This window comes from Pelodiscus sinensis, chromosome 28, assembly GCF_049634645.1.
Source record: "Pelodiscus sinensis isolate JC-2024 chromosome 28, ASM4963464v1, whole genome shotgun sequence".
Taxonomy (NCBI): Eukaryota; Metazoa; Chordata; order Testudines; family Trionychidae; genus Pelodiscus; species Pelodiscus sinensis.
Window position 1 is genome coordinate 185,652 of NC_134738.1, and position 139,676 is coordinate 325,327.

Below are 139,676 nucleotides of genomic sequence, written 5' to 3' on the forward strand. Positions count from 1 at the left end.
CTTAAACACAAGTGCCTCCTCTGACAGTGTGTGACCACCCTTGAAGGACATGAAAATGAGGTGAAGTCTGTGTCCTGGGCCCCATCTGGAAGCCTCCTGGCCACTTGCAGCCGAGACAAGAGCGTCTGGGTCTGGGAAGGTGAGAGAGGTCTGTGGAGTGGGGGACCAGAAGTACTATGGGAGATATTGTGGGTAACTAGGCGTGACAATTCTCAGGGCACTCAAGACCTATGTTCCCTCTCATTTTTTCCACCCCTGAGCAGAATGAACTTTGTGTCTCATTGTGGCGGTGATGTGCGACCCAAAATGGTACGGCTAGGGATAAGGGCTGTGGGGTGCAGGAGGGTTCTCCTGGAGGGGCTCATGGTAAGGCAGAGGGTTGGGGCTTGGCCCCTTGAATTACATTACCAGCTGACCAGGCAGGAGTGATCGCATCCTGCTACTGAAATAGGCTGTCATAGAGACATAGGATTCCCTGGTGGCAAACTTTTACTGCAAGATAATGTTACAATTTTCAGTCTAGCTGCATTATTCCTTATTGTGGCCTATAGCACCCAGTGAGTGTTACAAGCTATTAGTAGCAACCTCACATACTTCCATGAAAATGGTGTATTGAGGTAGTGACGTTGACAGGTCTGAGACACAAATTACTTGTCCAGAACAGAGAGCTACTGGCAACGAGGAAGCTCTGTGTCACCAACTGTCAGGAGACTTAGGGGGGAAAGCGAAATGGGAAGATGTGGAAAGACCAAGTGGGTTTGGGACAGGAAGGCCAACCCCTCAGGTTGGCTGCCGTAGAGCCAGGGCTGCCCCTTGTGCTGCTGTTGCCCCAGGCGGGGCTGGGCAGAGGCCCTGGCTGTGTTCACCCATAGCCCTTCTCTCTCTCAGTGGATGAAGAGGACGAATACGAGTGTGTGAGTGTTCTGAATGCCCATACGCAAGACGTCAAGCATGTGGTCTGGCATCCCAACCAGGAGGTGAGGGCTCTTTCCACAGCCCTTGCCTAGCCCCTCCCACCCAAGTTTTCCTGCTGCTCTGGGGTGATTATTCTAGACAGGGGCCACGAAGGAGGGGAATTTGTGGGGCAGGTGGAGCTGGGAGAGGAATCCACTGGGTCTGAATTTGGGAGGAACACAAAGGTGACTAGCTCCCTTTCATCCAACTCCCTGAGCAAGAGGTTTACAGACTCCTCTCCCCAACTCCCACTAAGAAAGGGCAGCCCTGCCCTAGAGGGAGCTGCACCACTCTGAGAAAAATAGGGGACTTCAGGTTCCATGTCCCTCCAGGCTTCGCTCCCCAAGCCATGGACACCCTTAACGTCTCTCTCTGCCAGCCTGGGGGGATCTGAAAGCCATATTTTGGTGGGTGCCCAAGGTGCTGTGTCATGCTTCCTGTCCTGGCTCTCCTGTCACTCCCCAGCTGCTAGCATCAGCCAGCTACGATGACACAGTGAAGCTGTACCGTGAAGAGGAGGATGACTGGGTGTGCTGTGCCACCTTGGAGGGGCATGAGTCTACCGTGTGGAGCCTTGCCTTTGACCAGAGTGGGGAACGCCTAGCCTCCTGTAGTGATGACAAGACAGTGCGCATCTGGCACCAGTACAAACCAGGCAATGAGCAAGGTGAGCAGGGGCCATATCAGGAGCACTGGAGAGGTGCATCGGTATTGTCCTTAGTATATAGGAAACCCTCACCATCCATGGTGGATACGTTCCTGGCACCGCCACGAATGGCGAAATCTACCAGTACAGGGGATGGAAAGACCAAGCAGAGCAAGTGCTCTGTTCCCCACAGCTCCCAGCAGCCACAGTGAGCGTGTGTGTGCGTGTAGTGGGGGACTTACTGCTGCTGTCCCACAACAGGCCCCAGCCCCTGAGGTAGGGCCCCCTTCCTCCACCGTCCCAGGCCAGGGGATGGGATGTAATGGGGGGGGAGGGGATAGGATAGACCTGCAAAATTGTGAATAGTGATTCTATAAATACCACAGGTCTCCTGTATATAACTGTAGAAATGGAAAGGGCTTGCCCAAGGATACACAAGGAGTCGGTGGCAGAGCCGAGAATGAAAAGCAGGACTTCAGAGTCCTCGTCTCCTGCTGTAACCATTAGACTTACTGCCCTTTGTATGTAGTCTGGGTGACATTGGTTGAGAGTGAGGGACAAATAGTCCTTACTAGTCTGACAGATGGCTCAGGAAGGTGCTGCCCTAGCTCCCCCCTGGAAAGAGTAACCCAACCCCTCTGCATCCTTGAGGCAGGTCCAGCTGGCTCCTGTGCTTCTAAGTGTGGTAGACCAGTGTCCAAGGAACCCCACCTGTGCTTATCTTGCTCCTCCTTTTGGAGCAGCCAAATCTGACACCCAGGCTGTGTCCAGACTGGCCAGTTTTTCCGGAAAATCAGCCGCTTTTCCGGAAAAACTTGCCAGCTGGCTAAACTGGCCGCTTGAATTTCCGCAAAAGTACTGACTTCCTACTGTAAGAAATCAGTGTTTTTTGCGGAAGTACTATGCTGCTCCTGTTCGGGCAAAAGGGCCAGTGTAGACAGCTGAGATTTGTTTTCCGCAAAAAAGCCCCGATCGCGAAAATGGCAATCGGGGCTTTTTTGCGCAAAAGCGTCTGTGCCAATCTAGACACTGTTCTGAAAATGCTTAACGGAAAACTTTTCTGTTAAAAGCATTTCCGGAAAATCATGCCAGTCTAGACGTAGCCCCAGTGTTGTATTTGCAGTCTGCCTTATTCTGCTGTACAGTCACTGGGTGCCAGTGGGGTATTAGAAACCGCCCCTGGAGCCAGGCACCCTGATACTCCAGTGTTCATCACCCGAGAGACCAGGCATCCTTTCCCCATGTGCTGGGAAAAGGACATCATGCCCTCGCCAGCAGGCCCTGGCCTATTGCAAGTGTGACTGAACTGCTCCCTTTGTGGGTTAGTCCTGTGAGCAAGTGCTGCTCATGCCTCTGGCTGTGCTGCGCTGCCCAGAGCTGTCCTGAGTGCTGTCTGGTGTGTTGCAGGGGAGGTTTGCAGCAGTGCTGACCCCAGCTGGAAATGCATCTGCACCCTGTCCGGTTTCCACCCCCGGACCATTTACGACGTGGCATGGTGAGCCAGGCCTACGAATGCTCAGTCTAGTCACGGTCTGTGGGGCAAGGGGTTTGTCCCACAGGCCCCCCCCAATGCTTTTGTGAGTCTCCTCCCGGGCGCTGGGAAAGCACAGCACAGTGGTGTGGCTGACAGATGCAGCTGAGTTACTGCCCGGCAGAAGCTGCCTCACATCACTCCCATCACTGCAGCATAATGGGAACTTTGGGGTCTGTACCACTCCCTGGCAGTGGCCACAGCACCGCCAACCTGCTAGACCAGGAAGGGCTCCAGTGCTGAAGATTTCCCCTTTCCTGGCCCCTTGTGGAGCTGTGGCACCAAGCTGTGCCAGAGAATGAGAGCAGTTTCTTCCAGCCCCCATGTAGTGACTTGGGCAGAGGCAGGAATGGTCACACGTATGTCCCAACCCTGACCTTGTTGGTGCTGACTCAGCACAGTGCAGACCCAACTTTACTCTTGGGGAATTCCTCAAAACCACAAGGTGTCTGGGCCCAGTGCAGGGCATCAGCTGTATTCCCTGATCCCTGACCTGCTTTGCAAGGGGTTCCAGTTGGTCTGTGCACGTAAAACTAGCCCCAAAGGAGGAAGAGGGTCACACCACTGCTTTGCCTTCCTCCAGGCTTTCACCCTCACAGATCCCTGCTCTGCTCAGGCTGGCTATACCTGGCTGGACTCCTCAGGGCAGGGACTGGCTTGGCTGCTCCAGCATCATGTAGTGGGAGGAGAATCTCTGCTCACTCACTGCTCCATTTGCTGCAGGTGTCACCTGACAGGAGCACTGGCTACAGCCTGCGGGGATGATGCTATCCGCGTATTTGAGGAAGAGCTGCTCTCAAATCCCCAGCAGCCCACTTTTGCGCTGACTGCCCACATGCCCCGGGCTCATTCCCAAGATGTGAACTGTGTGGCCTGGAATCCCAAGGAGCCAGGACTGCTGGCATCATGCAGTGATGATGGAGACATGGCCTTTTGGAAGTACCAACGCCCAGAGGTTTGCTGAGGCAGCAGTGCACTGACCCAAGCTCGCACCCACCCTTCCCCATACCACGCATTAGGGCTGTTGTGTGCGGCAGCGGTTGACTGCTGAGAGAACGTGTCCCCTTGCAGGAGGGCTAATGGTCCCTTGCTGCGGGGGAAAAGAGTAGCTACTCCCTCGCTCTGCTCACTGTGGTATTAGTGAGAGCCCTGCTAGTGTCTTAGAAATAGATGAGTACTGGGAATGCTTTTGGGGGGAGGCAGAGAGTCTCAAACAGCTTCCTCAGGAAAACGTACTGGATGGTAAAGGGGCATGAGCAGCTTTTAGGGAGCCCCAGCATGAATTCCAACCTGGAGCTAATCTTAGGCTGCCTGGATCCTGCAGCATGGGGCTAGGACCAGTTCTGCAGCCAGTCCCTGCTCTGGTTGTTACACGAGAACCAAGCTGAGAGTTTCACTGTGTCCAGTTGGTTCATGCTGGCCCAAGGCCCTCGCACCGTGGGAGCGAAGAGCTTTAATAAACCTTTGCTATTCTCCCCCACCAGCACCCTGATCTGGTCCTGCTTTATTCCTGGTCAAAATGCCCTGGTGCTTTTCTATGGTAGCCCCTGGGCTTAGACCCTGATGTCTCCATGGAGCCATAGGCCAAGCAGAGTCAGGATGGAAATCTTGCTGAAAGGCCAGCTGGGTCCGTGTGGGGGGAGGGGGGAAGGAGTAGGGTGTAGCTCTCTAGTTCATGATGAGGTGGATTAGAAGGGGGGGGTCCTGACCCAACAAGCCCAAGCCTGATAAACCAAACTTAGTTTACCTTCGAACCACTACCAGTCATCTTTCTAGTCGGCTAGTGGTCTCTGTGCATTCACGTGCATCTCCCAGCCCATCTGCTGCCCCTGGGTGATTTAAAAACCCTGCAGGGATACCTGCTGCCTAGTTGCATGGTGCAACTATTAACTTGTTTTGTGAAATTGACGAGATAGCAATGATGTCAGCTCTCCTAGTTTGATCAGTTAAGCTAGATACTACCTGATGCCTCATTATCAACAACCATTACTGTGACTCAGCATCCCCCCACCTTTTTTTTTTTTATTTTTATAGGCAGACTTTAGGTCTCGTGGTTTGTGGAGAAAAGCTAGAAAGTGTGCCTTGGGAGTTTAGCCAAAGATCTCCAAGTGTGTGTCTAGACTGGCAAGATTTTATGCAAAATCTTGCCACCTGTCTACACTGGCCATGAGTATTTGCACAAGAACACTGACTTTGTACTGTACAAAATCAGTGGTTCTTGCACAAATACTTTGATGTTCCCAGTCAGGGATAAGCCCTCTTATGCAAGAATGGCCATTTTAGCCATCCAAGCTTTCTTGCGCAAGAGAGCGTCTAGTGGCACAGATGCTTTTGCGCAAAAGATGTCTTTGCACGAAGTATCCGTGCCAGTGTAGATGCTCTTGCACAAATACTTTTAATGGAAAAACTTTTCCGTTAAGTATTTGCACACAATTATGCCAGTCTAGACGCAGCCCAAGTGTATTGTGACATTTCAAGCAGCTATTCTTTTTTGGGGAGTGGGGTTGGTTCATGAGTTTTTAAACTCTTGGGGCTATATCTACACTGCAGGCTTCTTGTGCAAGAGCATATCCACACTGCCATGTGCTTTTGTGCAAGTGCATCCGTGACAGCATGGATGCTCTCTTGTGCAAGAAAGCTCCGATGGCCATTTTAGCCAGAGGGGTTTCTTGCACAAGAAATCCCTGTTGCCCATCCACACAGCCTTCTTGAGCAAGAGCTCTTGCACAAGAGGGCTTATTCCCTATGGGGAGAGGAATAACTCTTGCGCAAGAAGACTTCTGTTCTGACGCTTTACTCTGAATTTACTTGCGCAAGAACGCGCGTGCAATGTAGACATGCCTCAAGTTTTTGTGCAAGAATGGTCATTCTTGCACAAAACGCTTGCAGTGTAGATGTAGCCTTGGGGTTAGTTACACAGCACATGCAAGCTGATAGTGTCTCCCTGTGTCTAGGAGCCCAGACGCAGACAAGGATCCTACAAAAGACATGAAACAATCCTCACCTTGACACTAGGACCCCACCCTTCTCTCCCCCTTCCTCTGCTCCATTAGCATCCAGATCCTTTTGCTTGGGGCTCCCCCACCCCTGCCCAGAGTAACCAAAACTCACTGCAGAAGTGGGTCAACTTGGGCAGCTTCCTGGCCAACATGGCTTCATAGACCACTGGGTGCCCTCCATGGCTAGGGACTGCATAGGTGCATCCCTGTACACAGACCACCCGCCCCATGTCAATTTGCGGGCGAGATGGAAGAAGTGCTCAGGCCACAAATGGTCCATAGGCTGGGAGTTTGGGACCCTTGTAATAAAGCCCTTGCTCACTATCACTGAGTACTTGAATGTGGGATGGAGTTTCATGGCAAAAGTGACTCCCCACAGGCGTGAGCATCACCAAGCACCAACCTCTCCGTAAAGCACTGGCTAACACTAACTCTGAACGACCATAGCCAGTCTGGGAAGGAGAATGCCCCTAAAAACTGTCCTTTAAAGGGGAAAAAGAATTACTGAAAATGGCATCAGCCTGGTTCCTTGAGGGGACAGAAGAGACAACACGGTTTTACTTGCAGCCTCTCTGCTGGAGAAACATGGGAGCAGCTCATGGTCATCCCCACAGAGACCTGGCAAACTTGTGCTAGCAGTGGGCTGTCCTAGTGGACACAGGCTCCCAAAAGAATTGTAAAGGATGCAGGCCTGGGCTACTCAGCCTGACTTGGCAGAAAGAGAGTGGGGGGAACCTAAGCCACCCTAAGCTTAGGGCGGGATGGGGGAGTGATGTTACATAATTCCCTATCCCTGGCCAGGACAAGGGTCATGGTGGAACTGTACCATGAGGCAGCTGCTACCACAGAGCCCAGCCTAGTAGCAACCACCATGGCCTCACTGTGGTACCTTTAGCATGCTGAGGGCTGGTCCAGCTGTAGCACTCCAAAGCTTCAGGGCATAGAATCATAGAGTTGAAGGCAGGACCAATCCCAACTAAATCAACCTAGCCAGGGCTTTGTCAAGCCAAGACTTAAACATCCCTAGGGATGGAGACTCCACTACTTCCCTAGGTAACCCATTCCAGTGCTTCACCCTCCTAGGGAAATAATTTTTCCTAATATCCAACCTGGACCTCTCCCACCACAACCTGAGACCATTGTTCCTTGTTCTGCCATCCATCACTACTGTGAAGTGGTTGCCTTTCTCCAGACTCTTTGGAACCTCCCTTCAGGAAGTTGAAGGCTGCTATCAAATCCCCCCTCACTCTTCTCTTCTACAGCCTAAATAGACCCAACTCCCTCAGCCTCTCCTTGTAGGTCATATGCTCCAGCCCCCTAATCATTTTGGTTGCCCACCACTGGACCCTCTCCAATGCATTCATATCCTTCCTGTAATTGGGAGCCCAGAACTGGACACAATACTCCAGATGTGGCCTCACCAGAGCCGAGTAAAGAGGAATAATCACATCTCTAGATCCACTGGCAGTGCTCCTCTTAATGCAACCAGGTATGCCATTAGTATTCTTAGCTACAAGGGCACACTGTTGACTCATGTCCAGCTTCTCATCCACTGTAACCTCCAGGTCCTATTCTGCAGAACTACCCGCTGGGCGCGACCTTCCAGCCAGCTTTCTATCCATCTTACTGATCCACATTCCCTTAACTTGCTGGAAAATGTTATGGGAGACCATATCAAAAACCTTGCTAAAGTCAAGGTATAACACATCCCCGGACTTCCCCATATCCACAGAGCCAGTTACCTCATCATAGAAGCTAATCAGATTGGTCAGGCACGATTGCCCTTCATGAATCCATGCTGACTATTCCTGATCACCCTCCCCTCTTCCAAGTGCTTCCAACTGGCATGGTCCCAGTTCATAGGGGAAGGAGACAGCCACCTCACTTGGGTTCAGCCCAAGCACAGCTGGCTAGAGATCAGAGCTGGCTAAAGGCAGCTATGAACCCTGCCCATGGCAACAGCACTGCTTACTGCTCTGCCATCTCTACAGTCAAAGGCAAGTGGGTCATCACGGCATATGGCAGATGAAGGAGCAGAGGTCTGCTGGCAACTTGTGGGTATGCAGAGCTCTGGGGTGGGCTGTGTCCTCAGGCTCTGAAGCTACCTAATGTGCATGCACCTAGGGCAGCAGCTTTAAAATGATGGGTTGTGACCCAGTACTGGGTTTCAGAATATCAGGTACTGGTCTCATTGCTGCAGGGTGATCAGTGGGGCTGAACAGTCTACTTGTCTGTCTTGGCACCACAGACTGCACTGTGTCCCAGAAGCAGCTGGCAACAGGATCAGCTCCTGGGGGAGGGGGGAAGAAATAGTTCTGCACACTGCCCCTGCCATGAGCACTAGCTCCACAGGCCCCTTGGCTGGGAACCTGTTGCTAGTTGGTTCTGGGGCACAGCATGGCCTGCAGTGCCAGAAGCAGCAGGAAGCCTGCCTTAGCACCGCAAACCAAGAGTCACTCAAGATAAGCCCTGTCTGCCCTATCCCCCGCCTTCCCCAAAGCACTGCTCCTCAGAGCCCATGCACTAGTCAAACTATGTTGCGTAACAAGCATCAGTAATTTTCTTCAACTAGGTCACAAGGAAAAAAAAAGTGCGAAACCTACTGCCCGAGTGGAACCGTGCTGTGCTAGTGGTCACAGAAGCTCTGAACCCAGCAATCTAACATCCTCCTCGCTCTTCACTTTCAAGCCATGTTACAAACAGGTCAAATTAGACTTTAGTTTGTTTGGACAGTTTGGTGCCAGCGCTCCAGCTGGGGCAGGGTTTGGACATACTTTTAGGCTGGTGCTTGAGTCTCTTGAAAGATGCAGTTTGTCTCTTTAAAAGACCCCCCAGGTGGCCAAACACAACTAGTAGGGACTACTCTGCAAGCTGGGTGTGGGCTGGACAGAATACTCCTTGGCAACAGCACCATTCACCCCATTTTACCTATCAGGCACACTAGTGACAGGAATGGAGCCCGCCCCACAATCTGATCCTGCCCTTAGTAGGGGAAGACCTGCTGCCACATCTCTCAGCAACACAGATGGGAAAGAGGGCACCTCTGGTTCCCAGCTGAAGGAGAAGACAGGAGAGGTGGAGCAGTGGGACAGGTTGGGGTGGGACTGTTCCTCCCAACAGCCAGGGCCCAGAGCTGAAGCTCCAACCAATAGGAATAATGGAAGCGGAAACCCCCCAGCAAACTCATTCAGCAGAACCCCAGACAGAGTTGTTTCTAAAGAGCTTTATTGAGGCTGGATGCCACTGGCCCAGCCCCCTCTACGACCACTGTACAAAGCTTCTCTGTTTAGCCCCAGGCATCAGCTTCTGGGGAGCTCCAAGAGGTGAGCGAGGAGTCTCGGGCACAGGCCACATGCTGCCCCCGTTGGTGCCACCACAGCCAGCAGCAGTGGGGAAAGGAGAAGGCCCACAGCAGCTCTCAACTGCCAGGAAAGGCTAAGATTTCCTCAGGCCACCCCACCCTGGATGACAGCCAGCAAAGGCTCCCATGCAAACACGTTAAAACAAATGTGAGAGCTGCACACATTGCTCCCTGGAACAGAGCAGCTGGGCCCAGGTCTCTGCTCCTAGCCATGGAGACGTGACTTAGTCGGAGTCACTGTCACTCTCTGCTTCCTTCACATCCACGCTGAATTTATACTCCTGGTCGCAGCCCATGTAGGCATCACTCATGAAGTAGAGGGTGTAGTTGTGGGCACCCGGGGCTGGGGCCACAAAATCCAGCTTCACCTAAACAAACAGGCCTTTGTGAGCTGGTGCCTGGGCAGAGCAGGAGAGGGGCTGCTCCAAGGCACTGATCTTGTCTCCAGCATCCCAGTGATGTGCCCTGCCCTAGCACTCCTTGTGAGTTAAGACACCAGCCCAAGGGGGGGGGGGGGGGGCGAGGTTGTGACTTCCCAGGGTCACTGAGGCAGTGGCAGAGCCAAGACAGCTGGTTCCCAGCCCAAGTACACATGCCCGATGAGAACTGGCATGAGTATGAACAAAAGCACAGCTGCGGTGAGCCAGGCCACGTACTTAGCTTGTGGCGCAGGGTAAGCTTAGCTCAGCTCTGAGGATGTCAGGCCTTGCTGCCATGGCTATACCGCTCTCTACTCCTGCTTGCCTGCAGGTACAAGCCACGGTCCCCAGCCCTTGCCGGCAGTACTGCAGCAGGTACTAAGCCTGGCTTCCTCCAGGAAGGCACAGGACTGTTCCAGAACTGGCTCCGGTGTAGTCTGTGCCACCCTCTGGAGCCCAGAGTGGAAAGATACAAGCTGGCCCATTGCCAGGGTCCCTGCTGGGAGGCAGCCCTGATGTGCCAGGGCCCCCACGGCAGGGCTGTGCTAAGTCCCCCTCCCTCCACCCCACAGCTCACCTTGGCCTTCTGTTGCAGAGTCAGCCTCTTGATGGAGATGAGGCTGTTGGATTTGGAGTCGCCGATCACTACCCACCAGCCCTCCTCCCGTTTCTGCAGACAACAACAAAAGAGGCCAGTGGTTAGCAGTCCCAGTCCCTACCTCCTTGGCCATGGCCCACCTTCCCTCATGGCAGTTACAGCCAGCCAGCGGGGAGACTAAAGGCAGCCACCCTGCTTGGGGGCGCTACAGCTCTCCCAGCAGGTCAGCCAGCGAGGGCTCCCTGGGCTGGCTCAGGGACTCCAATCAGCTTGGTTTGTGGGGACTGCTCCAGACCATGGCCAGGAAGGCAGCATTCCCCCTGCAAGTGCTCCAACATACCTGTGGGAAGAGAGGTGCAATGACAGGTCCTGTGACCTCCTCCTCTCGCTCCAGCTGCACCAGCACCACCACCGGGCCTCCACTGCAGACAGAAACAAGGTTAGGGATGCCACCCAGTGCCTGCCTTCAGCCCCCAGGGACACCAGTGATGCTGCCAGGACTTCCCACGCACCTGCGAATGCCCTCCTTCTCCACCACCTCATAGGAGAGCTCGATGTTAGGGTAGCGGTTGCAGAAACGGGCCACGTCGGCGATCTGGGCATCTGAGAGCTGCAGCAGCACATTCCGGTCCTCGTCCTCCATCTCCATGATGTCAAACACGCTCTCCACCCCCTGCGAGGAAGCACACCCAAGCCAGGCACTGAGCAAAGCTGTGGGACTTTGAACGTTTCCTGGACTGTCTGCAGTAGCAGGCACACAGCCTGCACCACCTCCCTACCCCAGGCAGGGTGCGTCAACAGCACCCTCTGGTCCCAGGCTCCGACTCAAACAAGCAGCATCTAGCCCAGGCTCCACGTTGCCACCTGGACTCCCCAGTGCCCACTCTCACCTTGTCTGTGCAGCGCTTGATGTGCTCCGAAGTGAAGTGAGGCAGCTGCTTCAGGTACGAGTCCTTCGACCACATGGCCTGGGTGACCATCTGGGCCAGCTCCATGGCTGCCAGGGCCGGGCTGAGCCAGCCGTTGCTGGACAGGACGTCCACACAGGCCTGGATCAGGCGGATTGCCTGGAAGGGAGAGCGTGGTACAGGAGGAGACTTCAGCTAGCTCAGACCAGCCCTGCTGCACATTCCCTCCCCTACCACACACCCTGTGAGGAAGGCAGGCAGAGGCCTGAGCACACCAACTTGGCTCTAAACACTGAACCGGCCCCCACCCCGTACCTTGCTGAGTATCTCCTCCGTGTCAGACTGCAACTCCGCACTCAGCTGCATGCGGGACAGGTGAGCCTGCAGCAGCAGGTTGGTCTTGACGTGGGGGTCGTTGAACTTGGGGTTATTCAGTTTATGAGGGACTTTCTGAGCCAACTGGGAAGAGAGAGCAAGCAGGTTGGCCCCTTGGCCATTCCAAGCAGAGAGCCTGCATGGCCAAGCAGGCCAGAGCCTATATCCACTCCCAGAGCCAGCTTCCCCTGCCACAGGGGACCAGAGCCTCATTGCACAGACAGGGCTTCTCTCCTGAAGCCATCAGTAACAGCTCCAGGAGCCAGCTGGCCTAGGAGCAGGCTCAGCAGCTGTGCAGACAGCCACCCTTCTCCTTTCAGTGTGCAAGCGAGAAGCCCCTGCACCTGGCCATGGCCCATGCTCACCTGCCGCAGGAGGTTGTCCTCGTGGTGCCTGATGGGGATGTTCTCATACTCAGCAGCGTTGGAGATGATCTCAATCAGCCCACGCACCTTCGTCTTGGCATTCAGAGACATGCTGAAGAGCTCTGGGGAGCCAAGGCAGGGAGGTGTCAGTGGAGCCAGGCAGCAGCAGATAGCCCGTGTCCCAGGGCAGATCCAGCAGCTGGCTCAAGGGCATGGAATCAAGTGTCCAAGGGGCAGATCATTCTATGCAGCATCAACGAGAGTGTGGGGCTCTGCAGTGTGGCCATCCTGGAGGACAGACAGGCCAGCACACCATACCCCACCCCCAAGGTCCCACTACCCTCCCCCTCCAGGCAGAAGCAGCAGTGCGCACTGTGCGACTGCCCTCCCAGATGGGTCCCTTACCAATCGTGGTGTAGTTAATGTAGTAATAGGCTGCAATCATTCCCAGGTTAAGGGGGGCCACGTCCATCTCATCCTCGATGCTGATACACTTGGACTGCTCCAGGTCACTGAGGGTCTGCTCCACCAGCTCAGACAGGTGGTCAGACAGGTGTCTGTGAGACACCCCTGCAAACACAGAAGGCTTGGGTCAGGCAGATAAGGCAGTAGAATGTGGGGCTTTGCAATGCTGGAGTACAGCCACCCACTCATCACTGCCCAAGCCTGCCAGAGAGAATGGGTCAGTGCTGGAAATGCCAGCTGCCCCCTCCTCAGCAGCTCACCTTGCAGGTTGTAATAGTTTGGGTTCTGGGTCATCCTGCGGTACAGGAAGGTCCAGGTGAGGTAGTCCACAGCATCTTGCTTGTTCTCAATGGTTTTGGTCACAATCTCAGCATTGAAATGGTCATGCATGCAGTGATCCAGGTGCGACTCCACTGGCAGCGGCTCATAAAGGAATTTCTTGAAGAAATCCTGCAGCGAGGAGAATGGACCCAGACCAAGCAGGTGTGAAACTCTGGGAAAGTGACACCATCCACTGGTGAAATAGCCCCTCTGCTGAGCCTCCCTCTTCAGTGGCATGAAGCAGCATGTTCTGGAGAGCAGCAGGACCTTGCCCAGGGACTTGGAGGAGGAACTGCAGTCTGTGCCCCAGGCACAGCCCACTTCCAAACTCAGGGAACACATCCAAAGGAGGAGTGGGGAGCAATGGTCGTGCTAATCTTTTCCATCCATTTGTGGAATAATGGTATTGTGTTCAACGAGGCGTGTGTGAACGTGCACCACCAGGAGAAGCGCAAACCTCGCTGTGGGCGCTCTGCTAATCAGCTGGGCGGCACTTGGATCTCTCCTGAGCAATTCAAGTGCACAGCTTACAGGGAACAGTGGGGAAGGGAGGGGATCAGTGCTATCAGGGGAATGAGACAGTGCTCGTTCTAAACAGGGCTCTAGCACTGCTCTCCATTGCTCCTGAGGGAGCCGCAGAAGTGATTTTTATCACGTGGTTTGTAAAATTCCTAGGACTAAGGTGCTATAGCAGCACATGGGCTACGTCTACACTGGCATGATTTTCCGAAAATGCTTTTAACGGAAAACTTTTCCGTTAAAAGGATTTTCGGAAAAGCACGTCTAGATTGGCAGGATGCTTTTCCGCAAAAGCACTTTGAGGAAAAGTGTCCGTGGCCAATCTAGACGTGGTTTTCCGCAAAAAAGCCCCGATGGCCATTTTCGCAATCGGGGCTTTTTTGCAGAAAACAGTACTGTGCTGTCTACACTGGCCCTTTTGCGCAAAAGTCTTTCAGAAAGACTTTTGCCCGAATGGGAGCAGCATAGTATTTCCGGAAAAGCACTGACAATCTTACATGAGATCGTCAGTGCTTTTGCGGAAATTCAAGCGGCCAGTGTAGACAGCTGGCAAGTTTTTCTGCAAAAGCAGATTATTTTGCAGAAAAACTTGCCAGTCTAGACACAGCCATGGTGTTTTACCCACTGCAGCATTTCAGCCAAGTTAGTCTGTTCCCCAGATAAAGGCCTGGGCCAGCCTGATCAGTGCTAGGACAGGAAATTCCTGCCCTAGCTGGGAGGTCCAAACACATGCACACACCACCCCCCCCGCTTCATTCCTCACCTTCTTGGATCCCTGGCACATAATAACGCAGCGCCCTTCGTCATCCTGCAAAGGGCGATTGGCATGGCCCACCATCTGCAGCACATCATAGATGGGGTAATCCACATACCTGAGACCAGAGGAGAAAGTGTCCAGTCTGCAGTGAACCAGCTGCCAGCCAAATAGCCAGGAATGGGGCACCATGGGGACCAGCCACTCCCTGCTCTGCCTTGCATCTCCTGTCCCCCGCACAGGGATACTCACGCATGAATCTTGCCATTGTAGTACTGAGTGTCCATGATGATCACTAGGTGAGCAGCTACATTCATGCCCCAGCACAGGCTCCGCGAAGCCACCACTACCTGGACAGCACCTAAGAGCGAGCATGGAGCAGTCAGCCATGAAGCTGCAGCCAGGTCAGTGCTTGCAGGAAGAGACAGGGCCCTTCTGCCCCGGCAGCCAGCTGCTTGGGAACCTGGGCACCGAGCAGCAGCATGAGCCCTTATGGACAAGTACTGCATATGGAGCTCCGGCAAAGCTCACCGGGCAACGAGTTACAAAGAGGAAGCGAGCACAGAGCAGGGAGGCCAAACACCAAGGGCCTCTTCTTAGATCTGCCACTTTGGCAGGTATTAAATTGCAGTTATCTGGCTAATCGTGTAGTCAATACAATTTGTATCAGCTATGTGATTAGTCAATAAGGGACCACTCTGCAGAGCTGCGGTGGAGGTAGCTCCCGGAGCCAGCTGGAGCTGCTGAGCTCTTATTACATTTAACATGCAGAGGCACAGCATCTCAGACCAGCACAAGCTGGGACTGCTCAGTCCTGGCTCGTACGGAGTCCAGCAGCCTGTTTGAGGCAGCCTAGGCTGGCCATGGCCAGAAGCTACTGCTGGAGCAGCCCCTGCCTCCATCTTCGAGAAGGCCCAGCTCCCTGCTGGGATCCCCACAGACAGGGGCTGCTGCCTCCAATAGAGGCAGCCAGGGGCAGGGGGTGGGAGGCAGCACAGCAGAGACAGCAAAGGTGGGGAGAAAAGCGAGTAGTTGAGTACTCCACTCGACTACCCGATAAGCTTATGTTTATCAGTTAATCAAGTAGTCGACAACCCCATGCAGGATGGGAGTGAGAGCAACATGTGACCAAACATGCCCTTGCTCCATCCCTTTACCAGAGCTGAAGAGCTGCTCCACAACGCGCCGCTCCATGGCTGTCAGCCCCTCATGCAGATAGGCCACCCCACTGACCAGGGTCTCCTTGAGGGTGCCATCACGGAGCTTGTCCAGGTACGGCCCCAAGTCTTTCTCTGTGCAGTGCAGAAACCTGCAGGGAGAAGCAGAGCACAGAGGTGGCCATCAGGGCACAGCAGAGAGCCTCAGAACCGTTCCTGTGCACCCCCGAGGCAGAGCAGCTCCTACATCCTCAAACACCTTCTGGGGCTTAACCGGCTGGACCTGACAGCAGAGCCTGGCTTGCTAGGGCCATTCCCAGCTCCCAGAGGAGTTGGGGAGACCAAGAGCTAGTCACCTGGATTCCAGTCCTGGCTCAGCTACAGACCCAGACAGAATCAATTCCCTCTAGGTTTCCATCTCTGTTGGTACAGTGGGCAGAACTCCACACCCTTGTTTTGCAGAGGCCTCATCATAAGCTCTCAGTGCCTGGGGGGCTACAGGAGATACACACATGGATCATTTAACCCAGCCTGAAGGACAGCCACCTCTGGGATGGAACCTAGTGGCTTTGTAACAGCACACAACAACACTGGAGTCTGGCAGGAGGGAAGGCGAATCTCCCCCAGGACTGAGCCTGCAATTGGAGGCTAAGGAGACAGGCTAGAAGGGGAATCCATTAAAGCCAGGGGAATGATGCCCACCCTTAGAACATAACGGCCATACTGGGTCACAGCACAGTATCCCGTCTGCTGACAGCAGCCAATACCAGATGCCCAGAGGTCATGTGATCCCGCCCCTGTCACTCCTCCAGGGAAGCAGAGGCTAGGGACACCATTCCTACCCATCCCGGCAAATAGCCACTGATGGACCTAACCTCCAGGAATCTAGCTAGCTCTTCTTTGAACTCTGTTCAAGTCCTGGCCTTCACCACATCCTCTGGCAGGGAGTTCGACTGCACTGAGTAAAGAAAACTTCCTTTTGTTTTAAACCTGCTGCACATTAATTTCATTTGGTGACCCCTAGTTCTTGTATCGTGGGAATAAGTAAATAACTTTTCCTTATTCACTTATAGGCTGGATCAGTGCAAGTTCAGTGACCACAAAAAACTCACACCTTTGTTTGGGCTCCTCTCACTCGCATGGAGTCTGCCAGCCCCTTGCTGGGAAGGCTCAGAGAAGGGACAAGAAAGAAAAATCCAATGCTCGCCCAGTCCCCCGAGAACCCCACCCCAGTACCTCTGCCGCTGGACATCGGAGGCACAGGTGGTGAGGATGTCTATGGCTGTGAGGCGTGTCTGCTTGCGTGACGGGACAAAGACAATGACGGGCTTTTTGGGCGAGTGCTTCATGATGGCATGATAGACCGGCTTGGCCATGGACAGCAGGCGGGTCTGCGTGTGGCTGATGTTGAAGCCCTGAGAAGAGAGGAGCCAGAACAGTGATTGGTGAAGGCCCCAACTGAAGCTCTGGGGTGTGGGGCTCCTAGGTCCCTACCTGAATGTGCAGCTCTAGGGGCACAGGGCGCACATTGGGGTGGAAGTTGAAGGTCGATGTGGCACTGCAGCCCAGCCAGTGGGCAACGTCCTTGGCGTTGGACAGCGAAGAGCTCAGGGCCACGATGCGGATGGGCCGCTCGATCTGGGAGGAGATGTAGCGCATCCGGGAGCAGATCACCTCCAGCACAGGCTGCCAATGGAGAAGTGGGCAGGTCACAGCAGGTGGGGAGCTCTCCCCAGGGAGCTTCTCAGTGAGGAGCATCACACCAGGGCCTCCATGTGGACCCTGAGCTAGTTGCAGGGCTTCCTGCAGAGAGGGCCAGGCCCTTCCCTCCCACCTCCACTGGTTTATCAGTCCCTAGCTCGCCTGATGCAGAACCCAGTAGCTACAGGCAAGGGGCATGCCCCGGGGAGCCCTTGAAGAGCTGCTGGCCCCAGTGAGATTAGACAGCAGGGACAAGATCAGCCTCCCCTCTGGTATAGGTCCCCTGAAGCCCTTTCTTTGGGCCCCACGTTGAGCTGAGGTGTGGGGCAGCGCCGAGAGGACTCAGGGGCACGGTGTGCCAAGGCAGCCCCCAGCCCATACCCCGTTCTCGCCCCCAATGAGATGCACTTCGTCCACGAGGAAGAGGCTGACGTTCTGGACATTCTTGCGCTGCTTCCAGCGCCGAGAGAGGATGTCCCACTTCTCGGGGGTACTGATGATGATGTTGCCCTTGCCCAACAACTTGAGATCGGTGCTGGTCTCCCCGGTCAGTAAGACCACTTTCTTCCCGAGGCGCTCCTGAAACTTCTCGTACCAGTCGAGGAAGACCTGCCAGGGGACAGCAGGCACTACCGTTAGCCAAGGGCCAGAGCCTGGCTGGGATCACCCTGCAGTTTCTGTGGACTGCCTCAGACTGAGGGGAGGAAGGGACCAGGGCAGGAAGACAGGGAGGAGGAATCCAACCCACACGCAGGAGTCAGGGTCTCACCTGCTCAGCAAGGGCCTCCATTGGGGTGATATAAACACAGCGCCCCTCCGAGTTCTGCAGCAGCATCCTCAGGATGGCAAATTCCGCACAGATGGTCTTTCCACTTCCCGTGGGGGCGCCCACGAACACATTGTCATCACTGTTGTAGACAGTGTTAAACACTGCCAAGAGACCCGACACATGGTTATCCCTGCTCGCTGAACTCCTGACAAAAGCACTGAGCCAAAGCCACCCCCACTCCCAGAGGGCAGCTGGATTTCAGTACAGAGCCACCAGAAGTTGAGACCTTGAGGTCATCGATTCCAGTCCCCTGCCCTCATGGCAGGACCCAGTACTGTCAAGACCGTCCCTGATAGACATCTATCCAACCTACTCCTAAATATCTCCAGCGATGGGGATTCCACAACCTCTCTGGGCAATTTATTCCAGTGTTTGACCACCCTGACAGTCAGGAACTTTTTCCTAATGTCCAACCTAAACCTCCCTTGCTGCAGTTTAAGCCCCTTGCTTCTTGTACGATCTATTCTGATGTCCTTATTCCCACCCTCAGTAGTAAGAAGCTGGCAAAGCCCTGAAACAAACCCTTCCACTACTGCCAGGAGCACTAACTGCTGTAGCTCCAGACATCCCTGTTATCAGATGCCACATCTGGGAAATGGAAATGGGGCTATGGCAAAGTATGCTCTGCTTATATCATCGCAGGGGCCCGTTCTGTTTCCCAGAAGGCTCAGCAATTGGACAAAACCCAGCAGCCTGCTCCTTCCCAAAGCCGGGGCAGCAAGAGAAGGCAGGGTCAGGCAGAAGAACCCAGGTGAGAGCAGCAGCCTGGGTGGAAGCTGGGTCAGTACCCACCTTGGGTCTGGATGGGATTGAAGAAGGGGAACTTGTCCTGGTAGAGGCTCTCAAAGGCACTGTTGCGCAGAGCGGACACAGGCAGTGGCTGCAGATCCAGCAGCTCAGTGGGCGGGGGGTATTTCTCGGGCAGAATCAGGTGCCTGAAGGACACGGGCAGCTGCGTCTCACAGGCTGGAAATCAGAGAATCAGAACAGTTTGCACAGAGTGTCAGATACATACTGGGGAGGATGAGCAGCCAGGATGTGGGGCCAGGGAGCATCTGGGCTCACTGCAGCCATGGGTACCCTTGGAAGACATGAGGGTGCTGTTCTGCCATGCCAGCAATGAGAAATACTCCCTCTCAGCACTGGATTTCTCCCACAAAGCAAATACAACCACTTCAAAACGAGAGGGGTGATCACAGCCATTTCTTCCCCACCGCCAGAGAAAGCCACTAACTATCTCCGCTGCAGCTCCCCACCAGCATTTCCTCACCACTGCCACGCCCCTCCCCTCCCAGCAGTAGGTCTCCCCAGCTGGCAACTGCCTGCTCTGTCCCAAGGGCAGGAATCTGCATTGGTCTTGCTGCTCAGCTCCATGTGTGGTTCAACCCACCCCTAACTGGGGGCTACGAAAGCCCTTATAAAAAGTTCCTTCCTGAGGCAACTTGCCGCCAATCCCCACTGCTTGGCCAGCAAAGCATTCCCCTCACTAGAGCTTGGGCTCCAGAGCCCCTGCAATTCAGCCCACAACGCAGGTGGAGACTCACAGAGCCAGCGGTCAGATACCACCCGGATGAAGTACTGTGGGGGCAGGGGCTCGAACACTGGCACGAAGAAGGTGAGGAGGTGCTCGTCCTGGGCATATTTGGCTTTCAGCAGGAAGTACTCATGGTGCAGAATCACTTCACTGTCCACATCCTCCACCAGGATCCAGAAGGCTTCAGATGAGCCGTGCACCTGGCGAGACAGTAGCGAGCTTTGCAGCATAGCACCTGGCTCCCTCACTGTCTGACCCACCCAACAAAGGCAAGCCCTGCCCACAAACCCTCAGCACGGACAGATCTGCAGATGCCCAGGCCATGAGGGAGCCAGGCTGAGCTCCTGGCTAGCAGAGGCCGGACTCTAGCCCCACAGCAGAGCTGTGACAGTCTCCCCTTCACCTTCTCTGTAGCTACATGGGGGAGAGTCCAGAAGCAGCTCATGAGATGTCAGGGTTTTCAAGCTGCTCCCTATCCCCGGGAGCTAGGCTGCCAGGAGCACGTCTCCAAGGTCAGTTCTCACCTTCTCATCCCACTGAAAGTCCGGGGTGATGGTCAGCTCCACTTTCAGGGTGGACCTGGTGATGGGCTGGAGATGGACAGACAGCTCCAGCTTTGGGAACAGATGAACATACTTGTGGATTGTCTTGCCCATCTTGGGCATCCGAATGAGCTCTCCTGTAATGCAGAGACCTGGGTGTTATGACCAGCGCTGAGGGAACAGAATGAGCAAGCAGATGAACCCCCCCCCACTCAGTGCTTCTCAAATTCAGTGACAGCTGTTTCATATCTGGAGCACAGTGATCCCACTCAGCTGCCCTCAGGCCAAACCACACCCTGGAGGTTATCTGTGTTGTAGTAGCACCAACAGGCCCCCATCCAGGACCCGCTGCGCTAGGTGCTATACCAACAAAAGGCTGGTGAGTGCCCCAAGGAGTTTTGGCATCAAGGTATAAAATCCAGCAACAGGCGCATCTAGTGGTCCCAGGAAGAGACAGGATGCAGAAACCTGGCAGACCTAGGCATTGTTCCCCTGACATCTTTTACTCTGTCAGGATGTGGAGCTGGCAAATGAGAGTGCAATGCCCTCTAGCCCCCACAAGCCACCAGGCTGCACTAGTGCAGGGCTTCCATGGCAGAAAAGCAAAGAAGGGAAAGTGGTGAAGCTGTGAGCAGCTCCAGCACAGGTACCACAAGTAGCCCCCTGGGTCCAGATGACCCCTCCCATACCTATTTCATTGTGGTTCAGGTCATAGAGACGTTCAAAGGGGAAGTTCTTCTTCTCGATTTTCTTCACCACCTCCTCAGGCAGTTTCCTGAACTGGCGCAGGGGACACATAGACTGCCACCTATAGGGACGAGTGGGTACAGGAGTCAGAAAGGGAACATCAGGGCCAAGAGGCCCACAGGGCCACACATCCTACCATTGAGACAGATGTCAGCTTTTCTAATGGTGCCACTGCAGCATCCATATCCCTGTCACAGCTCAGGTAAGAGTCACTCCAGTGCCATGAACCCAGAGACTGCTAAGAACATAAGAACAGCCACACTGGGTCAGACCAAAGGTCCATCTAGCCCAGTATCCTGTCTGCCAACCGTGGCCAGTACCACATGTCCCAGAGGGAGGGATCACAACAGGTAATCCTCACTTGATCCCTTCCCGTCTCCCACTTCCAGAGAAAAGAGGCTAGGGACATCATTCCTACCAATCCTGGCTAACAGCCATTGATGGATCTAACTTCCATGAATCTATCTAGCTTTTTTTGAATCCTGTTAAAAGTTCTAGAACCGTACCCTCTGGCAAGGAGTTCCACAGGTTGTCTGTGCTGAGTGAAGAAAAGCTTCCTTTTGTTTGTTTTAAACCTGATGCCTATTAATTTCATTTGGTGACCCCTAGTTCTTACATTGTGGGAATAAAACTTTTCCTTATTCACTTTTTCCATACCAGTCATGATTTTATAGACTATCATATTGCCCCCTTAGTCTCTCCTTTTCTAATCTGAAAAGTCCAAGTCTTATTAATCTGTCTTCATATGGGACCTGTTCCAAACCCCTCATCATTTTTGTTGCCCTTTTCTGAACCTTTTCCAATGCCAATATATCTTTTGAGATGAGGCAACTGCATCTGTATGCAGTATTCAAGATGTGGGCGAACCATGGTTTTATATAGCGGCAATAAGATATTTTCTGTCTAATTCTCTATCCCTTTTTTAATGATTCCTAACATTGTATTTGCTTTTTTTACCCACTGCTGCTGCACACTGAGTTGATGTTTTCAGAGAACTATCCACAATGACTCCAAGATCTCTCTTGAGTAGTTGTTGCCAAATTGCATGTATAGTTGGGATTATGTTTTCCAATGTGCACTACTTTACATTTATCAACATTAAATTTCATTTGCCATTTTGTTGCCCAATCACTTAGTTTGCGGAGATCTTTTTGAAGCTCTTCAGTCTGCTTTGCTCTTAACTTGAGCAGTTTGGGATCATCTGCAAGTTTTGCCACCTCACTGTTTACCCCTTTCTCTAGATCATTTATAAATAAGTTGAATAGGAAGGATCCCAGGACAGACCCTTGGGGGACCCCACTAGTTACCTCTTTCCACTCAGAAAACTGACCATTTATTCCTACCCTTTGTTTCCTGCCTTTTAACCAGTCATCAACAAGGCACAAAAGGACCTTCCCTCTTATCTCATGACAACTCAATGCTCACCACCATTCCCTGAGATCAGAGCTCTGACAGCACTTCCACATTCCCAGCCATGGAACTCGGCCACCAAGAGCCCCAGCACAGCACACACTAGGCAGCACCGTCTCTGGCTACAACAGGCTCTGCAGGTCCAGCTATGCCAACAGCACAGCCAGCACCAAGCTGTCCCAGCAGCCCCCGTCACTTGCTGGCCTGGAGAGAACTCATCACGGTGCCCATCAGTGTTCTGCACCCACTATCCACCCCCCTTACCACCAGCCTCTCTGGCCAAAGCACCTGGAGAACAGGGCGCATCCATTCCCCCCCAGCAGCTTCACCCTGGGCAGCCAGGATACCTAGCTGTGTTACAGGCAGGAAGAAATCAGAGCACTGTAGAGCCATCACTTACATCCGCTTGTCAATCATCTTGCAGAGGTTCAGAGTCTTGTCGGTGAGCTGTGCCCAGCCCCGGTTCAGGACAATCTCAAAGATCGCACGCATCAGCCGGCCGGCAGACTGGCAGGGGCACATGAGAATGGTCAGCCCGTGAGGGATAAGAGTGTGTCAACAGTCACTGGAGGATCAGGCTAGGGGGATTTCCAGTTCACAACTGCCCTGCTTCTGCTCCAATCAAGGAAACGACTCCTCCCGCCCACCTACTCCACCATCCAGCCACAGGACTACGTGGGTCAATTACAGGCAGTGACAGGGTGTGTTAATGGGACTTAACGTGTCAAGATTTCAGAGTTGAGAGTGGCTACAGAGCCAAGAACATGATGTAATCTCTCCTCAAAGTCAATTAGCTTTCCTCTGCAGCAATTTTCATGTGTCCATTCGTTAATGAGCAAAGCATGACGGGTTCGAAGAAGGGCCACCATGCAGCTGACAGGAATTAGTCCATTACAAATTCACAGCCTAGGAGTCATCCAAGCAATTACCAAACATGAACCCTCCAGGCCCCCAAAGAGCAGACTTGACTCCACGCCTGGGAATTCCTACTCACCTGGGTGACATACACCATGTCTGCCATCAGAGCAAACCCTTCCAGCTTCAGCTGGGAGATAAAGGCCTGCAGGAGCACATTGATCTGCAGAGAGCAGAACAGGAGTTAGCCAAAGTCTTCAGGAGGAGAGAAGAGCTCCTGGCTGGTCAGCTGGGGAGGTCCTGCAGGAAAGCAGCAGCAGTCTATGCAGGACGCTGCACAAAGGAAAGGGAGCAGGGAGTGTTCCCAGGGCAGCAGGCCCATGCCTCCCTGAACTACAGAAGAGAAGTAGAGCCTGCCCCTGCCACTCAGGATCATAGTGCTGTCTAGCTCCCCACCTTGGCACTGGGCTCCTCGATGCTCTCCTTCACAGGAATGGGGACCCGCTCCAGCAGCTTCTGGAGCTCCAGCTTCTCTTCCTGCAGGGACACAAGGGGTGGGCGGTGAAGCCAGCCTGGGATGGGATGAACTGGTGGGATAATGGGATGAGCCTGGCAGCCCTCCAGGTACAGAAGAGAGCAGCTCTCCTGCCTTCGCAAGCCCCTTCCCAGCCCTAGAGTCCTACCTCCCGCACAGTGATGTTCTTGAATTCTGAAGAGAGCGAGAAGACACGGAAAAGCTCAATTTCACTCAGGGTGGGCTTCAGAAGCTGGTTGTAGGTTTGCACAGTCTCGTTGGTGATGTAGTAGTGGCTGGCAATGCGGCCCAGCTCTGTCACCTGGGGGAGGCAGGAAAATACAACTCCAGTCTGCAGTGAGCAAGCGGGGGGCTGAGCCAGCAGAAAGGAGCCCCCTGGAAGATGCTGAATGAAGCTGGGCAGCACAGGGGGGAGCGCCCGTAACTTAGGAACACAGGAACCCCCAAGGGAGAAGGTTCATTGTGTCGGAGCCCAAGTTCCCTCCCTCCAGCCCCAGGCAAGAAGGCAGCTGTGTGCGTGGCAACACTTATATTTGGAACTACTCCAACCAGCTCCTCTGTCTCTTCAGACCAGTGACTCCCTTGAGCTCTTGGCTGGCAAGCCCACAACCCCAATGCTCCCTAGGCATCACTGGCTCTGCCTGTGGCCACCTCTAGAAGGCAGCTTTGTACCTGTCTCCCCAGCCAACATAACCCTCCCTTTGGCTCCAGTGAGTCATGCCCTCTTCCCCGCCTCACCTGGAAGTTCCCCGTCTTCTTGTCATACTTCACAAGATTGTTCTTGTCTAGCATCAGTGCTGCAGTGTGAACCAAATCCAGCCGGCGCTGGTCCAGCAACGGGTCTCCCTTTAGGTCGTCATGAGACAGCCCATAGAGTGACGGGGAGCGCAGCATTCGGATGTACAGGTAGGCATAGCCCAGCCAGTTCACCGCATCCTACGCAGAGACCAAAAATCATCATACTTCAGCTGAGCTAGCAAACCACTGCCCAGCACAGGAAGTTATGGGGACACTGGTTCCAGGCTCCAAGCTCGCTGTACTGTGAACCCAGGTCAAGTAAACTGGGGAAGTTTTAAAGTCTCATGAAATCTCAGAACTAGAACTATGTGTGTACATCATTCAAAGCTGAGAAGAGGCAGCTCCTAGCCTTGGCAAACTGTCCTAATAACTGACCTTAACTTGCACCATCCTTCTGTCCTAGGGTGAGACCATGATCTTCAGAACCACTGATGTGCAAAATAAGTGTTTTCTATCCTCAGAGCTTGGTTGTCCCACATGCAAGTGGGAAAGAGCACCCATTTCAGACATCCTGACCAGCAAAGCCATGCTGGAAAGTAAAGTATTTCCGGCCAAGAAAGTTAGATGTAAGCATGAGATCCAGAAACTGACAGACCACAGATTAACATCAATGCCTTCAGGGCTAACGTTTCTTAGAGCACCTACCCTGTACCAGGAAGCAAAAATCATCAGTCTCTGCCTGAAGACCCTATTCTATTCCCAACTCATGCAACAACAGGAAACCAAAGGTCACAGGACAGCCAAAATGCTTCACTTACAGGAAACCAAAGGTCACAGGACAGCCAAAATGCTTCACTTACAGACAATTTCAATTGTCCATAGGACTGAATATGTGCTCCATCAGTTATTCCATCTGCCTGTCACCACCCAATGCCATGCCCTTCCCAGTGACAGGCTGGCTTCTCTATCATCCCCACACACAGCATTAGAAGGCACATGGATATGCAAGACATCGCCCAGGGCGGACCAGTGTATTCTGTGCCTTTACAAGCAGTCTGTCCATCAAGCCACCAAGAATGGCCACTGATCCTTGAAGACAAGGGACTCACATCTCCACCAGCAGTCAGGAACAGAAGATCAGGTGTAATGCAAACATTTCTATAGTGGGCCTACCAAACAGCACAACTGGGGGACAGGGGTGGCACCCCCTTACTCTCACCTTTGCATTCTGGACATTCCCCAGAACAATCTCCGCATTCAGCATGTCTGGCAGTTTCGACACCATCTGACTCTCAATAGGAAGCTGCTGGTTGAGTAGGGAGAGGTAATACTGCAGCTCTCCATGGGATGTGATGAGGATCCCCTCCCCCTTTGTGTCGTACTGGGGTCTCCCAGCACGTCCGAGCATCTGAGACAAATAAAAGGCTGTGTCAAATGCAGCAAAGAGCTTCCAGCTTAGCCAACTACGAAACACGACCAGTCAGTGCTCGGCTATTGGCTACAAAGCAGGAGATACACACAATGCTGTGGGCCATTCCTCTGTCCTTATTCCAACCAGCATACTTGTTATGTGGAGTAGTGTGAGCAGCTGAGACATTCCAGCTGGGGTGGAAGAAGGAAAAAGGGGCAGACTGGAGATGGGATGCCTCCTATGGGACATACAGGCAGTTGTGATGTCAAATGCACGAAGCTGATCACATGGAGGGTTCAGGAGGCAGATTCCAGTAACAGGGTCCTGCTGTGGATGGTCAGAGCAGCTGTGTTACCAAACCTTTACCTGCAGGATGTCCAAAGCACCCAGCTCAGTCCAGCGGCCCTTCTCTGGACTGTACACCTGCGTCCCTTTGATAATGACTGTGTGAGCCGGAAGGTTAACACCCCAGGCCAGCGTTGCTGTGGAGACCAGAACCTGGAGCAGAAACACAGTGAGGTTAGTTAGCTCTTTCCTCTGGCAAACTCCAGCAGACAGACACTTGCCTTTGCTCTAATGAAGGGGGGTCTCCAACCTTTTCATACCCAAGATCACTTTTTAAATGTCAGGACAAGCCAAGATCTACCCCATCCTTTCCCCAAGACCCCGCCCCTTCCTTGAGGCCCCGCCCTCTGTTCCCCTTCTCACCATCACTTGCTATCCCCAGCCCTTATACACTGCTGCTTTTTTTCAATCCTTCTGTTGGAAGAAATTTTTCTGACATTCGGCCCATCTAGACTGGGCCAAATGTTAGAAAAAGCCCCTCTTTTGGAAGCCCCCTCATTCCTCATGGAACGAGGAATACAGGGGCTGCCAAAAGAGCATGTTTGCTGGAAAAACTCCTGCAGTCTAGCCTCACTGGGTTGAGACAGGAGGTGCAGGCTCAAGAGTGGGAACGAGGGATTTAGGTGTGGGAAAGGGCGAGAGGTGCAAGGTCTGGGAGGAAATTTGGATGCAGGAGTAAGTGGAGAAAGGGATGCTGGCTCAGGGAGGGGGCTCCAGGCTAGTGAGTCTTGGGGTCAGGTGGAAGGTTGGGGTGCTGAGCAAACCACAGGCTTGTGGCTGGGAGGGTGCAGGAGTTTGGGTTGGGGTTTGTGAGGGGCTCAGGGCAGGGAGGTTGGGAGTATGATGGCCTCAGGACACATTTGCAGTGTGTGGATGGCGCAGGAGTGTTGTGGCGGAAGACTGAGGATGTGGGGGTGCAGGAGTTTGGGGATGTGAGAGGCTCAGGACAGGGGGTTCCAGTATATGATAGCCTCAGATTTGGGGTCAGACGGGGAGGGAGCCCCACAGGGGACAGGGTGCTGGTGGGTGCCGGGCAGGGTGCCTGTGGGGGTCTGAGCATGGGGAGGGGACAGGGACTGGTACCTGGGGATCCTGCAGCTGCATGCCAAGGCCAAGGAAGTGTGCGGACTGCTCCCCCCTCCCCCAAACAGCGGAGTGGTACCTGAAACGCCAGTCCATCACACGCCTGATGCCTTCCGGGGGGGGAGGGGGTTGGGGAAGAGTGAGAGTGAGGAGTCTCGGACCGCGCCAGCCCCAACCACTTGCTTTGCTCCTCCGCTACCCACAGCAGCATGCACCGCCCAAGCGGTTGGAGCTGGTGCAGTCCCGGAACCCCACCCCCTCCCCCACGTGCAGGAAGGCAGCAGGGGAACAAAGTCCCCAGTGCACGATGGTACCGTGCCAGCTATTTGCGCGGGGGGGGGGGGGGGGAAGGCGGCAGGAGGAGGAGGAGGAGCAGCAGCAGCAGCAGCCGCAGCCGCCCATGCACTGCCAGGACCTGGCACGCAGCTGCACAACTCCCTCCATCCCCACCTTGCAGGAAGCTCTAATGGGACACGGCTGCCTGGAAGCCCTCCCTCACACATAGGTTGGGTCTACACTGAAGCACTGCCATGGCTCAGCTGACAAGCCCTCAATGAAGCCCATGCAATATGACATCAGTCTGTCAGTGCCTCCTGTTTCTATTGCAGTAGCACCTGGGAGCCCTATTTATGGGCCATACCCCTACTGTGTTTGGTGCTGCATAAACCCAGAGCACACAACTCCAGCCTTCAAGAGCTCCCAACTCCCTTCCCAGCCCTTAGTTCCGCCAGCTGAGAGATGGAAGCTCAGTCTCACTCGGAGGGCAGAGGCTCAGCAGAGCCCTGCTATTCTCAAAACAACCACTCCTTTCTACAAGCTACTGCAACCTTGCAGGCAGTAGGCTGGACTAACTCCCACAGCTGCATCTCTCACGCATCACAAGCGTCAGGCCACGGCAGCACTGAGCTCATGATCCCAGATCCCATGGGTATTTCCAGCCAATCACTGATGGACTGCAGGCAATAAACAGAAATTCACAGAATTCCACAACCCATCCATGACTGTCACTAAAAATAAAGGGGTGGGGGAAGGGACCTGCCCGCTGCTGCAGCCTGCCCACTCCATCCCCGCCACCGCGGCTAAAGCAGAAGTAATCACAGAGGTTTGTTAAAGTCAGAAACTACACCACTTAGACAACTTTACATGACAACAACGAAGGCAAAAGCCACAGCTATTGGTAAGCCAATCAGCTAAAGGGATATCCTAGAGCATCCACACCCATCTCTGCTGAAAGCTATGCCCTGTTCAGTGACCTATGGTCACTAGCTTCCAGAAGACATGGCAATCAACAGATGTGCATTTTTAGTCTCTGGACTGAGCCTCCCAACACATGCTGAAGCAGCAAGCACTTTAAAGTGCTGCTCAAGTATCTCACCATCCCAGCCCCACCTAAAGGCTGGAGCAGGGACTCACCTGAATGTGCTTGTCAGCAAACAGATCTTCCACCAGCGTTCGATCTACCCTAGTCATCCCAGCATGGTGAATAGCAAAGCCATATGGCAACAGGTCCTTCAGCTCAAGATTCTGTAGCAAAGGGACAATTAATTACAGTCTGACACTTCAGGGCATGAACCACAGGTAATATTACAGGCCAGGGACAGCATCACCTCAGCTCCAGCACTTGAGTGCTGGTTTCTCATGCTGCCACAAAGCCAACACTGCCAAGAACCTCAGACACATAGGTCCCATAGTGGCCATTTACATTGTGGCTTAACGCTGTGAGTGTAGCAACAAATGGGAGCGAAAGCTCCGATGTTAGGGCAACATGGCAAATTTCTGACACGAGTCACAACATTTTTATACAGCCAAGTCCATTAAGACTGGCACAACACACTAGCTCTGCCTGTCAGTTACCTTGCACTGCTCAGCTTCTGTCCTCAGGACCTCTGTAGAGGCTGAGCCCTCCCGAAGGAAGAGACCCAGTGTGTCTTTCTCCAGACACATGTCCCTGATGGCTCGGGCAGTCTTCCCCGTTTCCTTCCTGGAGTGAACGAACACCAGCACCTGTCGACGTACCATACAGCACGGTTATGAGGGAGAAGCTATGGCAGCTGGCATAGAGTTCTGTCCCGGTCTGCTCCCTGGGCTCTGAAAAGCAAGGGGCTACGCTGCAACAGGGCACCCTAGAAGGCACTGGGAATGGTGTTGATGCAGCAAGTATGGCTGGTGAGGGGCGTACCACAAGAGGGGACTGTTTAATCCTGGAATAGGAGAGATGCTTGGCTCTGGAAGGACTCTAGGCGCAGTGAGCTGGCTCAGGAGGGAGGGCCAGCCAGCACTGAGCAGAGGGGCTTGGGTGGGAACTAGCTGTAGATAGATGTCAGCAATTCTGAAGATGGGAGCAGAGCCCACAGGACTAATATAACTGGGAAAAGCCATCAGCAATGCACCACTGACAGGACAGGCCCGTCCCTCCTCCTGGGACCGGAAGCGCCAGAGGCTCCCGGCCCGGGATCTGACCGGCTTGGCCCCCGCCCCCGGTGCTGTTGCGCACGTGCCCTGAGACGCATGCTGTGTTCCAAAGCGGCGCCGGCTCAGCTGAGCCGAGAGAGGGCGGCCGGACTTGCCAGGGAGGCGAATGAAGACGCCAGGGGCAGGAAGACAATGGCGAGAGAGATAGATGGCCCCAGCAGCGGGCTGCCAGACGCCCAGGCCATCGGGGCCAGGAAGCTGACACCCAAACGGGGGCTTCCTCCACCGGGACTGGAGTGGCAGCCTCTTGCCTCCAGAAGGGAGATTCGGTGGTGGAGCTTCTAAGCTTAGGAAGCAGTTCCAGGATGGGGATGTCGTACAGGACAGCGACTAACCCCCGAGAGGGGTGGGGAGTGATTGACGTGGGGCTCACCATTCAGGTAAGGTATACCCGACCTTACCTTAGGGTCCTGGGGCTGGAGCTTGGGAGGGCCCGAGTTCCCCTACCCAACCGAAAAGTAACTACTGAGTGAGATGAAAAGTCAGGACACGGATTTAGACCCTTTTGTTTTCCTTGCATCCCACTGCTGAACTCTGGCCTATGTGAGGACAAGGGCCACCCAAAGCGGACACGGACTCCAGCCCACTAGCAAATAGTCGTGGGGGAAGGACCGGTGGCTCAAGAGGGGGAGGCTCCCATGCTCAGGGGTCCGACCCCGATACGTGGGTAAGCCCCCTTTGGCCACTCATGAGCCTAGAATAAACTCAGGATCGGAGCCCTCCTGCGGCTAACGAGGGCACCCCGATCCCACATTCCTGGGGAGAGGAGGGGGGAGAGAGCGGACACATGATAACCACAAGCAAGAGGCTGCAATGTGCCAGCAACCAAAATAACAGCAGGACATCTGGCCTACCTGGTTCTTCCCAGCATGCTCCATAATCTTCTCGTAGACAATCTCATTCATGATCTGGAAGCGCTTGATGGCTTTCTTCTCCGTGATTCCCACATAGGTCTGCTCCAGAGGCACTGGGCGAAAGCTGCAGTGAGAAGCAGACAGCATGAACTGGCTGCAATGGCACCATCGTGTCATGGATTTCTGCCGTAGGTCAGAATTTCTATGCACAAAAACTGTGCAGATCCCACCACAAGTGTTGATCCAGCCCCTCCACAGGGCCCGGTGCTAAATGCCCAAAGATTCCCTGATTCACGTACTGGCCAAGCCCTGATTTGTGTATTGGTCAACCACTTCTTGTTTCAGCTCTACAGCAGCATTGTTCCCTGAATGCACTCAGATATGAATGATACTGTGCAAGCTACCTCAGACCTATTGAAATGTCCTCCAAGAAACTTCTGCAGCAGATGGGATGGAGAATCCCTTCCCTCTCTCAGTTTATGCTCTGAACCGGAATGAGAGAATAACTAAGGCTAAGATTGTGGAAATCTGATTCTATGACAGAGACCTCCATGACATTTTCTGCTTCAGCCCTGGGGTGGTGGAGTTGGAACGGTCAGCTGGCATGGGGACACCGCAGCTCCCATCCACAGGCCCAGGAGGGATGCTGGAACAGCAGCCAGTATTAGACCCCCTACCCCATTCTGTCCCAGTCATTTTTAGGAAAAGTCAGGGAAAGATCATGGGCCATCTGACTTTTTAGAACAACAATGACAAAGATCTTACCGTTAAATAGAACTACCATGTTTTAGCGAATATAACCTGCGGGTTATACAAAGTTTACAAACCCTGCAACCCGCCCGCCCGCCCCCCCATGGGGTATACAAGTTTATTTTTACTTGACTGGGTGCAAGTGCGGTTCGTCTCTCACAGGCTGGCCAGCTCACCTGTGCTGTGCTCTCCGTTCCCCTCTCCCAGAGGCTGTGGCTGGTATGTGCATTTACCAGGTACCTTAAAGTAGCATATATAATCTGCGGGCTATACACGCATGCGGGTTATCCAAGACTTTTTTTTTTTAAAAAAAAAAGACACATTTAGGAAAAACTGCAGGTTATGCATGGGTGCAGGTTATACATGCTAATTTACGGTAGTCATTACACAGCCTCAGACAGATACCCCAGGGGCACAATCCTGGACCTACCTATTCTAAAGAAGCTCCCTGAAAGCCACAAGCACATACAGGGACCAGATAAATCAGGCTGCACGCCCAGTGAAACCCTAGCACCATCAGCTTATTTACAGTTACATTCTAACCCACCTCCTTAGAGGCTTCACTGCTTCCCTAGCTGCATTGCAAAAGGCCCTTCCTAAACGGCCTCACACCTGTTATCAAAGTAGAATAAGCCTTTGACAGGGTCCACTCTCAGGAACGTAGCCACATCCTCGTAGTTTGGGAGAGTGGCACTGAGGCCAACAAGTCTCACGTCCTCCTGGGTCATCTCAATGTTGCGGATGGCTCTGGCCACCAGAGACTCTAGAACAGGACCCCGGTCGTCATGTAGAAGGTGGATCTCATCCTGGAGGAGAAAAGGGGTGGAAAAAGGCTTGACTGACTTGTTAGCTAGTCTATTTCATTCCTGCTCCCTGATGGAACTGCATAGCACCCTCCTGTCTACTACTCCCAGGTGAAGTCTCTCATCAATTATGGCCACCTCAGAAACTGCAAAGATCCAACATAACCCCTCTTCCTGCTGAGATACCATGAGGCACTTCTCAGACTGAAGTCCCAGCCAGAATCTCCCAATGGCTTTGGGGGCACATTATTGCTACTCACCAGGATAATGAGGCGCACCAGCTGAGTATAGGTACGCTCCCCTCCCTTGCGGGTGATAATGTCCCACTTCTCAGGGGTGCAGACGATGATCTGGGTAGCATTGATTTCTTCCTTACACAACTGGTGGTCTCCAGTCAGCTCAGCCACATTGATGCCGTAAGTTGCCAGGCGCTAGGGAAGACCAAGGATGATTAGGCTGGATGACAGCACAGGGTATGTGAGGAGATCTGGAATTACAAGGTCCTGAGCAGCACCTTTGGGAAAATTGTATGCCCAAATGCACCCTTCTCCTGAGACTGAAAAGGTTTTCTGCACAATGGCATTAAGCAAGATAGAGTCTTCCTCCTTGGTGCTGAAACACAGCACCTGTAATGGAGGCATCGACCCAACCCACCCTGCCAGGCCCAAGGGGACAGGGAGTAACGGGCACAACACCCTCCTCTCTCAAGGTGTGAGACCAGGAAATGCTACTGCTAGAGCTGAGCTGTCCCAGTACAGAGCTCACAGGAGAAAACACCAAGCCTTGCTCACACCTCCCTCTCCCTGCTGTTCTAGCAGGGGCAGAGCTAAGTCTTGCCATTACCTTCCCAAAGCTGCCCACCATCTCCTGCACCAGGGACCTCATCGGAGCAATGTAGATGATTTTGAAGTCATCCACGTTGATGGTTCCATCAATGTTGATGTGCTTCCCAATCTCACGTAGCATGCACATCAGAGCGACATTGGTCTTCCCTGCACCCTGTGATACACAACACCGTGTTCAACCCTACACATTGTTGTCCTAATCTTCCTATAAAATTCCCCTTGTAAGGCATCTTTTAAAAACTCAATGTGTTGATCAGTACTGGCCTTGTAAAATGTGCGGTGACACCCCTGCATGGTGTTAGCTTCCAAATCCCACAGCCAGGCCAAAAAAAGAAGTTGACGTCTCTCCTAAACAATGGCATGCATGCTCTGTTTTAAGTATGAGCGAGTCATCAAGCAGGAAAGTAAGAAAGTTCAAAAGGTGAAAGCAGCAGGGAACATCCTTCACCATTAACTTTTTGGCTCCAGGTTCATAGCTGGAAGTGGTTTCCCGGAGAGGGATGAAAGGATATAAAGGAAGGCCAAGACACCCTTCTCTCCCGATCAGTCAGTGTGCCTCAGGAGACAAGGGACTCCCTGTTGAACTAGGAGAAGGGGTTCTGACCTGAAGGGTTTGGTCAGTAATCTGCTGGAGCACGCGAGAAGAAATTGTATTTGAATGTTAATATAGCTTGTTAGGTTAGGCAACAGTGAGTGGCCACAAGACACAAAGAGAAGATATTCTGGCTCCTGTGCTTCATTACTTGGAGTCACTTAACATTTATCACTTCAGTTCACTTACTACAAAGAGGTAAATGATCTGGAGAAAGGAGTAAACAATGAGGTGGCAAAATTTGCAGATGATACTAAATTGCTCAAGATAGTTAAAACCAAAATAGACTGAAGAGCTTCAAAAAGAGCTCACAAAACTAAGTGAGTGGGCAACAAAATGGCAAATGAAATTTAATGTAATAAATGTGAAGTAATGTGCAGGACTCGACAAATCAGGCTAAAATCTACTAGCCACAGGCGAGTAGATTGCCTGGTGCGGCCGCGCAGCACAGTCAGTGCATGAGCAGCATGTGTTTCTGCGTGGCCAGCAAGCAGGGCTCGCTGCCACTTGGTTAGCCCTGGTAATGCACATTGGAAAAAATAATTGTAACTATACATAAATAGAAGCTTCAGGGAGTAGCAGAGTTATTTTTTAAATTTATCCTGTACAGACTAACAAATGGTCTGGTAGCACTTTATAGACTAACAAAACATGTAGATGGTATCACGAGCTTTTGTGGACATAGACCACTTCTTCAGATGACTGGATGAAGAAGTGGGCTGTGGCCACGAAAGCTCATGATACCATCTACCTACGTGTTTTGTTAGTCTATGAAGTGCTACCAGACCATTTGTTGTTTAAGTTCATACCATAAATATGATGGGGACTAATTTAGCTATAACTACTCAAGAGAGATCGTGGAGTCATTGTGGGTAGTTCTCTGGAAATATCCACTCAATATGCAGCAGCAGTCAAAAAAAGCAAACAATGTTAGGAATCATTAAAAAGGGACAGAGGATAAGACAGAAAATATCTTATTGCCTCTATATAAAACCATGGTACACCCACATCTTTAATACAGCATACATATGTGGTCGCCTCATCTCAAAAAAAGATATATTGGCATTGCAAAAAAGGTTCAGAAAAGGGCAACAAAAATAATTAGGAGTTTGGAACGGGTCCCATATGAAAAGAGATTTAAAAGATTGGGACTTTTCAGCATAGAAAAGAGGAGACTAAGGAGGGGTATGATACAGGTCTATGAAATCATGACTAGTATTGAAAAAGTGAATAAGGAACAATTATTTACTTGTTCCCATGATGTAAGAACTAGGGGTCACCAAGTGTAATTAACAGGTAGCAGGTTTAACACAAACAAAAGGAAGTTTTTCTTCACAAACACACAGTCAGCCTGGGGAACTCCTTGCCAGAGAAGGTTGCGAAGACCAGGACTTTAACAGGGTTCAAGAAAGAACTAGATAAATCCATGGAGGTTAGCTCCATCAATGGCTATTAGCCAGGATGGACAGAAATTGTGTCAGAGGCAGAGAGTGGGTGATGGGAGAGGGACTGCTTGATGATTCCCTGTTCTGTTCACTCCCTCTGGGGCACCTGGCATTGGCCACTGGGCTAGATGGACCTTTGATCTGACGCAGCATGACTGTTCTTATGTTAACTTAACAGACTGGCAAGTTAAGCAGAACTGAAGAACTTCAGCAAAATAAATTGTTGTGTTGTTTCTTTGTAAGTATTATGGACTGAATAGATTTGTACTGACCAGAAGAGGGCTGGGCAGCAAAGGACACATTTTTCTTCACACAAGAGTTAGGGTGCATATACACCGCAGGGCTTAAGAGGAAAAACAACTGAAGAGAGTTAATAGTTTTTTTTAAAAAAGGGACATAATTACAGGCCCAAAAGCAAACTATTCCACTGAGTAGGAAAGATAGAAAGTATGGCAGGAGATCGTATACAAACTAAAAATCAAAGGAGTTGTAGAAAAAAGTGGAAACTAGGTCTAATTACAAAGGACGAATATAAGCAAACAACACAGGTATGCAGGGGCAAGATTAGAAAGGCAAGGCACAAAATAAGCTAAATCTAGCTAGAGGCATACCGGGTAACAAGACAACATGCTACAAATATATTAGAAGCAACAGAAAGACCAAGGACAGAATAGGCCCATTGCTCGGTGAAGAGGGAGAAGCAATAACAGGAAACTTGGAAATGGCAAAGGTGCTTAATGACGTCTTTGTTTCAGTTTTCACCAAGACGACTGATGGTGATGGGATGCCAACATAGTGAATGCTAGTGGAAATGGGGTAGGTTTAGAAGTTAAAACTTATGTAGAAAAGTCAGATGTCTTCAAGTCACCAGGGCCTGATGAAATACATCCCAGAATACTCCTCTGTCAGCTCCTTGAGTATCTGAGCCTTTAGCTATCATCTTTGAAAAATCATGGAAGCTGGGAGAGATTCCAAAAGACTGGAAGAAGGTAAATATACTGCCCATCTATAAAAAGGGAAATAAGAACAACCCGAAAAACTACAGACCAGTCAGTTTAACTTCTGTGCCAGGGAAGATAATTAAGTAATTAAGGAATTCATCTGGAAGATAACAAGATGATAGTAACAACCAGCATGGATTTGTCAAGAACAAATCATGTCAAACCAATCTGGTAGCTTTCTTCTATAGGATATCAAGCCTTGTGGACAAGGGAGAAGTCGTGGATGTGGTATACCTAGATTTTAGTAAGGCATTTCACACTGTCTTGCATGACCTCCTTATCAATAAGCTAGGGAAATACAACCTAGATGGGGCACTAGAAGGTGGGTGCATATCTGGCTGGATAGCCATTCTCAGAGTAGTTATTAATGGTTCACAATCATACTGGAAGGGCATAACAAGTGGGGTTCCACAGGAGTCTGTTTTGGGACCGGTTCTGTTCATTTATCTTCATCAATGATTTAGATGATGGCACAGAGAGCACGCTTATTAAGTTTGCAGAGGATACCAAGCTGCAAGGGGTTGCAAGTACTTTGGATGATATGGTCAAAATTAAAAATGATCTGGACAAAAGAGATAAATGGTCTGAGGTAAATAGGATGAAGTTTAAGACAGACAAATACAAAATACTCCACTTAGGAAGGAACAATCAGTTTCACACATACAAAATGGGAAGTGATTGTCTAGGAATGAGTACTGCTGAAAGGGATTTAGGGGTCATAGTGGGCCACAAGTTAAACATGGGGCAACAGTGTGATACTGTTGCAAAAAGAGCAGCAAACATGATTCTGGGGTGCATTAACAGGAGTGTTGTGAACAAGCCACAAGAAGTTATTCTTCAGCTCTTCTCTGTGCTCAATTGGAGTATTGTGTCCAGTTCTGGGCACCACATTTCAGAAAGATGTTGAGAAATTGAAGAGGGTCCAGAGAAGAGCAACAAAAATGATTAAAGGTCTAGAAATCATGACCTATGCGGGAAAGACTGAAAGAATTGGGTTTGTTTAGTTTAGAAAAAAGATAAGACTGAGAGGGAACATGATAGCAGTTTTCAAGTATTTAAAAGGGTATTACAAGAAGGGAGAAAAAATTTTCTCCTTGGTCTCTAATGATAGGACAAGGGCTTAAATTGCAGCAAGGGAGATTTAGACTGGACATTAGGAAAAACTTTGTAACTGTCAGGGCGGTTAAACACTGGAATAAACTGCCTAGGGAGGTTGTGGAGTCTCTGTCACTGGAGATATTTAAGAGCTGGTTGGATAGACATCCATCAGGGATGATCTAGATGGTGCTTGGTCCTGCTGTGAGGGCAGGGGACTGGACTTGATATCTCAAGGTCCCTTCCAGCTCTAGTATTCTATGATTCTGGGGTCATCTTGCAGTATAACCCAGGCTGGTGGGAGCTTGCCTGTGGCCGCCAGGCAGCTGTTACACACAGGCCCAGAGGGCCGGGCCATCAGACAGCAAGACAACAGTGAGCAACAGCAGCAAGGCATTGAGGCACCCAAGGTTGCAGGGCAGGGGTGACACAGCCCTGCACTGGTCTGGATTGTACTTGGGAACTAGCCCCACCGATTCTCCTGCAGCCTCACAATGGTCAAAGGCGGATTTCCCTCTACATGTGACCCAGCCCCTTTCTAAGAGAACTGGGCTATAAGCCCACTGTCTGTGCTACACAGGCAGGGCTAGAGGCACTGAAGGCCAAAGAGATGACCAGGGAGCAGACAGCTTGCTTGGATCCTTACCGTGGGAGCACAGAGTAGCAGGTTCTCATCGGTCTCAAGCGCAGCACGGTAGAGTTTGCTCTGAATCCGGTTCAGTGTTTTGAACCCCTCAAACCCAGCCTGGGCGTATTTGGGCAGTTTGTCCACAGACACCAGTTGCTGAAAAGGGGACACAGCATTAACATCAAAGACTGGGCACTGTGTATCGCAAACAGGGTACTCGTGTCTAAGTCGAAATTGCTTAAGTCAAAATAGCATATTTCAGCTTTTGGTGTTGTCTACATAGCAGGACGTCCAAATTAGAGCATACTTCCTCCGATTTCCCTTATTCCTCATGAAATAAAGGTTACAGGAGTCAGAATAAGAAATCCTCCAGCTCGCCATTTTTTTTAAATAAAAGCTTGTAGTGTAGACTATGACATTTTGGAACAACATCAGTTATTCCGAAGTAACAAGGATGTGTAGACATAGCTTAAGAGACATCCCTTCAGGAACAGCAGGGAACTTCAGTGTGTCTCAGTGGGCCTAGGAAATTCACACATCAGGTAGCAGTTTGCCTAGGGACTCCAGCTATTGATCTGCAAGTCTCATGGGTCACTCTGGACAATATCCAGTGATGCAACCAACTAGCACAGAAGATTCTAACTCTCTTCCAGGGTTTCCCAACCTATGGGTGGGACCCAAATGTGTGTCACCATTACATTTCAAAAGGATCGCCAGGTGTCTCTCCAGGTGGCTCTTAAGGAGCCAGTCACACACTTTTGAATTGCCCTGGGTCACCAAGTCTTCCTGAATTGTCAAAATGGGTCCCCATCTGGACAAGGTTGGGAACCACTACTTAGACCAACATGACCAATTCCCCAGATTGTGGTCTCTCACGTACTAGGCAGTTCCCAGCGTGGGTGAGAACTCACAGGGGACCTTAGATTGCCAGTCTGGGGCAGCCAAGCAGCTATTACAGCTTATACCAGTGGTCCCCAACCTTTGAAGCTGCCGCACGCCTGGGGCAGGGGCCGCCCATGCGCCTCGCACCCAGGGCCCGCACCGGCATGTGCCGCGCGTCCGGGGCAGAGGCCACCCATGTACCAGGGGCTGGCACCAGCATGTGCCGCGCACCCAGGGCCAGGGCCGCCCATGCGCCATGCGCCTGGGCCGGCACCGCGCATGTGCCAGGGCCTGGGGGTGGGGCCAGCCCAGATTGTTCCACAGGTGCACTAAATGCCCTGGTGGGCGCCATGGCGCCCGGGGGCACCGCATTGGGGACCACTGGCTTATAGAATAACAATCCATAGCACTGTACAAGCAGCAGCATGACCTGAGTTTATCTCCATTTTACAGCTTGGGAAACTGACAGAGTCCAAGTGACTTGTCCTGAATTAGCACAGACAGAACTGGAACCTAGCCTTGACTGTGGTGCCCACTCACATGCTCAGCCCTGCAGACCAGCCTGCACAAGTGACTGTCTGGCAGAGGGGTAGCACAGGGCCCATGGATCAGCAGAGCAGGTAGAAGGAGGAGCCAGAAGCACCAATGGTAGGTGTACATCCCTGGTACAGGAAGCAATGAATCAGGAGCCATTTTTGGTCACAGGAAATCTCAGTTAAGCAGAACTTGACATGTAGGTTCCTAAAGGTTCATGCATTAGAAGGGGGCTGGCTCCAGAGCAGGCTATGAAGATACTCCCTCAAAGACTGAGCTGCATGCTGCAAGCAAGAAGTGCCATGAAGCAGCAGCTTTCTGTGGAAGATGGGGCAGAAGAGGCACTAGGTAATCCAAACCTGCCCAAGGCTGACCGAGAGGAAACAGCAAGGAGTGCGGCGGCACCTTAAAGACGAACTGTTTTATTAAAGTATAAGCTTTCATGAGTTACAACTCGATTAATCAGCTGCACGAATTGAAAGAAACAGGGTAGGAATACAGAGAGGGAAGTTACATCAGAGCCAACTCAGTCAGGGTAGGTGTGGCCCATTCCCAACAGTGATAAAAGGTGACAATGACCGGAAGGGGAAAATTACTCATTGCAATGAGAGCCAGACTCCTTGTGGCTTTTGCTGAAGCACTACCATGGCCACCTCTCTGAAATGAGAGAGAGCCCCTTACCTCCTCAGAGCCAAAGGGCTTTGGCTTCAAAGCAGGCACATGCACCTCCTCATAGCCTTTGCGCTGCCTGCGGAATGAGCCATCGGGCAACTGGCACCGCTTGTTAGCCATGAAGTGGCTCCCTTGAGCAAACACCAGATCCTCCAGGTCCAACACCTGGCGCGGGGCCAGAGCCTGGAAACACCAGAAGAGCAATCAGAGAAAGTGTGAGGGACCTCTCTCTCCTACTTTGACCCCCAGATTTAAAGGGGGAAGCATAAATGCTCCCTCCAGCCTGCAAGTCTGCCTTCCTACACCTTCTCATGCCAATCAGGGGCAGATAGATCAGAGTGTCTACTGCACCCACCTTTCCCGCTTTAAGAACCGCCCCCTTGTACTAACTAAGCCCCTCAGCTAGCACTCCCTCAAACAGCCTAAGAACGGGTGCCTTTGAAGAGACACACCTCTCCACCCTGATCCAGATCCATGGTTTCCAGGTCAGTGTCCATCCGGGACTGGCGCACACGTTCCCTGCGGGAGCGTTCCTCCTGGAAGTCAAAGGGAGATGGCAGGTTAACATGGTACAGACACCTCTTGGCAGGGCACAGGAGTTGCTGTGTCCCATTCCACACACAAATACCCAAGGGATCGAACATGCATCCAAGGGGTTTCCTCTCAGAGGACTCAACAACTACTCTGCTGCTCTTTAGTAACAGAGCAAGTAAGCCCAATGTTATGCGTCCAAAGCTGCCTCTAGTGTGCATGAAAACAGGACTCATGGTCAGTCTACAACAAACATCAGCAGCTCAAACCTCCATACAGTGCTCTCCCAGCCTTTCAATTCGGCTATTCAGAGATTGCTGGGAAACATCCGACATGTGCTCTTGCAATGAAGCAGCTCAAACACAAGAGGGACCTCCTGAGCGCTTTCCGTTCTTCTTACCCGAATCAGATCCTCCTTCTCAGTCTCATGCAGCTGATACAGGAATTTCGACAGCTCAGGATCAGACTCCATCTTCCCCATTATCCTCTCCTTCTCAGCTTCACTCTGTGCACTAGCCAACAGTGTGCAGTACAGGACTGGAGAGAGAAGACAGCACCACAGTGCATAGGGTCAGAGGGAAAGGCACAAGATGGAGGAGTCACAGAGGGTCAGGAAGAACCTGACTTCTCAAGCATGGAGCAAAGGAAGGACTGCGCGGAAGGCAGGTGTGTAGAGAGGCGTGGAAGTTGCAGCTGTGAAGGCGAACTGAGGCCTGATCCACACTTAACACTGAGGACATGTAAGAAATCCACACCCCAAGCGTAGATGGAACTAGGTGGACAGAAGAATATTGCAGGTGGTGTCCCTGCACTGACAACAAACCCCTTCCATGGCCACAGGCTCCAGCCTGCGCTGGTGTAAGCCCTGCTGCAGATATCTCCTACAGAGCAGCATGAAGGCAAACAACCCGGGTAACCAGGGGCCCACTACTCACTCATCATTCGGTGCTGCCTCAGCACTTTAATGAAGTCAAAGGTGTTGAAGCCCAGAAGCAGGACAAGCTGGTTTTCACACTCCCTGTCATCACTGGCAGTCTGGGAAAAGGAACAAAGAAGACGGCTGCATTTGCTGCCCTAGTCACTATGTGAGGGGACGGGTACAAACTCCCACTGCAGGGAAGGTAGAACCCAATTGCGTAGCAAGTATGTGCTACCTGCCAGACTTACAATTCAGATGCCCCATGTCACAACCAAGTCTCTAAGCAACACTGGCAAGAGTCTAATCAAACTCAGTCTACCCCTGTCTCCTCTGATCTCCTGAGGCGCCTTTCGGAGAAGGGCACCTGGATCGTGCAGTTCACAGGCTTTCGAGCCCCATAAATACCACAGATGAAGGGCTTAAACCAGAGAAGTGCTGGGTGCCCAATTCCAATGGAAGTCAAAGGGAGTCAGGATCAGGGCCATGGTTAGCACAGGAAACACCACACCCGAGTTGGCTTCTCAGAAGATGTCTCTAAAAAGTAGCAACTGTCCCCAGGGAGAAGGTCTACACATGCGTAGAGGTGGTGGTCCTGGTCCTCACAACAGAGGAGGAACAGGGTGGGCGTCTCCTCAGGGGATAACCAGCACAGCAGCAAGTTGTTTGGTGGGATTAGAATTTGAATATGGACAAATGGGTCCAAACTGTAAGTACCAGCCCACACAGCTTCCTGTTCTAACTGGGCAGGCCCTGAACCTAAAACTTTCTGCACTTATCAAGGCAGAGTAGCTGGTCACATACCTTTAAGATCTCTAGCACCTCATCTGCTTTCTTCTGGGACACGATGGCATCATCATAGAAGCGACTCAGCTGTCGCTGAAGCCAAAAGGCATCAATGTCTCGGGGATGCAAGTCTCTCTTCTTTGAGCTCATCAGTTCACCTGATGCCACAAGCTGAAAGACAGTCAGCATCTCCTTATAGCCTTCCTTCACCCATGCAGAATGGAGTCCCAGGACAGGCTACACAGTCCTTTACAAGCAAGAGCACCCCCCTATCCCCCCCCAAATTTCAGCCTGGACTGCTATCTATGTGAACACTGAGCTCTGGTAGTAGCAATCACTTGTTTTTGCTCTGTCAAAAAACCACCCAGTGAACTCAGAGGATCTGGGAAACCTATGTATGACTTACCAATTCAGACTGATACAAAATTATTAGGTTGCTGCTATGCAATGCATTACATCAAAGAATGCCCCTCTATCTCTGTGGGTTGGGACTCTGTTGAAATGGGGTGGATAGGGCTGGCGTTAGGCTGTCCATAACAAGTCTAACGTGAAGCCCGAGGGCTTCAACAGTGGGCGGCAGGACACAAGCTCTGGTTTCAGTCCTGGGTATTAGGGCTCAGGTTACAGGTCTCCCACCCCCCACTGAAGCCAGTGTGGCAGGGTTCAGGCATCAGCCCCTCCTCCTGGGATCATGTAGTAATTTTTGATGTCAGAAGCAGGTCACAGTGCTAGGACGTTTGAGAACCTCATGTGTACTCCACCAACAGCTGACAAGACTTAGCACATACCAGTAAGGCTAGGGACAACAAAGCATTTAATTATAATCCTGGTGTCTTGATCAGAAATTGCGATTCCAAAGAAGCTAGATGAAAGTGGGAAAAGTTTCTTCCTCCCACTTATCTGCAGGGTGGGGAGAAGCAGTGAAAAAGGAACTCCCAGCAGCAGTAGAAAGAAAGAGGTGACAGAATGGTTTAGAGACTCACAGGAAGAGACTGGGAGAGCAACACAGGAAGTTTTGGGCAAGAGAGGAGTATGATGCTGGGGAACCCAACGTCAGCTCACGTCAAGACCCCAGGCTTCATTAAACACAAATGCATAGCTAGAAAAAAGTCAGACCCACCCATCTGTTAGTGCTGGTATCACAGGAAAAAGAGCTGTAAGAATGTATTTGGTGCTTAGACCTTAGCTTGCAGGATGCTGAATGCACTGGCACTTATACTAGAGATTGAACACGTAACCTGTTAACAGATTACCCGGTGAGCACCACCCTTAACGGATTTGGGAGTAGGCAGCCTTGCATGGGAGAGGAAGGGGCACGAGCCCACAGAAGCTAGGGGTTGGCAAGCTCTCCCTCCACTCCCATGCCTATGGCACTGGTACAGAGTGCCTGCCTCCATTTAATCAGTTAAACTTAACATATAACTGGTTAAACTTTAATTAGTTAACTGGATAAATGGGATTTTACATCCCTAACTTATACACACCACCACCAATGTCAGCATCCCTGCTCAGGGATGTGAGTACCCCCTCCCCCAAGTGATGTAAGTTCTTAAGCGCGGATAAGAGCAGAGCTTTTCCTGCTCATCTAGCTATCGCCTCTCACAGAGATGGCTTATTACGCCAACAAGAGGACCTTTACCAGAAGTGCCACAGCAAGGCTGCTGCACCTGCACCACCATAGCGTTTCTAGCTCCTACTCTTACTTTTCTGTGCCCCATGTTATAAACCAACAGCAATTGTCCGCACTGTAATTATGCCATTCAAACATAGGAAAAAAGCCTTCTCTAATGCAAATACGGGATTCTGACAGAAGCTGTTAGGTCCTGCCCAACGAGAAGGCTCTGAAATCCAATGAGCCATTGCAAGACATTAACAAAAATCTCTGTTCTTTTAATCACACTCTGCTCCAGGAAGAGAAGACAGGCACAAGAACTTATCCTATGTGCAGAGCCATGACAAGGAAAAAAAAGGCTCTTTTTGTTGCTTGGACTCTAAAGGGGCAAGTCACTAAGCATAAACAAGAGAGCCCTAACTGGTTTGCCAGAATTAGCCCTAAGGAACACACTCAGTTTGCTTATTGGGAAAGTTGCTATTTATTACCTTCTGGAATCTAAAGCTGTCACTCATTTATGTACATATATCACACCGGCTTTAACTTGGTAAACACTTGTTTCCTTTGCTCACCTAATAACTAACTCTTCAGTTAGTTTGACCCAGCATTGGTTTCAAGAGACAGCTCTGGGTGTAATTGAGCTGGGATAAGTGACAAGTCCCTTGGCACTGGGAGTCACTGGAATATTGCTAAGATTTTTGGCATACGGTGGTATGTATCACAGAGGCAGGTTTGCCCACATGGTAAGAGACCAGAGTGCCCAAAGGCACTGTCCGACTCCATGGTAAGGCTGTAACAGGGCTTGAATTTGCACTTGTTACCACTGTTCCCTCTAAGCTGCAAGGCCACACAGCTTCACGGGTGATTAATCAGTTTTGCCCAGTCAGTCAGCTCTGTGCAAGGAGCCCTGAGCCTCTGACTGGATGGAGCCAGTTAATCACCTGTGAAGTTGTGCTGCCATGCAGCTCAGAGGGAACAACGCTTGTTACTTGTCTGATGAAATCTATTTAGAGAACATAGAGAATAGCCTGAAGTTTGTGACCTTACTGCCTCCCCTGACGTTGGCAGGCACACTTGTGTGCCATTCCAGACAGCGAGACAAGGGATGCTTTCATCACACAGAGGTCCTGATTAGTACAGGTCAGCCAAGTTCACAGAAGGCAAGCTTGAGAGAAGACTCCCAACTCAGAAAGCAAACCACACACTTCCACAGAAGGGCCCTGGAACAGTGAGGAAACTGAGGTAGGGAAATACATGCCAGGTTTTTGTACAGATCTGTGGAATTCTCACAGAAAAGACCAATCATGTTTTAGATTCCTGTGCAAAATGTCTGTTTTTCATGAGTTATACTTCCCATGCTCCCCTTGAAGGATGCATGAGGGTCAGCTGTGGCTCTAGGGGCTGGCACAGCTCTAAGGAAGGAGTACTACATAGAAGTTCTGCACCCCAAGAGTGTGCCCAGAAGTTCTAAGACAGCAGTGATGCCTGAACTGCTCAGGCTCTGCTCAGACTCTAGGGGCTAAAGACACTCTAGTATTCAGCAGCAGCCTTCCTGTACAGCAGTACAGGAGGGAGGATTCAGCTAGATCTGTGACACTATTTTCGGCTATCACAGTTCGGACTCAAGTCCCAACAGCTTTCACAGCTATCAACTTTAAGACAAGCCTCCAGCGATAGGAAAGCAGCCTATTGCTTCCACCTTGGTAACTCACATTGGCTGAAAGGGTGCAGCGGACAACAGCCTCATCTCCCTCCATGTCATCATCAGATGCTTCATCCCGTACTTCACCATACACATCCTCATCACCTTCCTGTTGGAAAACACAGCTCCTGTTAATGGTTCTCTCCTGAGAAAAACTCGTGGAAAAGCTCTCTAGCTCCTCCCACACATACTTTGGACAGTAATACTGGAAATGTTACTCCTACCAGAAGCCAGCCCAGCTCGTCCTTCCTTCAGCAGCAGAAGGATCATAGTGTGATTAAGGCAGGAGATCATAGGACTTTGGGCAAGTCCCATCATCCCATGCTTCAGTCTCCCCATTTAGAAGATGGTACATAGGACCATGGTGTCCAACCAGTTCTGAAGCAGTAGCCACTCTAGTTGCTACTGCTATAGCAAACTAGCGACACTCAACACATTGAAGCCAAACAGCCATATGGAAAATTGGAAGCCATGGATATAAGATTTATCCTGCGTGGCTCAGGTCCCTAAATCAATTTTTGTTTTTTGGAAAATAAAATGAAAATGTCCATGCTTCATATAAATCATTGCTCTGGGGAGGAGTTGAGGAGAAGAAGTTCAGTATGCAGGCTGCCTTGAGGAGAGAGGACTACCCCAAGCCTCACTTATTGCAGGAGCTTGAGACAAGGTGAGAAGCACCTCTCCATGGCCACTGCAGCTCCAATAGGCACCACCAGGGGAGGGGTGCATGTCCCCCAGCTGAGGCAGGCCCAGATTGTCCCCTGGGCTCCCCAGCCAGAGTCAGGAATGCAGCAAACTGTGCACTTTCCCTCACTCCCTGACAAAAGGGAACAGCTAGAAATGATCCTGTATGGATCAAGGGAGGTGGGCTTCAGGACCCTCCTCTGCCCTCCCTAAAGGGTGCCTCAGAGGTGGGAAACTTGGGGCTGGGGTAGCCACAGGGAATGGGGCTGTGTGGAGGAAGGGTCAAGCCAGCCCCTTTTCTCTGCCTGGTTATTCTGTCTCTTTTCTGTATGGTTTTATGAAAAGCAATCCCACTCCAGGCTCATCCCATTCTTCTGACACAACCAAATCCTTACCTTGCTTTAAGTGATGATAAAAGGAAGCTGCATGCTGAATATGGTGGCCCTAGCGCTTACCGTTTAGCAGGAGTTCTTGAGTAGACAGACAAACTCTCTCAAATACATAGTAGCTGATAGTATCAGGGATGTTGTAAGACTTAATTCATTAGTGCTCCTTGTATAAGAAGCTAAGTAGAAGGGAGCATTATTATTGTAGTCTGGCATCCTGCTTTCAGATGTGACCAATACCAAAAACATCCAAAGTCATAGAAAAAAAATTATGCATCAAGCTAATTGAACACCCCTAAATTATGGGTGTGAGGGAAGATCTTTCTGACTCTGGCAACAATTAGCTTTGACTTAAAGCAGGAAGAGGGACAGTTCCTTAATTTGTCCCTTAATGAGCATAGCTACAGATGCCATCTTAGTCACGTGTCGGGGCCCTTGTCCAGAAACTGAACAAGGGACCTGACACATGACTAAGATGGCATCTTATTCCTCAGCACTGTCCTGTGTAAGTAACTAATCAACTATCCGATAAGCATATGTTTGTTGGATAGTCGACTAGCGATTCAAGTTGTTGCTTCCCTGCCCTCTTGCTGCCTCTATCAGAGACAGGTAGCGGGGGGGGGGGGGGAGGAGGAGGAGGAGGAGGAGGAGAACTGGCCCCCCCAGCACCAACTTCATGGGGGAGAAGCAGAGGCATAGTGGGGAACTGGCAGCACTTCCACCTTTGAAATGTAGCAAGAGTGCGACTCGTGCTCCAGTTTAAAAGCAGAAGCACCGTGGGAAGCACGGCCCCATGCTCCCTGCTTTTGAAATGCACAGGACCCCCTCCCCAGAGCTCTCTTGTACATTTCAAAAGCAGGGAGCATGGGGCCAGCAAAACGTAGCAAAGAGCTGACAGAGCTCTTGCTGCATTTCAAAGGCAGAGATGCCCTTATTGACTAATCAAATAGTCGATGCAAATTCCATCAACTATTTGATTAATCAAAATTTAACATCCCTACCCTGAAGTAGCTTGTCCCTTGGGTTAGCTGTGTTTTACACAATGCAGAAAGCCCAGTGGAAGCATGTGCTGACAGAACTCAACTGACTTGTTTCCTCAGAACCCACTAGTGCATACAAGTAGTTCCAGTCCTTTCCCACCTCAGAACCTTGAAAATAAGTGGTGCCTGTGAGTAATATTCCATGTGCTATATGAAAATATGCTTATGATAGGAATGTCATAACTGAAATATGCTTTATCAAGATGGCTCATCACTGGAGAGGCTACAATTCAGTGAATATGATTATCCCATTTCTATATATGTATAATTTTTGTAGATGTTAGAAATATTGACCTAGGTATCTGTAATTTAATATTTGCTGCTTTGGGTCACACCTACTGCTGAAATGTCAGGTACAACAATGAAAGAGGCTACAATACTGATATCAGCAAGAGATAATGAACTGTGAAAACCTGAACCTTTCTGCAAAGAATGGATATGGTGCTCTACAGAGAGATGTGACCATGTTACCTTGATTCAGGAACCCATCAGGAAATCTGTAATTTTCCATGAGAAGATGGGGCAGAGGGGTAATCAAGATATAAAACAAAAGGACTCCTGGCTTATGCAAATCCTATTTAAGGATAGGAACTAAGATAATCAAGGTCATCCGTTATCCCCAGCTACCCCACCCAAATGACTGCTGGAAACTGAACCGGGGGAAGGAACTGAGACCAGGCCGGAAGGATGTCTGTCCTGTGAAGAAGATTATTAGAACCATATTTAGGTTGAGATTACATGTAACCAGTTTCTTTAGTGTACTAAGCTTGGTTTGTATGTCTGTTTAGGTAACTTATCAAGATACTTTGTTCTGAGTGCCACCTCTTATGACTATGGCCCTACCAAATTCACAATCCATTTTGATCAATTTCATGATAGGATTAACTTTAAACCCCCCCCCCCCCCAAATGTCAATATTTCTATCTGAACTTTCAGTGTTGTAATTGTAGTGGTCCTGACTCAAAAAGGAGTTTGGGAGGGGATGAAAAGTTGATGTGATGGAGGGAGAAGGACTGTGGTATAGTTATCCTTATTTCTGCACTGTTGCTGGAAGTGTCTCTGAAGGCAGAAACACAGTCAGCAGCAGCGCAGAAGGATGGCATGGTATTGCTACCCTTTCTTCTACAGTGCTGCCTTTAGATCTGGGCTCCTGCCAGGAGCTACCACTTTCTGGCTATCCAGCTCTGAAAGCCAAGGGTTGAAATCCCATGACACCTTAACACAACCTTACAAACCCCCTGAAATTCCTTTCACATCTCTATTCCTGACTTGAAAGTGTAACCATGTAAAAAGTTAACCAATGAGCTTGGGCTCATCAGTTAATGTTCATGGTTACATGAAGGCTCCCAGTACACAGTAAAAGCTGGCTCCAGGGAAATTTTTAGCAGTTACATGGTTACTTACACGCATTTTAATGTCCCCAGTCAAGGCCATCACTTGAAAACTTAAGAATGGCCATACTGGGTCAGACCAAAGGTCCATCCAGCCCAGCATCCTGTCTGCCAACAGTGGCCAATGCCAGGTGTCCCACAGGGAGTGAACCGAACAGGTAATGATTAAGCCATCTCTCTCCTGCCATCCATTCCACCAGTGGTTCCCAACCTTTTCCAGATGGGGACCCATTTTGACAATTCAGGAAGACTTGGTGACCGAGGGCAATTCTAAAAGTGTGTGAATGGCTCCTGAAGAGCCATCCGGGGAGACACCTGACAACCCTTTTGAAATGTAATGGCAATCCATATTTGGGTCCTGACCCATAGGTTGGGAAACGCTGCTCTCCAAACCCTCACAAACAGAGGCTGGGGACACCATTCCTTACCCAGCCTGGCTAATAGCCATGAATAGATTTAACCTCCATGAATTTATCTAGTTCTCTTTTAAACCCTGTTATAGTCCTAGCCTTCACAATCTCCTCAGGCAAGGAATTCCACAGGTTGACTGTGCGCAGTGTGAAGAAGAACTTCCTTTTATTTGTTTTAAACCTGCTGCACATTAATTTCATTTGGTGGCCCCTAGTTCTTATATTATGGGAACAAGTAAATAACTTTTCCTTATTCACTTTCTCCACACCACTCATGACTTTATATACTTCTATCATACCCCCCTTTAGTCTCCTTTTTTCCAAGCTGAAAAGTCCTAATCTCTTTAATCTCAGCTTATATGGGACCCGTTCCAAACCCCTAATCATTTTAGTTGCTCTTCTCTGAACCTTTTCTAATGCCAGTATATCTTTGAGATGAGGAGACCACATCTGTATGCAGTATTCAAGATGTGGGCGTACCATGGATTTATATAAGGGAAATAAGATATTCTCCGTCTTATTCTCTATCCCTTTAATGATTCCTAACATCCTGTTTGCTATTTTGACTGCCGCTGCAAACTGCATGGACATTTTCAGAGAACTTTCCACAATGACGCCAAGATCGCTTTCCTGATTAGTTGTAGCTAAATTAACCCCCATAGTATTATATGTATAGTTGGGGTTATTTTTTCCAATGTGCATTACTTTACATTTATCCACAATTAAATTTCATTTGCCATTTTGTTGCCCAATCACTTAGTTTTGAGAGATCTTTTTGAAGTTCTTCACAGTCTGCTTTGGTCTTAACTACCTTGAGCAGTTTAGGATCATCTGCAAACGTTGCCACCTCACTGTTTACCCCTTTCTCCAGATAATTTATAAATAAGTTGAATAGGAAGGGTCCCAGGACAGACCTTTGGGGGACCCCACTAGTTACCTTTTTCCACTCAGAAAACTGACCATTTATTCCTACCTTTTGTTTCCTGTCTTTTAACCAGTTCCCAATCCATGAAAGCATCTTCCCTCTTATCCCATGATAACTTAATTTACGTAAAAGCCGTTGGTGAGGGACCTTGTCAAAGGCTTTCTGGAAATCCAAGTATACTATATCTAGTGGATCCCCCTTGTCCACATGTCTGTTGACCCCTTCAAAAGAACTCTAATAGATTAGTAAGACATGACTTCCCTTTACAGAAACCATGTTGACTTTTGCCCAACAAATTATGTTCTTCTGTGTTGGACAATTTTATTCTTTACTATTGTTTCAACCAATTTGCCCGGTACTGACGTTAGACTTACTGGTCTGTAATTGCTGGAATTGCCTCGAGAGCCCTTTTTAAATATTGGCGTTACATTAGCTATCTTCCAGTCATTGGGTACAGAAGCTGATTTAAAGGATAGGTTATAAACCATAGTTAGTAGTTCCGCAATTTCACGTAAGAGTTCTTTCAGAACTCTTGGGTGAATGCCATCTGGTCCTGGTGACTTGTTACTGTTAAGTTTATCAACTAATTCCAAAACCTCCTCTAATGACACTTCAATCTGTGACAATTCCTCAGATTTGTCACCTACAAAGGACGGGTCAGGTTTGGGAAACTCTCTAACATCCTCACCCCATGAAAGGGTAAAAGCACACAACAGACCAGATTCCATGGCCCGTGACATGTTTTTCATGGCAGCAAATTTGGTAGGGGCCTATTTATAACTACTTAAATCCTATGTCTTTATACTTAATAAAGTCACTTTTATTTAGTAATAAATCCAGTGTAAGTAATTACTACCTGTCAGAGCAGGAACCTCTGCATCTCTCCCTTTACACTGAGAAGGGGCAAATTTAATGAGCTTACACTGTACAGATGTTTATACAGCTCAAGACAGATTGATCTAGAGTTGAGCTGCCAGAGGGGCTGTGTACCTGAGCACTGGGAAAAAGGTCTCGCAATGTACTGCTTTCAGCATGCATCTGCAGTCTTAGGGATGTGGTTCTATCCTGGTTTTGAAGCAGGCTGGAGAGCAGAGCTCAATAAAACAGGATTACAGGGTTCCCAAGAAAAACAGGAATAATGGGGTTTCAGCACAACAGGTGACAGTCCCAAAAGGGTCTCCACTCACCACAGCCAAGGCAATTTTTTTCAGACCCTCACTTGGATCAATATTACAGAAGAGCAATTATATAAAATATTCCCAAAGGCTCACATTTGGAAAAGGTATTACAGGAAACAGGAAGTTAGAGAAATACCAAGTTTCAAACTGCAAGGGATTGCTGAGGAGGTCAGGAAGTCTGACAGCTGATCAAAGCCAAGTCATAGAATTCAGGCACATTTTTGTGAAAAAGAGGTACAGCTCATTACAATAATTTACAAATCTTTCCAGTTCTAGGAAGCAGTGTCTAATTTTCTAGCCTGGCCTGGCCTCACTGGCCAACATGCCTAAGATTGAGCCAAATTCTAGCTCCAAGTACCTAAGCCCTGTCTACAACAAAGAGCACAAAGAAGAGTGACAGTTCAGCCACTACCTTAAAAGCATCCAGTCACTTACCTCTTCATCAGACTCAAACTGAACATTCACGCCATATGTCTCATCAATGTTATCATCTGCAAAGCGGGACAAAGTTAGAATGGTACAACCCAAGTTCAGCCTAGTTATCCTGTTTTGTACTGCTACAATGCAGGAGCACCAGCACCATCTAAAGTAGGGGTGAGGAACCTTTTTTGGGTGGAGGGCCATTGACCTACAGAAGAATCATTTGAGGACTGCACACAAGTGAGAAGCAGACAAAAAAACCAAACCCCCCACTGACATGGCCCCTGACAGAAGGAGAAAGACAATCCCCACATTTCCCTCACACCTGAGCCTGTGGGGGGGGGGGGGGGGGGGGCGCACAGTGGTCTAGGCTATTAGATTTTGTTTGCTCCAGCCCCGCAAGAGATAATGGGGGGGGGGGGGGCTGGAGAACCAGAACAGGCTCCTCAATGTTGGGGTGTGAGCCCCAAGGGCCAGATCCAGGAAAGCTGAGGGGCGCATCTGCCTCCCAAACCTTAGATTACCCACCCGGATCTAAAACATGAAGAACACCCACAGGGACAGGCCAGAATATGTATACATTCCCATGAAAGGCTGAGTGGCAAAGACACCACTTGTTTCACATGTGACAATCAGGAATTGAATCAAAGGCCTAAGAATTTATCCAGAGTCTGTTGCCACAGATGTCTCTCAAAGTTGTATGCATGACTTAGCAATTAAAACATACACACTAGTCTAAGCGCAATAACTATTTATCATCAAGTCCCAAAGAAGCATTTTGCAAGCCTGATCTCAGCCTACCACACTTTCTAGCCTCCCCATATACAGGCATTGTGCCCTGTTTGCACACCATCTATTGCTTACAACCTGTGTACTATGCTCTGTAAAATAATGCAAGGGAGCAGTCCAGACACAAGCTCAAGGGTGACTCCTACCCATGTTCTGGATCTCCTTGTCACCACCATAGTCTGTGATCTTCTTGCCCAAGTTCACCAGCACGTGATAGCGGGTATCATCAGTCTGTCCTAAGAGTAAATCAATTTCCTTCCGCCTCTCTTTGTCTCGCAGCTTCTCATTCTTCAATACAGCCAAGACCTCGTCAGCTGCTCCACAGAGAATGTCACGAGGCTGCAGAACATAAGAACGGCCACATTGGGTCAGACCAACGGCCCATCTATCTCAGTAGTCTGTCTGCTGACAGTGTCCAATACCAGATGCCCCAGAGGGAGGGAACACAACAGCTAATCCTCACATGAGCCCTCCCTTGTCACCCATTTCCAGACAATCAGAGGCTAGGGACACCAGTCCCACCCATCCTGGCTAATAGCCACTGAAGGACTTAACTGAGAAATGAGAACAGCTGTAGCTCATCTAATTGGGGGGAGGGAAGGGTGGGGAAATGTACTTGACTGTGCATTTCCCTACTGAGGTAAGCCCTGCCACTCCTCACCTGGGGAACCATAATACAGGCAGTCCCCGGGTTACGTACAAGATAGGGACTGTAGGTTTGTTAAGTTGAATCTGTAAGTAAGTCGGAACTGGCATCAGCCACTGCTGAAACTGATCAGTTTCAACCGCGGCTGAATCTGGACGCCAGTTCTGACTTACATACAGATTCAACTTAAGAAACCCAGGCGTCCCCAAGTCAGCTGCTGCTGAAACTGATCAGCGGCTGATTCCAGGAAGCCTGGGGCAGAGCAACTCTGCCTCAGGCTTCCTGTAGTCAGCCGCTGGTCAGTTTCAGCAGCGGCAGACTTGGGGACACCTGGGGCAGAGCAGCTGGGGTGCTGCTGGGTTGCTCCAGTAGCGTGGCTCCTCGGCGCTACTGGTGCAACCCAGCAGCACCACAGCTGCTCTGCCCCAGGCATCCTGATTCAGCCGTTGCTGAAACTGACCAGCAGTGGCTGAATCAGGATGCCTGGGGCAGAGCAGCTGGGGTGCTGCCGGGTTGGTCCGGAGCGGCGCTGCGGGACTAACCCAGCAGTCCCCAGCTGCTCTACCCCAGGGGTAGGCAAGAAAAGCCTGGTCAGCTGGGGAGGGGCACTAGCTGCACTCCCCCGCCCCCAGCAGACCAGGGGGACAGGAGCAAAGCCACAGAGCACGCCCACAGCGGGACAGCCCAAGCGCGCCCGGGCTGTCCCACTGCGGACGTGCTCCGCGGCTTTGCTCCTGTCCCCCTGGTCTGCTGGGGGGGGGGGGGGGGGTCCAGCAAAGCCACTGGACCCCCCCAGCAGACCAGGGGGACAGGAGCAAAGCCGCCCAGGCGGCAGCTTTGCTCGGGTGTCCCTGGTCTGCTGGGGGGGGTCCAGCGGCTTTGCTGGACCCCCCCAGCAGACCAGGGGGACAGGAGCAAAGCCGCCCAGGCGGCGGGAGTCCCGCTGCCTGGGCGGCTTTGCTCCGGGGCAAATGAGCGGGACTCCTGCCACCTGGGCAGCTTTGCTCGGGTGTCCCTAGTCTGCTGGGGGGGACAGCGGCTTTGCTGGACCCCCCCAGCAGACCAGGGAGACCGGGAGAAGCTTTTCTCGCCCTGGAGGACACTGGTGGCGACCCGCCGCCTGTGAGCTCCGGGGCGAGAAAAGCCCCGTTTGTAAGTGCGGATCCAACATAAGTGAGATCCGCATAAGGCAGGGACTGCCTGTACTGGCTCACATTTATGGACTAACTGCATCCAGCTTGCTATCTGCAATAAATTATCTCCATGGAAAAATCAGCCCAGCTGGAAGCATTCCCCTTTAAGACACTGCAGCACTGTGTGACAACCAGAGAAACAGCAACAGCTACTACCCTGCTCAGAGCTTAGACCCCCATTTCAGGAGACATGACTAGATGAAGAGGGTTAGCACACACAACTTGTTATAAATGTCACCAGCTTGCAAGAGAAGGATTAGCCATGAGGATCCAAAGGCTCTCTTACTCAATCATCTGAGCTGCAGCTCTGCCAGCTATTTGCCTCGCACACACTCTGGGAGTTCTGACAACTCCAATCAGCTGATGTGCCTTCATCTCACAAGCAGATAGAGCAAAGATGCCCTCACAGGTCTGTGCCCATCCTTACCTGGTCCCCAAGGGCTGCCTGAATGAAACTTAGCAGCACCTCATAGGTCTCCCGGGTCTCCTTGGTTTTGGGTTTGTAGATGATTCCCACCATCTCATCAATGCCCTCAGAGAGCAATGTATAACCCTTCATTTTATTGATATCATGTCTGTCCTCATCACGCTTTCTCCTCCTAGAAAGAAGGGAAAGGCAAACATGACAAGTTAATCAGCAGATGAAGTTCATTCTCCGAATTGTGCTAGTCCTTTGGCAGGCAGAAGACAATGGACAATCCTGTCCCCACATTTGACTTTAAACTGGTCAACATGCAGTAAGAGTCACTCACCCCCTGCCTCACCTACCAAACAAAAGGGCTATCATTCTAATCAGGGGTCATTTATCCTTCACAGAAGATATCAGATAGCTTAGATGCAATGGTTAAAGTTGTGCTGGAAATTTTAAAACTAAAAATAGGCATGTTCACTAGATTTGCTTGCATTTAAATAAACATAGTTAAATCCAAATAAAAGTATCAGCTGCAATATTTGTAATTTCATACTTTGAGTTTCCCTACATAACTGCATATTAATTAAGGTTGAGATTGTGTCAGTTATTTTCAGTAAAAAACACAGCGGTCACAGACAATAAAAATGTAATAGACACTCACAACCTGTCCATGACTTTTACTGGAAATAATGGGGGGGTGGGAGTACAGGGAAGGGTGAGTGGCTAAGAAATCATGGAATCTGAAACCTCCATGACTAAACTGTATCTTTAATGATCCAGGCAGCATGGAAATACTTATAAATTCATAAGGCTAGATCCCTACACAAGCTGTGCAGCATTAGACTTCTGAATACCATGCTGCAGTAAGGATGCTCTAATTTAATGCTCTGTCCATTTAGCTTCTTAAAACTCCAAGCTCTGAAAAACAATTTCCTGTGTAACCCACTCACTTTGCTCGTCTCTCTTCCTGCATCTGGGGTTTTGTTCTTTGAGCCTTGTCCCCCATTCGAGTGCCCTCCAGCTTCCCAACCAAGGAGAGCACTTCCCCTGTAGGCTCATCTCGCCTGGTCCTGTCGATCAAGGAGCGATCAGCTTGCAGTACAAGATTAGAATTCTGAAAGGGATAACATCACAAGAGCAGATAAGAGGTGTGAAGAAATCAAACAAATTCCTATACATTATCCTCATTACTGTGGTGCCTAGTGTCATAAGCCAAGACCCTGTGGTGCCAAGTGCTATACAAACAAAAGACAATCTCTGCTCCCAAAAGCTTACAATCCAAGTATAAAACTAGGAACTCCTCATGGATACAACTAGCACAGCTTAAAGAATCAATGAGTTAATATTGACAATCAATAGTGGTCTCAGCACACTAGCAATCAAGCTTTTTGTAGGCCTCACGGCAAAAAACAGTTTTGAGAAGGGATCTGAAAAGAAATGAGGTAGCTTTGCAGATATTTATAAGTAGTGTCACAAGGAAAAGGGTCAGTACAGGGAAAGCAGGGCAATGCTTGCCTGGAAATTTAAGAAGTCGATGGTAGCAGTAGCCAACCAGAAGTAGGAATCAACTATTCAAGAGCAAATTAGAGGGAGAGAGGGAAATGACTTCAAACGCCTAGAAAGCATATACAAGTAGCTTATACACTTCAGAAGGTAGTCATGTTAGTCTGTAACTGAAAAAAAAAAATGTAAAAAACAATAATCCTGCAGCACTTTAGAGACCATCTATATTTTTTGTTAGTTGCTAAAGTGCTGCAGGACTCTGCTTTTTAATTTTTTTTACCAGTAGCTTATGTTGGATATAATAAAGAAAATTAACCCAGTGAGGGATGCAAAGAAAGGAATGGTATGACAAACTGGGGGCTTTTATTCACTTTATGATGTCGCATGTGAATGCTACTGTCCTATGGTAATCCCATGTGTGTGCCTCAGTTTCTCACAGCACTACATCAATACCTAGATAGTGAAAATACAACCCAAAATTCCCATAGCTGAAGGCAGCTACCCCAGCTGCCTACATGTACACAATGGCTGAAGCCCTTTGTAACCTAAGCGGGGTGGGGGAGAAAGAGCACCTGCTGCCCAGGAAGCAGGACAAAAACTGGAGAAAAGGCCAAGCTGGGGACTGGGACAAGACTGCTGGGGATGTAGATTAATCTCAGCTATTTTAGGGAAGCAGGGGGATAGTGTTCCCTGTAGACTGAGTGCTTGGGCAGCTGCCCAGCAGAGATTCAGATGCTGCCCAGCTGATTAGCAGAGTGCCCACAGCATGTGTTTCTATTGGTGGTGCACATCTGCACATTTCTCAGTGCACATACATTTATTTCACTCAACAATGGAAAAACTTAGCGGGAACCTTGCAGGGGGAGGCCCTGGCTCTGCCCTCCCCCCCACATGACAGATTGCAATAACTGCTTCTGGTTGCTCTGCTGACAAGCCTGTTCTACGCTATGTCCCTGTTGCCTAATAAATCATGGGGCACTGGGACAAGGGTGCTATGGTAATACTGGCCCAGTCTGAGGTGGTGGCACCAGACTTGATGATGCCCAATGCCCACCTGACTTTGACATGCATAGACAGGACCCCATTCAAGGTACCCATAGCAAGAGTACCTGAAATGGGGGGGCTAAAAGGGCCCAAAAGAGGTGGAGGTGCACCATCACTTGCCCACTGGGGTGCTGATGGGGAGTGATCTGGAAGAAGGACCCCACAGTGTTCTGGTCACTACCCTTAGCCAAAGCCAGCAAGAGGCACTCTGCCCTGGTGAGGGTAACCTGAAGGGGGCACAGGGCCCTACACTGGCAGAAAATTCCCAACAGCCAGGCTTGGCATTGCTGTGATGTCAGACCCAGGCTGTGAAGGGGAACAGGTCTCCATCCCTTCCCTGGCTGCTAAACTCAAGGCTGAGTTGCAGAAAGATCCCTCCTTACAGAAGCTGAGGGACCTGGCTGGCCTCAGTGCAGCACAACTGCTGGGGGAAGAATGCAAGGAGAGGTTCCTGTGGTTGAAGGGATTCCTGAACCGGGAATGGATTCCATCCCCAAGGGAAGTGGAGTCATAGCAGGGGGTGGGGGTCCAGCAGCAGTAGGTGATTCCCAAAAAGTACCTTGGAAGGCTACTGTACCTGACCTGTGACATCCCACTCTCGGGAAACCAGGGTCTCCAGCACACCAGGCAGTGGCTGCTACAGAACTTTTACTGGCCTGGAATCTTTGATGCTATCCAACAGTCCTGCAACCCTTACCACAGGATAGGGAGGGCCCAGGACAAGGGGAAAGCCAACTTGAGGCCTCTGCCAATCATAAGAGGAGCCTTTCCAGAAGATGGCTAAGGATATAGTGGGACATTTCAGGAAAGCCACCCAAACTGGGAAGATTTCACTACTCACTACTCTGAGGCAGTGGCTCGGTCTTCTATTGAGGCAGACACACTGCTAACCATTTTCAGCAGAGTGGGGTTTCCCAAGGAGGTCCTTGCAGACCAAAGGTTCAACTTTATGTCAGCCCTGCTCTGGTGCTGGTGGGAGAAGTTTGGGGTGTGAAATACGCAGCCTCAGCAGGCTGGGGCGAGGCTCAATGGGACACTAAAGCAGATGCTAGAGACCTTTATGCACCAGCACCCACAGGGCTGGGACAAGTCTTTACCCCACCTGCTGTCCACGGGAGTCTCCCCGATTGAGCGCGAGGCCCCTGGACCTGCTGAGGGAGCAGGCGGGCAGGCCTCCCCCGAGGGGGAACCGGAGTGAGGAATGTACCGGCCGCCCGAGAAAAGCTCGGCAGAGCCTAGTCGTCTCCCCCAAAACCGGGCGCCCGCGCCCCTCTCCGGGGACTGCTCTCCCCGCCCCCACTCACCGCCTTGTATTCGTACTGCAGGCTCCGCGCGGTCACATCAGCCATGGCGCCGCCTCAGCTACCCGGCCCCGGCCGCGACCAAGCGGAAACGCAGCACCGCACGCACGTCCGAACCAAGGCAGCAAGTACTTCCGGAACACCCCGGAAGTGCTGAAGAACGAGCCGTTGCTTCTCAAGAGGCCCTCTCGCCCATACGTCATCACCCCCGGCCAGGGGGCCATGCGATATTACGTCATGGGTCCGCCCCCGAAGAGCTGGCCCTGGCCCGAACACGCCCCGCGTTGCCTAGCGACGGGCCGGGCTTTGTGTCCATCAGGCGTGCGCGTGCTCAGATGGCAGGAAGCGCCCACGTGGCCCCCGAGGCGGATCAGCTCCCGCTTGCAGGGTGGGCAGAGTTTCAATGCGCATGGCCCCAGGGCTCCTGGCCCCCCGGAGCATTGGTCTGGTCTGGGCGGGGCAGGGCTCCTCCTCTTCGCGGTTTTGTTTGGATGCGAAGAAGCTGGCGGGGGATGCAGGGAAGCGCGCTGCGCAGCGGTGTCCTGCTGGGCGCAGTGCGGGTGGCGGGGCGCAGGCGAGGCGGTGCTGGCTCCTGGGAGGGGTAACTTTCAGCTGGCACAGAGCCCATGCCCCTTAGCCCTTTTATTGACCTCTCGTAGCCCCAGGCAACAGCTGGGCCATGGACATTCCGGGTTCGCAGGTACAGCCCAGAACCCAGGCCCCAGCGCAGGTACAGCTGAGAAGCCAGATCCTGGGGTGGGTACAAATGAGCATCCAGCGCAGGTGTAGTCGAGAACTCAGGGTGGGTACGGCCCAGAACCCAGACCCTGGGATAGGTACAACTGAGAATCCAGGGCAGGTATAACCTAAGACCCCAGGCCCTGCGGTGGGTACAACCCAACCCAGAGCCCGGGGTAAGTACAGTCGGGAACCTAGGGTGGGTACAGCCAAGAACCCATGTAGATACATCTCATTAATCTCTGTATTAATTATTTTCTCATTGACATTTTTATCAATTGACTCTGTATCAAGTTCTTTTAGCATTGTATTACGTCTTTAGCTTTGTTACATTAAGTCCTTTTATATAGAAACTTTGTATACTTTCATATAGAACATAGAAACTTTGTATTAAGTCTTTTTACATAGAAACCTTGTATCTTGTAGACTTTGTACCCCGTTTTGCGTAATTGATTGTCCTATTGAGTGAATGAGGTGTGAATGGATAAGGCATGAAAGACAACCACCTCTGGACACTTGCAAAGGTTGGAGAGGGGTGGAAGCCAGATCCAAGAACAATGAGAAGAACAATGGGATCTGTGAAGTGGGCTCATTGAAAGATGAGTGGACATATGGACACTTTGGGAGTCAGCAGCAAGTGCCAGCTTTTGGAAGCACCCTCTTTGAAGGAGAATGTGGCAGCATTGAGACACCACCCAAAAGAAGGTGCCACAGATGTCTTAACTGCATATGAAGCAAAATGCAGGACAATGTAGCACTTTAAAGACTAACAAGATGGTTTATTAGATGATGAGCTTTCGGAAGTGGGTCTGGCCCACAAAAGCTCATCATCTAATAAACCATCTTGTTAGTCTTTAAAGTGCTACATTGTCCTGCATTTTGCTTCAACTACCCCAGACTAACACGGCTACATTTCTATCACTTAACTGCATATGCATATGATGACTCTTACAGATGATGCATATGCATGTGATGACCAACTGGTGGAGATCTGCAGGAGAGGGAAGACACTATAAATCTAAGGCATCTTGCAGAGGGACCCTGGGTTTTTGTCTTGTCAACATGGGAGCACCTACCCAGATCTGCAGAAGCCCTCTACCCCTCCCCCACCTAACTCACCTGGCCAGTGCAGTTAGAGGGAACAATTATTGGTAACAACAAGAAGATGGGGTGTGCTTGTGTTATCATATGCATATGATAAGTGTTGATTGATATATGTGCTACCAATAAATATGGTGTTTTGCCTTTTTGCCCTGAAAAGATCTCAGGGTACGTCTACACTACAGCGCTAGTTCGAACTAACTTAGTTCGAATTAGTTAATTCGAACTAAGCTAGTTCGAACTAACGCATCTAGAACTAAAAACTAGTTCGAACTAGCGTTTTGCTAGTTCGAACTAGTAAGTCCACATTGAGTGGACTCTGAACAGGGCTTAAGGCTGGCCGGAAGCAGTGCCGGCAGGGCATAAAAGGAGGACTTAGAGCATGGAGATGCTGTCTCAGGCTAGCCGAGGGCTGCGCTTAAAGGGTCCCGACCCCCACCCCGGACACACAGTTCTCAGGGGTGCCCCGCTTGCAAAGAAGTTCTGGCTTGGAGTGCCCTGAGTGCCCACACTGAGCACATCACACCACTCGGCCATCACCCCGGCTGCACTTGCCGCAGGCTGCCATCTGGGGAGAGGGGGTAATTGGGGGGCAGCAGGAGAGCTTCCACCCCCAGAAGCCCGCAGAGCCAGCCCAGTCCTCGCCATCGGGGGCTCGTACCCCATACCTCCCTCACCTCCTTCCACTTACCCTTCCCTAGCCCCCCTTCTTATTGATGTACAAAATAAAGATAACGTTTCTTCCAACATTGACTCTGTCTTTATTGAAAAAAACTGGGGGAGACTGGGAAAAGGAGGTGGGAGAGGGGAAGAGAAAGGCTGGGAGAGGGGAGGGCAACTAACATGATCAGGGGTTGGGAACAGGTCCCAGATGAAGAAAGGCTACAGAGACTGGGACTGTTCAGCTTAGAAAAGAGGAGACGGAGGGGGGACAGGATAGAGGTCTCTAAAAGCAGGGGTTGGGTGGAGAGGGTGCATTCAGAAAAGTTCTTCCTGAGTTCCCATAAAGAAGGACTAGAGGACACCAAAGGAAAGGAATGGGTAGCAGGCTTGAAACTAGTAAGAGAAAGTTGTTGTTGTTGACAAAGCAAATAGTTAACCTGTGGAACTCCTTGCTGCAGGAGGCTGTGAAGGCTACAACTAGAACAGAGTTTAAAGGGAAGTGAGATCAAGTCATGGAGGTTGGGTCCATGGAGTCCTATTAGCCAGAGGGTAGGAGTGGTGTCCCTGCCCAAAGTTTGTGGAAGGCTGGAGAGGGATGGCACGAGACAAATGGCTTGGTCATTGTCTTCGGTCCATCCCCTCCAGGGTCCCTAGGGTTGGCCGCTGTTGGCAGACAGGCTACTGGGCTAGATGGACCTTTGGTCTGACCCAGTACGGCCATTGTAAGCTCAGGGCTCAGTGTCGGGGGTCTCAGTGGACCCCCTTGATTTTCATGCACACCTGGTCCTGGGTGGCCAGGCTGGCAGCTCTCCTGCCCTAGACGGCCACTTTCCTGTGCCTAGTGCGGAGATCGTGGACGAGGTCCACGATGTCCGCACTAGCCCAGGAAGGTGCCCGCCTCTTGCGGTCCAGGGCAAGCTCCCGGGAGCCGCCAGCCTGGTCCCGGCAAGAGGGGGTGGGCTGGGGGGCATCGGGTGGGTGGCTCTGTGCCGTGCCAGGTGCAGGGTCTGCTAGCTGGGTGCTGGCAGGCTTGCACCTGGCACGGGCACCGTAGCCAGCCCGTGCCCCTTTAAGGGGTCCGGGGCCGGGAGGGGGGCATAGAGTTTCCCTGGTGTTGGCCAGAGTGGCCACCAGGGAAACCTGGGGAGGGCTAGCCTCCCACTAGTTCGAACTAAAGGGCTACACAGCCCTTAGTTCGAACTAGCTAGTTCGAACTAGGCGTTAGTCCTCGTAAAATGAGGTTTACCTAGTTCGAACTAAGCGCTCCGCTAGTTCGATTCAAATTCGAACTAGCGGAGCGCTAGTGTAGCGCATAGGAAAGTTAGTTCGAACTAACGTCCGTTAGTTCGAACTAACTTTCTAGTGTAGACATACCCTCATGCAGTACTCTTAAGGACAACACCCATGCCCTGGGATGGGTACAGCTGAGAAACCAGGGCCTGGAAAAGGTACAGGTGAGAAACCAGGGCAAGTGTGGCCAAGAACCCAGGACTTGGGATGGATACAGTTGAGAACCCAGGTACAGGGGCAGGAATAGCTGAGAACCCAGGGCAGGTATGGCCGAGAACCCAGGCTCCAGTGGTGGGTACATCTGAGAACCCAGGGCAGGTATGACTGAGGGCCTGTGGCCTGGGGTGGATATAGTTGATGGTGCGGGGAGGTGAGTATGGCCAAGGGCAGGTATGGCTGAGGACACAGGACATGGGGTGGGTACACCCAAGGACCTGAGGCAGGTATGGGGGGAGCAGGACCCAGGGTGGGTAGACCCAAAGCCCAACACGGTATGGCTGAAGATTTAGGCCATTTTCGCGATCGGGGCTTTTTTCTGGAAAAGACTACTGGGCTGTCTACACTGGCCCTTTTCCGGAACAGTGTTCCAGAATAAGGACTTATGCCCGAGCGGGAGCAGAATAGTTTTTCTGGAATAGCGGCTGATTTTGTACAGTAGAGCATCGTTGCTTTTCCAGAAATTCAAGGGCCAGTGTAGACAGCTCGCAGCTTATTCCGGAAAAGCGGCTGATTTTCCGGAATAAGTGGTCCAGTGTAGACAGAGCCTGAGTGGATAAGAACATAAGAATGGCCGTACTGGGTCAGACCTGTTGCCTGGGCATAATATAAAACGGAGTCTGAGGGGTTCTTTTTCCCTCAAAGCAGTTTTCCCGCCAAAACGGGTAAAAGAATGCTGTGCACCCAGCACTAAACCTATGCACTCAGCACCAAAGGCTGTGCACACCGCCCAATTGCCTGTGTGTGCACCCATTCTCTGCACACGGCACCCAAGTTTTATGCACCCAGCTCTAGTTCTCTGCACCCCGCTCTCTTCATGGTTTTCCCGCCATGAGGTGTTTATATACCCTTGTCAAAGAGCATTCGTGTTCTTTGGCCCCCTTCATGTCCTGTGTGTGCGTCTGTAATCATCATTGCCCTGTGTCATCGTCTACCCGGAGGAGGCCAAGGTTCCAGCCTGCAGTCTGACAAGACTACCCACTGCCAGTGACGTTAACTGGAATAAGGGAAGCCTTTCCCGCTCCCACTAAGACTTTGGGACTTATAACACTGTCTCGCTTACGGATACTTGGACAGGATCCGGTGCCCACCAAGCGTCAGCTCGCAGGAGGCGAGAAGTATCCATCGAGGGATCGCTCCGTTTGTCCTCCCTTAAGGCTTTTCACTAGCCGCAAGGTTGAAGGTCACGGACATCGAACATCAATCGCCGCGTTGAATGTAATGTATACCCTTGTGTGTGTGGGACTCTTCTATCTTCTTCTTTTCCAGGGTTAGGGTGGGACTGTTGCTGAGTTGTATGCTGTTTGCTAATGTTTGGTCTTACATTTAAAATACATGGTTTGGCCCTAAATTCTTGTTGTTTGGTGATTTCTAAGCTGTTTCCCTGGTGATTAGATACAGGATACCAGGCCGAATCTGGCTTCTGTGGGAGGGCACCTTAGGCTTTAATTAAATTGCATAGCCCATAGCACAGCAATTGTTTACCCCAGCTCTCCGGGTAACAGACCAAAGGTCCATCTAGCCCAGTAGCCTGTCTGCCGATGGTGGCCAGCACCAAGTGCCTCAGAGGGGGTGGACCGAAGACAATGATAAAGCGATTTCTCTCATGCCATCCATCTCCAGCCTCTGACAAACAGAGGCCAGGGACACGATTTCTACCCCCTGGCTAATAGCCTTTTATGGACCTAATCTCCAGGGGCTACGTCTACACTGGCAGCTTGTTGCGCAAGAACCCTTTTGTGGAAGAGTTCTTGTGCAAAAATTCTTCCACAAGAGAGTGTCTACACTGGCATGTGCTTTTGCGCAAGAGCATCCTTGCCAGTGTAGACGCTGTCTTGCGCAAGAAAGCTCTGATGGTCATTTTAACCATCGGGCTTTCTTGCACAAGAAATTCATGTTGCCTGTCTACACTGGCCTCTTCTGGAAGAGCTCTTGCAGATGTAAGCAGGGTCAGGGTAAACTCTATCCTGACATTTGGTGGTGAATTGTGGCAAGTGGTGCAAAGAGACCTCAGGGGCTGAGCTCAATTTGCATAGACACACCCACCCTGTCTAGTATGTACTCACAGCAGCCCAAATGGTCACTTTGGCCACTGTGGGAGCCCCGTCTCTCTGTTATTGAGGCAGGGGAGATAAAAGTGTTGTTACCCTGATTATGCGAATCAAGGACAATGGAATGGTGGAACTGTTTATGACAGAGGGCTTCGCCATAACCTAAGTAGCACTCGCTAGACAAGGGGCATGGGTTCCAAACCCAGTCAAATTGAGAGAGATTGGGGACGGGTCTTTGTACCTGATGGTGGGGCTTTGTCTGAGGGCCTGAACAACACTGATTGTTCCCCTCCACTTTGGAATATCAGAGTTAATTTGGATTCTATTAGGAATCTAGTTGTGAGGTGTGGAGTCAGTTTCATTATAGGCTAGTAGAGTACTAGTGCTAAGGCTCATCTGCTATGAGCTGAAATCACTGTGTGCTGTGGGGAGCCTGGTGCTGGGCTACTAGCAGAGCAGCTTGCAAGGAACAACCAGCAAGTGCAGGTGGACAGCAGAGTGCTTTGCTGGGGTGACCTGCAAGTGCGGGCTGACGGGATGACTTGCAGGCTGGTGGGATGACCTGCAGGCTGGTAGGAGCGGCAGCTGTGACCTGGCTGCCAGGAGCATGGACTGAGACCAGCTGGCAGCCAGGAGCATGGACTGAGACGGTTGGCAGAGCCGGACAGTGAAGGCGGCTCACTGGATGACAGGCGGAGCCACCACCGGACCAGGTAAGGTGCATCGATGCCCATCCCATGCCCACCCCTCCAGGTTGGGATGGTGAAACTCTGCCAGGTGAACTTGTGAACCCTGGGCCAGCACTGAGCCGGGGCAGAGACTTTTGGGGTGTTGGACTTTTGGGACTTTGGGGGGATTTGTGGCTGGGGGGAGGGCCTTTGCTCGTGTTTAGTCTGGGTCTGTAAATCTGGGTCTGTAAATCCGAGTTGTGGTGTTGGTTACCTCATGTTATTAAAGGTTTGCTACTACAGGCAGTCCCCGATCCGACTTACGTCGGACCCGCACTTACGAACGGGGCTTTCTCGCCCCGGAGATCGCAGGCAGCGGTCAGCCACCTCGACCTCCGGGGCGAGAAAAGCTGCTCCCGGTGCCCCTGTTCTGCTGGGGACCGTCTCCAGCAGACCAGGGGCACCGCGAGCAAAGCCGCAGCGGCGGTGGGTCCCGCGCCAGAGCAAAGCCTCAGAGGCGAGGCACCCCGCCACTGCGGCTTTGCTCCCCATGTCCCTGGTCTGCTGGGGGGGGGGGCGCAGCTAGTGTGCCCCCCCCCCCAGAAGACCAGGCTTTTGTTGTGGACCCTGGGGCAGAGCAGCTGGGGCGCTGCCGGTTGGTCCCGCAGCGCCGCTCTGGGCACTACTGGACCAACCCAGCAGCACCCCAGCTGCTCTGCCCCAGGTGTCCTGATTCAGCCACTGCTGGTCAGTTTCAGCAGTGGCTGAATCAGGACGCCTGGGGCAGAGCAGCTGGGGTGCTGCTGGGTTGGTCCAGTAGCGCCGAGGAGCGGCGCTACTGGAGCAACCCAGCAGCACCCCAGCTGCTCTGCCCCAGGCGTCCCCAAGTCAGCCGTTGCTGAAACTGACCAGCGCTGACTACAGGAAGCCCGAGGCACAGTTGCTCTGCCCCGGGCTTCCTGGAATCAGCGGCTGATCAGTTTCAGCAGCAGCTGTCTTGGGGTTCTTAAGTTGAATCTGTATGTAAGTCAGAACTGGCGGTCAGTTTCAGCAGCGGCTGAATCTGGACGCCAGTTCCGACTTACATACAGATTCAACTTAAGAACAAACCTACAGTCCCTATCTTGTAAGTAACCCGGGGACTGCCTGTATACTGAGGCTCTGTGCTTGCGAGAGGGGAAGAATTACCTCTTTTGAGGCACCCAGAGGTGTATGTAAGATTTCCCAGGTCACTGGGTGGGGGCTCGAGCCAGTGTTGTATTACCTTGTTGGGAGGAGACCCCTAGATACTGAACCCGGCCCTTGCTGCTATTTACTCAGCCTGGCAGAAGGGTTACACACAAGAGGGCTTATTCTTGAGCGGAAGCATCATAGTTCTTGTGCAAGAAGCCCTGATTTTATACAGTAGAATGTCCGTTTACACACAGCCAGTGTAGACAGGCAGCAAGTTTTTGCGCAAGAGCGGACGCTTTGGCGCAAGATCACGCCAGTGTAGACCCAAACCATGAATTTATCTAGCTTCTCTTTAAACTCTGTTATAGTTCTAGCCTTCACAGCCTCCTCTGGCAAGGAGTTCCACAGGTTGACTATGTGCTGCGTCCAGAAGAACTTTCGCTTGTTAGTTTTAAACCTGCTACCCATTAATTTAATTTGGTGTCCTCTAGTCCTTATATTATGGGAAATAATGAATAACTTTTCTTTATTCACCCTCTCCACACCACTCATGATTTTATATACCTCTATCATATCCCGCCTCAGTCTCCTCTTTTCCAAATTGAAAAGTTCCAGTCACTTTAGCCTCTCTTCATATGTTCCAAACCCCTAATCATTTTAGTTGCTCTTTTCTGAACCCTTTCCAAGGCCAAAATATCTTTTTTGAGGTGAGAAGACTACATCTGTACACAGTACTCAAGATGTGGGCGTGCCATAGTTTTATACAGGGGGACTATGTCTACACTGGCATGATTTTCCGAAAATGCTTTTCACAGAAAAGTTTTCCGTGAAAAGCATTTTCAGAAAAGCATGTCTAGATTGGCAGGATGCTTTTCCGCAAAAGCACTTTTTGCAGAAAAGCGTCAGTGGCCAATCTAGGCGCAGTTTTCCGCAAAAAAGCCCCGATCATTTTCGCGATTGGGGCTGTTTTGCGGAAAACACTACTGTGCTGTCTACACTGGCCATTTTGCGCAAATGTCTTTCGGAAAAAGACTTTTGCCCGAACGGGAGCAGCACAGTATTTCCGCAAAAGCACTGACGATCTTATATGAGAAAACTTTTCCGTTAAAAGCATTTGCGGAAAATCATGCCAGTCTAGACGTAGCCCAAATGTTTGCTTTTGGGCAATATCAGCAGGAGGCTCGGAAAAACCAATGTGAAAAGCACCACCTAGTGGTGCCAACCCACATCAGATGAGCTTTGCTGTAAACATTCAGACCAGCATCTAAGTAATGGCTGCTGCCTGAAGAGGACTGAGTGATACATGGGCAGGTGACTTGATCATGTGACAAACTCTATGTTGTAGCTGTATTTTTCCACAGAGAATAATGGGAGTCCCTCCACGTAGGCAAGGGTGTAAGGAGGGCACAGGGAGTTCCTCCAAGGATATAGAAGGGCTCCGAGGGCTCTTCCATTTTGTCATCACCTCTAGAGGATCTTTGCTGTGAACTGAAGCTTAAAAAGATTAATGATCCATCCTAACATGGTATATTCCAGAGATTTGATTAAAACCAACAGATTATTCTACCTCTGCAACAAACCTGCACCAAGAACTTTGCAATAGGCATATGCATTTGATTCCTTCAAGTCTTACCCTTTCTTTCTTTTTATAAATATACCTTTAGGCTGTATCTACATTGGCGCGATCTTGCACAAAAGCAGACGCTTTTGCGCCAAAACTTGCTGCCTGTCTACACTGGCTGCAAGTTCTTGCGCAAGAACACTGATGTTCTAATGTATGAAATCAGTGCTTCTTGCACAAGAACTATGATGCTCCCACTCAGAAATAAGCCCTCTTGCGCAAGAGCTCTTCCAGAAGAGGCCAATGTAGACAGGCAACCTGAATTTCTTGCGCAAGAAAGCCCTATGGTTAAAATGGCCATCAGAGTTTTCTTTCTCAAGAGAGCATCTACACTGGCAAGGATGCTCTTGTGCAAAAGCACATCTCTTGCGCAAAGGCACATGCCAGTGTAGACGCTCTCTTCTGCAAGAGTTTTTGTGCAAAATCATGCCAGTGTAGCTGTAGCCTTAGATTTTAGATTCTAAAGGACTAGCACAGTGTGTTTTGGGGTATAATGTGAGGTATAAATTGACCTGGGAATATGGCTGGTCCTTTAGGATTCAAGCTGTTTGGATTTGGTGAGATTGGTTTTCATGACTTCTCAGCTGTGTAGCAAGCAGTGCTGGTTGTGGCACAAGAGAAAATGGACTGTCTGGGGGGATTGCTTGTGTGGTTTCTTGCTGGCCACTGTGGCAAACAGAAATGCTCTTTGTGATTGGTTTGGTGCCTTATAATGAGGAACCCCCACGCTTGGGCTGTAAGTAGCCCTTTCTCTGAGCAATTCACCCTTAATTGACCCTCTCAGCAGTGCCCCCACAACCCTGTATTACAGCAGGTATAGCCAAAGACAAGGACCTGGGGTGGGTATAATCGAGGGTGCTAGGTGCTGCAGAGGGAAGCAGGAGGCTTGGGTTATGAGGGCAGCTCAGGCACGGTGGAGGCTGGAGCGGAGGGCATTGCCACATACAAGGAATACCTTCCCTCCACACTGTCCTTGCTGAGAGAACCTCCAGCCCCTTCATATAATCTGGAAGGGGTGGCTGGTACTGGTTCTCTGGGGTCCCCTTCACACAGGCCTGTTCAGTGTGTACTGATTGGAGGTGGGACCTGTGGCTTGGCTCAGCAGAGCCTCAAGGCCAAAGGGCTGGGGCTGCTCTGCCCTGAGTCTCAGCCCAGACAGGCTTGGGTTGCAGGGGTCCCGCTACAAGTAAGGCAAAGCTGCAGGTCCATAGGTGGGGGCAGAAGACCTGGCAAGGCTGGTCGGACTGTTGAAGTTTTCCAGGGCCAGGACTCCAGGCACAGAGGCTGCTGCTGCCCCTGGGCACATGGCCTGTGGGGAGGAGTTGAAGAGCTGGAGGGGGCTTGTCTGGAAGGCCTTGGGAACCCAGCTATTGTAGTCTTCATCCAGGCCGCCAGGCAGGCCATTCAGCCGAGGGCCAAAGCCCTCCTCGCACCGGTCAGGCTGCAGGTGACACTCCTTCTTCCGCCACTTGGCTCTGCGGTTCTTAAACCAGACCTTGAGAGAGACAGAGAGCAGGGAGGGGAGAAAAGCCTGCTTAGAGCTCAGTGTCACTGCAGATAATCAGTCAGTTGACAGGGCCTCCCAGCTGTCATGGCTTGGGCTGTCCCTGCCTCAGTGAGCAGAGTAACAGGCAGCTCCAGCTGGGGTCTGCTTGTTGGCCTGTGTGCAGTACCTTTAGGGGGTTCAGCCCAGCTGCTACCAGGCAAGCACATGCCCTCCAGAGCACCGCCCGCTGGATGGCAGAGGGGCCAGGAACTGAATGACCCTGACAGCTGAATCCTGTCCCACCCGTCTCCAGTACATACATGGAACTTGAGTGGGCATTGTAGGCACAGTCCAGGCACTGTGAACAAGACTCCTGGGATGCTAAGCTGGCATCTTTTTCCAGAACCGGATGGCCCCATCCACCCTGGTACCAGCTTCCTGAGCTCTGTGGTATTGCCCCAGCTCTGAATCTGTTCAAAATAGCAGTCTAGTTGCCCCATCCAACCCTCCACCACTAAATCCAGTGCCCTACTACCATGAATCTGTCCTGCATCTGCGGACTCAGCCCCCGTAATGAGCTTTTGCTGGTCTCTGTCAGTGCAAATCTCCACACTGCCTACAGGGCAAGGAAAGCCCAAGCTTGCACGCCCAGAGGCAGAGGGCTTAGCCTGCAGGAGATGTGGGTAGGAATTGCTTATTGACTTAAGTTGCTGAGAGGCACCCTCTGCCCACAGTTACCAGGCCTATGTAGAGAAAACGTCCCTGGGCCTGCCATCAGCACTTGTAACATACCGGCACAATGCACTGCATGATTCTGAGGACAAGAGTTTACTGGTCCCATGGAGTGATCCCTTCAGCTGATGAGTGGGGTTCTGTACTGTAGCACTACTCTGGAGGCTTTTGCAAACCCCATGCACTCGGAGTCCTGCTCTGGAATCTACAGTTGGAAGGGATGGCAGACCACAGGTCGAGGCCCTACAGCCCACCAGGCCTGGCCCCCCTCCCATGCAGACTGCCACCTCCTGGAGTGTCTGAGGAGACTCCCCTTACCCTGATTCTGGATTCTGCCAGGTTGATCCAGCTTGCAATCTCCTCCCTGGTGCTCATGTCTGGGTAGTGGTTGTGCTGGAAGGTGGCCTCCAGCTCCTGCAGCTGTTGGCTGGTGAAGTGAGTCCTTTGCCTTCACAGCCTCTTCTTGCCCAGGTTAATCTCCTCTTCACCACTGGAGCCAGAGGACTTGCCCCGCAAGTTCTCACCATTCTTTGCTGTAGGAAGTCAGAGAGTAGTGAGGTGTCAGTGGGAGAACCACCATAAGAGTGGGTCCAATCCATAAGACTAGCCACATTGGGTCAGACCAGAGGTCCATCTATCCCAATGTTCTGTCTTCCGACTGTGGCCAATGCCAGGTGCCCCAAAGGGAATGAACAGAAAAGGAAATCATCAAGTGATCCTGCCCTGTCACATATGTTGTACTTAAAAGAAGTACTCGGGATCTTTTTCAGGGGGATAAGGCAACACGCCACATTTATTGATCACACATAGAATAATTAACAGTTATCATATGCATATGATATATATATATATGTCACTCATGCACTCACACACACACACACACACAAGCACACTCCGTCTTGCTGTGGTTACCAACAAGTTGCTCCCCTTAACTGCACTGGCCAGGTGAGTTAGATGGGGGAGGGGTGGAGCCGGGCTTCTGCCGATCCGGATCGATGCTCCGATGGTGACAAGACGAAACCCGGGGTCCTCTGCAAGACAACTCACTTTTATAGCATCCCTCTCATATGCAAATCTTTCCCAGATTCAAACTCTGGGTCTGTGTCCGTTGGTCCCTTTGTGCTGCGGAGAGGGTGTTTTCCAAAGAAGGTGCCTGCTTCTAATCCCCAAGGCCGTCAATATGTCTGGTCTTCTTTCTTCAGCCCACTTGACACCTTGGGTCTGGCTTCCACCCCCCTTCAACTGTTGTAGCTGTCTGGAGGTGCTTGGCTCCCAAGTCTTACTCATTCACACCTCATTCATTCAACAGGGCAATTAATTACAGAGTGGGGGAAAGAGAGTGGGGGAAAATCTTATTCTGCTACAAGTTTTCTATATAGGGCTCTAATACAAAGTTTCAAGGTTATATGGATTAATACAAAGTTACAAGGTTATATAGATTAATACAAAGTTTCAAGGTTATATGGATTAATACAAAGTTACAAGGTTATATAGAGAGGCACAATGTCAAGTCATATGCAGCAATATATAATAAATTTATATGAAGCAATATATAATACATAGATTTATCTACACATATTCCCAGCTTCTGACTAACAAAGGGACACCATTCCTACTCATCCTGGCTAATAGCCATTGATGGACTTATCTTCCATTAATTTATCATGAATTTTTTAACCCTGTAACAGTCTTGGACTTCACAACATCCTCTGGCAAGGAGTTCCACAGATTGACTGACCATTGTGTGAAGAAATACTTCCTTTTGTTTGCTTTAAACCTGCTACTTATTAATTTCATTAGGAGATCCCTAGTTCTTGTGTTATGGGTGCTTTCTCCACACCAGTTGTGAGTTTATAGACTCCCAGGGTATGTCTAGACTACATGACTCCATCGACGGAGCCATGTAAACTAGTTTACCCGACTTAGGCAAAGAAGCGGGGATTTAAATAATCCCCACTTCATTAAAATAAACATGGCCACTGTGCTGTGCCGACGATCAGCTGGGGATTCCCCAGGATCGGTCGACTGGGGAAGCCTTTGCCAACTGATCCTGTAAGCCTCGTTTCACGAGTCATAAGGGATCATTCGGCAAAGGCTTCCCCAGCCAACCAATCCGCGTCTAGACTACCGTGCTGTGCCGGATCAGTTGATCATCAGCACAGCATGGTGTAGACGGAGCCATTTAGTCTAGACATACCCCCATAGTCCCAAAGCTAAACACAGGGGCTACGTCTACACTGCGGGCTTTTTGTGCAAGAATGGCTGTTCTTGCACAAAAACTTGCCAGGTGTCTACATTGCATGTACGTTCTTGCGCAAGTAAATTTACAGTACAGCATCAGAAAACAGGGCTTCTTCCGGAAGAGTTATTCCTTTCCCCACGAGGAATAAGCCCTCTTGTGCAAGAGTTCTTCCACAAGAAGGCAGTGTGGATAGGCAACAGGATTTTCTTGTGCAAGAAACCCCTATAGTTATAATGGCCATCAGAGCTTTCTTGCACAAGAGAGCATCCACACTGCCATGGACGCTCTTGCGCAAAAGCACATCTCTTGTGCAAAAACACATGGCAGTGTGGATGCACTCTTGTGGAAGACCTTTTGCACAAGAACTCTTGTGCAAAACAGTTCTTGTACAAGAAGCCTGCAGTGTAGACGTAGCCAGGAGGTTCTGCAGCAAGCCAAGGAGCCAGGCCCCAGGGGTGTGCACATGTGGGACGCATCTCACATTCCTGGGCTCCATGAGCACATACAGTCAGTGAGTGTCCTTCCCAACCATTCCAGCTGAGTTAGCAGGAGCTTTGGAGATGAGGAAAGGGCTTGTGGTTATGGACTGAGCCCAAGGGCATATGTCAACCGAACTGACAGTACTCGGTTCGTGAATAACAACATAGCTTAGGCCACCTTCCCCTGGTGTCAACGCACTCCTCATGCCCCTCTCAGGGCTTGTCTGAACCATGGTGGCGCAAGGTAGGTTAGTACCATAACACAAGTGGATGTGTGTACTAGGAGATGCTCTCCCACCAATTCCCCATGCTATTCTCAACCGGAGAGGTTGTCATGACTCACTAGACCCATTAAATAGATTCCTGCAGCTTTGATTGCCGCAGCATGGCTCTGCCCAGTAGTGGAGATAAGCCCTGCAAGCTGGGTTGTTGTGTTCCCAACTCTGACAAAGATACCCCTATCCCCATATGACCCCCCTTCTCTCTGGACTCTCCTAGCACTGCCTGGCCTGAGAGCGAAATAAGAACGGCCATACTGCGTCAGACCAATGGTCCATTTAACCCAGTATCCTGTCTGCCAACAGTGGCCAATACGAAATACCCCAGAGGGAGGGAACCCAACAGGTAATCCTCACGTGGTCCCTCCCCTGTCACCCATTTCCAAACAGAAATTAGGGACACCACTCCTACCCATATTGGCTAATGCCATTGATGGACCTAACCTCCATGAATCTATCTAGCTCTTTTTTGAACCCTTTTAACATCCTAGGCCTTCACGACGTCCTTTGGCAAGGAGTTCCAGAGGTTGACTTAGTGAAGAAAAATTTATTTGTGTTTGTTTTAAATCTGCTGCCTATGAATTTCATTTGGTAGCCCCTAGTTCTTATATTGTGGGAATAAGTACAGGCAGTCCCTGGGTTACGTACAAGATAGGGACTGTAGGTTTGTTCTTAAGTTGAATCTGTATGTAAGTCGGAACTGGCGTCCAGATTCAGACACTACTGAAACTGACCGCCAGTTCTGACTTACATACAGAATCAACTTAAGAACCCCAGGCGTCCCCAAGTCAGCTGCTGCTGAAACTGATCAGCAGCTGATTCCAGGAAGCCCGGGGCAGAGCAACTCTGCCTGGGGCTTCCTGTAGTCAGCGCTGGTCAGTTTCAGCAGCAGCTGACTTGGGGACAGCTGGGGTGCTGCTGGGTTGCTCCAGTAGCGCCGCTCCTCGGTGCTACTGGACCAACCCAGGAGCACCCCATCTGCTCTGCCCCAGGCGTCCTGATTCAGCCGCTGCTGAAACTGACCAGCAGCGGCTGAATCAGGACCTGGGGCAGAGCAGCTGGGGTGCTGCCGGGTTGGTCCAGTAGTGCCCAGAGCGGGCGCTGCAGGACCAATCGGCAGCGCCCCAGCTGCTCTGCCCCAGAGTCCAAAACAAAAGCCTGGTCTGCTGGGGAGGGGGGAGCACACTAGCTGTGCGCCCCCCCCCCCCCAGCAGACCAGGGACATGGGGAGCAGAGCCGCAGCGGGGTGCCGCGCCTCTGAGGCTTTGCTCTGGCAAAGCCTCAGAGGCGCGGGACCCCCCCGCGGCTGCGGCTTCAGTCCTGGAGCCTGTGGTCTGCTGGGGACCGTCCCCAGCAGACCACAGGCACCCAGACTGAAGCGGCAGCAGCGGCGGTTCCCCGCGCCTCTGAGGCTTTGCTCTGGCAAAGCCTCAGAAGCGCGGGAACCCACCCGGTGCCCCTGGTCTGCTGGAGACGGTCTCCAGCAGACCAAGGGCACCGGAGCAGCTTACGAACGGGGCTTTCTCGCCCCGACCTCCGGGGCGAGAAAGCCCCGTTCGTAAGTCGGATCCGCGTAAGTTGGGGACTGCCTGTAAATAACTTTTCCTTATTCACTTTTTCCACACTAGTCATGATTTTATAGCTCTCTTATCATATCCCCCCTTAGTCTCCTCGGGTATGTCTACACTACAAAGTTAATTCGAACTAACGGATGTTAGTTCGAATTAACTTTGATAGGTGCTACACTAGCGCTCCGCTAGTTCGAACTTAATTCGAACTAGCGGAGCGCTTAGTTCGAACTAGGTAAACCTCATTCTACGAGGACTAAGCCTAGTTCGAACTTACTAGTTCGAATTAAGGGGTGTGTAGCCCCTTAATTTGAACTAGTGGGAGGCTAGCCCTTCCCAGCTTGCCCTGGTGGCCACTCTGGCCAACACCAGGGAAACTCTATTGCCCCCCTCCCGGCCCTGGACCCCTTAAAGCAGCACAGGCTAGCTACGATGCCCGTGCCAGGTGCAAGCCTGCCAGCACCCAGCCAGCAGACCCTGCACCTGGCATGGCTCAAGCCAGCCACCCGCTTCCACCCAGCCCTCCGCCTCTTCCCGGAATCAGGCTGGCGGCTCCCGGGAGCTTGCCCTGGACCGCAAGAGGCGGGCACCTGCCTGGTCTAGTGCAGACATCATGGACCTCGTCCACGACCTCCGCACTAGGCACAGGAAAGTGGCCGTCTAGGGCAGGAGAGCTGCCAGCCTGGCCACCCAGGAGCAGGTGTGCATGAAAATCAAGGTGGTCCACTGAGACCCCCGACCCTGAGCCCTGAGCTTACAATGGCCGTCCTGGATCAGACCAAAGGTCCATCTAGCCCAGTAGCCTGTCTGCCGACAGTGGCCAACCCTAGGGACCCTGGAGGGGATGGACCAAAGACAGTGACCAAGCCATTTGTCTTGTGCCATCCCTCTCCAGCCTTCCACAAACTTTGGGCAGGGACACCACTCCTAACCCCTAGCTAATACCACTCCATGGACCCAACCTCCATGACTTTATCTCACTTCTCTTTAAGCTCTGTTCTAGTTCTAGCCTTCACCGCCTCCTGCAGCAAGGAGTTCCACAGGTTGACTCTTTGCTTTGTGAAGAACAACTTTCTGTTACTAGTTTGAAGCCTGCTACCCATTCATTTCATTTGGTGTCCTCTAGTCCTTCTATTATGGGAACTAATGAAGAACTTATCTGTATGCATCCTCTACACCCCACTCATGCTTTTATAGACCTCTATCTTATCCCACCTCAGTCTCCTCTTTTCTAAACTGAAAAGTCCCAGTCTCTTTAGCCTCTCTTCATATGGGACCTCTTCCCAACCCCTGATCATTTTAGTTGCCCTCCCCTCTCCCACCCTCTCTCTTCCCCTCTCCCACCTCCTTTTCCCAGTCTCCCTGAGTTTTGTTCAATAAAGAGAGATTCTATTTTTGAGCACACGTTTTCTTTATTTTGTACATCAGGAAGGGGGCTAGGGAAGGTAAGTGGAAGGAGGTGAGGGAGGAATCGGGTACGAGCCCCCGATGGGGAGGACTGGGCTGGCTCTGCGGGCTTCTGGGGGTGGAAGCTCTCCTGCAGCCCCCCAATTGCCCTCTCTCCCCAGATGGCAGCCTGCGGCAAGTGCAGCCTGTCTGATGGCCGAGTGCTGTGATGTGCCGAGTGTGGGCACTCAGGGCACTCCAAGCCAGGACTGCTTTGCAAGCGGGGCACCCCTTAGAACTGTCTGTCCGGGGTGGGGATCAGGTCCCTTTAAGCACAGCCCTCGGCAAGCCTGAGACAGCATCTCCACGCTCTAAGTCCTCATCTGATGCCCTGCCGGCACTGCTTCCGACCATCCTTAACCCCAGTTCAGGGTCCACTTAATGTGGACATGCTAGTTTGAATTAGCAAAATGCTAATTTTAACTTGTTTTTAGTTTTAGATGCGTTAGTTCGAATTAGTGCTGTAGTGTAGACATACCCCTCTTTTCTAAACTGAAAAGTCCATACCTTTTTAATCTCTTGTCAATTGGGACCCATTCCAAGCCTCTAATGATTTTTGTTGCCCTTTTCCGAACCTTTTCCAATGCCAATATATCTTTATTGAGATGAGGTGACCACACCTGCACACAGTATTCAAGATGTGGGCGTACCATGGTTTTATACAGAGGCAATAAGATATTCTCTGTCTTATTCTGTATCCCTTTTTTAATGATTCCTCTCATTCTATGTGCTTTTTTGACTGCCGCTGCACACTGAAGCTATGTCTAGACTGTAGGCTTCTTTCGGAAGAACCTTTCTTTGGAAGAGATCTTCCAAAAAACTTGTTCCAAAAGAGAGCGTCCACACACAAAAGCAATCTGCTTTTTTGCACGATAGCGTCCGCACTGAATGGACGCTATTTCGCATTTAAACTGTGATTACAATGGCTGGAGTGGCCACCAGGGCACCTGTTCTTTTTCCTCTTTCCTCTTTTTTTGAAAGAACTCCCTTTTCTCTGTCTACAAATGCTCTTTCAGAAAATGGCTTCTTCCTCGTACAAAGAGGATTACCAGCCCTGGAAAAAACCCTCTGTTCTTCCAATTTATTTTCAGAAGAACACGATTGTAGTGTGAACGTAACTCAGGTTTTATCGCACAAACGGACTTTTTTTTTCCAACAAAACTCTGCAGTGTAGACATACCCTGAGTGGATGCTTTTCAGAGAACTATCCACAATGAGTCCATTTATTGTATGTATATTTGGGATTATTTTTTCCAATGTGCATTACTATCCAGTTAGCATTCTCCTGGGTCAGTCTCTGCCCCTCAAGGTCAGGGGTTAGGCAGACCCTCCCTATCTGGAAAGATGCTAAAACTAGGGCTGTCAATTAATTGCAGTTACCTAAGTGATTAACAAAAAATAAATTAATGCAATTAACAAAACAGTCACGAATAATCACAATTTTTAGTGCACCAATTGAAAATGAATATAAGTAGTTTGGATGTTTTTCTACACTTTCAAATACATTGATTCCACTGACACCACAGAATGCAAATGTGTAGTGCTCACTTTCCATTATTTTTATCACAAATATGTTAAAACAATACAAGAAATAGTATTTTACCCTTTAGCGCATAGAAGTACTGTAGTATGATCTCTTTATTGTAAATGTATAACTTAATATGTACTTTTTTGTTGTTGTTTTTTGTTACGTAACTGCACTTTAGATGAAAACAATGTAACATTTTAGCATGGTATCTCCAACCTATCGACTGTGATTGACTGATAGAACCTGGAGCAGTGCTGGGCAACCTACTGCCACATGTGGCCATGGGAAGCAGATGAAGGCCCAGCTGGGGAAGACAAGCCAAAGCCCTGCGCCTTCCACCCAAAACCATGCTCCTTCAACAATCTCCCTCTCCTAACCAAGCCCTGCCCAGCTCCAGCTGAATGCTGGGGCTGCCACGTGGCGTGGCACCAGCATTCCCCAATGGCCAGGGAGCCACATGATGTGGCTCCAGCCCCTCCCAGGCAGCTGGGCACTATAGGCATTTATGGAAAGGCATTGCCTTCCCAAAACTTACTTTGCCCACCGCCCATGCATTTGGTGCATTAGGGTTCTCTGTGTGGCCCACCAAGCCTTTTGGTTCCTGTTGCCCACTCACAGGGTTGCCAGATTCTGCTGGTTTCTGTCCTACCAGTATTACCAAGTGACACGCACGTAAAGCAAGTGCATGTGAAGTGAGGTCCATGCTGGCTGCACCAGCACTGACTGAGGGCTGTTTGCTCCCTCTGTATCCAGTCACGCACCTAGAACTTGTGGGCTGCACTAAGTGCAGTGAGCAAAACTACCCTATCCTAGGAGACTGTCTTGCTGGTGACAATCTTGTGAACCATTGAGAAGAAGGAGGCCAGTCGTGGCCCACTCACTAGCCTCGGGTGTCCACTGCTGTCCTGGAGCCTCTGCTAGTCAATTGGTAGGCTTTCTCTGCCTGGCCCCAGGCTGCTCCGGGTACAGTAGAAGGGGAATGGAGCAGAGGCAGAGTGGGGGGCAGAGGTGGTCCCAGCCCTGTACCCTCCTAAGGATGGCTCTGCTGAGCACAGGCTGGGGGTGGGGCATGCTGGAGCCCACAATGCTGCTAACTGCAGCATGAAGTTGCCTAGGGAACCTCAAAATTTGGTGCAGTTTGGTGTCCCAAAGGGTACCAAGCATAGCTGTGAGTTCTGTGTATTGATAGGGATGGCCTAGGTTATGTCCCCCAGCCCGGGTTGTGAGCGGCAGGAGCAGGGAGCTGTGGAAAGCCAGGGCAGCTGGGCTTGTGCAACCCACTCACCTACTGGATGAGCTGCACTGTCCCATGTATCGGCACTTAGACCACCACTTACAGAGAAAAAGAATGCGTGTGCTCCATGGCCTTAGCTGAGCGCCAGCTGGCTTTTAGCTCAAGCCGTAGATACTCCTGCACTAAGCTCCAGTGGTTCCAGGTTTGGCTCCACCTGTCAGCATTCCACTAGCAGGGAGGAAGCCAGGATTACTTGGCACCTATGCCTTAATCTTCTACAATGTTTGCCTATCTGGGACTTAAGAAACTGTGGCTAGCTAGAAACCCTTCATTCAACATTACCGTACAGCGCTTCTGATTACGAGAGAGTTTTTCTCGGCATATCTTGAATTGCCTCAGAAAGCTGTGCAAAACGTGCCAGACACTGCACGAACTACAACAACTCTGTTCAACCACATGATTTCTTTGGGACCTTCATAGAAAGAAAAAAAGTAAAGTTTTCATTCTCGCAGAAAAGAAAGTTGTCAAAAGAATTACATGAGTCCTGATTTGAAGACGTTTTCCAGGAAAGCTATGGCATTTGCTTGAATGTGCATTAAAACACTTTAACTAGCAGCATTGCCCTATGTCAGTTTTGGTTAGGATTCCATTTTTCCTCCCAATTACTTGAAGTACCTCAGAAATGTGTGAAAAACTTTCCCCACATTCTAGAGAGAACAACAACCCATCTCAACTACAAGAGTTGGGTGGAACTTGCTTACATGGAGCAAAATGCAGTCATTCATTGGCACTGACAGGATGACTTTCACAAGCTCGTACCCCATTTTCCTGCATTATCCTCTTTTGAAACTCTTTTTCAGCAAGACCAGTCGTGTTTATAACTATGGCCTTTAGGAAACTGACGAGCTGCGTCTAACATTCCCCAGATCAGTTTTGCTTGTTTATTACGACCGGCTCCATGCGTTTCTGGGCCAGCCAGCCCCGGAAGCCCCAGCTGTCCCTGTGGACACCTGCCAGCGCCCCCCCATCAACCGTCCCACTGAGCCAGGGGAGGGAGAAGACAGCGCCAGCGAGTCTGGCGGTGAGGAGGCCAGCGTTGCCACCGCCCAGCAACGAGGCCGAGGCCGGGGAGGAACCCACTGGTGAGTTTGTGCAGTTTGCACTCCCAACAGGCGGGGGGCAGGGGGGTCCAGGCGCCCGGAGAGAGGAGGGGGAGAGCATGTCACTCAGGCCACGTGAGCTGCACGCTGCGTAGCATGAGGCAGCAAGCAGCACATGCAACCACGTGCAGCCTGGTAACCGAGCGGCACGTGGCCGCGGCAGGCAGCTGCAGGGCACACCTGGGACCGTGCTGCTCACACACATTCGGCGGGACCAGGGGGAAGGGTGGATGCCAGCTGAAACCGGCCAGGGCCCCAGGGACTCAGCCCAGAGCCCGCAGCTCCGCCAAGGGTGCAGCATGGAGAATGACACACTGTCCCATGCCTCGCTGTGAGGCACAGCCAGCTGCTCTTGGGTACACCGCAGCGTCACGGTCCTGTGACCGTGGACCCCCACCGAGCCCCTCGCCTGCTCCCGGTGCCTTGGCTGGCTCCCCGAGGGAAGTCCCCACTGTGGCCATGCATGTCCCTGGGCTACCGGGCTTGCGGGAGGGATAGTGGGAGGGGAAAGGGCCCCTGAGTGTTTCTGCAAGGATGGAACATCCCCCCACCCAGTCACTCTTCTGGTTCCGTCCAGGAGATTTCCCACGCGAGGGGATCTGAGAGCCCAGACCGCCTCTGCCAGATGTGCTCCCAGGCACTGCGTGGGGATGCATCTCGCTCCTTGTCTAACACCAGTGATTAGCCCAAAGCTTTTCAGTCTCCACCGGCAGGGAGTTCCACAAGTGAACGCAGCACAAGCACCCTCCCGCCCTCCATGGGGCCAGGATACAGACCGGTGCTTACAGTACTGGAGGGGGGACCCTACTCCAGGGGCGGTCCTCCTTGCAAACATACAACACGGGGGCAGGAGGGGAACCAAGTGGGCCCAAGCCACACAACTGTGGGGTCACCTGGGCTCAGGGGTGAAGGGCATGCGGTGTGGGGACAGTGGACGGCCTGCCTGACTGACCCATCCTTTCTTCTGTTCCCTGCAGTGGGACCCAGCACCAGACCCTCCATTGCGGCAGCAGCGGCACCCCCAGCAGGCCAACCCCAGAGGCACAGGCTCCGCCAGAGGGACCAGCTGCTTCGCCGGCACGTCAACGCTGTGGAGGCAATCCAGGCCTCCATCGCGGAGCGGGTGCAGGGGGACCTGCAGTGGCAGCAGGACGGCTGGGCTGCCTTCCTGGACGAATGCAGAGGGATGCGCACCACAATGGACACGCTGACGGCACATATTGTGCATGCGATTCACTATGGCATGGGCAGAGCCCAGGCCCCCGCCATCCCTCCCGTAGCACAGCTCATGCCCCCTCCCATCCCAGCTCCTGCCCCTGCTCCTATCACAGCTCCTGCCCCTGCTCCTGCCCCTGGCCACCTCCGCGTGCAGCCTGCCCCGACGCGGTCTGCCCAGTGTGAGCAGGCTGGCCCCCGGAGGAGCGCTCGCAGGGGCCGCCCATCCCAGTAACTGCCCCCCCTTCCTGTCCCAGTTGAAGGTCTCCCCACGGGTATGTCTACACTACCCCCCTAGTTCGAACTAGCGGGGTAATGTATGCATACCGCACTTGCTAATGAAGCCCGGGATTTGAATTTCCCGGGCTTCATTAGCATAAAGCCGGCGCCGCCATTTTTAAAAGCCGGCTAGTGCGAACCCCGTGCCGCGCGGCTACACGCGGCCCGGGCTAGATAGTTTGGATTAGGCTTCTAATCCGAACTAATCCGAACTATCTAGCCCGTGCCGCGTGTAGCCGCGCGGCACGGGGTTCGCACTAGCCGGCTTTTAAAAATGGCGGCGCCGGCTTTATGCTAATGAAGCCCGGGAAATTCAAATCCCGGGCTTCATTAGCAAGTTCGGTATGCATACATTACCCCGCTAGTTCGAACTAGGGGGGTAGTGTAGACATACCCCCCCTTCCTGTCCCAGTTGAAGGTCTCCCCCCCCCTTGTAAATAAACAGTTCTCTATTTTGCTATTCATTCCTGTGTTGGGTATTGTGTAACTCTAGGTAGTGTACGAAATGATGTGAGATGCCAAGTAGCCACTTAAATGTAACATGGTGGCAAACTGTGGAGAACGAAATCTGTACTCTATAACTGGGGGGGCCCTTCGTAAGTGGTCACTGGTTTGTGGCGCAGAAATAAATGCTGAGACTTTTCACTAAAATGTAAACCACAAATTATATTTGCATAGATAACAAACTAGCAAGAACGGTTACAAGATGCACACAACAGATAATTAAACATAGTCTAGGCGCAGGGAGGACAATTGGGTAGTGTTGCTGGCCACCTCGATCCGTTGGTCCTTCAGGAGAGGAACAGCCAGGAGATCCCTCAACGGAAGATGACTGGAATCAGGTACGCTGACGTCAGCCTTCCGCACGAACCCCGCATCCTCGTGGCTGTTCTTCGGGACAGGCGATGGTGGCCTAAACCCTAGCCTAAGCTACAAAGCAAAACCCTAACTAAGCCCGATGCACCCGACGAACAGGCACGATGACGGCCGACGTGCTTTGACCCGACGCTTTACAATTGGGGGGGAAGTAAGGGGAGGGGATGGGGAAGGGTAGGGGACGGGTGGGAGTAGTCTGGGGAGACCCAGGCGACCCTACTACAGGGCTTGGGCAAACATCTCCACCAGGGCCTCTCTGATGCGCACCGCATCCTGGCGCGCCTGGCGGATGGCAGCTGTGGCGGGCTGGTCCAAGGTCTGTGCCTCAGCTGCCATCCATGCAGGGAGAAAGGCCTCCCCACTGCGCTCCACAACGTTGTGGAGCATGCAGCACGCGGCCAGCACTTCCGTTGCATTCTGCTCGCCCATCTCGAGACGGGTGAGCAAGCAACAGAAGCGGCCTTTAAACGTCCAAAAGCCAGCTCCACTGGGTTTTGGGCCCGGTTGAGGCGGTTGTTGAACCGGGCCCAGTTCTGGTCCGGCTGCCCCGTGTAGGGCCGCATTAGCCAGGGCAGCAGGGGGTAGGCCGCGTCCCCGACGACGCAGATGGGCATAGGCACATCCCCGACAGTCAAGTCCCGCCGGGGGAAGTAGGTGCCCGCCTCCAACCTGCGAAAGAGTCCAGAGTTGCGGAGGATGCGGGCGTCATGTGCCCGGCCGGACCAGCCCCCGTAGATGTCCAGGAAGCGGCCCTGGTGATCCACGAGGGCCTGCAGAACAATGGAGCAGTACCCCTTGCGGTTCATAAAGTGGGCTGCTCGATGCTCCGGGGCCCGGATGGCGATGTGGGTGGCGTCCAGGGCTCCCCCGCAGTTGGGGAACCCGAGGGCAGCGAAGCCAGCCATGGTCTCATCGACGTCGCGCAGGCGGATGACTCACGGGAGCAGGACGTCGTTGATGGCATGGACGACCTGCAGAAGGGTGCAGAGAAACACAAGGGAACATATCACATACAGCCAGGGGTGAGTGTGCGCTCCCTTGGGTCCCCCCCCCTTGATTCCCTCTGTCCTCTCTCTCTCTCTCTCTCTCTCTCTCTCTCTCTCACACACACACACACATCCCCAGGGCCCCCCTCGCCGCACGCCCCCCCCACCGGGCCTGTGCAAGGGAGGGGCGGCCCAAACCCCTGGGCGACCCAGCCAGGAGTCTTGGCTGTCCCTGGGCCTGGAGTGCAGCACCCTCCCCCCATCCCACTCCCCCTGGGACTTACCTCCACAACGATCACACCGACGGTGGATCTTCCCACCCCGAACTGCTGGGCCACCGAGCGGTAGCTGTCCAGTGTGGCCAGCTTCCAGAGTGTGATGGCGACCCTCTTGTTAATGGGGATGGGTGCCCGCAGCCGGGTGGTGGCTCTCTGCAGCGCGGGGGTGAGCCAGGCGCACAGCTGCAGGAAGGTCCGCTTTCTCATGCGGAAATTCCGGATCCACTGGTGGTCATCTGAGGACCACCCGGTCCCACCAGTCGGTGCTGATGTCCAAACTCCAGACGGGCCGGTCTACGGTCGGGTGCTGATGCCACACGGTTGCCACGGCCTCCCTGGTGAGGGAGTCCAAGGCGATCTCTGCCTCCTGGTCCATGAACACCATGGCACCGGCCTGCAGCATGAGCCACAGCCACCTGAACAGCCCCAACAGGGGCCCGACCAGGCACATGGCCACCCGTGGCTCCATAGCAGACAGAGCAGGGCAGAAAAAAAAACCGCAGGGAAAAGCAGTTGGGGGCCAAAGGGGGGTGTCCCCAAAAGTCAGAGGGCAACCACAGACCCTGCGAAGGGTGCCAGTCCCTGGCAGAGGCCCCAAGGCATGGGAGCAGGAGACCAACGGCTGCCCGGCGAGACCCCTTTAACCACGTGTCTGAACAGCGCTCTGGCCCCGCCCCTGGAAAGGTCTGGTGGCCTTTGACCTCTTCAAAATGACTCCGGGCTTCTGCTTTTCCGGAAAAGCGCACCGCCAATGTAGACGCGCTTTTCCGTAAAAGCGCTTCGTTATGACCATAACTCTGGGGCCAATGTAGACGCTCCTTTTCCGGAATAACTGAAAACGGAAAACTGTTCCAGAAACAGGTGCCAGTGTAGACGTAGCCTGCACGTGTGGATGAATGGAAGTGGATTTACACATGGGTAAAAAGGGATCCAAACCAATCAAAAATCAGCTTCACATGTGATTAATCAGCCCCATCAAGTCAGAGGTTCAGGGCTGCATGCATGGAGGGGAGGGGAGGGGCTGATTAATCAGCTGTGATGCCAGGCAGCTTAGAGGGAACACTGGCCCCAAGTCTAAGATGGTGAGTTTCCTCCTCCTCAGTGGGGTTAACAGAGGGCGGCACCCCCCTCATGGATCTGGAGGAGATGAGTGAGAGGTCCAGGGCCTTCTACTCAAACTTATTCTCCCCAGATCTGACTAACAATGACACCGGCAGGGTGCTGGGAACTGAACCCCCCTACGGTCAGCCTGGGAGACCGGGATAGGCTAGAGCTGCCTCTCATTCTGGCTGAGTTCTCAGAAGCCCTCTGTCTCATGTCCACCAACAAAACCCATGACATGGATGGGCTGACTATGGAGTTCTACCACATGGTCTGGGATGTCCTCAGCCCAGACCTCGTCATCATCTGGGCCGAGTCCTTGGAGAGCTGGGTCCTCCCTCTGTTGTGCAGGTGAGCCATGCTCACTTTGCTACTGAAGAGGGGGGCTGTCCTCGACCTTCGGAACTAGCATCCTGTCTCACTCCTGAGCATGGACTACAAAGTCATAGCAAAATCCATTTCGCTGCGGCTGTCATCCATGCTGGTGGAGGTAGTCCATCCCGACCAGATCTACACCAACTCTGAGCTGCACCATCTCTGATCATTTGTATCTGGTTTGGGATCTCTTGGAGTTTGGGTGTAGAGATGGTCTGTCATTTGCCCTCCTGTCCCTGGACCGGGAGAAGGCTTTTGACAGGGTGAACCACGGGTATCTCCTGTGCACTCTGCAGGCCTTCAGCTTCAGGCCCCATTTTGAGGGCTTTCTTCAAATGCTCTAGGCCTCCACAGAGTGTTTGGTCAGACTCAGCTGGACCCTAACTGAGCTGGTCAGCTTTGGGCGGGGAGTACGTCAGGGGTGTCTGCTGTCAGGCCAGCTGTATGCTCTGGCGATTGAGCCCTTCCACTGTCTCCTGGCCTGGAGGTTGACGGGGTTGTTGCTCCAAGAGCCAGAGTTGCGGCTGGTCCTGTTGGCATATGCTGATTACATGGTCCAGGACCCGGGCAACCTGGTGAGGGTGGAGGCTTTCCAAGCTGTCTACTCAGTGACCTCCTCCATCCGGATCAACTATGTCAGAGCTCTGGACTGGTGGTCGGGGACAGATGGCAGGTAGGCTCCCTCCCACCCACACTTCAGGCCATCAGGTGGAGCACTAGTCTGTTGCGCTATCTTGGCATTTTTCTTTCCACTGGAGAACTGGCAGGGTTTGGAGGCCAGGGTGGGTGAGCCGCTGCAGAGATGGACAGAACAGCCCCAGTGTGTCTCCCTGTGAAGGAAAGCACTGGTGCTGAACCAACTGGTCCTGTATATGCTCTGTCACCAGCTCAATATCCTGAGCCCAGCCCCGGAGGTCCTATCCTGAATCCAGAGGCTAGCCCTGGAGTTCTTCTGGGCAGGACTGCATTGGCTCTCTGTAGGGGTCCTGTGTCTCCCCCTGGAGGTGGGGGGACAGGGCCTGGCCTGCATGTGCAGCCAGGTCCAGACTTTCCACTCCAGACCCCACAGAGACTGCTTTATAGTGCAGGTAGTCCGGGGTGGAACACATTGGTGCACGCCTTCCTCCACCACCTCTGAGGGCTCCGATACAACTTGAAGCTCTTTTTTCTTCACCCGAGAGGTCTTCCGCAAGACCCCTCAGAGGTGCCGGAGTTCTACCAGGAACCCCTGCAGACCTGGAAGCTGTTTGTAGTGACCAGGGCCATTGTGGACACTGAGGGGACAGCTGTGTTATTTTCCCAACATATATCTGGATAGTTGAAGTTCCCCATCACCATCAAATCTTGGGCTTTGGATGTTATTGTTAGTTGTTTAAAAAAAACCTCATCCACTTCTCCCACCTGGGTAGGTGGCCTGTAGCAGACTCCTAGCATGACATCCCCCTTGTTTTTAACCCCTTTTAGCCTAACCCAGGGTATGTCTACACTACAGCACTAATTCGAACTAACTTAATTAGAATTAGTTAATTCGAACTAAGCTAATTCGAACTAGTGCGTCTAGACCTAAAAACTAGTTCGAATTAGCATTTTGCTCATTCGAACTAGCATGTCCACACTGAGTGGACCCTGAACCAGGGTTAAGGCTGGCCGGAAGCAGTGCCGGCAGGGCATCAGATTAGGACTTAGAGCGTGGAGCTCCTGTCTCAGGCTAGCCGAGGGCTGTGCTTAAAGGGACCCAATCCCCACCCCGGACAGATAGTTATCGGGGGCTCACTTGTCTAACTCAATGAGGGACAGCAAAGCAGTCCTGGCTTGGAGAGCCCTGACTGCCCACACTCGGCACGTCACAGCACTCGGCCATCAGCCCGGCTGCACTTGCCGCAGGCTGCCATCCGGGGGGGGTCAATTGGGGGGCTGCAGGAGAGCTTCCACCCGAGGAGCCCGCAGAACCAGCCCAGTCCTCCCCATCGGGGGCTCGTACCCCATTCCTCCCTCACCTCCTTCCAATTACCCGTCCCTATCCCCCCTTTCTGATGTACAAAATAAAGGACACGTGTGTTCAAAAATAGAAACTCTCTTTATTGAACAACACTCAGGGAGACTGAGAAAAGGAGGTGGGAGAGGGGAAGAGAGAGGGTGGGAGAGGGGAGGGCACCTAAAATGATCAGGGGTTTGGAACAGGTCCCATATGAAGAGAGGCTAAAGCAGTGGTCCCCAACCTTTTCAGGTTGGTGGGCGGCAGGGGGCGTGGCCGTTCGCCCGCCGGGCGCCAGAGGGCGGGGACACTTGCCCGCCCGGGGGCGGCCCCCCCCAGCCGCATGCCCGGGGCCAGGGCCCCCCCCCATAGCCACGCGCCCGGGGCCGGCGCGCTGTAAGTGCTGCGGGGCCAAGGCCGGGGCCGGGGTCAGGGCCAGGGCACGCACAGTGCCCCTGGGGGCGGGGCCAAGGCCGGCACCGGAGCTGGCAAGGGCACGCGCGGTGCCCCTGGGGGCGGGGCCAAGGCCGGAGCCGGAACCGGCAAGGGCACGCGCGGCGCCCCCGGGGCCGGGACTAGCCATGCGCCCAGGGCTGGCACCTGCCAGCCCAGATTGCTCCGCGGGCGCATGTAAAGAGCCCGGCGGGCGCCATGGCGCCCGCGGGCACCGGGTTGGGGACCACGGGGCTAAAGAGACTGGGACTTTTCAGATTAGAAAAGAGGAGACTGAGGGGGGATATGATAGAGGTCTATAAAAGCATGAGTGGTGTGGAGAGGGTGCATAAAGAACAGTTCTTCATTAGTTCCCATAATAGAAGGACTAGAGGACACCAAATGAAATGAATGGGTAGCAGGCTTCAAACTAATAACAGAAAGTTCTTCTTCACAAAGCAAATAGTCAACCTGTGGAACTCCTTGCTGCAGGAGGCTGTGAAGGCTAGAACTAGAACAGAGTTGAAAGAGAAGTTAGATAAATTCATAGAGGTTGGGTCTATGGAGTGGTATTAGCCAGGGGGTAGAAATGGTGTCCCTGGCCTCTGTTTGTGGAAGGCTGGAGATGGATGGCACGAGACAAATAGCTTGGTCATTTTCTTCGGTCCATCCCCTCCAGGGTCCCTAGTGTTGGCCGCTGTCGGCAGACAGGCTACTGGGCTAGATGGACCTTTGGTCTGATCCAGTACGGCCATTCTTATGTTCTTATGTTCTAAGCTCAAGGCTCAGGGTCGGGGTCTCACTGGACCACCTTGATTTTCATGCAAACCTGCTCCTGGGTGGCCAGGCTGGCAGCTCTCCTGCCCTAGACGGCCACTTTCCTGTGCCTAGTGTGGAGTTCGTGGACTTCGGAGGCTTCCCCCCAAACCCGGATGAGATCCACGATGTCCGCACTAGACCAGGCAGGCGCCGGCCTCTTGCGGCCCCGGGCAGGCTCCTGGGAGCCGCCAGCCTGGTCCCGGGAAGAGGCGGAGGGCTGGGGGACATCGGGTGGCTGGCTTGTGCCGTGCCAGGTGCAGGGTCTGCTGGCTGGGCGCTGGCAGGCTTGCACCTGGCACGTGCACCGTAGCCAGACCGTGCTCCTTTAAGGGCTCCGGGGCTGGGAGGGGGGCAGATGAGTTTCCCTGGTGGTGCCCAGAGTGGCCACCAGGGCAAGCTGGGGAGGGCTAGCCTCCCACTAGTTCGAATTAAGGGGCTACACAGCCCTTAATTCGAACTAGCTAATTCGAACTAGGCGTTAGTCCTCGTAGAATGAGGTTTACCTAGTTCGAATTAAGTGCTCCGCTAGTTCAAATTAAGTTCGAACTAGCGGTTTGTATGTGTAGCATACATCTGTTAGTTCAAATTAACTTTGTAGTGTAGACATACCCCCAGAGACTCTCAACACTTCCGTCTCCTATGTCCATCTCCACCTCACTCCAAGTGGGTTCATTTTTAATATATAAGGGAACACCTCCTCCCTTTTTTCCCTGTCTATCCTTCCTGAGCAAGCTGGACCCTTCCATACAAACATTCCAATCATGTGTATTATCCCACCAAGTTTCTGTGATGCCAACAATGTCATACTTGTACTTATTTATTAGCACTTCCAGTTCTTCCTGCTTATTACCCATACTTCTCGCATTTGTATATAGGTATCTAAGATCCTGATTTGATCTTGCCTCCCAGTTTTGCCCTAACCCTGCTTTCTCTCTGCCATTATAGCCCACGCTCCCTCCCATTTCCGACCCATCTCCCAGGTCTCCATGTTCTCCACTTACCTGTGGGCTTTGCTCACCTGTCCCCATTTAACCTAGTTTAAAGCCTCCTCACTAGGTTAGTCAGTCTGTGTCCAAATAGGGTCTTCCCCTCCTCGAAAGGTGAACGCCATCTCTGCCCAGCAGTCCTTCCTGGAATAGCATCCTGTGATCGAGGAAGCCAAAGCCGTACTGGCGACACCATCCTCGCAGCCAGGCATTCACCTCCAGGATGCAGCTGTCTCTGCCCGGGCCCCTACCTTTGACAGGAAGGATCGAAGAGAATACCACCTGTGCTCCAAACTCCTTCACCGGAACTCCCAGAGCCCTGTAGTCACACTTGATCCGCTCAGTGTCACACCTGGCAGTATCATTTGTGCCCACATGGATGAGTAGCATGGGGTAGTAGTCAGAGGGCCGGATAATCCTTGACAATGCCTCCGTAACATCTCGGATACGGGCCTCTGGCAGACAGCACCTCCCGAGATGAAATGTCAGGGCGACAGATGGGCGCCTCCGTCCCCCTCAGAAGAGAGTCTCCAACCACCTCTACCCTACATTTCCTATTCACAGGAGTCTCTGGGTCCTTAGATTCCCAGTCTCTCTCCTTCATGATTCCAGCCAGAAAACTGACGCTTCCCCCAACACTCCCTTCTTTTGTTCCATCCTTCCCGTAACCAGTAGAACCAGTTCGGTTACTGTCATGGGGGCCCTCAAGACGCCCCCCGCTGGACAGTGCTTACAGACAGAGGCCAGTAGGGGTCACCCACAGCCCACAGCCCATGCACAGCAACCAGCAAGGTCCTGGCACTACATCACACCTGGGGAAAGCTGCTATCTATAGCACCAGGAGGAGGGTGCTGGACCGGGGGGGGGGGGCCTAATTCCACTTCTCCCTAGTCTCACTCATTGGGGCAGAGTTCCACTGGCGGCATCCACTGGCTCCGTGAACAGCTTCAGGGAGCGGTGGGCGCTGTCCATTGTTCTCTGCTCGGTGCCCCCATCCGGTTCCCTCATTTTAACTTATGACCCTGACCCTCTTTTTCATCATTTATCCCCTGTAGCCTGTTGAGTCCTGGATCCAGTGGTCCCTCCCACAAGGCTAGGGAGTGGATTCAAATAGTGCTGTGAGGGGTGACAGGGCAGACGTGTGGATCCCTCCCCCCAGTCCAACTGCTCACCCTTCTACTGCCGCCATCCCCTCCACCAACCCTCTTTTACCACCAGGACCTACTCTCCCCCCTTGATGGGGCAAGCTGCTGCACCCCCACCTTTTTCCACTTGGGACTGCAGCGGGCGAGACACTTGTGGACACCCCCCCCCTCCTGTATTTGCCCATCTTGACCAGGAAGCATGGTGTCCGCTTTCCTCAAGGCTGCTGCCCAGGAGACATGGAGAGGGGCCTGGCGGCAGGGGGCATGCACATACTCTGAAGCCGCTAGAGGACTTGGGCATAGGGGTGGTCCTAGCCTCTGTCCCTCCCCAGTGTTGCCCTCCTGCCTGTCTTCCCCTCCCTGCTGAAACCCATATCTACCATAAGCCCTCTCCATCGTCTGTAAGGACCCTGCCCTCCATGTCATCCTGTCCCGTTGCCAGCAGCTGTAGCTGCAAATGCTACTGGCAGTGTATGGTGAGGTGGCTTAAGGATTCCTTCCAGGTGCCCTACTAGGAGGCCTTTACTGGGTCCAGTGCGCCCTCTGCCAGGAAACATCAAGGCCTTGGGTCTGACCTTGTTTGACCTTTGCCAAAAAGCCTCCATCTGGGCAGTGACTCAGCTGCCTCCTCCTCTCTGTCCCTCATGCCCAGGCAGCCGCCCCCACCCTCACCCTAAGGGAGGCCCAGATATTCCCCATCAGCCATGCAGCCAAATATGCTTTGCCTGATGCCACCAAGCCCCTAAGGGGTGGGAAGCTGATACGGGGGGAGGAAGGGGGGACTCTGTGCATGGGGGTGGGCTATGGGGGCAGGACTGGCACTAGTAGGCTCTGGGCTAATGTTGGGGCGTGGGGGCTGGCTTGGGGGGGAGGGGTTGGATGCAGTGGGTCTCTGGAATCAGTCTGGTGGTGGTGGGCTCTAAGGGGCGGTGGGCTGGTACTTAGGCATTTGTGCTGTTTAAAAAACAGCTCTCTTTGTGGACCAGCTGCTTGCTGCCCCACGCTTCTGCCTCTATATCACAGGCAGCAGCATGGGGTGGCAACAGCCCCTGTCTGCAGGAGTTCAAGCTCCCTGCCCACCCTACGCTACTGCTTCTGATAGAGGGAGGGGCAGGCAGCACTGTAGAGCACCGCTGCGGGGGAGGGAAGATTAATTGATAAGCCCAGGCGTATTGGTTAATTGAATATTCCACTACTCACTCACATGCCTAATCAGTACTAGAAGACACAACTTAGCTTGCAATGCAGACATTGTCTAATCAAGAGAAATAGGATGAAATAGAAGCCTACAGAGCTGATAAGCAAATCATTCTAAGTCATACTTCTATTCTTATACAAATACTAAAATACATTTTGGTTACATCTGTACCTCTGAGGGTAGGTATTAGGTGTTTCCTTACAGTGCTTTCATTTCAATTCTTCTCTGAGGAATCCTGCTGTGTGCTTGGCTTTATTTGCCTCAGTTCTGAGCATCCCTTTTTAACCGCCTGCTTTCTTCCAAAGAGAGTGTGTTACAGAACTTATCCTTCTACTGCTAATGAGGAGGCCTATTCACAGTCTTCTTCAAATTCACCCAACTCCAAGGCACACGAGTGGGGTGTCACTGCAAATTAGTGACACCATAATGCATGGACTGAAGGTCACCCAGTGGGCTAAATAATGTGGCCATCTTGCTTTGCCATCCACATATTTCTTTCTCCTCCACCTGTTTTCCAATTAAGTCCCTTTCTTACCAGTTCTCCTTTTACTTCTTCAGGGAAAAAGTTTCTGTTTTTCCTTCTGGTGTCTTCTTCTTTGCCTCTATTTTGAAGGATTTTATTTCCTTATTGTGAAAAACAAGTGATCAGCACTACTACATAATGCTTCCGTCAGTCAAACCCACATTGTGCTTGGTGCTTCCTCTCTACCACCATTCAACCAAAGATCTCAAAGCACTTTGCCAACATGAAGAAATATAACCTTGTCATGGCTCCTTCCCCACTCTGGCATGATAAATGCAGAAGTGGGGGCCAGCAAGTGTACCCCAAAGCCTTAGCTACCAGGCTTTGGTATAAAACTTCCCCCCAAGATCGTAAAACCCTAGATCTTGGGAATAAAACTTCCGCTGCCACCACCCAAATGTTGATAAAGAAATCAGGGGAAAGATCATTTGGGAAATCTCACCCCTAAAACAAAAATCAGGGCACACCATTAACCACTGCCAGGTTAATAAAAAGAAAAGAAAGAACTTTTATTATTACAACAATATTCCGGTTGCAAGTATAATGACTAGACAGGGAGGTAACAAAATATACTCATGGAGAAACTCCATGGGCCTAGAACTTAGTTACAAAGAAAAGCCAAAAACATCTTGTAAGCAGTGCCAGATCTCAGATCCCATACCCAATCCTTAAAACAATAAAACCTAACGAAACTACCTAAACTTTACCCTACTTACAGAAAATGAAGAATGGTGTCTTGGAGAGAGAGAGAGAGAGAGACATGCTTGTCCCTCTCTGTAGCTGCAGAGAATTCCCCCAGAGAGACAAAAAGGCGAAAAGACAAAAAACCAAATTCCTTTGTCCCAGTTTGAAAAGTCCCACCTACATTCCTATAGGTCACTCCACCTGGCTAGGTGTAGTTAACCCTTTAATCCCCAGGCTTCTGGCTAACCCTCATAATCATGACAAACCTCACAGAGAAGTGGGTCTTTGCCCACGAAAGCTTATGCTCCTACACTTCAGTTAGTCTATAAGGTGCCACAGGACTCCTCGTCGCTTTTGCAGATTCAGACTAACACGGCTACCTCTCTGATATTTTAAACCTCACAGAGTAGATTATTATTCATCCCCATTTTACAGAAGCAAAAGACCAGGGCTTGATTTTCATAAGCAATGACCTCTCCCAACTGTCCATTTTTAGAAAGACTTAGGCTCCCAACTGGGATTTTTAGAAAGATTTCCCATGATAATAATTCTCTGCTGTATCACTAGTACTGCCCACCTGTAGGGGTTCTACTCCCCATCAACTTCCATAAAGACAAAAGCCCTTGTCAAGGCTGTTCCCCACTCTGGTACTATGAATGCAGAAGTGGGGGCCCACAAGAGTGCTCCAAAACCTTGCCTTTACAGGCGCTGGTTACAAAAACTTCCCCTCAAAATCCCAATGCCCAGATTTGGGGAATTTCACTGCTACCATCAAGTGCTTTTGATCCCCCAAAATGGAAACAAAACAAGCAAACAGGGATGGACACTTGAAACCAATCCCAGGGTACCCCACACTCTTTTCCCTCAAAAGAGCTTGAAAAAGAAAAGAGAAAAACAAGCTGCAGTCTCTGGTAGAGGACTCCTCAGTTGGAGGCATGCAGGCAGATCTCCCAGGACACAAGAATCGGACAGGGGACTGCAGACAGGGGAGTTGAAGAGGGAGTTGAGCAGAGGGAGTGACTGATGGTGATGAAGACCCGAAGCGCTTGTGCCAGTACTTCTCCTGTCTCCTCCACCTGTGCCTGTATCCAGACAGAGAACCTGAGCATGGATGCCTCTACCCAGGTCCTGGTGTGGTCTTGCTGTATTTGTGGCTTGCAATTCCCACTGAGCGATCTCCAGGCTGGGGGAGACAACCGTTGTGAAAGGTGCCTGCTGGTGGAATCTCTCAGGCAGCAGGTGGGAGAGCTACAGGAGGAGGTGGCCAGGCTGAGGAGCATTCGAAGCCATGAGGAATTCCTGGACAGTATTCCTGTGGAGTCCACGGAGGTCACTGTCCTAGGATGTGGGACTGCTGACCCGCCACTTATGGAGGAGGCGGTGGTGCAGGGTGAGCACTGGCAGCTGGTTACTTCCGGCGGCGGGCAGTGTTCCACCCCTGCTCCTAACCCTCCCACTGTGTTGTTACATAACCGTTACACTTTACTTTCTGCAGGAGACAAGGAGTCACCCCCCACAGTGGAGGAGACCAGGCCTTGCACCACCAAGGTTGAGCAGTCTCCTGCCACCACTGCGAGGAAGAAACGTAGGGTAGTGGTGGTTGGAGACTCTCTTCTGAGGGGAACGGAGGCACCCATCTGTCGCCCTGATAGCTCATCTCGAGAGGTATGCTGTCTGCCAGGGGCCCGTATCCGAGATGTTACGGAAGCATTGTCAAGGATTATCCGGCCCTCTGACTACTACCCCATGCTACTCATCCACGTGGGCACAAATGATACTGCCAGGTGTGACACTGAGCGGATCAAGTGTGACTACAGGGCTTTGGGAGTACAGGTGAGGGAGTTTGGGGCTCAGGTGGTATTCTCTTCGATCCTTCCTGTCAAAGGTAGGGGCCCGGGCAGAGAGAGGTGAATCCTGGAGGTGAATGCCTGGCTGCGAAGATGGTGTTGCCAGGAGGGCTTCGGCTTTCTTGACCACGGGGTGCTCTTCCAGGGGTGCTTGGCAGAGATGGAGATCACCTTTCCAGGAGCGGGAAGGCCTTGTTTGGACACAGACTGGCTAACCTTGTGAGGAGGGCTTTAAACTAGGTTCGACGGGGACAGGTGAGTAAAGCCCACAGGTAAGTGCTGAATGTGTGGGACTGGGAGATGGGTTGGAAATGGGGGAGACTATGGCCTATAATGGCAAGGAGAAAGGAGGGAGAAGGCACAACAGGGAGGCAAGATCAAATCAGTATGGGTATGTCTACACTGCAAAGTTAGTTCGAACTAACGGACGTTAGTTCGAACTAACTTTCCTAGGCGCTACACTAGCGCTCCGTTAGTTCAAACTTAATTCGAACTAACGGAGCGCTTAGTTCGAACTAGGTAAACCTCATTTTACGAGGACTAACGCCTAGTTCGAACTAGCTAGTTCGAACTAAGGGCTGTGTAGCCCTTTAGTTCGAACTAGTGGGAGGCTAGCCCTTCCCAGGTTTCCCTGGTGGCCACTCTGGCCAACACCAGGGAAACTCTATTGCCCCCCTCCCGGCCCCGGAGCCCTTAAAGGGCCACGGGCTGGCTACTCACTTTGTGCCGGTTGCAAGGCTGCAAGCACCCATGCCTGCACAGCCTGCACCTGCCACAGGATGAGCCAGCCATCCGAGGGCTCCCAGCCCTCCACTGCTCCCCAGGACCAGCCTGGAAGCTCCCAGGAGCCTGCCCGGGGGCGCAAAAGGCGGGCGCCCGCCTGGTCAAGTGCAGAGATCGTGGACCTCATCGAGGTTTGGGGGGAAGCCTCCAATGTCCACGATCTCCGCACTAGCCACCGGAACGCGGCCGTCTACGGACGCATGGCTGCCAGTCTGGCTGCCAGGGGCCACCAGCGCAGCCGGGAGCAGGTGCGCTGCAAAATTAAGGACTTGCAGCAGTCCTACTCCCGGGCTTGCCTGCCAGGGGCCGACCCGGAGGCCTGCCCCCACTTCCATGCCCTGGACTGCATCCTGGGGCCTCATGCCATCCCTGCCCCCCGGGACGTGATTGACCCCGGGGCAGAGGGATCGCTCCTGGACACAGAGGAGGAGGAAGAGGGCTCTGAGAGCCAGGAGCCTCCGCCAGCCTGCCCAGGACCCGGGACCCCCGAGGCACGCCACAGAGCCGCTCGCCTGCATCGTCAGAGGCCGGGGAGGCATCCACCTGTGAGTACCCTCGTGTTCCCCTTATGTGTACGGGGGGCTGGGGCGAGAGGGAGCCCCGGGACCGTGCGCCTGGGCCTTGCCCACCACGGAGCAGCAGCTGGGGATCCTGCAGGGGCCCTGGCCTTGCAGAGGGGAGCTGGGTTTCACACACCTGGGCCCCTGGGGTAATTGACCGCTGGTCTTCTTGCACCACAGCTGCAGCACCGGGGCCTGCAGGGCGCACCACACCGCCTGCAGCAGCCGCCCGCGCCCGGGCAAGCAGGACAGCCAGGAACCAGGAGGACTACCAGATGTGGCACCTCCGGTTCCTGGACCGACAGCTTCGTCTCCAGGACCACTGGGTCCAGGAGGACCTCAGGCTGCGCCAGAGGAGTCTGGAGGCCCTGGAGGAGCAGGGCCGTGCCCTGCGAGGCCACCTCCAGAGCCTGCTGGACCGCTTTCCATTTCCTCCTCCCCCTGCTCCCCCTCTTGCTCCCCCTCTTGCTCCCCCTGCTCCCCCTGCTCCCACTCCTGCTTCCGCTCCTGCTTCCTCCACACCCCCTGTCCCCTCTGCCCCCCCCTCCACAACCATTCCCCACCGACGCCCCCGGACCCGCAGTGTGGCGAGACGGGAGAGGCAGCCGGACTCCCACCCCTGAGCTTTCCTTTCCCTTCCTCCCTTCCCTCCCCTCCCCTTCCAGCTCCCTCGTCCCAGGTTTCCCCCTCCCTTCTCCCACCTTCATTCCTCCCTCCCCCCACCCCAGTTCTGTGAAATAAACAGACATTTTTGTTTGAAAAACAGGTGTCTTTATTTGACAGTAGGTAGGGAGGGGAAAGGGGAAAGGGAGGGGTGGGGTGGAAGAAGGCCCCAGTGGGGCATGCAGGGAGAGGTCAGTCCTCCTCCTCCTCCACCTGGAAGCTCTCCCGCAGGGCTTCCCGGATCCGGACGGCCCCCCGCTGGGCTTCCTGGACGGCGGCGGTGCGGGGCTGACCGTAGTGTCCAGCCATGCGGTCAGCCTCAGCCATCCAGGCTGGCAGGAAAGCCTCCCCCTTCCGTTCACACAAATTGTGGAGCACACAACATGCCTCCACCACGGGAGGGATGTTGTGCTCGGCCAGGTCCAGACAGGTGAGGAGGCATCGAAAGCGGGCTTTCAGTCGCCCGAAGGCCCCCTCCACCACGATGCGGGCCCTGGTCAGCCTGGCATTGAAGGCCTGGCGGGAGGGATTGAGGTGCCCCGTGTAGGGCTTCATGAGCCACGGCTGCAGTGGGTAGGCGGCATCCCCCACCAGGCAGACGGGCATGTCCATGTCCCCGACCCTGATGTGGCGGTCGGGGAAGAAGGTCCCGTCCTGCAGCCGCTGGCACACGGAGGAGTTCCGGTACACCCGTGCGTCGTGTGCTTTGCCGGACCAGCCCACATTTATGTCCGTGAACTGTCCCCGGTGGTCACACACGGCCTGCAGGATCACAGAGAAGTACCCCTTTCTGTTGACGTACCGGGACGCCTGGTGTTCCGGGGCACGGATGGGGATGTGCATCCCGTCGATGGCCCCCCCGCAGTTGGGGAAGCCGAGGGCGCCGAATCCCCGGATGACGGCGTCCGGGTCGGCGAGGCGGACCACCCTGCGGAGCAGCACCCGGTTGATGGCCTTGACCACCTGCGGAGAGACACACAGCAAAGCGCCAATCAGTGGGGCGCCCGGGTGGCTGGGAGCGTGCGTGTCCTGGCAGTGCCCCGCGCCCCACTCCCGGAAGCAACCCCCCTGGCGGCGTGTAGTACAGCCGGGACAGCCCGACCCCTCCGGTGCGGGGCGCTTTCGCCTCCTCCCGCCCCCCCCTTTGTCCCTGGGGCGGCCCATCCCCTCCTCGCAGCCCCCCTCCCCCCCGGCTCGGTGGCCGACGAGCGCCGTACCTGCATGAGCACTGCTCCGACGGTGGATCTCCCCACGCCGAACTGGTTCCCAACGGATCGGTAGCTGTCCGGTGTGGAGAGCTTCCATAGGGCAATGGCCACCCGCTTCTGGAGGGGGATGGCGGGTCTCATGCGAGTGTCCCTTCTTTGCAGGGCAGGGGCGAGCCACTCGCAGAGCTCCAGGAAGGTGTCCCTCCTCATCCTAAAGTTCTGGGTCCACTGTCGGTCGTCCCAGCGCTCCAGGACGATGCGGTCCCACCAGTCGCTGCTGGTGTCCAGACGCGGCGGGGCACACCGGTGCCGGGGCGCCGCCGCTGCTCCTCCACGGCCCCCAGGGCGGCCAGGCGGAGAGGCAGGGGGCTGACGTTCCCCAGGTGGTGCCAGGCAGCCTTGAGCCATTGCTGGCAGGCTTGCAGCAGCAAGTCCAGAAAGTGCACCAGAAGGTGCAGGGCGAGCCGTGGCTCCATGTTGCCACCTGCGGCGGTCCCCCCCTGAAGGGAAGCACCGACACAGACGGGCACAGAGACTGACGCTTTGCTGTCCCTCGGCGAGGTTGGCAAGCAAGCAGGAAAAGCTGAGAACCGGCTGTCCAGGGGGGTCCCTTTAAGCACGAGCCTCAGATAGCCTCAGACAGCAGCCACACAAAGCAACTGCTGACCTGATGCCCTGCCAGAACCGGTTTCAGCTGCCCTTAAATGCCCCCCTGCGTCCAATCAGTGTGGACGCGCTAGTTCGAATTAGCAAAACGCTAATTCGAACTAGTTTTTAGTTCTAGATGCGTTAGTTCGAATTAGCTTAGTTCGAATTAACTAATTCGAACTAAGTTAGTCCGAACTAGCGCTGTAGTGTAGACGTACCCTATCTTAGATGCCTATATACAAATGTGAGAAGTATGGGTAATAAGCAGGAAGAACTGGAATTGCTAACAAATAAATACAACTATGATATCATTGGTATTACAGAAACCTGGTGGGATGGGACGCACGATTGGAATATTGGTATGGAAGGGTACGGCTTGCTCAGGAAGGACAGACAGGGAAAAAAGGGAGGAGGGGTTGCCTTGTATATTAAAAATGTACACACTTGGACTCAAGTGGAGATGAACGTAGGAGATAGCTGTGTAGAGAGTCTCTGGGTTAAGCTAAAAGGGGTAAAAAATTAGGGTGATGTCATGCTAGGAGTCTACTACAGGCCACCTAGCCAGGTGGAAGAGGTGGATGAGGCCTTTTTTAAACAATTAACAAAACTATCCAAAGCCCAAGATTTGGTGGTGATGGGGGACTTCAACTATCCAGACATATGTTGGGAAACTAACACAGCGGGGCACAGGCTATCCAATAAGTTTCTGGACTGCATTGGAGACAACTTTCTGTTTCAGAAGGTTGAAAAAGCTACCAGAGGCATTTGAACTACTTAATTTGAATTAGGCATTACTCCTTGTAGAACGAGGTTTATCTAGTTCGAATTAAGCGCTCCGCTAGTTAGAATTAAATTCGAACTAGTGGTTTGTATGTGTAGCCCCTATGAAAGTTAATTCGAACTAACGGCTGTTAGTTCGAATTAACTTTGTAGTGTAGACATACCCTTTGTCACTGGGTGCTGGTCAGCACTCCTCTGATCGTAACAGCCCTTCAACCACAATGGTCTGCTTTTTACCTGCCAAACAAGGAGGAAAACATCTTAGCCTTTGTGTGCTGTTATAAACAGGAAACTCCTGTTATTGTAATACAGACATTTGCCTGCAGAGGGCAGCATTGCACAAGACATATGAAGCCAAGGATGAGTTGTGGGTTTTAGGGATTACAGTAGATATGGGGGAAATACAATTTCTATTTTAAACAAAAGTTTGTGAGAATTCTGACCCAGGAGGTTGCTAAATTTAGATCCTGCCATAGAACTTCAAATAATTTGGGATCTATGCACTTCTGAAATTCTGTTACCTGTGAAACATCTTAGGCTGGGGTGGAAAATAATTTTTTGCCAGGGGCCATTTCAAAAATTTCTGAAGTGGCCCCTGGCAAAAAACAAGGCCTTCTAGATGCATGTCATTGGTCTTGACCATTGAAATACCCTGCTGAGCCCAAAGAGTCCACTTCCACAGTCTCTTTAAAGGTAGAACAGGCACTAAACAGCTCCAGCTTGCTTCCCTCCCTGACTGTATGGTCATCTACGTGGAGGTGAATAGTGGAGTCCTCAAAAATGCGGTTGGCAGAAGGCTGCCGAAACAAGAAGCAGCCATGAGAGGGTTGAAGAATAGATATTTTTCCATCTGATTAATGCTTCTGGGGCCAGGAGGGCTAGTAAATTTTGTGGGGCTCCCCTAGGCTTTGAGGTGGGGTTAAAAAGGAAGGGGTCAATATGTGGGAGGGAGCAGGCTATGGATGGGGTTGTGGGCTGTGGGCAGGAGGGGCAGGAAATTGGAGCTCTTACCTAGAGCAGCTCCCTGTTGGTAGGGGGAACAGGTGGTTCCATGCCACTCTCTGCTTGTAGGCACCACCACCCCCTTCTTTGATTGGCCATGATTCCGGGAGCTGTGGAGAGGGAAAGCCTGCAGGCAAACACAGGGAGAGAACTTCCCTCAGTTATCAGTGACACACAGGGCTCCAATCTGGGATGGAGGGGGAATGGGAGGGTGCAGAGCCGTCTCCCCTCCCCCGCCAAGCAGAGCTAGCTCAGAATGTAGTATGAAGGAGTCCCCTAAAACCTCTTTCATAATCTGACCCTGCTCACCAGAGCCTTCTCACAGTCTTTGAAACCTGAATTATAAATGAACTAGCAGCTTGACCTTCTGCTCACAAACAGGGAGGAACTAATAGGGGAAGTGGAGGTGGGTGACAACCTGGGAAGCAGTGATCATGAGATGGTAGATTTCAGGATCCTGACCAAAGGAAGAAAAGAGAGTAGTAAAATACACACCTTGGACTTCAAAAAGCAGATTTTGACTCCCTCAGAGATCTGATGGGCAGAATCCCCTGGGATGTTAACATGAAGGGGAAAGGAGTCCAGGACAGCTGGCAGTAGTTTAAAGAAGCCTTATTGAAGGCACAGAAAGAAACCATCCCGACGCGTAGCAAGAGAGGCAAACCTGGTAGGAGACCGGATTGACTTACAGGGGAAATCCTTGGTGAACTTAAGCACAAAAAGGAAGCTTACAGAAAGTGGAAACTTGGACAAATGACCAGGGAGGGGTTTAAATGTATAGCTCGAGAATGCCGGGGGGTTATCAGGAAGGCAAAAGCACAAATGGAATTGCGACTGGCTAAGGATGTGAAGGATAACAAGAAAGGTTTCTACAGGCATGTTAACAAGAAGAAGGTGATTAGAGAGGGTGTGCGGCCCCTACTGGATGAAGGAAGTAATTTAGTGACAGAGGATGTGGGGAAAGCTGAAGTACTCAATGCTTTCTTTGCCTCTATTCACGGACAAGGTCGGCTGCTGGACTTCTGCGCTAAATGACACAAGATGGGAAGAAGATGGACAGCCCTTGGTGGGTAAAGAACAGGTTAGGAACTATTTAGAAAAGCTAAACGTACATAAATCCATGGGTCCGGACTTAGTGCATCCGAGGGTACTGAGGGAGTTGGCAAATGCCATTGAGGAGCCTTTGGCTATTATCTTTGAAAGGTCGTGGAGATCGGGAGAGATCCCAGATGATTGGCCTGGGGTGGAGGGTGCTGCTGGCCAGTGACTGCTTGCTGCGGTACTTGCTGCCTCCCTGTGGCCATTCCTGTCCCCTTGTTCACTGCACCCCTGTGGTCCCTGCTCTCACACCCCTTCCTTTCCATTTGACATGAAACAATCACATTCTAGGCACATTCCATTATCCTGACACAACCAAACCCTGACCTTGCTTTAAGAGGAAGCTGTATAGCAAATTTGGAGGTCCTAGCTCTTATTGCTTAGGAGGAGGCTTGAATGGACTCAGGGTATGTCTACACTAGCTCGTTAGTTCGAGCTAGGTAGGCAAATGAGGGCAACCGGGGTTGCAAATGAAGCCCGGGATTTAAATATCCTGGGCTTCATTTGCATGTTCCCGGGCGCTGCCATTTTTAAATCCCCCTTAGTCTGAACTCTGTGCCCACGGCTACACGCGACACGGAGTGGATAGTTTGAATTAGAGATCCCAATTTGAACTACTGTTACTCCTCGTGGAATGATGGTAGTTTGAGAAGTACCGGTACTCCTTGTGGAATGATGGTAGTTCGAGAAGTACCGGTACTCCTCGTGGAATGAGGAGTAACGGTAGTTTGAATTAGGATCTCTAATTCGAACTACCTACTCCGTGCCGCGTGTAGCCGTGGGCACGGAGTTAGGACTAAGGAGGAATTAAAAATGGCAGCGCCCGGGAACATGCAAATGAAGCCCAGGATATTTAAATCCCGGGCTTCATTTGCAACTCCGGTTGCCCTCATTTGCCTACCTAGGTCGAACTAACGAGCTAGTTTAGACATACCCTCACAGACAGAAGGACAGAAAGACACATATCTAAAATATATAGTAACATCTGCATCTACATAAAACAGAGATGTCGATAGCTGACAAGGTCAGGACCTGAATCCTCAGCTTTCTTTGCTTTAATCTTAACTAGGGAGCTGATGGAATGATACTGGGGCAATGGCCAATAATTCAAAGACAACTATGGTAAAGGATTCAAAATATACTTTGATCTTTGTCAGGGTATCTCTTCTCTGGCTGCGTACCAGATATATTTGATAGCTGTTGACCATCGGAAGTTACCATACCACGTTGGTGGTGCTGAGGGGAGAAAGGAAGGGGAGAAAGGAAGACCAGTATTTGGAAGGGATAGGATTGAAAAGGGCTGTTATGGCATGGTGCGGTTATTTGGGGATGAACGCCTCACTCCTTGAAAAGGTTGGTGAATCTGATAGATTCTCCCCTGTGGAAAAGGTGTTTACTAAAAGTGGTGTTAAATGGAGCTATCTGGTGCCTTTTAAAATTAACCAGAGAGCTCAGGGCAGGTGAGGCTCTTCAGCCTGGGAGCTGGGACAGCCTAATGAGAAAAAGGAAAAATCTCTGATCTCAGACTCTCATCCATGGGACAGATCTGAGATCTAAGCCTGAGTGCTGAGCTGCTGTGGTGGGAAACATAAAGACAACTGCAATATTCCATGACTGCTCCAACACAAAACAGTAGAAACAAAAACGAAAAACCAAGCCAGTCCCCGCCCACAATGAGATACAATCCATGTCTAAGACCCGACACAACATATGGATGCAAACAGGATGATGGGGGAATACAAGGAATTGAGACAATATTGATCAGCATGACAGAGTGTGGTCTCTTCACATCAGCCACTTAACCAATACCTACTCTATATACCATATCGTTGGCCCCTCACAGTTTGTCCCAACCCTATCTATCAAGGATACATTTTTCTATTGATTCACACTAACAACTATTCTGTTGGGTCTTATTCAGTGTTATTCTTCCATCTTCTCTGTGTTTGACCATGGATTTGGACACCATAAGAAGGTTGATATTCAGTGGAAGACTATAGGAGATACCCAAAAGAGAGTCTTCCTGTGGTGCCCTAGCCCCTGTCAAGTTTTTGGTGAACATCATAACAGAGGATGGATTGGGAGGATGATAATGAGTTAGGTTTGATAGATTACATTCATATATAATTTCTGCCTAGGAAGATTTTTTCAAGGACATTCTATTTTTTCTTTTCAACCAGAAATAAACTTAAGTTAGAAGTAGGGAGAAAACACTCCCACAGTATTCCATGTAAGCTGTGACTTGTGCAGCTACTCAGGAGAGATTCAGATGCTGCCTATCTGATTAGCAGAGGACCCATATTTCTACTAGTTGTGCATATCTGCACATGCTTTGGTACACATCAAAACGCATTCTATACATGGATGGAAAAGATTAGAGGGATTTTGCAAAGTTGAAGGGAGATGTAGAAATTCCAATAGTGATCCTGGGCGACCCAGACTATCCCTTGCTCCTGTGACTCCTGAAGCCATACATGGGCAGCCTGGACCACAGTAAGGAACAATTCAACTACAGGCTGAGCAAGTGCAGAACTGAGTTTGAATGTGCTTTTGGGCATTTAAAGGGAAGATTTAGGAGACTATTGACTAGGTAAGATCTCAGCAAATGCAACAATCCCTTTGTAGTGGCAGCGGCAGCCAGCTGTATGCACCATTATATATGCGAAAGCAAGGGAAAAAGTTATCTGTTAGAGTGGGTGGCTAAGACAAAGTGCCTACCCAGAGATTTTGAGCAGTCAGACACAAGGACTATAAGGAGAGCACAGCATAGAATCATAGGACTGGAAGAGACCTCAGGAGGTCATTGGTTCCAGCCCCCTGCCCAAAGCAGGACCAATCCCAACTAAATCATCCCAGCCAGGGCTTTGTCAAGCTGAGACTTAAACACCTCTAGGGATGGAGATTCCACCCCCTCCCTAAGTATCCCATTCCAGTGCTTCCCCACCCTCCTAGGGAAATAGTTTTTCCTAATATCCAACCTAGACCTCCCCCACTGCAACTTGAGACCATTGCTCCTTGTTCTGCCATCAGTCACCACTGAGAACAGACTCTTCAGGAAGTTGAAGGCTGCTTTCAAATCCTCCCTCATTCTTCTTTTCTGCAGACTAAATAAGCCCAAATCCCTCAGCCTCTCCTCGTAGGTCATGTGCTCCAGCCCCCTAATAATTTTGGTTGCCCTCCGCTGGGCCCTCTCCAATGCATCCACATCCTTCCATAGTAGGAGGCCCACTGGATGCAGTATTCCAGATGTGGCCTCACCAGAGCTGAATAAAGGGGAGTAATCACTTCTCTAGATCTGCTGACAATGCTCCTTTGAATGCAACCTAATATTCCATTTGCTTTCTTGGCTACAAGGGCACACTGTTGACTCATATCCAGCATCTCATCTACTGTAATCCCCAGGGCCTTTTCTGCAGAACTGCTACTTAGCCAGTCAGTCCCCAGCCTGTAACAATGTTTGGGATTCTTCCGTCCCAAGGGCAGGACTCTACACTTGTCCTTGTTGAACCTCATCAGATTTCTTGTGGCCCAATCCTCTAATCTGTCTAGGTCACTCTGGACCCTATCCCTGCCCTCCAACGTATCTACCTCTCCCCCTAGCTTAGTGACATCCGCAAACTTGCTGAGGGTGCAATCCATCCCCTCATCCAGGTAATTAATAAAGATGTTGAACTGCATTGAGCAATGCAAATCAGAACTAGCAGAGGGCTTAATTCGAACTAGGTAAACCTCTTTCTACGAGGACTAATGCATAGTTCAAATTAAGTAGTTCAAATTAAGGGCTGTGTAGCCACTTAATTCGAACTAGTGGGAGGCTAGCCCTCCCCAGCTTGCCCTGGTGGCCACTCTGGCCAACACCAGGGAAACTCTTCTGCCCTGCTCCCAGCCCTGGAGCCCTTAAAGGGGCACGGTCTGGCTACAGTGCTTGTGCCAGTTGCAAGCCTGCCAGAGCCCAGCCAGCAGACCCTGCACCTGGCACGGCATGAGCCAGCCACCCGCTTTGTATACCAGACCATTTACTGCTGGCTTGGCATGGGAAAGTATCCTATTGGGGAGTACGGAATAACGTAGCCTCCCCAGAAGCCTTGTGAGAAGGATCAAAGAGTTCCTACCTGAGAGCTTCCTGGAGATGTGCAGGGGGGATTCCTGCTCCATCAGTAGACATGTTAACAAGCTGTTCTGGGCCCCTGCACTGTGTAGACATAGCGTACGCCACACATCACACCCAATTGCCTTAATCTGCTTGTAGCAAGAAAAAAATGATGAACTCACTAGAAGCACCCTCCCAAGTGCCTCACTGTGAGACATCCTAGGAGGAGGGAATTGTCTGCAAAGTGATGAAAAGTTCTTGGTTCTTGCCAGCTGGCCATTCTCCTTGTCCTCCTCCTCCACCACTACATTGTCCTCCAATCCATTGCCCTGAGTGGCTTGCGTGGATCCCATCACCTGGCCTGGGAAGCTGATTGGGTCCCACCCTAGGATCATATGCAGCAGGTCATAGAAGTGGCATGTTTGTGGGGATGCAACAGACCATCCATTTGCTTCCTTTGTTTTGCTGTAGCATTGCCTCAGCTCCTTTATTTTAACACAGCACTGCTGGAAGTCCCCGGAGCATCCTTTCTCCATCCAGAATTTTGCTATCTTTGCATATATTGGTATTTCTTTTGCTGGTTCTGAGCCCAGGGAGAATGGATTCCTCTCCCCACCACTTGGGGACTCCTGCATACTCCATGCTGGGACTCTTATTTGCCCCTGGGAACTGGCAGCTCAGGTGAATTGGCCTGCTCTGAGGTGTGCTCACAAAGCTGACCACATGGGAAATGAAATTCAAACTTTCCCAGGGCTTTTCTGAGAGCAGAAGAGACAAGTTCCGGCCAGAGAAGAACACTGTGGGATGGATGCCTCTAGAGACCAAGAATGTTGACTTTCTCAATGCTGGGTCCACGCTATTGTAAATTCAACCAGGAAAGGTTGAAATTTGTGTTACTCCTTGTAAAAGCAGGAATATTGAAATTGACTTCAGCAGCTGTTAAAGTCAATGGAACAGGTTTGGTAGTGTGGACTCATTGTTTGGAAAATTGACCTTATGTGGCTAAATTCAACCTAAACTCCTAGGCTGTGTCTACACTGGGCCACTTAGACAGCTGCGAGCTGTCTACACTGGCCCCTTGAATGTCCGGAAAAGCAGTGACGATTTACTGTAAGAAATCAGCTGCTTTTCCAGAAAAACTATGCTGCTCCCGCTCGGGCAAAAGTCCTTTTTCCAGAAAACTGTTCCGGAAAAGGGCCAGTGTAGACAGCACAGTAGTCTTTTCCGGAAAAAAGCCCCGATCGCGAAAATGACGCGACCTTGGCCACAGACGCTTTTCCAGACAAAGGACTTTTCTGGAAAAGCAGCCTGCCAGTGTAGATGCTCTTTTTCCGGAAATACTTATAACAGAAAACTGTTCTGTTTTAAGCATTTCCGGAAATTCATGCCAGTGTAGACACAGCCCTAGTATAGGCCTTAGACTCTTTGTATGTATAGAAGTTCTACCGATGTTGTGCTCAATTCATCACTGCCCTATCCTTCATGGTGTCATTTACGCTTGTGCAAAGCAGATACAAAACCTGATCAGTTCAGCATGGTAGCGAGTCCTGCTCACTTTGTATTGGTGCAAATAATTACACAAGGCACAAGGTAATAGTGAACCAGGCTCACTCATGGGAATAGCAGGACATCTGCATCCAGAGGGAGGATTTGTCCCCATGTTGCAAGAACACCCTTCTGTATGTCCCCTAAATCCAATGGTCTTTTCCTTTCCAAGGACTAGAATCAACAAGCTAATTCATGAGCTGGTGTAAATTGTGCAGCTCTGTTGACTTCAGTGAGGTTACATTGTATTATAGAGTGACTAGCCCTTTAAGGCAGATGGGTCCAACTTCACTTTGCTTATTTTCTCCAGCTGGGGAGATGAACTGTCGCCATTTGGTGCCTCTCAGGAGACAAGAAGGGAGAGAAGCACAGACACTGTAGCCCTGGGAGTGCTGCATGGTAGGGAGCAGGGAGGAACAGCGGTATGGCAGACAGAAGGGAGCCACCGCCCTGACCCATCTGCATGCAGCACAAATTTGCTCCACACAAAGAGACTCTCCTTAGCTCTCAGGCACAGGGCTGAGCAGTAGAGAGCCAAGGCAAGTAGAGATCTTTGTCAATAAATCCCCCCAGAAGGAAGGCCATTACGGGTCTGTCTACACTACAAAGTTAATTCGAACTAACAGCCGTTAATTCGAATTAACTTTGCTAGGCGCTACACAGACAAACCGCTAGTTCGAACTCAATTCGAACTAGCGGAGCACTTAAGTCGAACTAGGTAAACCTCATTCCACGAGGACTAACGCCTAGTTCGAATTAAGTAGTTTGAATTAAGGGGTGTGTAGCCACTTAATTCGAACTAGTGGGAGGCCAGCCCTTCCCCAGCTTGCCCTGGTGGCCACTCTGGGCACCACCAGGGAAACTCGTCTGCCCCCCTCCCGGCCCCGGAGCCCTTAAAGGGGCACGGTCTGGCTAGGCTGCCCATGCCAGGTGCAAGCCTGCCAGCACCCAGCCAGCAGACCCTGCATCTGGCACGGCACGAACCAGCCACCCACTGCCACCCAGCCCTCCGCCTCTTCCCAGGAGCCTGCCCAGGTCCGCAAGAGGCGGGCGCCCACCTGGTCTACTGCGGACATCGTGGACCTCATCCACGACCTCCGCACTAGGCACAGGAAAGTGGCCGTCTAGGGCAGGATAGCTGCCAGTCTGGCCACCCAGGAGCAGGTTTGCATGAAAATCAGGGTGGTTCAGTGAGACCCCCGACCCTGAGCCCTGAGCTTAGAATGGCCGTACTGGGTCAGGCCAAAGGTCCATCTAGCCCAGTAGCCTGTCTTCCAACAGCGGCCAACCCTAGGGACCCTGAAGGGGATGGACCGAAGACAGTGACCAAGCCATTTGTCTCGTGCCATCCATCTCCAGCCTTCCACTAACAGAGGCCAGGGACACCATTTCTACCCCCTGGCTAATACCACTCCATGGACCCAACCTCTATGAATTTATCTCACTTCTCTTTCAACTCTGTTCTAGTTCTAGCCTTCGCAGCCTCCTGCAGCAAGGAGTTCCACAGGTTAACTATTTGCTTTGTGAAGAAGAACTTTCTGTTATTAGTTTGAAGCCTGCTACCCATTCATTTCATTTGGTGTCCTCTATTCCTTCTATTATGGGAACTAATGGAGAACTTTTCTTTATGCACCCTCTCCACACCACTCATGCTTTTATAGACCTCTATCATATCCCCCCTCAGTCTCCTCTTTTCTAATCTGAAAAGTCCCAGTCTCTTTAGCCTCTCTTCATATGGGACCTGTTCCAAACCCTGATCATTTTAGATGCCTTCCCCTCTCCCACCCTCTCTCTTCCCCTCTCCCACCTCCTTTTCCCAGTCTGCCCGAGTTTTGTTAAATAAAGAGAGTTTCTATTTTTGACCACACGTGTCCTTTATTTTGTCCATCAGGAAGGGGGGCTAGGGAGGGGTAATTGGAAGGAGGTGAGGGAGGAATGGGGTACGAGCCCCCGATGGGGAGGACTGGGGTGGCTCTGTGAGCTCCTCGGGGTGGAAACTCTCCTGCAGCCCCCCGATTGACCCTCCTAGATGGCAGCCTGCAGCAAGTGCAGCCCGGCTGATTGCCAAGTGCTGTGGTGTGCCAAATGTGGGCACTCAGGGCACTCCAAGCCAGGACTGCTTTGCAAGCGGGGCACCCCTGAGAACTGTCTGTCCGGGGTGGGGGTCGGGTCCCTTTAAGCACAGCCCTTGGCCAGCCTGAGACAGCAGCTCCACGCTCTAAGTCCTCATCTGATGCCCTGCCAGCACTGCTTCCGGCCATCCTTAAGCTCTGTTCAGGGTCCACTCAATGTGGACATGCTAGTTCGAATGAGCAAAATGCTAATTCGAACTAGTTTTTAGGTCTAGATGCACTAGTTCGAATTAGCTTAGTTCGAATTAACTAATTCAAATTAAGTTAGTTTGAATTAGTGCTGTAGTGTAGACAGACCCTACCTGACACTGAAAAGCCTCTGTGAAGTTACTGAGGATCCCAACATGGTGAAACTGAAGCAGCAGAAAGCCCAAAGTCAGACCTCTGACACACCCATTTCCACCAGGAAAAAAATCTAGGCCAAAAGATTTTGTGAAGGAAAAATATAGTTTAAACAGGCGCTTTTTTAATGTCCTATTTGAAAAGCACATCAGTTGAACCATTTCAGTGTATTGCTCTCTTTTGCTTATGCAGACTATTCTGAAAATGATTCTGCTCCATAAATTGGGGATTTCTCTTGGTCAAGACTTGAGTTCACCATCCTGAGGAGCAAATGAAGTAGCTGCTACTGCCTGTTCTTTGTAGAAAAAGAATACAAAGGAGCAAAAGAAAGACTCAACGGGCAGGAGAAATTATTGCAGATTCTGCTGCACTGTAAAAGGTTGTTGTTTAGTTCTCTCTAAACCATGGTAATGTGGGAATGAGTCATGCAGCCTGCTAGCTTTTTCATTTGAGATAGTGGGATCTTTGTGTAAGCTTCCGAGGGGGTTTACTGGCTAGTTATTGTAATGGAAAGAAAGATCTATACCAAAGCATGAGCCTCCTTTGCCTTCCCCTCTCTCCCCACACTGTACAAGGGTTAGGGACAAGCTAATAAGAACACCACCAATAGCAGGGTTGCTAGAGTGTAGGTAGAACGTTTGCTACCACAGTCGCTTCCAAAGAGAAGCACCAGAATACAATCTGAGCTGCTAGGGAAGAAAGCTTATGCAAATGCAGTCAGCCTGGTGTGACCAAGATTAGCAAATTCCTTACGCATAGCTGGTTTATCCTGTACTGTGCTTATATGTCTGCTGCAGTCATGTAAATGGTGCTCAGGATGGGGCCCTGAATCATTTGTATTACAGAAATGCTTAAGGCTCCAACCAAGATCAGGGTCCCAAGCTTGCTATCTCTCCTCAGTAGGGTTACCAGGTGTCCGGTATTGACCCGGACAGTCTGGTAGTTTCGCCTCTCGTCTGGTAAAAAAATTCAGAAAATACTGGACATCTAAAATGTCCAGTATTTTCTGATTTTTTCCCAGCCAGGAGGCGAAAATCCCGGGTGCTTAGTGGGTTCTGCAGGGGAGCTGTCTGGGAGACAAGATGGTGGGTAGCCACTGGCAGCCTGTTAGGACCAAAAAGCCTCAAAAGCTGGGTTTTTTTTTTTGCTCAACAACTTTGGTCTCTCCCTTTTTTTTTCTCCACAGAATTTTTTGTTTTTGGGGGGAGGAGGAGTGTTCAGTATTTTTGGTTAAACCATCTGGCAACCCTGCTCCTCAGGAACATACCCCTAGCTAGAACTGCCCGTAAGCATGTCAAGTGAGACTTAAGTATATGTTTAAGTCCTGTCCCAAACAGCGATAGTCTCCAGTTGCTGGACTTTAGTAATGTTTAGTTTTGTAACGTACTGAAAGCTGTGCTAAAACTACCAACTGTCACAAATTAAGAGTAAAATGTTTCCTGGCCCTGCTAGCAGGGTAGGAGGACAGTATAGGGAAAGCACGTGACCCAGATCTTCTGCAGTCAGTCTGAAAGCGCCACTCTCTCTGCCTTAAAGAGCAGCCTGGCTTTGTCTCTCTTGTGGGTTGTTTTGGTTTTTGCATGTAAGAGCTTTGGATTGTAAGAAATAAAGTCATGGTACATTGCAGCCTTCCAGAAAGAGCATTTTATGTTTATATTTAACTTTTTGTGTTGTAAATGTAGGAATATTTATTTGTTTAGATTTATAGAAATGTTAACTGGACAGGGAAAGAATGGAAGGAAATAGTGAGGGAGGCATCGGACACCAACGGGCATTGAGCCCATGGTTGTTGATGATGCTCTATACATACTCTCAAAGGCAGGATGCATGTGTCCAGGTGGGCCCAGCCCGGCTACCACTGGCACTCAGCCCGGGGCTGCCCGGGGCAGGCCAAGCCTGACGGTGCAGGGCCCCGTGGCCACAGGGGGGAGGGCGCTGCTGGCCAGCGCTGCGGGGGTTAACACAGCCCCCCCATCCGGGAGGGAGTGGAGAAGGGGATGCTGGCTAAGGGAGGTGGCTCCATGCTGGAGAGTCTTGGGCTCAGGTGGAGGGTTGGGGTGCTGAGCAAGCCGCAGGCTTGTGGATGTGAGGGTGCAGGAGTTTGGGTTGGATTGTGTGAGGAGCTCAGGGGGTAGGACCGGTTTGGGGGCAGGGGACAGTGAGGGGCAGGGCTGGTTTGGGAGCTGGGGTCAGCCAGGGGGCAGGGCCGGTTTGGGGGCGTGGGGCAGTCAGGGGGCAGGGCCGGTTTGGGGGCGGGGGCAGTCAGGGAGCAGGGTCGGTTTGGGGGGGCAGTCAGGGGGCAGGGCCGGTTTGGGGGCGGGGGGCAGTCAGGGGGCAGGGCTGGTTTGGGGGCGGGGGGCAGCCAGGGGGCAGGGCTGGTTTGGGGGCGGGGGGCAGCCAGGGGGCAGGGCCGGATTCGGGGGCAGCCAGGGGGCAGGACTGGTTTGGGGGCGGGGGGCAGCCAGGGGGCAGGGCCGGTTTGGGGGGCAGCCAGGGGTCAGGGCTGGTTTGGGGGCGGGGAGCAGTCAGGGGTCAGGGCTGGTTTGGGGGCGGGGGGCAGCCAGGAGGCAGGGCCGGTTTGGGGGGGCAGCCAGGGGTCAGGGCCGGTTTGGGGGCGGGGGGCAGGGCTGGTTTGGGGGGGCAGTGAGGGGCACGGCCGGTTTGGGGGCGGGGGCAGCCAGGGGGCAGGGCCGGTTTGGGGGCGGGGGGCAGTCAGAGGGCAGGGCTGGTTTGGAGGCGGGGGGCAGTCAGGGGGCAGGGCCGGTTTGGGGGGGCAGCCAGGGGGCAGGTCCGGTTTGGCGGCGGGGAGCAGTAAGGGCGCAGGGCCGGTTTGGGGGCGGGGGGCAGCAAAGGGGCAGGGCCGGTTTGGGGGCCGGGGGCAGGCAGGGGGCAGGGCCGGCTTGGGGGCGGGGGGCAGTCAGGGGGCAGGGCCGGTTTGGGGGCAGGGGGCAGCCAGGGGTCAGGGCTGGTTTGGGGGCGGGGGGCAGTCAGGGGGCAGGGCCGGCTTGGGGGCAGGGGGGAGTGAGGGGCAGGGCTGGTTTGGGGGCCGGGGGCAGCCAGGGGGCATGGCCAGTTTGGGGGCGCGGGGGCAGTCAGGGATCAGGGCCGGTTTGGGGGGGCAGCCAGGGGTCAGGGCCGGTTTGGGGGGGCAGCCAGGGGGCAGGGCTGGTTTGGAGGCGGGGGGCAGGGCTGGTTTGGAGGCGGGGGGCAGGGCTGGTTTGGGGGGGCAGTGAGGGGCAGGGCAGGTTTGGGGGCGGGGGGCAGCCAGGGGGCAGGGCCGGTTTGGGGGCGGGGGGCAGCCAGGGGGCAGGGCCGGTTTGGGGGCGGGGGGCAGTCAGGAGGCAGGGCCGGTTTGGGAGGCAGCCAGGGGTCAGGGCCGGTTTGGGGGCGGGGGGCAGCCAGGGGGCAGGGCTGGTTTGGGGGGCAGCCAGGGGGCAGGGCCGGTTTGGGGGCGGGGGGCAGCCAGCGGGCAGGGCCGGTTTGGGGGCGGGGGGCAGCCAGCGGGCAGGGCCGGTTTGGGGGGGCAGCTAGGGGGAGGGCTGGTTTGGGGGCGGGGGGCAGCGAGGGGGCAGGGCCGGTTTGGGGGGGCAGCCAGGCGGCAGGGCTGGTTTGGGGGCGGGGGGCAGCCAGGGGGCAGGGCCGGTTTGGGGGGGCAGCCAGGCGGCAGGGCTGGTTTGGGGGCGGGGGGCAGCCAGGGGGCAGGGCCGGTTTGGGGGGCAGCCCGGGGGCAGGGCCGGTTTGGGGGTGGAGGGCAGTCAGGGGCAGGGCTGGTTTGGGGGGGCAGTCAGGGGGCAGGGCCGGTTTGGGGGGCAGCCAGGGGGCAGGGCCGGTTTGAGGGCGGGGGGCAGCCAGGGGGCAGGGCCGGTTTTGGGGCCGGGGGCAGCCAGGGGTCAGAGCCAGTTTGGGGGGCAGCCAGGGGTCAGGGCTGGTTTGGGGGCGGGGAGCAGTCAGGGGTCAGGGCTGGTTTGGGGGCGGGGGGCAGCCAGGGGGCAGGGCCGGTTTGGGGGGACAGCCAGGGGTCAGGGCCGGTTTGGGGGCGGGGAGCAGTCAGGGGGCAGGGCTGGTTTGGGGGCGGGGGGCAGCCAGGGGGCAGGGCTGGTTTGGGGGCGGGGGGCAGCCAGGGGGCAGGGCCGGTTTCGGGGGCAGCCAGGGGGCAGGACTGGTTTGGGGGCGGGGGGCAGTCAGGGGGCAGGGCTGGTTTGGGGGCGGGGGCAGTCAGGGGGCAGGGCTGGTTTGGGGGCGGGAGGCAGCCAGGGGGCAGGGCTGGTTTGGGGGGCAGCCAGGGGGCAGGACTGGTTTGGGGGCGGGGGGCAGCCAGGGGGCAGGGCTGGTTTGGGGGGCAGCCAGGGGGCAGGACTGGTTTGGGGGCGGGGGGCAGCCAGGGGGCAGGGCCGGTTTGGGGGGCAGCCAGGGGGCAGGGCTGGTTTGGGGGCAGGGGGCAGCCAGGGGGCAGGGCCGGTTTGGGGGGCAGCCAGGGAGCAGGGCCGGTTTGTGGGCCGGGTGCAGCCAGGGGGCAGGGCCGGTGTTGGGGCGGGGGCAGCCAGGGGGCAGGGCCGGTTTGGGGGGGCAGCCAGGGGGCAGGGCCGGTTTGGGGGCGGGGGGCAGTCAGGGGGCAGGGCTGGTTTGGGGGCGGGGGGCAGTCAGGGCGCAGGGCCGGTTTGGGGGGCAGCCAGGGGGCAGGCCCGGTTTGGGGGCCGGGGGCAGCCAGGGGGCAGGGCCGGTTTGGGGGGCAGGGCCGGTTTGGGGGGCAGCCAGGGGGAAGGGCCGGTTTGGGGGCGGGGGGCAGCCAGGGGGCAGGGCTGGTTTGGGGGCGGGGGGCAGCCAGGGGGCAGGGCCGGTTTCGGGGGCAGCCAGGGGGCAGGACTGGTTTGGGGGCGGGGGGCAGTCAGGGGGCAGGGCTGGTTTGGGGGCGGGGGCAGTCAGGGGGCAGGGCTGGTTTGGGGGCGGGAGGCAGCCAGGGGGCAGGGCTGGTTTGGGGGGCAGCCAGGGGGCAGGACTGGTTTGGGGGCGGGGGGCAGCCAGGGGGCAGGGCCGGTTTCGGGGGCAGCCAGGGGGCAGGACTGGTTTGGGGGCGGGGGGCAGCCAGGGGGCAGGGCCGGTATGGGGGGCAGCCAGGGGGCAGGGCTGGTTTGGGGGCAGGGGGCAGCCAGGGGGCAGGGCCGGTTTGGGGGGCAGCCAGGGAGCAGGGCCGGTTTGTGGGCCGGGTGCAGCCAGGGGGCAGGGCCGGTGTTGGGGCGGGGGCAGTCAGGGGTCAGGGCCGGTTTGGGGGGGCAGCCAGGGGGCAGGGCCGGTTTGGGGGCGGGGGGCAGTCAGGGGGCAGGGCTGGTTTGGGGGCGGGGGGCAGTCAGGGCGCAGGGCCGGTTTGGGGGGCAGCCAGGGGGCAGGCCCGGTTTGGGGGCCGGGGGCAGCCAGGGGGCAGGGCCGGTTTGGGGGGCAGGGCCGGTTTGGGGGGCAGCCAGGGGGAAGGGCCGGTTTGGGGGCCGGGGGCAGCCAGGGGGCAGGGCCGGTTTGGGGGGCAGGGCCGGTTTGGGGGGCAGCCAGGGGGCAGGGCCGGTTAGGGGGCCGGGGGCAGCCAGGGGGCAGGGCCGGTTTGGGGGGCAGGGCCGGTTTGGGGGGCAGCCAGGGGGCAGGGCCGGTTTGGGTGCCGGGGGCAGCCAGGGGGCAGGGCCGGTTTGGGGGGCAGCCAGGGGGAAGGGCTGGTTTGGGGGCGGGGGGCAGCCAGGGGTCAGGGCTGGTTTGGGGGTGGGGAGCAGTCAGGGGTCAGGGCTGGTTTGGGGGCGGGGGCAGCCAGGGGTCAGGGCTGGTTTGGGGGCGGGGGGCAGCCAGGGGGCAGGGCCGGTTTGGGGGGCAGCCAGGGGCAGGGCCGGTTTGGGGGCCGGGGGCAGCCAGGGGGCAGGGCCGGTTTGGGGGGCAGCCAGGCGGTAGGGCTGGTTTGGGGGCGGGGGGGCAGCCAGGGGGCAGGGCCGGTTTGGGGGCCGGGGGCAGCCAGGGGGCAGGGCCGGTTTGGGGGGCAGCCAGGGGGCAGGCCCGGTTTGGGGCCCGGGGGCAGCCAGGGGGCAGGGCCGGTTTGGGGGCCGGGGGCAGCCAGGGGGCAGGGCCGGTTTGGGGGGCAGCCAGGGGCAGGGCCGGTTTGGGGGCCGGGGGCAGCCAGGGGGCAGGGCCGGTTTGGGGGGCAGCCAGGGGGCAGGCCCGGTTTGGGGGTCGGGGGCAGCCAGGGGGCAGGGCTGGTTTGGGGGGCAGGGCCGGATTGGGGGGCAGCCAGGGGGAAGGGCTGGTTTGGGGGCGGGGGGCAGCCAGGGGGCAGGGCCGGTTTGGGGGGCAGGGCAGGTTTGGGGGGCAGGGCAGGTTTGGGGGGCAGCCAGGGGGCAGGGCCGGTTTGGGGGGCAGGGCCGGTTTGGGGGGCAGCCAGGGGGAAGGGCTGGTTTGAGGGCGGGGGGCAGCCAGGGGGCAGGGCCGGTTTGGGGGGCAGCCAGGGGGCAGGGCTGGTTTGGGGGGCGGGGGGCAGCCAGGGGGTAGGGCTGGTTTGGGGGCGGGGGGCAGTCAGGGATCAGGGCCGGTTTGGGGGCGGGGGGCAGCCAGGGGACAGGGCCGGTTTGGGGGGGCGGCCAGGGGGCAGTCAGGGGGCAGGGCTGGTTTGGGGGCCGGGGGCAGCCAGGGGGTAGGGCCGGTTTGGGGGCGGGGGGGCAGTCAGGGATCAGGGCCGGTTTGGGGGCGGGGAGCAGCCAGGGGGCAGGGCCGGTTTGGGGGCGGGGAGCAGCCAGGTGGCAGGGCTGGTTTGGGGGCGGAGGGCAGCCAGGGGGCAGGGCCGGTTTGGGGGCGGGGGGGCAGTCAGGGATCAGGGCCGGTTTGGGGGGCAGCCAGGGGGCAGGGCCGGTTTGGGGGCGGGGGGGCAGTCAGGGATCAGGGCCGGTTTGGGGGGACAGCCAGGGGTCAGGGCCGGTTTGGGGGCCGGGGGCAGCCAGGGGGCAGGGTCGGTTTGGGGGCCGGGGGCAGCCAGAGGTCAGGGCCGGTTTGGGGGGCAGCCAGGGGGCAGGGCCGGTTTGTGGGCCGGGTGCAGCCAGGGGGCAGGGCCGGTTTGGGGGCGGGGGCAGTCAGAGGTCAGGGCCGGTTTGGGGGGGCAGCCAGGGGGCAGGGCCGGTTTGGGGGCGGGGGCAGTCAGAGGTCAGGGCCGGTTTGGGGGGGCAGCCACGGGGCAGGGCCGGTTTGGGGGCGGGGGGCAGCCAGGGGGCAGGGCTGGTTTGGGGGGGCAGCCAGGGGGCAGGGCCGGTTTGGGGGCGGGCGGCACCCAGGGGGCAGGGCCTGTTTGGGGGGGCAGCCAGGGGGCAGGGCCGGTTTGGGGGCGGGGGGCAGCCAGGGGGCAGGGCCGGTTTGGGGGGACAGCCAGGGGTCAGGGCCGGTTTGGGGGGGCAGCCAGGGAGAAGTCAGAGGGCAGGGCTGTGGGGGCGGGGGCAGGGCTGGTTTGGGGGGGCAGTGAGGGGCAGGGCTGGTTTGGAGGCGGGGGGCAGGGCTGGTTTGGGGGGGGAGCGAGGGGCAGGGCTGGTTTGGGGGCGGGGGGCAGTCAGGAGGCAGGGCCGGTTTGGGGGCGGGGGCAGGGCTGGTTTGGGGGGGCAGTGAGGGGTAGGGCTGGTTTGGGGGCGGGGGCAGGGCTGGTTTGGGGGGGCAGTGAGGGGCAGGGCTGGTTTGGAGGCGGGGGGCAGGGCTGGTTTGGGGGGGGAGCGAGGGGCAGGGCCGGTTTGGGGGCGGGGGGCAGCCAGGAGGCAGGGCTGGTTTGGGGGCGGGGAGCAGCCGGGGGCAGGGCCGGTTTGGGGGTGGGGGGCAGCCAGGGGGCAGGGCTGGTTTGGGGGCGGGGGAGCAGTCAGGGGTCAGGGCTGGTTTGGGGGCGGGGGGCAGCCAGGGGCCAGGGCCGGTTTGGGGGCCGGGGGCAGCCAGGGGTCAGGGCCGGTTTGGGGGCGGGGGGCAGCCAGGGGGTAGGGCTGGTTTGGGGGCGGGGGGCAGTCAGGGGGCAGGGCCGGTTTGGGGGCGGGGGGGCAGTCAGGAATCAGGGCCGGTTTGGGTGCGGGGGGCAGACAGGGGGCAGGCCGGATTGGGGGGGCAGCCAGGGGGCAGGGCTGGTTTGGGGGCGGGGGCAGGGCTGGTTTGGAGGCAGGGGGCAGCCAGGGGGCAGGGCCGGTTTGGAGGCAGGGGGCAGCCAGGGGGCAGGGCCGGTTTGGAGGCGGGGGGCAGGGCTGGTTTGGGGGGGTAGTGAGGGGCAGGGCTGGTTTGGGGGCGGGGAGCAGTCAGGGGTCAGGGCTGGTTTGGGGGCGGGGGCAGCCAGGGGGCAGGGCCGGTTTGGGGGGCAGCCAGGGGGCAGGGCCGGTTTGGGGGCCGGGGGCAGCCAGGGGGCAGGGCCGGTTTGGGGGGCAGCCAGGGGGCCGGGCCGGTTTGGGGGCCGGGGCAGCCAGGGGGCAGGGCCGGTTTGGGGGGCAGCCAGGGGGCAGGGCCGGTTTGGGGGGCAGCCAGGGGGCAGGGCTGGTTTGGGGGCGGGGGGCAGCCAGGGGGCAGGGCCGGTTTGGGGGGCAGGGCGGTTTGGGGGGCAGCAGGGGCAGGGCCGGTTTGGGGGCCGGGGGCAGCCAGGGGGCAGGGCCGGTTTGGGGGGCAGCCAGGGGAAGGGCTGGTTTGGGGGCGGGGGGCAGCCAGGGGTCAGGGCTGGTTTGGGGGCGGGGGCAGCCAGGGGTCAGGGCTGTTTTGGGGGCGGGGAGCAGTCAGGGGTCAGGGCTGTTTGGGGGCGGGGGCAGCCAGGGGTCAGGGCCGGTTTGGGCCGGGGGGCAGCCAGGGGGTAGGGCTGGTTTGGGGGCGGGGGGCAGCCAGGGGCAGGGCCGGTTTGGGGGCCGGGGGCAGCCAGGGGGAAGGGCCGGTTTGGGGGGCAGTCAGGGGGCAGGCCCGGTTTGGGGACCGGGGGCAGCCAGGGGGCAGGGCTGGTTTGGGGGGCAGGGCCGGATTGGGGGCAGCCAGGGGGAAGGGCTGGTTTGGGGGCGGGGGGCAGCCAGGGGCAGGGCCGGTTTGGGGGCAGGGCCGGTTTGGGGGGCAGCCAGGGGGCAGGGCGGTTTGGGGGGCAGCCAGGGGGCAGGGCTGGTTTGGGGGCGGGGGGCAGCCAGGGGGTAGGGCTGGTTTGGGGGCGGGGGGCAGCCAGGGGCAGGGCCGGTTTGGGGGGGCGGCCAGGGGGCAGTCAGGGGGCAGGGCTGGTTTGGGGGCCGGGGGCAGCCAGGGGGCAGGGCCGGTTTGGGGGGGCGGCCAGGGGGCAGTCAGGGGGCAGGGCCGGTTTGGGGGGGCGGCCAGGGGGCAGTCAGGGGGCAGGGCCGGTTTGGGGGTAGGGGGCAGCCAGGGGTAGGGCTGGTTTGGGGGTGGGGGGCAGCCAGGGGGTAGGGCTGGTTTGGGGGCGGGGGCAGTCAGGGATCAGGGCCGGTTTGGGGGCGGGGGGCAGCCAGGTGGCAGGGCCGGTTTGGGGGCGGGGGGCAACCAGGGGGCAGGGCCGGTTGGGGGCGGGGGGCAGTCAGGGGGCAGGGCTGGTTTGGGGGCGGGGGGCAGCCAGGTGGCAGGGCTGGTTTGGGGGCGGGGGGCAGCCAGGGGGCAGGGCCGGTTTGGGGGCGGGGGGGCAGTCAGGGATCAGGGCCGGTTTGGGGGGCAGCCAGGGGGCAGGGCCGGTTTGGGGGGCAGCCAGGGGGCAGGGCTGGTTTGGGGGCCGGGGGCAGCCAGGGGCAGGGCCGGTTTGGGGGCGGGGGGCAGCCAGGGGGCAGGGCCGGTTTGGGGGCCGGGGGCAGCCAGGGGGCAGGGCCGGTTTGGGGGCCGGGGGCAGGGCCGGTTTGGGGGGCAGCCAGGGGGCAGGGCCGGTTTGGGGGCGGGGGCAGCCAGGGGTCAGGGTTGGTTTGGGGGCGGGGGGCAGCTAGGGGGCAGGGCCGGTTTGGGGGCCGGGGGCAGCCAGGAGGCAGGGCCGGTTTGGGGGCGGGGGGCAGCCAGGGGGCAGGGCCGGTTTGGGGGCGGGGGGCAGTCAGGGGGCAGGGCCGGTTTGGGGGGCAGCCAGGGGCAGGGCCGGTTTGGGGGCCGGGGGCAGCCAGGAGGCAGGGCCGGTTTGGGGGCGGGGGGCAGCCAGGGGGCAGGGCCGGTTTGGGGGCCGGGGGCAGCCAGGGGGCAGGGTCGGTTTGGGGGGCAGTCAGGAGGCAGGGCTGGTTTGGGGGCGGGGGCAGGGCTGGTTTGGGGGGGCAGTGAGGGGCAGGGCTGGTTTGGAGGCGGGGGGCAGGGCTGGTTTGGGGGGGGAGCGAGGGGCAGGGCCGGTTTGGGGGCGGGGGGCAGCCAGGAGGCAGGGCTGGTTTGGGGGCGGGGAGCAGCCGGGGGCAGGGCCGGTTTGGGGGTGGGGGGCAGCCAGGGGGCAGGGCCGGTTTGGGGGCGGGGAGCAGTCAGGGGTCAGGCTGGTTTGGGGGCGGGGGGCAGCCAGGGGGCAGGGCGCAGCCAGGGGGCAGGGCCGGTTTGGGGGCCGGGGGCAGCCAGGGGTCAGGGCCGGTTTGGGGGCGGGGGCAGCCAGGGGGTAGGGCTGGTTTGGGGGCGGGGGGCAGTCAGGGGGGCAGGGCCGGTTTGGGTGCGGGGGGCAGCCAGGGGGCAGGGCCGGATTGGGGGGGCAGCCAGGGGGCAGTCAGGGGGCAGGGCTGGTTTGGGGGCGGGGGCAGGGCTGGTTTGGAGGCAGGGGCAGCCAGGGGGCAGGGCCGGTTTGGAGGCAGGGGCAGCCATGGGGGCAGGGCCGGTTTGGAGGCGGGGGGCAGGGCTGGTTTGGGGGGGTAGTGAGGGGCAGGGCTGGTTTGGGGGCGGGGAGCAGTCAGGGGTCAGGGCTGGTTTGGGGGCGGGGGCAGCCAGGGGCAGGGCCGGTTTGGGTGTCGGGGGGCAGTCAGGGGGCAGGGCCGTTTGGGGGGCAGGCAGGGGGCAGGGCCGGTTTGGGGGCCGGGGGCAGCCAGGGGGCGAGGGCCGGTTTGGGGGGCAGCCAGGGGGCAGGGCCGGTTTGGGGGGCAGCCAGGGGGAAGGGCTGGTTTGGGGGCGGGGGGCAGCCAGGGGGCAGGGCCGGTTTGGGGGGCAGGGCCGGTTTGGGGGGCAGCCAGGGGGCAGGGCCGGTTTGGGGGGCAGCCAGGGGGAAGGGCTGGTTTGGGGGCGGGGGCAGCCAGGGGTCAGGGCTGTTTTGGGGGCGGGGAGCAGTCAGGGGTCAGGGCTGTTTTGGGGGCGGGGGCAGCCAGGGGTCAGGGCCGGTTTGGGGCCGGGGGGGCAGCCAGGGGGTAGGGCTGGTTTGGGGGCGGGGGGCAGCCAGGGGCAGGGCCGGTTTGGGGACCGGGGGCAGCCAGGGGGCAGGGCTGGTTTGGGGGGCAGGGCCGGATTGGGGGGGCAGCCAGGGGGAAGGGCTGGTTTGGGGGCGGGGGGCAGCCAGGGGGCAGGGCCGTTTGGGGGGCAGGGCCGGTTTGGGGGGCAGCCAGGGGGCAGGCCCGGTTTGGGGACCGGGGGCAGCCAGGGGGCAGGGCTGGTTTGGGGGGCAGGGCCGGTTTGGGGGGCAGTCAGGGGGCAGGCCGGTTTGGGGACCGGGGGCAGCCAGGGGGCAGGGCTGGTTTGGGGGGCAGGGCCGGATTGGGGGGCAGCCAGGGGGAAGGGCTGGTTTGGGGGCGGGGGGCAGCCAGGGGGCAGGGCCGGTTTGGGGGGCAGGGCCGGTTTGGGGGGCAGCCAGGGGGCAGGGCCGGTTTGGGGGGGCAGCCAGGGGGAAGGGCTGGTTTGAGGGCGGGGGGCAGCCAGGGGGCAGGGCCCGTTTGGGGGGCAGGGCCGGTTTGGGGGGCAGCCAGGGGGCAGGGCCGGTTTGGGGGGCAGCCAGGGGGCAGGGCTGGTTTGGGGGCGGGGGGCAGCCAGGGGGTAGGGCTGGTTTGGGGGCGGGGGGCAGCCAGGGGCAGGGCCGGTTTGGGGGGGCGGCCAGGGGGCAGTCAGGGGGCAGGTGGGCTGGTTGGGGGCCGGGGGCAGCCAGGGGGCAGGGCCGGTTTGGGGGGGCGGCCAGGGGGCAGTCAGGGGGCAGGGCTGGTTTGGGGGCCGGGGGCAGTCAGGGGGCAGGGCCGGTTTGGGGGCGGGGGGCAGTCAGGGATCAGGGCCGGTTTGGGGGCGGGGGGCAGCCAGGGGGCAGGGCCGGTTTGGGGGCAGGGGGCAGCCAGGGTGTAGGGCTGGTTTGGGGGTGGGGGGCAGCCAGGGGGTAGGGCTGGTTTGGGGGCGGGGGGCAGTCAGGATCAGGCCGGTTTGGGGGCGGGGGGCAGCCAGGTGGCAGGGCCGGTTTGGGGGCGGGGGGCAACCAGGGGGCAGGGCCGGTTTGGGGGGCGGGGGGCAGTCAGGAGGCAGGGCTGGTTTGGGGGCGGGGGCAGCCAGGTGGCAGGGCTGGTTTGGGGGCGGGGGGCAGCCAGGGGGCAGGGCCGGTTTGGGGGCGGGGGGGCAGTCAGGGATCAGGGCCGGTTTGGGGGGCAGCCAGGGGGCAGGGCCGGTTTGGGGGGGCAGCCAGGGGGGCAGGGCCGGTTTGGGGGCCGGGGGCAGCCAGGGGGCAGGGCCGGTTTGGGGGCCGGGGGCAGCCAGGGGGCAGGGCCGGTTTGAGGGCCGGGGGCAGGGCCGGTTTGGGGGGCAGCCAGGGGGCAGGGCCGGTTTGGGGGCGGGGGCAGCCAGGGGTCAGGGTTGGTTTGGGGGCGGGGGGCAGCTAGGGGCAGGGCCGGTTTGGGGGCCGGGGGCAGCCAGGAGGCAGGGCCGGTTTGGGGGCGGGGGGCAGCCAGGGGCAGGGCCGGTTTTGGGGGCCGGGGGCAGCCAGGAGGCAGGGCCGGTTTGGGGGCGGGGGGGCAGCCAGGGGGCAGGCCGGTTTGGGGGGCCGGGGGCAGCCATGGGGGCAGGGTCGGTTTGGGGGGCAGCCAGGGGGCAGGGCCGGTTTGGGGGCGGGGGGCAGCCAGGGGGCAGGGCCGGTTTGGGGGCCGGGGGCAGCCAGGGGGCAGGGTCGGTATGGGGGGCAGCCAGGGGGCTTTGCCGGTTTGGGGGCCGGGGGCAGCCAGGGGGCAGGGCCGGTTTGGGGGGCAGCCAGGGGGCAGGGCCGGTTTGGGGGCCGGGGGGCAGCCAGGGGGCAGGGCCGGTTTGGAGGCCGGGGGCAGCCAGGGGGCAGGGCCGGTTTGGGGGCAGCCAGGGGGCAGGGCCGGTTTGGGGCCGGGGGGCAGCCAGGGGCATGGCCGGTTTGGGGGCCGGGGGCAGCCAGGGGGCAGGGTCGGTTTGGGGGGCAGCCAGGGGGCAGGGCCGGTTTGGGGGCCGGGGGCAGCCAGGGGGCAGGGCCGGTTTTGCGGGCAGCCAGGGGGCAGGGCCGGTTTGGGGGGCCGGGGGGGCAGCCAGGGGGCAGGGCCGGTTTGGGGGGTGGCCGGGGGGCAGCCAGGGGTCAGGGCCGGTTTGGGGGCCGGGGGCAGGGCCGGTTTGGGGGGCAGCCAGGGGGCAGGGCCGGTTTGGGGGCCGGGGGCAGCCAGGGGGCAGGGCCGGTTTGGGGGGGCAGCCAGGGGGCAGGGCTGGTTTGGGGCCGGGGGGCAGCCAGGGGGAGGGCCGGTTTGGGGGCGGGGGGGCAGCCAGGGGGCAGGGCCGGTTTGGGGGCCGGGGGCAGCCAGGGGGCAGGGTCGGTTTGGGGGGCAGCCAGGGGGCAGGGCCGGTTTGGGGGCCGGGGGCAGGGCTGGTTTGGGGGGCAGCCAGGGGGCAGGGCCGGTTTGGGGGGCGGGTGGGCAGCCAGGGGGCAGGGCCGGTTTGGGGGCCTGGGGCAGCCAGGGGGCAGGGCTGGTTTGGGGGCCGGGGGCAGCCAGGGGGCAGGGCCGATTTGGGGGCGGGGGGCAGCCAGGGGGCAGGGCCGGTTTGGGGGGCCGGGGGCAGCCAGGGGGCAGGGTCGGTTTGGGGGGCAGCCAGGGGGCAGGGCCGGTTTGGGGGCGGGGGCAGGGCGGTTTGGGGGCTGGGGGCAGCCAGGGGGCAGGGTCGGTTTGGGGGGGCAGCCAGGGGGCAGGGCCGGTTTGGGGGCCGGGGGGCAGCCAGTGGGCAGGGCCAGTTTGGGGGCCGGGGGCAGCCAGGGGGCATGGCCGGTTTGGGGGCAGCCAGGGGGCAGGGCCGGTTTGGGGGCCGGGGGACAGCCAGGGGGCAGGGCCGGTTTGGGGGCCGGGGGCAGCAGGGGGCAGGGTCGGTTTGGGGGGCAGCCAGGGGGCAGGCCGGTTTGGGGGCCGGGGGGGCAGCCAGGGGGGCAGGGGCGGTTTGGGGGGCAGCCAGGGGGCAGGGCCGGTTTGGGGGCCGGCGGACAGCCAGGGGGCAAGGGTCGGTTTGGGGGGCAGCCAGGGGGCAGGGCCGGTTTGGGGGCGGGGGGCAGGGCCGGTTTGGGGGCTGGGGGCAGCCAGGGGGCAGGGTCGGTTTGGGGGGCAGCCAGGGGGCAGGGCCGGTTTGGGGGCCGGGGGGCAGCCAGGGGGCAGGGCCGGTTTGGGGGCCGGGGGCAGCCAGGGGGCAGGGCCGGTTTGGGGGCAGCCAGGGGGCAGGGCCGGTTTGGGGGCCGGGGGACAGCCAGGGGGCAGGGCCGGTTTGGGGGCCGGGGGCAGCCAGGGGGCAGGGTCGGTTTGGGGGGCAGCCAGGGGGCAGGGCCGGTTTGGGGGCCGGGGGGCAGCCAGGGGGCAGGGCCGGTTTGGGGGGCAGCCAGGGGGCAGGGCCAGTTTGGGGGCCGGGGGACAGCCAGGGGGCAGGGCCGGTTTGGGGGCCGGGGGCAGCCAGGGGGCAGGGCCGGTTTGGGGGCAGCCAGGGGGCAGGGCCGGTTTGGGAGCCGGGGGACAGCCAGGGGGCAGGGCCGGTTTGGGGGCAGCCAGGGGGCAGGGCCGGTTTGGGGGCCGGGGGGCAGCCAGGGGTCAGGGCCGGTTTGGGGGCCGGGGGCAGGGCCGGTTTGGGGGGCAGCCAGGGGGCAGGGCCGGTTTGGGGGGCAGCCAGGGGGCAGGGCCGGTTTGGTGGACGGGGGCAGGGCCGGTTTGGGGGGCAGCCAGGGGGCAGGGCCGGTTTGGGGGGCAGGGCCGGTTTGGGGGCAGCCAGGGGGCAGGGCCGGTTTGGGGGGTAGGGCCGGTTTGGGGGCCGGGGGCAGCCAGGGGGCAGGGCTGGTTTGGGGGGCAGCCAGGGGGCAGGGCCGGTTTGGGGGGCAGGGCCGGTTTGGGGGCCGGGGGGCAGCCAGGGGGCAGGGCTGGTTTGGGGGGCAGCCAGGGGGCAGGGCCGGTTTGGGGGCAGCCAGGGGGCAGGGCCGGTTTGGGGGCGGGGGGCAGCCAGGGGGCAGGGCCGGTTTGGGGGGCAGCCAGGGGGCAGGGCTGGTTTGGGGGCGGGGGGCAGCCAGGGGGCAGGGCCGGTTTGGGGGGCAGCCAGGGGGCAGGGCTGGTTTGGGGGCGGGGGGCACCCAGGGGTCAGGGCCGGTTTGGGGGCGGGGGGCAGCCAGGGGCAGGGCTGGTTTGGGGGCGGGGGGCAGCCAGGGGGCAGGGCCGGTTTGGGGGCAGCCAGGGGGCAGGGCCGGTTTGGGGGGCAGGGCCGGTTTGGGGGCAGCCAGGGGGCAGGGCCGGTTTGGGGGGCAGCCAGGGGGCAGGGCCGGTTTGGGGGGCAGGGCCGGTTTGGGGGCAGCCAGGGGGCAGGGCCGGTTTGGGGGGCAGGGCCGGTTTGGGGGCAGCCAGGGGGCAGGGCCGGTTTGGGGGCAGCCCGGGGGCAGGGCCGGTTTGGGGGCAGCCAGGGGGCAGGGCCGGTTTGGGGGCAGCCCGGGGGCAGGGCCGGTTTGGGGGGCAGCCAGGGGGCAGGGCCGGTTTGGGGGGCAGGGCCGGTTTGGGGGCAGCCAGGGGGCAGGGCCGGTTTGGGGGCAGCCAGGGGGCAGGGCCGGTTTGGGGGGCAGGGCCGGTTTGGGGGCAGCCCGGGGGCAGGGCCGGTTTGGGGGCAGCCCGGGGGCAGGGCCGGTTTGGGGGGCAGCCAGGGGGCAGGGCCGGTTTGGGGGGCAGGGTCGGTTTGGGGGGCAGCCAGGGGGCAGGGCCGGTTTGGGGGCAGCCAGGGGGCAGGGCTGGTTTGGGGGCGGGGGGCAGCCAGGGGGCAGGGCCGGTTTGGGGGGCAGCCAGGGGGCAGGGCCGGTTTGGGGGCGGGGGGCAGGGCCGGTTTGGGGGCTGGGGGCAGCCAGGGGGCAGGGTCGGTTTGGGGGGCAGCCAGGGGGCAGGGCCGGTTTGGGGGCCGGGGGGCAGCCAGGGGGCAGGGCCGGTTTGGGGGGCAGCCAGGGGGCAGGGCCGGTTTGGGGGGCAGGGCCGGTTTGGGGGCAGCCAGGGGGCAGGGCCGGTTTGGGGGCAGCCAGGGGGCAGGGCCGGTTTGGGGGGCAGGGCCGGTTTGGGGGCAGCCCGGGGGCAGGGCCGGTTTGGGGGCAGCCAGGGGGCAGGGCCGGTTTGGGGGCAGCCCGGGGGCAGGGCCGGTTTGGGGGGCAGCCAGGGGGCAGGGCCGGTTTGGGGGGCAGGGCCGGTTTGGGGGCAGCCAGGGGGCAGGGCCGGTTTGGGGGCAGCCAGGGGGCAGGGCCGGTTTGGGGGGCAGGGCCGGTTTGGGGGCAGCCCGGGGGCAGGGCCGGTTTGGGGGGCAGGGTCGGTTTGGGGGGCAGCCAGGGGGCAGGGCCGGTTTGGGGGCAGCCAGGGGGCAGGGCTGGTTTGGGGGCGGGGGGCAGCCAGGGGGCAGGGTCGGTTTGGGGGGCAGCCAGGGGGCAGGGCCGGTTTGGGGGCCGGGGGGCAGCCAGGGGGCAGGGCCGGTTTGGGGGGCAGCCAGGGGGCAGGGCCGGTTTGGGGGCAGCCAGGGGGCAGGGCTGGTTTGGGGGCGGGGGGCAGCCAGGGGGCAGGGCTGGTTTGGGGGCAGCCAGGGGGCAGGGCCGGTTTGGGGGCAGCCAGGGGGCAGGGCTGGTTTGGGGGCGGGGGGCAGCCAGGGGGCAGGGTCGGTTTGGGGGGCAGCCAGGGGGCAGGGCTGGTTTGGGGGGCAGGGCCGGTTTGGGGGCAGCCAGGGGGCAGGGCCGGTTTGGGGGGCAGGGCCGGTTTGGGGGCAGCCAGGGGGCAGGGCTGGTTTGGGGGCAGCCAGGGGGCAGGGCTGGTTTGGGGACGGGGGGCAGCCAGGGGGCAGGGTCGGTTTGGGGGGCAGCCAGGGGGCAGGGCCGGTTTGGGGGGCAGGGTCGGTTTGGGGGGCAGCCAGGGGGCAGGGCCGGTTTGGGGGCAGCCAGGGGGCAGGGCTGGTTTGGGGGCGGGGGGCAGCCAGGGGGCAGGGCCGGTTTGGGGGGCAGCCAGGGGGCAGGGCCGGTTTGGGGGCGGGGGGCAGGGCCGGTTTGGGGGCTGGGGGCAGCCAGGGGGCAGGGTCGGTTTGGGGGGCAGCCAGGGGGCAGGGCCGGTTTGGGGGCCGGGGGGCAGCCAGGGGGCAGGGCCGGTTTGGGGGGCAGCCAGGGGGCAGGGCCGGTTTGGGGGGCAGGGCCGGTTTGGGGGCAGCCAGGGGGCAGGGCCGGTTTGGGGGGCAGGGCCGGTTTGGGGGCAGCCAGGGGGCAGGGCCGGTTTGGGGGCAGCCCGGGGGCAGGGCCGGTTTGGGGGGCAGCCAGGGGGCAGGGCCGGTTTGGGGGGCAGGGCCGGTTTGGGGGCAGCCAGGGGGCAGGGCCGGTTTGGGGGCAGCCAGGGGGCAGGGCCGGTTTGGGGGGCAGGGCCGGTTTGGGGGCAGCCCGGGGGCAGGGCCGGTTTGGGGGGCAGGGTCGGTTTGGGGGGCAGCCAGGGGGCAGGGCCGGTTTGGGGGCAGCCAGGGGGCAGGGCTGGTTTGGGGGCGGGGGGCAGCCAGGGGGCAGGGTCGGTTTGGGGGGCAGCCAGGGGGCAGGGCCGGTTTGGGGGCCGGGGGGCAGCCAGGGGGCAGGGCCGGTTTGGGGGGCAGCCAGGGGGCAGGGCCGGTTTGGGGGCAGCTAGGGGGCAGGGCTGGTTTGGGGGCGGGGGGCAGCCAGGGGGCAGGGCCGGTTTGGGGGCAGCCAGGGGGCAGGGCTGGTTTGGGGGCGGGGGGCAGCCAGGGGGCAGGGTCGGTTTGGGGGGCAGCCAGGGGGCAGGGCTGGTTTGGGGGGCAGGGCCGGTTTGGGGGCAGCCAGGGGGCAGGGCTGGTTTGGGGGCAGCCAGGGGGCAGGGCTGGTTTGGGGGCGGGGGGCAGCCAGGGGGCAGGGCCGGTTTGGGGGCGGGTGGCAGCCAGGGGGCAGGGCCAGTTTGGGGGGCAGCCAGGGGGCAGGGCCGGTTTGGGGGGCAGGGCCGGTTTGGGGGGCAGCCAGGGGGCAGGGCCGGTTTGGGGGCGGGGGGCAGTCAGGGGGCAGGGCCGGTTTGGGGGCAGCCAGGGGGCAGGGCCGGTTTGGGGGCAGCCAGGGGGCGGGGCAGGTTTGGGGGCAGCCAGGGGGCAGGGCCGGTTTGGGGGGCAGGGCTGGTTTGGGGGCGGGGGGCAGCCAGGGGGCAGGGCCGGTTTGGGGGCAGCCAGGGGGCAGGGCTGGTTTGGGGGCGGGGGGCAGCCAGGGGGCAGGGTCGGTTTGGGGGGCAGCCAGGGGGCAGGGCTGGTTTGGGGGGCAGGGCCGGTTTGGGGGCAGCCAGGGGGCAGGGCTGGTTTGGGGGCAGCCAGGGGGCAGGGCTGGTTTGGGGGCGGGGGGCAGCCAGGGGGCAGGGCCGGTTTGGGGGCGGGGGGCAGCCAGGGGGCAGGGCCGGTTTGGGGGGCAGCCAGGGGGCAGGGCCGGTTTGGGGGGCAGGGCCGGTTTGGGGGGCAGCCAGGGGGCAGGGCCGGTTTGGGGGCGGGGGGCAGTCAGGGGGCAGGGCCGGTTTGGGGGCAGCCAGGGGGCGGGGCCGGTTTGGGGGCAGCCAGGGGGCAGGGCCGGTTTGGGGGGCAGGGCTGGTTTGGGGGCGGGGGGCAGCCAGGGGGCAGGGCCGGTTTGGGTGCAGCCAGGGGGCAGGGTCGGTTTGGGGGGCAGCCAGGGGGCAGGGCTGGTTTGGGGGGCAGGGCCGGTTTGGGGGCAGCCAGGGGGCAGGGCTGGTTTGGGGGCAGCCAGGGGGCAGGGCTGGTTTGGGGGCGGGGGGCAGCCAGGGGGCAGGGCCGGTTTGGGGGCGGGTGGCAGCCAGGGGGCAGGGCCGGTTTGGGGGGCAGCCAGGGGGCAGGGCCGGTTTGGGGGGCAGGGCCGGTTTGGGGGGCAGCCAGGGGGCAGGGCCGGTTTGGGGGCGGGGGGCAGCCAGGGGGCAGGGCCGGTTTGGGGGCAGCCAGGGGGCAGGGCCGGTTTGGGGGGCAGGGCTGGTTTGGGGGCGGGGGGCAGCCAGGGGGCAGGGCCGGTTTGGGGGCAGCCAGGGGGCAGGGCCGGTTTGGGGGGCAGGGCCGGTTTGGGGGCAGCCAGGGGGCAGGGCCGGTTTGGGGGCCGGGGGGCAGCCAGGGGGCAGGGCCGGTTTGGGGGCAGCCAGGGGTCAGGGCCGGTTTGGGGGGCAGGGCTGGTTTGGGGGCGGGGGGCAGCCAGGGGGCAGGGCCGGTTTGGGGGCAGCCAGGGGGCAGGGCCGGTTTGGGGGGCAGGGCTGGTTTGGGGGCGGGGGGCAGCCAGGGGGCAGGGCCGGTTTGGGGGCAGCCAGGGGGCAGGGCCGGTTTGGGGGGCAGGGCCGGTTTGGGGGCAGCCAGGGGGCAGGGCCGGTTTGGGGGCCGGGGGGCAGCCAGGGGGCAGGGCCGGTTTGGGGGCAGCCAGGGGGCAGGGCCGGTTTGGGGGGCAGGGCTGGTTTGGGGGCGGGGGGCAGCCAGGGGGCAGGGCCGGTTTGGGGGCAGCCAGGGGGCAGGGCCGGTTTGGGGGGCAGGGCCGGTTTGGGGGGCAGCCAGCGGGCAGGGCTGGTTTGGGGGCGAGGGGCAGCCGGGGGCAGGGCCGGTTTGGGGGCGGGGGGCAGCCAGGGGGCAGGGCCGGTTTGGGGGCCGGGGGCAGCCAGGGGGCAGGGCCGGTTTGGGGGCGGGGGGCAGCCAGGGGGCAGGGCTGGTTTGGGGGCGAGGGGCAGCCGGGGGCAGGGGCGGTTTGGGGGCGGGGGGCAGCCAGGGGGCAGGGCTGGTTTGGGGGCCGGGGGCAGCCAGGGGGCAGGGCCGGTTTGGGGGCGGGGGGCAGCCAGGGGGCAGGGCCGGTTTGGGGGGCAGGGCCGGTTTGGGGGGCAGCCGGGGGCAGGGCCGGTTTGGGGGCAGCCAGGGGGCAGGGCCGGTTTGGGGGGCAGGGCCGGTTTGGGGGGCAGCCGGGGGCAGGGCCGGTTTGGGGGCAGCCAGGGGGCAGGGCCGGTTTGGGGGGCAGGGCCGGTTTGGGGGGCAGCCGGGGGCAGGGCCGGTTTGGGGGCAGCCAGGGGGCAGGGCCGGTGTGGGGGCAGCCAGGGGGCAGGGCTGGTTTGGGGGCGGGGGGCAGCCAGGGGGCAGGGCCGGTTTGGGGGGCAGCCAGGGGGCAGGGCCGGTGTGGGGGCAGCCAGGGGGCAGGGCTGGTTTGGGGGCGGGGGGCAGCCAGGGGGCAGGGCCGGTTTGGGGGGCAGCCGGGGGCAGGGCCGGTTTGGGGGGCAGCCGGGGGCAGGGCCGGTTTGGGGGCAGCCAGGGGGCAGGGCCGGTTTGGGGGGCAGGGCCGGTTTGGGGGGCAGCCGGGGGCAGGGCCGGTTTGGGGGCAGCCAGGGGGCAGGGCCGGTGTGGGGGCAGCCAGGGGGCAGGGCTGGTTTGGGGGCGGGGGGCAGCCAGGGGGCAGGGCCGGTTTGGGGGGCAGCCAGGGGGCAGGGCTGGTTTGGGGGCGGGGGGCAGCCAGGGGGCAGGGCTGGTTTGGGGGCGGGGGGCAGCCAGGGGGCAGGGCCGGTTTGGGGGGCAGCCGGGGGCAGGGCCGGTTTGGGGGCGGGGGGCAGCCAGGGGGCAGGGCCGGTTTGGGGGCGGGGGGCAGCCAGGGGGCAGGGCCGGTTTGGGGGCAGCCAGGGGGCAGGGCCGGTTTGGGGGCAGCCAGGCTTTGGGGGCTCGGCGGGCTGCGCGCAGGGAGGCGGGTCCCTGGCCGGGTACCGCAGCTGGCGCTTGGCTGGGAGCCCGGCTCCGCCCGCGCCGCCTGGAGCCCGCCCCGGTCTCTTGCGCAAGCAGCGCGGGCAGCAGGCGCCGCAGCTCCGCTCCGCTGCTCTCCCGAGGAGGGGCCGCTGGTGAGTTCAGGGCTGCGGGCCGGGCGGGCCGGGCGGGGGGGCCGAGCCCCCAACATACCACGTCGCGGCAAATGGCCGCGTCCCCCCGGGCAAGGGAGGGGCAGGTGCGGGGGGTCTCGGTCCTTTGGCCCCTGTGGGTGGATCCCAATCGTGACTGTGCGGTGGCAGCGCACGCCCGAGCCCAGACGGGCTTGTTGTGCTGCTCAGGCGGGCGAGCAAACCGCCGGCTTCATGTGCCGGGCCCATGGCCCCTCTGGAGGTGGGTCCTGCTTTCCCCGGGTTTCTCCGAGTGCCAGAAATGCCTCAGGGCGTAGGAGGTGCAAGGCTGGCCAATGCCTTAGGCAGCCCTGCAGCCACAGCCCTGAACAAGAATCGGGCCCTTCCTCCCTGCTTCTCCCTTGCCAAATCAATGCTTCCACCTGCTGTGCCATAAGAGACGCTCTAGAAAGTCCTATGTCCCCTTTGTTCCATCTGAAGGGAGGAAATGAGAGTTGCTAACATGCACACAGGCCTGCAGCCCCATCCTGGACTTCCCCTCTGCTGGCCTGATCCACATCAAGCAATGTGGGCGCTGCCTGCACATGCTAGCAGCTTCCTGGCATCAGAACATTTCTATCCTGCCATTTGCCCCTAGACTCAGGTATGGGGAGCCTGTCACATCTTCCCAGCACTCTCTGGCTGTGTCTACATTGGCAAGATTTTGCGCAAAAGCGGCCCCTTTTGTGCATTATCTTGCCGCCTGTCTACACTGGCCGTGAGTATTTGCACAAGAACACTGATGTTCTACTGCATGAAATCAGTGCTTCTTGCGCAAACACTCTGACGCTCCCGCTCAGGGATAAGTTGTGCAAGAAGCCAGTGTAGACAGGTAATATCAATTTCTAGCGCAAGAAAGCCCGGTGGCTAAAATGGCCATCAGAGCTTTCTTGCACAAGAGAATGTCTACACTGGCACGGATGCTTTTGCGCAAAAGCAAATCTTTTGCACAAAGGCACATGCCAGTATAGAGACGCTCTCTTGCGCAAATACTTTTCCGTTAAAAGTATTTGCGCAAAATCATGCCAGTGTAGACGCAGCCTCTGACTTTCATACCTCTCTGCTCCTGCACTTTAGGCTTTCTGAGCACTCTGCCCTTCTTCATCTCCTTTCTCCTCACGGCTTCTTTCCATTTTCTCTTGCCCTTCCCTTTTCCTTTCCTGCATTCACTTTCGTGAACATTCAGCTCTCCCCTGCTACTCCCTCAGCCCTGTCTCTAGCCCGCTGAATGGAAACAAAAAGAAGTGGTACTATTGCACAGCAGGGATCTCTGCAGGGACCCCAAACCAACAAGATGCAAACATCGCCTGAACATGCCACTGTTACCCCATCCTCCATTTTACTCTCCTCGGTCCAATTCTTTTTAATCATCAGGATAAGAATGATGATTGGCTCAAACCTTATCTCTTAAGTAAGAGCATGCTGTACTTTAGGGTCTGTATACATAACCCACGTTTCATACTAGTCTCTTCTTTGTGAAACCCTTCACCTGCACACAGGTGGGATGCTGTACTAATATGCTGTGAGGAGCTAAGTGCTCTGAAGGTTGTAGAGCCAGGCCACGAGTATACTCAATGGCTGCGTCTAGACTGGCATGATTTTCCACAAATGCTTTTAACGGAAAAGTTTTTCCGTTAAAAGCATTTGTGGAAAAGAGCATCTAGATTGGCATGGATGCTTTTGCGCAAAAGCACTTTTTGCGGAAAAGCTTCCGTGCCAATCTAGACGTGGTTTTGCGCAAGAAAGCCCCAATCACCATTATCACCATTGGGGCTTTTTTCCACAAAACTGTTTTTAGCTATCTACACTGGCCCTCTTGCGCAAATACATTTGCGCAAGAGAGCTTTTTCCCAAACGGGAGCAGCATAGTATTTGGGCAAGAACACTGACAATCTTACATTAGATCGTCAGTGTTCTTGCACAAATTCAAGCGGCCAGTGTAGACAGCTGGCAAGTTTTCCCGCAAAACCAGCTGCTTTTGCGGAAAAACTTGCCAGTCTAGATGCAGCCAATGTGTACATGTTAATGATGCTGTTAGTGCTCATCACCTATAATCAGATACCCTCTCCAAGATGATTACTCTCTAGAACACTCATGTAGGTAATGTAGAGATGGATAATCTATAACATGTCTTATCATACTGGCAATTCATCTTTTCTGGGCATGAAGCAGAAACCCCATCCCGAGGCTGTAATGATATAAATAGACAACACGTGAGGAGTGCAGATACAGATTTCTAAGCCACTGCCTTGTTTATCATACTTTGTTTTGTACAATGGACTAGATTATCTAATACTATCCTATTGAGACATCCTCCAGTGCTTTGCTTTACCACATCTGAGGGAAAAAATTGTATTCTTGTTAATAATTGATTAACTTGCTTAAGAGGAGGCTTGGATTTTCATATGAATAATACCGGGCTTTTTCTGTTTGTATTCAGGAAAGCATATGGCTTGGTTGGTAAAAACTGTTCTGTTTACACAGTGAGGTTATGGATGTGACCCCCGTTCTCCAGTATAAGCAGAGCTGACTAATGCAGATTATTAACATGCCTTTGGACTATTTTTAATCCTACTGCCCTCATGATCACTCTCAATCTAGAAACTGTCAGAACTTAGGCATCAAGACAGTATGCAAATCAGAAAGGTGCAGAGACAGATTTTTAAAGCACTCTGCTCAGTCAGGAATAACAAAAACCCAGGGTTTCTTTCTTCGTTGTTGCAGTCATGTGTTGTAGCTTTCCATTGCTCGGGTTTGGTAGGCAGAAGGCATATATAAACACAGGAATCCTGCTAGGTTATGTAACTATTGTCAGCCATGAAGGTGGGGGAGAGGGGGGAACCACTTGTGGGGTTTACAGTGTGATCCACTGAAGCTGTTGTATGTATTAAATAAGCAGCTTGATTAAGGATTACTTAGGCCAAAGCTCTCAGACTAGAGACTCATTCAGATTTCTTGATGCTGTTTAATATTGTATTGAATAACATTGTGCCACAGATAGCTGCCTTCACTATGGCAACTGCTGCACTGTGAGACTTAAGCTACTGTACTCCGTTATGTGTGACCAGGGCTCTGTTGCAAGCTCTGCTAGATTGCGTGTTTAGCATTGGAACAAGAACTCTTCTCTCATTTCTTTGCTTGTTTGCACCCGTCACTTCTCTGTGCAGTATATTATACAAATACAATCTTCGTAAAGAAAATACCCTGAGAGCAGGGTACAGAGAGTTTCTCTTTTGTGCTGAGAGGTTGCTGATTTCCCCCTTGCAAACAGAAGCCAAAAGCTGCCATCGTCTATTTCTCTGATCCAGAATTATACACGTTTCAGTTGTTAGGATGCAACAAACACTCTTTAACTGAATAAATGAATGCCAGTGCAGAATCACAGTTGTTGCATCCCTGTTTTCATCACCCCCCCCCCTCACCCCGTGGAATCTCAGTCAGTTCCATCACACCCTTGTATACAGTTAACACTGCCCCTTCAAGGATCTAGTTATTTAATCAGAGGCCTCCTGGTGTCACCAGTGGAAGGGTCCTCCATCCTTCCTTGGACTTGAGGCCCCATCAAAGAACAATCATTTGAGCTCTTCCCTAACCAAGTGGACCTCTTGAAAAGATCTTACCAGATAGTAACATTGGGATGGGGCGTCCTTGAGGGTTTGCCTTTTGGGGACCTTCACCTTCCAGAAACACTTCTCCTAGGTCCCCTTTTCTAGTGGCCTCTCTAATCAGCTCACCTAAGAAGTGCCTCTCTTTACAAGCTTCTTCTCTATATTCCTCTTGACTGAGCTCTCAGAAGCCTGTATAGACCCAGGTGTTCCAAAACTAATTAACTGCTCCCCAGCCACCTAGGTAACTAGCTATTCACATGTGGATCTGGGTTGACTCATTCTCCTTAGGCAGCCTGCCAACGTTCCATATACTAATCTCCATGCTTTCATCACCCTTGTGTTTTATTAGGACTCATCTGTCTGTCTTCTTGACATTCTGATTGTTGAAAATGTGCACATATTCACTGCACAGTAAAAAGAAGTGAAGAGCAGGAATAAATGGCTAAATGTCATCATGGAGAGCGATTAAGTAAAGTTAGTTGTCATGGGATAAGAGGGAAGGTCCTTTCATGGATTGAGAACTGTTTAAAAGACAGGAAACAAAAGGTAGGAGTAAATGGTCAGTTTTCAGAAAGGAGAGAGGTAACTAGTGGTGTCCACAAGGGATCTGTTCTGGGATCAATCCTATTACACATATTTATAAATAATCTGAAGAAAGTGGTAAACAGTGAGGTGGCAAAATGTGCAGTTGCTCAAGATAGTTAAGACCAAAGCTGACTGTGAAGATCTTCAAAAGGATCTCACAAAACTAGGTAACTGGGCAACAAATTGACAAATGAATTTTAATGTTGCTAAATGCAAAGTAATGCACATTGGAAAAAATAATCCCAACTGTACATACTGCAGCAAAGTCTGGGCTAAGCCCCATGGGTCCTGCGCTTCCTGGCGGGTTTTTGTGTGCCTCAGAGGCTCAGGATGTCCCTAATACTGCCACAAAGGCAAGAGTACCTTTGTGGCAGTATTAGGGATACCACGAGCCTCTGAGGCACACAAAAACCCACCAGGAAGTACACAAAACCCCCGCTACCAGAGCTTTTAATCATTGGCCAGTCCAGTGTCCTTTTTCTACTTCCTACTGGCCCTTCCATCCAGAGCGGAGGGCTGGGGGGAACCCTGTCCCACCCACTTGCTCCAGGTTCCAGCCCAGGGCCCTGTGGGTGTGGGCAGCCCCGAGCAGGCCATGTAGCTTGGCCCTTGCCCCCTGAGCAGCAGCTCCTCCCTGGACCACTTCCTCAACCTTTCCTGCAGTACCTCCTCCTTGATGTCAGCTGTGTTCCCTTGCGCTGGGCTGCTCTCTTCTCCTCTAGTCCATCCCTTTTCTCCTTCCCCCTTAGCCTTGCCTAGGAGAGTGTTTTTGGAATGCCCGCATCCACCTTAAGTGGCTGCAGGTGTTCCAATTAGCCTTCCCTTCAGGCTGATGCCAAATAGGCTTCAGGTGTGGCTGGCTGGGCCACAGTCTTTAACAGCCTACTCAGGGAACATAAAACCACATACCCAGCTCCCCGGCTGTGTCTACACTGGCAAGTTATTCCGGAAAATCAGCCGCTTTTCCGGAAAAACTTGCCAGCTGTCTACACTGGTCGCTTGAATTTCCAAAAAAGCACTGATGATCTAATGTAAAATCATCAGTGCTTTTCCAGAAAAACTATGCTGCTCCCGTCTGGGCAAAAGTATTTTTCCGGAAAACTGTTCCAGAAAAGGGCCAGTGTAGACAGCACAGTAGTGTTTTCTGCAAAAAAGCCCCGATCGCGAAAATGACGATCGGGGCTTTTTTGCGGAAAAGCGCGTCTAGATTGGCCATGGACACTTTTCCTGAAAAAGTGCTTTTCCAGAAAAGCGTCCTGCCAATCTAGACGCGCTTTTCCGAAAATACTTTTAACAGAAAACTTTTCCGTTAAAAGCAATTCCGGAAAATCATGCCAGTGTAGACGTAGCCCCCATGTATTTGCCTTCCATGAGGCCTCGGTAGCTCCCTGTTCTCAGGCTGCCACAATACAAAATGATGGGGACTAATTTAGCTATTACCACTCGAGAGAGATCTTGGTGTCATTGTGGATATTCTCTGAAAACATCCACCCAATGTGCAGCAGCAGTAAAAAAAAAGCAAATAGAATGTTAAGAATAATTTTAAAAAGGGATAGAAAATTAAACAGAGAATATATTATTGCCTCTGTATAAATCCATGGTATGCCCACAGATGTGGTTGACTCATCTCAAAAAAGATAACTTGGCATTGGAAAAGGTTCAGAAAAGGGAAACAAACATGGTTAGGGGTTAAGAACTCTGCCGGGATGCGTGAGACCAGGGAGGAACGGAAGTAGGCCCCACAGTTGCAGAGCACCCCCTCATCCAGCATCCTCTTCCCGGTGTTATAGATAGCGGCTTTCACAGGAAGAGGAGGAGGTTGACGAGGAGGTCTCACAACTTTGCTGGGCCACGGATGAGGTGTGCATAAACAAACAGGTGAGGGGAAAAGTGAAGCCAGAACCTCAGCAAGAGGTTCTGAAGGAGCCGGAAAAGGGTCTGCAGCCTGGCGCACTCAAGGTATGTCAGATTCTCCCTCACGCTGCAGAATGGGCAGGTATTGGGGGTAGGGGTGTACCATGCCAGGTAAACACCCATGGTCAGGGCTCTGTGGATGAGGTCTGGGCTGAGGATGTCCCAGAACATGCAGTAGAATTCCACGTTCAGCCCATCCATGCCCGGGGTTTTATTGGTAGGCATGAGATGGAGGGCTTCCGGGAACTCAGCCAGAGTGAGAGGCATCTCCAGCCGGTCCCAGGCACCCATGCTGATTGACAGGAGTTCGGTCCATAACACTCTTTAGGAATTGGCATCAGTTGGATCTGGGGAGAATAAGCTGGCATAGAAGAGCCTTCCATACATGCCCTCTGGATCCATGACAGGGGTGCCGTCCTCTGCCAAGATGCAGGTGACGTGATGTTTGAGTGCCCTCTTTTTCTTCAGGGCATAGAAAAAGTGGGCGCTGCGATCCATCTCCCTAAGGAGACGAATGTGGGATCAAACAAATGCACCCTGGGCCTGGTGGGCCTCGAGGGCACAGAGCTCCTCCCATTTCTCCCAGTATGCCTTGCGGAGGGGTGGATCCTTGGGGTCAGATGCCAGGTGCCTCTTAAGATTCAAAACCTCCCACTTAGAGCTGGGTGTGCACCTTCCTCACATCCCACCGTCGCTTTACTGAGGGAAAGGTGGGATGCTGCCCCCTGCAGGCCAGCCAGGATTCCCAGAAGGACGCCATGAAGCCCACATCCTCCAGCTGGCCGTTGTTAAAGTGCCAATAGGCTGGCCCCAGCTCTCCACGCTACAAAAGGCCTTCATGGCCACCACATGGTGGTCTGTGAACAGGGCTGGCTGGACTCTGGAGGAGTGGAACCGTGCTAGATGGAAACACGATAAGTATATGTGGTCCAACCAGGAGTGGTACAACCGATCATCCTGCATCCAGACATAGGTGAGGTTGGTGGTATCGTTGGGGTAGTGGACATGCCAGACATCCACCAGGGAGAGATGGCCCACAATCTCTCTGCGGATGCCTGCCGCAGCCTGGCAGTGCTTGAATCCTGAGTGATTCCTGACCTCCAGGGTGGTGGTGAAGTCCCCACCCAGGACCAGGCTCTTGCAAGGATCCAGGGTGCTGAGGAAGGTGGCAGCCTGACAATAAAAGGTCACCCAGCCCAGGCCAGCATTTGGGATTTAGACATTGACCAGGTTCAATGTCAGCTCCTCCATGCAGGCTTGCACGTGCAGCAGGCGGCCTGGGACAATCTCAGCGGCCCCCAGCACCTTGGGTCATAGGCCAGGGGAGAACAGGGTGACCACCCCAGCTGCATGGGCACTGAGATGGCTAAAGTACACCCCGTCCCCCCACGTCAGTCACCAGCCAGCCTCAATGGGGGTCTCCTACAGGAAAACCAACGAGTACCCCCTCCCGAAGGAAGGAGAGACTCCAGCTCCTGCAGAGACCCGCTCTACAGCCCCAGGCATTTAGAGTAGAAAGGATGGAGTATTTCATAGTGAGGGCTGGGGTGGATCCTCATGGACAGAGTGATCTTCGGCCTCCCGCAGATTCCTCAACCGACCTCTTCCTGACCCGAAGGCAAGGAGATCATCACAGAATTTGTGGAGCCAGTGGTAGGCCATGATGTCCTGACTCTTGGTCCCTCTCCCCTCCTGCAAAAGGGCCCCTGTGACCTGCATAATGTGGCCATTCAGCATGGGCCATCGCCCCTTGGGGCTTGGCGGCCTTAGGCAGGGCACCTCTAGTGGCCAGGCTGATGGATAATATGAGGGGCGCCCCTAGGGTGAGAGCTGGGATGGCCACCTGGGATGAGGGGGAGGGAAAAAGAGGGGGAAGTGCATCTGAGTTGCTGTGCAGACTGAGGCCTGCTGACAATAGGTCGTCCTCCCCCGAGCTACCCAGGGCCCTGATCTCCTCGAAGATGGAGCTAAAGTACATCCCATGGCTCCAGAGTCCTCCCCACTGGCCAATGATGCAACAGTTTCGTCAGTGGTAATGATGGGAGCACAGATGGTAGGGAGACCGGGAGAGCTCCATCCAAGGCCTCCTTGGGGTTGGACTCCATGAGGGGGACAATACCGTCCCCCTCTGCTGTCAAGATGTCCTCAGCCAGTGCCTCCTGCTGTCACTCATTGTGGGAGATGTCAGCAGTGGTGATCCCCCTCAAGTATTTTGTGAGGGTCTTCCTACCTTCCTCGTCAGAGGTGGAGGTGGAGGGCAGGCTAGCAGGGGCAGGGCCAGGGGGTATAGATGGTACTCGGGTGGGATCTGGGAGGCAAGGGAAGAACAATCGTGGGCAGAGCAACCTCCCCCTGGAATGAGCCTTGTCTGTTGCTCGGTGGCAACTGCGCTGCCCTCTTCCCTGTGGCCCCGCTGAATCAGGATGGGTAAGGGTGGGGGCCTGCCTGCTAGCCAGGGAGCACTGCCTGGCACCTGAGCAGAGCTGTTAGGAGGAGCAGGAGGGGTAGCTGTGGAGGCCGGACTACCAGGGGGACC

The 139,676-nt window shown here is 55.2% G+C and overlaps 3 protein-coding genes, 1 long non-coding RNA gene and 1 pseudogene across 10 annotated transcripts in view; 3 read left to right on the forward strand and 2 right to left on the reverse strand.

Moving 5' to 3' along the window:
- Nucleotides 1-4,611, forward strand: part of CIAO1 (cytosolic iron-sulfur assembly component 1) — a 6,916-nt gene extending 2,305 nt beyond the window's left edge. Inside the window, exons 4-8 of one of the 2 annotated variants that reach the window (XM_075910769.1) lie at nt 28-148; nt 889-977; nt 1,420-1,621; nt 3,008-3,095; nt 3,855-4,611. In XM_075910769.1, coding sequence (XP_075766884.1) covers nt 28-148; nt 889-977; nt 1,420-1,621; nt 3,008-3,095; nt 3,855-4,095 — 741 coding nt within the window. In that variant the 3' untranslated portion in view covers nt 4,096-4,611. The remainder of the gene's footprint in view (nt 1-27; nt 149-888; nt 978-1,419; nt 1,622-3,007; nt 3,096-3,854) is intronic. The other variant, XM_075910770.1, reaches the window with a different exon arrangement.
- A 4,727-nt stretch (nt 4,612-9,338) lies between these two features.
- On the reverse strand, nt 9,339-58,705 carry SNRNP200 (small nuclear ribonucleoprotein U5 subunit 200). The gene is made up of 45 exons (XM_075910768.1): nt 58,548-58,705; nt 55,647-55,810; nt 54,712-54,883; nt 52,592-52,784; nt 51,672-51,727; nt 45,233-45,331; nt 41,927-42,079; nt 41,142-41,241; nt 40,607-40,743; nt 40,128-40,211; nt 39,685-39,858; nt 37,606-37,743; nt 32,825-32,980; nt 32,242-32,412; nt 31,791-31,984; nt 30,429-30,552; nt 28,957-29,106; nt 28,516-28,626; nt 26,041-26,172; nt 25,483-25,671; nt 24,264-24,461; nt 23,674-23,826; nt 23,447-23,527; nt 23,130-23,213; nt 22,536-22,642; nt 20,668-20,786; nt 19,961-20,115; nt 19,447-19,636; nt 18,695-18,868; nt 17,843-18,003; nt 17,455-17,682; nt 16,867-17,058; nt 16,609-16,787; nt 15,373-15,524; nt 14,468-14,576; nt 14,225-14,333; nt 12,882-13,071; nt 12,562-12,726; nt 12,157-12,278; nt 11,732-11,875; nt 11,399-11,575; nt 11,021-11,181; nt 10,849-10,930; nt 10,488-10,580; nt 9,339-9,859 (listed from the first exon to the last, which is right to left on the reverse strand). The coding sequence occupies exons 1-45, from the start codon at nt 58,590-58,592 to the stop codon at nt 9,716-9,718; spliced, it is 6,411 nt and encodes a 2,136-aa protein (XP_075766883.1). The 5' UTR covers nt 58,593-58,705; the 3' UTR covers nt 9,339-9,715.
- Nucleotides 58,706-58,943: 238 nt separating this feature from the next.
- Nucleotides 58,944-60,542, forward strand: LOC142820931 (uncharacterized). The gene is made up of 2 exons (XR_012897946.1): nt 58,944-59,987; nt 60,237-60,542. It is a non-coding gene; the product is annotated as an uncharacterized LOC142820931 (long non-coding RNA).
- Nucleotides 60,543-69,110: 8,568 nt separating this feature from the next.
- Nucleotides 69,111-73,237, reverse strand: LOC142820922 (pituitary homeobox 3-like; annotated as a pseudogene).
- A 57,602-nt stretch (nt 73,238-130,839) lies between these two features.
- PRNP (prion protein (Kanno blood group)) overlaps nt 130,840-139,676 on the forward strand; it is a 21,532-nt gene continuing 12,695 nt past the window's right edge. For 2 of the 6 annotated variants that reach the window (XM_075910602.1, XM_075910600.1), the window contains exons 1-2: nt 130,856-130,997; nt 137,017-137,185. The gene's annotated coding sequence lies outside the window, so the exon portion shown is untranslated. Of the gene's footprint in view, nt 130,998-137,016; nt 137,186-139,676 lie in introns of all 6 variants that reach the window. The other 4 variants (XM_075910604.1, XM_075910601.1, XM_075910603.1 and 1 more) reach the window with 3 other exon arrangements.

Bases quoted from the DNA above. Each gene is read 5' to 3' on its own strand.
- SNRNP200 (XM_075910768.1), bottom strand. From the start codon at position 58,592: ATGGCTGATGTGACCGCGCGGAGCCTGCAGTACGAATACAAGGCG. The intron at 23,827-24,263 runs GTGAGGCGGGGA...TGCCTCCCCCAG, and splicing joins AGAAGACGGGGAACTTCCAG to GTGACAGAGCTGGGCCGCAT. The intron at 12,279-12,561 runs GTAAGGGACCCA...TTGGCTCCCCAG, and splicing joins CATTAACTACACCACGATTG to AGCTCTTCAGCATGTCTCTG.